Here is a 142,460-nt window from a genome sequence, read left to right as displayed (position 1 = left end):
ACACCGAATAACTCTTCAAGTTGGCTAAAGGAAGGGGCGCTTTCTCCAAGGTGATCGCCAACGTCTAGGGGACCAGATAAGGCACTTGAAGAAGACGTGATCCTTCCTTTTCCTTTGCCCATATCTTAATTCTTCGAAGGACTCGATCTCTTCTTTTTCTTTTTCTTTTTTAAAGAGAGGATGGTCGCCGAGTTGTTGTTCTCAAAAGAGCACTAGCCACCACAGATGGTGGTGGTGGTGATAATTGTTTTAAGAGGAAGTACAACTAGGCAGCCATCCTCTATATAACACTAATCAGAGAGAAACATTGGAAGGGATCCGACACTTCGAAAATGAAGATATCGGCCAAAGGAAGACAAGGGCCACGACGAGCGTGAAAATTAGACTCCCTATACCTCGGAACCCTAATAGCGTCGGGGTCGGAAAGAACAAGAGAAGTCGGATAGGATAGATGAAAGTGAGGAGCCCGGCACAAGTAAATGTAAGCAACGTCAGAACTCAACTAAGTGCTCCGTGGTCGCCAACCCACGCTCCAGAGTTCAGAGCCCTTGGGGTCCTCATTAGTCCCCTCATAGGACAGGCGGAGGATACCGTGGGTGTTATTTTACCAACCCTACTAACAGGGGGACTAGCCACCACAGTCACAGTTATATAATATTGAGAAATATTGCTAAATGAATACCAATATCTGACATACCAGAACCTCTTTAGATACTGCTTGCATCAGTTAACTTAAACCACTCTAAGAGAAGGGCAGACGGGCAGAGGGTAGCAGTATTTACAGATGCATTACATAGTAAGCTTTAGTGAATCCGAAAGTTGATAATATGAGAATGTTTCTGCGACAGAAGTGTATTTTAAATGTTTATTACAATATAGTGACACACCTTCCACTTCCTATGAGGTAAACACCACATTTACGGAAGTGATAATTTTAGGTACACTTTTCTCAGGAATCGTTTGTGCTAGAACCACGAAACTCAGTACAGCCCTTCCATTATATAAAATCTACAAGGAAGAGTTGCCAAACGTATTTTTGTCTAAAGCACAAACGCAGTAGGATGTTTTTATCCAAATCCAAATTTTTGAGGGATATTATTTTTAGAGAATTAATTTTAATATGGTAACTACTTTTTGGATACATTTTAAGTGTTTAAGGTATATGTATTTCTGACTTGCAGAACAATCAATCTATAAAGTTTCAGGGGTCCCGCTGTCTGTAATTTCGTTTCTTTTGCCAATTTTTCAGATATTTTTCCGTTTTAGATCAACTCAATACCAAAACTGTAGTTTTTATTTTCCGTGTCTGTTTGTTTGTTTGTTTCACCATCACGGCGAAACGGCAGAATAGATCTCGACTAAACGTCACATTTAGAGCATACTCATCCCGGGAAAGGTTTTGATATCCATACGATTTAAAAACATTTGAGTAGACGGAGAGTTTGTAGGAAAAACAGAACAGTTTTCCTCCATTTTCTCTTATACTATTGATTTTTTATAAAGTATGTGGACTGCATGTGAAACGTCTCTTCATTTTATTATGTACATACTTTACCTTACTCTTCAAATGATGGAGAAAAATATACGATTTTCTGCGGGTATCTTGCACTGCATTGAGTGACCGACGGAACGACAACGAACCTACAGGTTACCATGACAACGTCTCTGACTGCTTGCCAGCAGGGAAGTAACGTATTGCGATTTTCGTCGTCATTCCTGGAAACTCGTAGTTGTTCCTTGCGTAGAAAGCAAGAGAGACGACAATTGGCCATTCTGCGGGATAGTGGCGAATATCGTTCGATGTTATAACCGTCCTCAAATAGCTTAAGTAATAACACCATAAGTGATCTTCTTATCTGTGTACCTAATAATCCCTGTGCCTAAATTTATCCTCTGTTACCGCTTTCTTATATCTGTAACTCATGCCTTCATAATTTATTGAAGGACAGTTGATTTTCCTATATATTCACTTGGTATTTACATATTTGTCCTATCCGGCTGTCCTCAGATATAATCCTGTTTTCTATTAATTTCAACTTTCTTAACTATATTACTTTCTTTCCTAATTACGTCGTATATATGCGAGTGATAATCCTGAAACCTGGAAACTCTTTTCTTTGAGGAAAAATTCCAACCTATACAAATATATAATTTTCGTCCCCGGAAAATATCGAAATACGGATGCAATTTTAATGACGGTGCAGACCTTCGTTTCGGGATAATTGGTGGCTAAACGATAAGTCGTATTACAAAACAGGTAGCACAATCGCCGTTCTATTTCGAGAGATCAACAACTTTGGTCTTATGACTTATTGTCCTGTATCGATTGTTGATACTTTTGATAGCGCTTGATTTCTCGATTCTTTTGAACTCGATTTTGATTGGCAGTAGAAAATGTGGCCTTCCATTATCCTCAAAACTTCCTCCATGCCTACCTCACATCAGAAACAACGTATTCTGACCTTCCTGCTTTGTTTCGAGGAGAGCGCTAAGAGGCATACAATTTAATTTATTCTTACTCACTGCCTTTACAGTAATTTACGGAGGAATGCGTAAACGACGTAGAATACCGTAGTGAAGCAGGGTACATTTGCTAGCCATACCATATTGTGCAACAACTGTGAAGAATCTAGGCCTACCAAGCCACCACTGCTCATCCCAAAAGTTTGAAAATTACGAGGTGCCCGTGATAAATTCTTTTTGGCTTTCCAAATCGGTATCACTACACTTGCGTAGGCTAACTGAACTTAACCCGAAAAATAATGTATTCATCGAAAAATAATAATAATGTTATTTGCTTTATATCCCACTATCTACTTTTACGGTTTTTGGAGACGCCGAGGTGCCGTAATTTTGTCCCGCAGGAGTTCTTGTACGTGCCAGTAAATCTACCACCGACACGAGGCTGGCGTATTTGAGAACCTTTGAATCCCACCAGATTGAGCGAGGATCGAACCTACCAAGTTGGGGTCAGAAGGCCAGCGGCTCAACCCTCTGAGCCACTCAACCCGGCGGCATACTGTATTCCTTGAAAATATAACATAAATTTGAAATTAAAAATGTGATTTATTGCTTTTTCCATCCCTATGGATGAACGAAGGGAGTTTGATAGTTGATATTATGCAAGCATTTTTCCCCAGTTGATGCTAGAATGTGAACGAAGTTTGATAGTGTTGAGCAAATAGCTCCTTGGATATGAACCTGCAACACGGGCCATCAAATTTGCAGACTCCGCGTCCAGGTCTCCTTAAGTTAATCATCATAAGAATATGTCACCATTTGCAAAATATGAAAGTTGACAACTTTTGGGTTTATACTGTGTGGAACGTGGGAAATTGTTAGTAAACTTAAAACATCACATTGATCACTCTCTAGCGGGTATAAAGGTTGTTTCCGGAATGCATCAACATTCATATCTATGGGTTCTTAGGTGGCAGTTCTGGAACTATAAGTTCTCCAGGCCTCTGAACCATAAAAGAGTATCGAGTACCCGTGGAATGTAAGGACTCAAATCCTTAATTGTTGGTTTACCTTAAGGTTGCATAACACATATCACAGGCGAAGAAATACGCTTTGTGCCCTCTAAGTGTGAATTCCAATGTCTTTAGAGTAGTGTCACTTCGTATTCCGTTCACGACCAAGATAATATAACGCTAGGCACTTCTTTTCATGATCGTAGGAATACACTTGTTAGCGAGTAGGGCCTGTATTATTTCAAGAACATCAATGTTTCAAGGCCCATCCTACTACCGCAATGCTGGCACATCAGATCTACCGAAGCTCCTTGTTTTCGTTCTCTTTCCACGGCCTTTATTTTTCGAAAGGTCGGAGCACTACCATACTTTACTCTGATTAATGTTAAAGAGGGGATAGTTGGGTAGTTGCACTCCCACTTTAAAAGAGTAATTACGGCTACCAATACTAGAAGCAGATTTCTGTGCTTTCCCACTTCAACTCGGAATGGATATCAGAGTGACATCTAACGTATAAGTTCGTACAAGTGGGCTACACAGTTCGTGTTGAGTAACTGAGAGCGGACGTTTCGGAGTTTGTGGTTTTGAATCACACCATCGACAGCCCTTAAAATGGATTTCCGTGGTTTCCCCTATTTACACCTTTTAAGTACTGGAGATGTACCTGCATGGCCACGTCTGTTACCTTCCCAATTCTAGCCCTTCTCTATCCTAGCGTCGACCTTCGATAGGTTAGTGCGACATTAAACAACTAAAAAATAACGTAAAATACGTTACAGGGACATCTCTTTCTCAATATTGTACATAATTAATAACACTTTTGAATACATGGTACAGACACTATTGGTACACAGGTTTATTGATAGCTTATGCACCAAGCCCCTTAGCCCACATTTACATTGGACACGGGATCCGACTCGATCATACTTCGAAGTCAAAGCCCGGGTCCACACTGAGTTAGGCAGGTTCTGACACTATTCGTGGTTTAGACACAACCAGTTGTAATTTTCCTATCACCAGTTAGTTCATCAGACTCTTTGGTTTAGTTCTTTGACAAAATAATTGCTCGAATTTGTAATTTAATATATTTTCCATGTTCAATTTGTGGTCTTCCTGACTCGCTGACTAAATTTACAAACATATATTTATATAAAACTGCATTTATCTTGAAAAATTTGAATATCTGCATTTAAAATGGAAAATCTGAAAATTAACATTCATTAAATAAACTACACACTCGTCTGACCTTGTACTCACACTTACTTGTTACCTGCTTACTTACACATACGTTATTTGGAGGGCGCCAGCTGCCACTCAGTGCAGCAATAATAGAATGAGACTCTTGACTATCTCTAAGGTGTGGGGTAATAAGCTTACTTTTGACAACATACCATATAAGTTCTGGGAAAAGGAGATTGGCGTTCGGTTTCCCCATTCATTTTGAGGTTAAGATATTTTACTGCCAATGAAATAAAACTATGAATTCGTTTGATAGAACAATATATATTCTTTAAATAATATATCAAAAAATAGTGAGTCTTGTTGCGATAAAACAGATGAGAATATGAAATTATGACATTGCAACTGAAAGAAACTAGGCATGAATTTGAATTCTTCTTGAACGGACATTTAACAATTTATACGAAATATTTCCCTCACTGATTCACTTGACTGTACCTTCAACACTTTTAGTGTAATTACGACGTATTCCTTTGATCTGGTGTTTACTGTAAATGTGTCACGCCTAGCTTGGTGATACATCCTTGTGACTGCTTCTTCTCCATATCATCTGACTTCTTTGTAAGTCAATATGGTATTACCTCTTGGCAGGTCCAGGGTTGCCCTCTCTGACTTCATGGTAAGCCCTTGCGTCCGTGTCTTCAACTGAGTGAGCGACCAACCTTTTGGTCTCACTCTCTCAATGACCAATAATTAATGGCTCACTGAGTCTTCACCATCTCTCGTTCACACTCATTGACTGACCAACTAAGGCCTCTTGATCTAGTAGACTTCTTCACTGTACTGCATCCGTATAACTAATGACTGGCGCTACAATATGCACCCACCTTTTATAGACGTTGGTTGACACAGCTACGTAATCTACAGAAATAACAATGACATACTCCCACCTACGCGACAGATATTACAGACAGTGGTGAAATAGCCCGGAGCGGCCGACTCTCTGAGCGCATATCTAAATAAATAAGATGCCGTAGCCATGAAGTGGCGATGACTTGGCAGAATCGCCAGTAGTATAACAATATAACGACGTCACATCCAATCTTTGATATATACAACAATTCTCACTGTACAGGTATTGAGTGTTATTCTACACATACGTATATATGCATACATCTAAGTACAATCTTGCAAGCAACAGGCATTGCAAAGTCGAATTAAATACGACTGATAATTACAATAATAGTAACAATATCACAGATAACATAATAATAATACTGACATAATAATAATAATAATAATAATAATAATAATAATAATAATAATAATAATAATAATAATAATAATAATACAGATAAAATCATACAATAATAAAAATACAGATATCATCTTGTAACGGGATTTGAACCGTTACAAATTTCGTAATGTTTAATTTTATATTTATTGTGAACACATGAAAATAAAATACTTTTGCAAATCATCATTCAAGATTTCTCCTATCTTGTCCCATAAGGTTGGTTTCGTATCACGTTTGTGACTTTTTCCGTCCCTTTGATCTCATAATTATTTGTCTAGCAAGCACTATTTCGATGTGTTGTTCTTTTGTGATATGCGAAGTTTTAGTTACGTTTAGTTTAGTTGGCAAATGTTTTTCACAGCTCTAAGCCTCAATACTCATAAGCAAATTAATTGTCTTGTTGTAGCCCCTGCACATTGCGAAGTACCCGTACCTCATATGGGGCTAATAATCATGTACGAACGCCAAACGAATTACTAGCACGATATCTTGCAAAACATATTTTACAGTGGGCCTTCTTAGGATCCCCAGAAATTTTTCCTACAGAGTTCTTTAAAAAACCGTAACTTTCTTCCATATCTCATTATATATACACGAATTAGTGCATTACATTTTATCCAGTATCCTTCAATTGCCGGGATATCGAAAAGCAGAGTTTACGGTCCAGCAGCCAATGTTGCTGGTTACTTAGTACCACCCAGGTAATACGGTTAAACATACGGACGGGAAGCAACATCTTATATAGCTACATAATCACTTAATTGTCCGGCTCCATGGTTAAATGGTTAGCGTGTTGGCCTTTGGTCACAGGAGCCCCGGGTTCGATTTCCGGCAGGGTCGGGGAATTTAACCATCATTTGTTAATTTCGCTGTCACGGAGACTGGGCGTATGTGTTGTCCTCATCATCATTTCATTCTCATCACCGACGCGCAGGTCGCCTAAGGGAGTCAAATAAAAAGACCTGCTCCTGGCGAGCCGAACATATCCTCGGAAACTCCCGGCACTAAAAGCCATACGCCATTTCATTTCATCGCTGAATTGCCAACAATGTAGAAGGATGAAGGACATATTACAAAAGCCAAACAAATTATTTGCACGACGTCATTTCCCGTTCAGCCATTATGCTCTGTGATTGATTACTTAAATCCGTCCACTCTGATCACGTGAATGTGAATGCTTGACATCTTTCTACTTTACTTTTCGTAACACAGTTTGCCGATTTGACATCCCCAATACTGTCTGAGGAAGAGCGAAAGACGAAGTTCTTTTTTTCTTTCTTCCTTTTTTCTTCAGATTTTTGCTTTACGTCGCACCGACACAGGTAGGCCTTATGGCGACGATGGTATAGGAAAGGGCGTGGAGTGGGATGAAAGCGCCGTGCTCTTAAGTAAGGCACAGTCCCAGCATTTGCCTGGCATGAAAATGAGAAACCACGGAAAACCATCTTCAGGGCTGCCGACAGTGGGAATCGAACCCACTATCTCCCGAATGCAAGCTCGCAGCTGCGCGACACTTATCGCACCCACGGTCACTTGCTCGCAAGGCGTAGTTCTACATCAAAACAAATTAAATGAGATGTTTTCAAAATCGCTCGCTGTAGACAGTGAAGGATATATACTTCACTTTTATTAACCTAAGGTATGTAATTAAATTCTGCTCTACATCAACTTCTGTAGATCAGTTACACCGGTAGTTGCACGGATCATAACACTGCTCCACTCAATTAACTTTCTTTATTACCAAACACAAACGAGGTGATTCTTTGAATCATGCAAGCAGTGAGGTAAAAGGATACAGTTAGTAGAAGTTAACAATAGTATCAAGTGCAAGTGTGGCGAGAATACCAAGAACTTGATCAATTTGTTCCGCTCTACCACGGCAGTGTTAATTAGTTGATTACATTACTCTAGCACACCATATGATGAAGATGACGATGGCGATGGCGATGACGTGCGGTAGGTAGTTGTGTAGTGGGGAAGCTCCGTACTATAGTGTAATTTCGGTGTGTTAAACCTTGTGTATGCAGTTAGAAAGGTATGTACGCAAAAAAAATAAAAAAAATAGCATTTAACTATCAGGTAATAAGTAATTATGCAACAACACTCGGAAAGAGCAGTAACAGTTCAGGTAAAGTTAGTACGAAATGTGTAGTTGTGGATGCAATGCTACCAACAAACAATTTCTAACTGAAGCCCTATCGCCGTGGAACAAGAGCCATCTACAGTTAAAGCCGGAAGTTACGCTTGGCAACGCTGTATCTATCTGTCAAGCGGAGGCCGAGAAGAAAAGGGGGCGTGTCCTATTTTGAATAGCTTCACCAATATTCACTACCTTTAAACCAACACGATGATTGTGATAAATGCACACTCTTCGTAAAATGGTACTAAGAAACACACACATCAGTAAATGCATTCACTGAAGTTAGAAATACACATTTTACATGAATAAAAACAAAACACTTTAAGAACAGTATTTACAAGTTCGATTATTGTGGAGCGTGGACAGCTTCCTCCGCTTAGTGTTTTTTTATCCTCACCGCTGACATAACTTGTTTTCTTCATCTGTTTTCAACACTTATTTAACACGACGTTGGAATATGTAGACAATAAACAATCTATCGCACCATTATTGTCGCGTCCACAATGACGGCGTTCAAACCAGAACTGTTGATTGTCATCTCTTCCTAAAGCAGCTCAGGATAGAGAGAACAGAAATTCTTTATACTTTTCACATCCCAGATGGTCTTCGTATACCATTGTTCTGCAGACACATACACACAATACAATACGATGGCACCACTAACTCACTTCTCTGAAGTTCTTCAAAATAGGGGTCACATGATTCATTACTCTGCAAGAGTCCTAAAGAAGTGTCACAGCTTATCCTTATGGATATTGTCCATAATGTACACCCGAAAATGTACAGCATATTATCCCTGACATCTCAAAATGCCCACCAAAAGAATTCACATTATAAATGTGAGTCTAATTTGTTTATTACTTCCATATTGAGCCCAATAACATCTGTCGTGATGGAATCAGAAATTTCTAATTGGCTACAGCCAAACCTCACTTTTCCATACCATCACCACCACCACCGCAACCCTAGAATATCCTTGATCCTAATTTTCATCTCACTCTCTAGGACTTGAGATTTAGTAACATTGTAGTTACAACCAATAAGCTATAAGTACTGACTAAACCTTCTTTCTAAGTCATCACTTTGAAAGTTTCTTGACAGTATATAATTTGCTTTCGCAGTTCCAAACGAAACTTTTTGAGTAGGGCCTAACTATTTTTCCTTTTAGTGCAAATAATAATAATAATAATAATAATAATAATAATAATAATAATAATAATAATAATAATAATAATAATAATAATAGTAATAATAATAATATTTGCTTTACGTACCACTAACTATTTTTACGGTTTTTAGAGACGCCAAAGTGCCGGAATTTAGCCCCTCAAAAGTTATTTTACGTGCCAGTAAATCTACCGACACGAGGCTGACGTATTTGAGCACCTTCAAATACTACCGGACTGAGCCATGATCGAACCTGCCACGTATGGTCTGAAGCCCAGCGCTCAACCGTCTGACCCAATCAGCCCAGCCCTTTGAGTACAAAGTTCGAATAGTTCCCTTAAACGTATGAAGCAAGACAAAGAGTGTGCTTTCGCTCCTTACCTCACGATATTCTATGCGACTGTGGAGCATTTTAATAGATTTTTTGTACACATTTAACACTAACACTACAAGAAGTTGTTCCTATATAACTTAATAAATATGCATTTTGTTGAGACCACTTTGGTATTTTACCATTTGCTAAACATGTCATTTCTTTTACCAACACCTGATAACTTAACATATATAGTAACATTCATATCGTGCTGAATTTTGAATAAATGGGTTACATTTGGCATATCATCCATCTTCTTGTTTACCCTACTCTACATTGCCAGGATCTTTTCTTTTAACACTTTTCGATGATAAATATTTTGGCAAATTTGGAAAAATGATTGGACATGCATTAGAGAGAAGTTCATTAGGTTTAGGTGGCAGTATAGTTACGTTGACTTTACTATCGCAAATTTTATCCCCTGTTGATAAACTTTCGTGTGTGACATGTTTCATGCATATGAGTGAATCCTTCACAGGTTCCAAATCATCCCGCTTAAAGTGACAAACCCTTTTCTTTTGTTTTAATTCCTCGTCTGAAGGAAAACTAAACGAGGTAACGAAACACTTTTTAATGATATAGTTGTTACGATACATGGGAACACAACATTTTCTGAGCATCTGCAAACACACGAAACATTTTATTAATAAGCTAAATTCAGTTCGCAACATCACAAATAATAACGTTATTGATTTAACGTCCCATTAACTACTTTTACGGTTTTTTGGAGACGCCGAGATGCCGGATTTTGTCCCGGGGGAGTTCTTCAATGTCCCAGTAAATCTACCGGTACGAGGCTGACGTATTTGAGCACCTTCAAATACCACTGGACTGAGCTGGGCTTAGAAAGTCACCTCTATAGTCCAAGCTATTCACCCCTGGTTAGCCTTGACATTATTTCGATAATAGGCTCTACGTATGCTTATTCTATCACTTACCTTGTTATATATAGGTACTCGAAAAAATTCGTGAAAAATTAAACGAAACACGAGACGAAGTTCACTAGACATCAACATGCACGGATAGATCCCGTGCTTTCACCCTGGCCAGCACTGGACGTTGTCAAACTTACATGACTCCGGCTTGTAACTGTAGTCGGCTATGCGTGGAACTATCAGTTCACCGTTTCGCAAATTCACCACAATGAGTTATTGTTCAAAATGCGGTAATCTGTTGGTAAACAGAACAGTTCACAGAAAATAAATTGCTGAGCCTGTCCGAGTTTGTACCATGGTAAATGTACTGATCTAACAAAGTAGTATGTAGCCGTAATAGAGTGTAAAACGTGTCGGGAGGTAGGTGGTGGTGACAAAACTTTGGCACCATCTGTTAGTGGTATCTACAACTGCTAAATGAGTTGAAGAATGAAGTAGTGAAAGTTAAAACAGAAATGGGAAGTGTTTAGACTGAAGTAGAAATGGTGACAGTAAAGAATACGGAAATTGAACGAGAACTGGCTAAGAATTTAGAATTAATTCAAGAGAAAGTTGATACCGCCACGTAGTTAATTAGGCTATAATCTAAAGAAGTTGCTCAGGGCTTGGAAAACACTGACAAACTGAAAGAGGAAAACGTTCAACTGAAAACGTAGCTTAATGATGTGACATTGCAGCTTGACGGTTTAGACCAATATGGTGGAAGTAATTCCATCAAAATTCATGGAATCCCTGAAACGAAAACTCAAGACCCACATGAATGACTGAAGATGTTTGGTCGAGTTGGACATTGAATTGAATAACAAACTGATCCACAGCTGCCACAAATTAAAGAAACAACACAATCAATATTCAATGGGAATCATCTTGAAGTTTGTGCGGAGAGCAGAAAAAAAAAACGTTATCCTGATACCTAAAGTCAAGAGGAACCTGGCTGCATCCCAGCTTGGCCTTCGAAATAATGAAACAGCACACATATAACAGAAATAGACTCCTACGCGTATTTCTGGGTGGATCCCACAGACAAAATAAAGCTTCGGAAGTAGGAAGGGGACCAATACGTGACCTAAGAATCGTTTCCCGTTGTTTTCCATTCTCCTGCACTAAGGAGAATGCTGGTAGAGTTCTTAGTGTAGGCCACGGCTGCCAACCCCGTCACCTTGTCCACACATTGCCAACCCAAATCTCCTGGCCTGAGAGATGGTGTCGCCGGTGAAGAGGCTCGCTTCCTCCTTCAGGCGAGGAATGAAAACAATTTAGTTGTAGTAGCAGTTGTAGTTATAGTAGTAGAGTTCTGTCACACTTTACTAATGCGAGGAAAATATGAAAACTGAGTATAGATGGATGATGAACACTGGGTGTCTGGTTAATACGGTGTCCTCTTTCGTTTTATGCTTTTAGTTTTTAACATTTTGGTATTTGATCTGTATGACCATGTTGTCAGCTCTGTACATTTATTAAAGGAGGAAGGACAAGGAGAAAAATCTTCACGCTACGGGACCTCTCATGGCGCGAAGATGGACAACTAAAAGGGAGACCAAGTAAATGACCGCGAATGGAGCACATTGATTCTATATACGACAGCATATACCATTTGATCATTTCACAGGAATCTCAGAAAAGATGTCGATGTTGCCATCAGAAGACAAAAGGGGGAATAAATTGCGGCAATGGTTTGTATGCCAAGAGTTTTGTGACATATTACACAAAGGAATAGGTGCAATTCTCTGTGACTTCGTGTTTATGTGATTATGCGATTTTTAGGACAAGTGATTTATATGATTCGCTAATATTTTCTCGGTAATATGTAATTTGGTGATGTATATATTAATATTGTTTTGTTAAGAAGGGAAACAATGGATATTTTGAACATTCTATTTTAGTATTCCGTTTAGATTGTTCAATTATTCTCCCCTAAACCCTATGGTCCTATTTGAAGGAAACATTTCTTTTCACAAAAGAATGTTAGAATGACCGAATGTATATATTTTTTTTTTTTTTGCTAGGGGCTTTACGTCGCACCGACACAGATAGGTCTTATGGCGACGATGGGATAGGAAAGGCCTAGGAGTTGGAAGGAAGCGGCCGTGGCCTTAATTAAGGTACAGTCCCAGCATTTGCCTGGTGTGAAAATGGGAAACCACGGAAAACCATCTTCAGGGCTGCCGATAGTGGGATTCGAACCTACTATCTCCCGGATGCAAGCTCACAGCCGCGCGCCTCTACGCGCACGGCCAACTCGCCCGGTCGAATGTATATTAGAAAGGGGTTTAGGTGACTTCATTAAATACATCTATATATATAAAAGCAAGTCGGGCTGGAGCGATGTATATATAAATATTTAAAAATGAAAAAAGACGTGAATTAATGAGGCACTTCCAGAAATCTCAGAAATTTGAAACTTTGTACGGAGGAAACTGATGACCCCAGGATTCCTAGAAAAATCGGAAATTCTCAAAATTCCGTGAAGGGGGCACGCTGGGGGGGCTCAAATTTTGGGCTCAGCATAAGAACACAGTCGTATAGTATAAACAAAACGATAACCTGTAGGTTTCGTGGGCTTAAAAATTTTCGAGAATTTCCTCATTTTTATCCCCTATCCCCCCAAATCAAAATGGCGGCACAACCTGCCAGATGAAGTAGACAATTGAAATTTGGTGAAATTATAGATTTTGGTCCCTAACCGACGGGAAAATTCCAAGATGTTCAAATTTTTCAATTTTTACCCCCCAAAGATATCGGAATATGGAGGCAATGTTAATGAATGTGCAGACATTCCTTTTGAGCTATTTTTTGGCTAAACGGTAAGTCGTATCACAAAACGGATGGCACAATGTCGCTTCAATTCGGAGTGATCTACAACTTTGGTCCAGTGACATTTTGTCGTATCTCTCTCCCTTATACGTTAAATTTGGCCGTATTTCTGGATTGTTCGTAAATTTGGTGATTTTTACAAGTATATTTCATTGTTTGACACACTTGTAAGAATGATAGGATCATCACGTTGTGTGCGCACATTGGCACGATTAAGGGACATATGTGTACCAAATTTCATGATTCTAGCTTATACATAAGTAGGCAAAAAGTAATGTAAAATGTTAAAAATGCACCCAAATTTCACCCTATTCAAAATTTGATCTCAATTTACCCCCTTAATATGGGAGATACGAGGAAATGGTTTAGAAACAAACATGTAGAGCGATAAATGAGGCGTCTGATGGCGCAAACCGTTCTTAATATCATAAACCGTTTAGGAGATATGAATCTCGATGTGGAAGTCTGCACTTTTCAACGTGCTCATGCTTATCTGTCATCTATATATATAAAAGCAAGTCGGGCTGGAGCGATGTATATATAAATATTTAAAAATGAAAAAAGACGTGAATTAATGAGGCACTTCCATAAATCTCCGAAATTTGAAACTTGGTACGGAGGAAACTGATGATCCCAGGATCCCTAGAAAAATCGGAAATTCTCAAAATTCCGTGAAGGGGGCACGCTGGGGGTGCTCAAATTTTGGGCTCAGCATAAGAACACAGTCGTATAGTATATCCAAAACGATAACCTATAGGTTTCGTGGGCTTAAAAATTTTCGAGAATTTCCTCATTTTTATCCCATATCCCCCCAAATCAAAATGGCGGCACAACCTGCCAGACGAAGTAGACAATTGATATTTGGTGAAATTATAGCTTTTGGTCCCTAACCGACGGGAAAATTCCAAGATGTTCAAATTTTTCACTTTTTACCCCCCAAAGATATCGAAATATGGAGGCAATTTTAATGACTGTGCAGACATTCCTTTTGAGCTATTTTTTGGCTAAACGGTAAGTCGTATCACAAAACGGATGGCACAATGTCGCTTCAATTCGGAGTGATCTACAACTTTGGTCCAGTGACATTTTGTCGTATCTCTCTCCCTTATACGTTAAATTTGGTCGTATTTCTGGATTGTTCGTAAATTTGGTGATTTTTACAAGTATATTTCATTGTTTGACACACTTGTAAGAATGATAGGATCATCACGTTGTGTGCGCACATTGGCACGATTAAGGGACATATGTGTACCAAATTTCATGATTCTAGCTTATACATAAGTAGGCAAAAAGTAATGTAAAATGTTAAAAATGCAACCAAATTTCACCCTATTCAAAATTTGATCTCAATTTACCCCCTTAATATGGGAGATACGAGGAAATGGTTTAGAAACAAACATGTAGAGCGATAAATGAGGCGTCTGATGGCGCAAATATCATAAACCGTTTAGGAGATATGAATCTCGAAGTGGAAGTCTGCACTTTTCAACGTGCTCATGCTTATCCGTCATCTATATATATAAAAGCAAGTCGGGCTGGAGCGATGTATATATAAATATTTAAAAATGAAAAAAGACGTGAATTAATGAGGCACTTCCAGAAATCTCAGAAATTTGAAACTTGGTACGGAGGAAACTGATGCCCCCAGGTTCCCTATTAAAATCGGAAATTCTCAAAATTCCCTGAAGGGGGCACGCTGGGGGGGCTCAAATTTTGGGCTCAGCATAAGAACACAGTCGTATAGTATATCCAAAACGATAACCTATAGGTTTCGTGGGCTTAAAAATTTTCGAGAATTTCCTCATTTTTATCCCCTATCCCCCCAAATCAAAATGGCGGCACAACCTGCCAGACGAAGTAGACAATTGAAATTTGGTGAAATAATAGCTTTTGGTCCCTAACCGACGGGAAAATTCCAAGAAGTTCAAATTTTTCACTTTTTACCCCCCAAAGATATCGAAATATGGAGGCAATTTTAATGACTGTGCAGACATTCCTTTTGAGCTATTTTTTGGCTAAACGGTAAGTCGTATCACAAAACGGATGGCACAATGTCGCTTCAATTCGGAGTGATCTACAACTTTGGTCCTGTGACATTTTGTCGTATCTCTCTCCCTTATACGTTAAATTTGGTCGTATTTCTGGATTGTTCGTAAATTTGGTGATTTTTACAAGTTTATTTCATTGTTTGACACACTTATAAGAATGATAGGATCATCACGTTGTGTGCGCTCATTGGCACGATTAAGGGACATGTGTGTACCAAATTTCATGATTCTAGCTTATACATAAGTAGGCAAAAAGTAATGTAAAATGTTAAAAATGCACCCAAATTTCACCCTATTCAAAATTTGATCTCAATTTACCCCCTTAATATGGGAGATACGAGGAAATGGTTTAGAAACAAATATGTAGAGCGATAAATGAGGCGTCTGATGGCGCAAGCCGTTTCTTAATATCATAAACCGTTTAGGAGATATGAATCTCGAAGTGGAAGTCTGCACTTTTCAACGTGCTCATGCTTATCCGTCATCTATCTATATATATAAAAGCAAGTCGGGCTGGAGCGATGTATATATAAATATTTAAAAATGAAAAAAGACGTGAATTAATGAGGCACTTCCAGAAATCTCAGAAATTTGAAACTTGGTACGGAGGAAACTGATGCCCCCAGGATCCCTAGAAAAATCGGAAATTCTCAAAATTCCCTGAAGGGGGCACGCTGGGGGGGCTCAAATTTTGGGCTCAGCATAAGAACACAGTCGTATAGTATATCCAAAACGATAACCTATAGGTTTCGTGGGCTTAAAAATTTTCGAGAATTTCCTCATTTTTATCCCCTATCCCCCCAAATCAAAATGGCGGCACAACCTGCCAGATGAAGTAGACAATTGAAATTTGGTGAAATTATAGATTTTGGTCCCTAACCGACGGGAAAATTCCAAGATGTTCAAATTTTTCACTTTTTACCCCCCAAAGATATCGGAATATGGAGGCAATGTTAATGACTGTGCAGACATTCCTTTTGAGCTATTTTTTGGCTAAACGGTAAGTCGTATCACAAAACGGATGGCACAATGTCGCTTCAATTCGGAGTGATCTACAACTTTGGTCCAGTGACATTTTGTCGTATCTCTCTCCCTTATACGTTAAATTTGGCCGTATTTCTGGATTGTTCGTAAATTTGGTGATATTTACAAGTATATTTCATTGTTTGACACACTTGTAAGAATGATAGGATCATCACGTTGTGTGCGCACATTGGCACGATTAAGGGACATATGTGTACCAAATTTCATGATTCTAGCTTATACATAAGTAGGCAAAAAGTAATGTAAAATGTTAAAAATGCACCCAAATTTCACCCTATTCAAAATTTGATCTCAATTTACCCCCTTAATATGGGAGATACGAGGAAATGGTTTAGAAACAAACATGTAGAGCGATAAATGAGGCGTCTGATGGCGCAAACCGTTTCTTAATATCATAAACCGTTTAGGAGATATGAATCTCGAAGTGGAAGTCTGCACTTTTCAACGTGCTCATGCTTATCTGTCATCTATATATATAAAAGCAAGTCGGGCTGGAGCGATGTATATATAAATATTTAAAAATGAAAAAAGACGTGAATTAATGAGGCACTTCCAGAAATCTCAGAAATTTGAAACTTTGTACGGAGGAAACTGATGACCCCAGGATTCCTAGAAAAATCGGAAATTCTCAAAATTCCGTGAAGGGGGCACGCTGGGGGGGCTCAAATTTTGGGCTCAGCATAAGAACACAGTCGTATAGTATATCCAAAACGATAACCTGTAGGTTTCGTGGGCTTAAAAATTTTCGAGAATTTCCTCATTTTTATCCCCTATCCCCCCAAATCAAAATGGCGGCACAACCTGCCAGATGAAGTAGACAATTGAAATTTGGTGAAATTATAGATTTTGGTCCCTAACCGACGGGAAAATTCCAAGATGTTCAAATTTTTCACTTTTTACCCCCCAAAGATATCGGAATATGGAGGCAATGTTAATGAATGTGCAGACATTCCTTTTGAGCTATTTTTTGGCTAAACGGTAAGTCGTATCACAAAACGGATGGCACAATGTCGCTTCAATTCGGAGTGATCTACAACTTTGGTCCAGTGACATTTTGTCGTATCTCTCTCCCTTATACGTTAAATTTGGCCGTATTTCTGGATTGTTCGTAAATTTGGTGATTTTTACAAGTATATTTCATTGTTTGACACACTTGTAAGAATGATAGGATCATCACGTTGTGTGCGCACATTGGCACGATTAAGGGACATATGTGTACCAAATTTCATGATTCTAGCTTATACATAAGTAGGCAAAAAGTAATGTAAAATGTTAAAAATGCACCCAAATTTCACCCTATTCAAAATTTGATCTCAATTTACCCCCTTAATATGGGAGATACGAGGAAATGGTTTAGAAACAAACATGTAGAGCGATAAATGAGGCGTCTGATGGCGCAAACCGTTCTTAATATCATAAACCGTTTAGGAGATATGAATCTCGATGTGGAAGTCTGCACTTTTCAACGTGCTCATGCTTATCTGTCATCTATATATATAAAAGCAAGTCGGGCTGGAGCGATGTATATATAAATATTTAAAAATGAAAAAAGACGTGAATTAATGAGGCACTTCCATAAATCTCCGAAATTTGAAACTTGGTACGGAGGAAACTGATGATCCCAGGATCCCTAGAAAAATCGGAAATTCTCAAAATTCCGTGAAGGGGGCACGCTGGGGGTGCTCAAATTTTGGGCTCAGCATAAGAACACAGTCGTATAGTATATCCAAAACGATAACCTATAGGTTTCGTGGGCTTAAAAATTTTCGAGAATTTCCTCATTTTTATCCCATATCCCCCCAAATCAAAATGGCGGCACAACCTGCCAGACGAAGTAGACAATTGATATTTGGTGAAATTATAGCTTTTGGTCCCTAACCGACGGGAAAATTCCAAGATGTTCAAATTTTTCACTTTTTACCCCCCAAAGATATCGAAATATGGAGGCAATTTTAATGACTGTGCAGACATTCCTTTTGAGCTATTTTTTGGCTAAACGGTAAGTCGTATCACAAAACGGATGGCACAATGTCGCTTCAATTCGGAGTGATCTACAACTTTGGTCCAGTGACATTTTGTCGTATCTCTCTCCCTTATACGTTAAATTTGGTCGTATTTCTGGATTGTTCGTAAATTTGGTGATTTTTACAAGTATATTTCATTGTTTGACACACTTGTAAGAATGATAGGATCATCACGTTGTGTGCGCACATTGGCACGATTAAGGGACATATGTGTACCAAATTTCATGATTCTAGCTTATACATAAGTAGGCAAAAAGTAATGTAAAATGTTAAAAATGCAACCAAATTTCACCCTATTCAAAATTTGATCTCAATTTACCCCCTTAATATGGGAGATACGAGGAAATGGTTTAGAAACAAACATGTAGAGCGATAAATGAGGCGTCTGATGGCGCAAATATCATAAACCGTTTAGGAGATATGAATCTCGAAGTGGAAGTCTGCACTTTTCAACGTGCTCATGCTTATCCGTCATCTATATATATAAAAGCAAGTCGGGCTGGAGCGATGTATATATAAATATTTAAAAATGAAAAAAGACGTGAATTAATGAGGCACTTCCAGAAATCTCAGAAATTTGAAACTTGGTACGGAGGAAACTGATGCCCCCAGGTTCCCTATTAAAATCGGAAATTCTCAAAATTCCCTGAAGGGGGCACGCTGGGGGGGCTCAAATTTTGGGCTCAGCATAAGAACACAGTCGTATAGTATATCCAAAACGATAACCTATAGGTTTCGTGGGCTTAAAAATTTTCGAGAATTTCCTCATTTTTATCCCCTATCCCCCCAAATCAAAATGGCGGCACAACCTGCCAGACGAAGTAGACAATTGAAATTTGGTGAAATAATAGCTTTTGGTCCCTAACCGACGGGAAAATTCCAAGAAGTTCAAATTTTTCACTTTTTACCCCCCAAAGATATCGAAATATGGAGGCAATTTTAATGACTGTGCAGACATTCCTTTTGAGCTATTTTTTGGCTAAACGGTAAGTCGTATCACAAAACGGATGGCACAATGTCGCTTCAATTCGGAGTGATCTACAACTTTGGTCCTGTGACATTTTGTCGTATCTCTCTCCCTTATACGTTAAATTTGGTCGTATTTCTGGATTGTTCGTAAATTTGGTGATTTTTACAAGTTTATTTCATTGTTTGACACACTTATAAGAATGATAGGATCATCACGTTGTGTGCGCTCATTGGCACGATTAAGGGACATGTGTGTACCAAATTTCATGATTCTAGCTTATACATAAGTAGGCAAAAAGTAATGTAAAATGTTAAAAATGCACCCAAATTTCACCCTATTCAAAATTTGATCTCAATTTACCCCCTTAATATGGGAGATACGAGGAAATGGTTTAGAAACAAATATGTAGAGCGATAAATGAGGCGTCTGATGGCGCAAGCCGTTTCTTAATATCATAAACCGTTTAGGAGATATGAATCTCGAAGTGGAAGTCTGCACTTTTCAACGTGCTCATGCTTATCCGTCATCTATATATATAAAAGCAAGTCGGGCTGGAGCGATGTATATATAAATATTTAAAAATGAAAAAAGACGTGAATTAATGAGGCACTTCCATAAATCTCCGAAATTTGAAACTTGGTGCGGAGGAAACTGATGCCCCCAGGATCCCTAGAAAAATCGGAAATTCTCAAAATTCCCTGAAGGGGGCATGCTGGGGGGGCTCAAATTTTGGGCTCAGCATAAGAACACAGTCGTATAGTATATCCAAAACGATAACCTATAGGTTTCGTGGGCTTAAAAATTTTCGAGAATTTCCTCATTTTTATCCCGTATCCCCCCAAATCAAAATGGCGGCACAACCTGCCAGATGAAGTAGACAATTGAAATTTGGTGAAATTATAGATTTTGGTCCCTAACCGACGGGAAAATTCCAAGATGTTCAAATTTTTCACTTTTTACCCCCCAAAGATATCGGAATATGGAGGCAATGTTAATGACTGTGCAGACATTCCTTTTGAGCTATTTTTTGGCTAAACGGTAAGTCGTATCACAAAACTGATGGCACAATGTCCCTTCAATTCGGAGTGATCTACAACTTTGGTCCTGTGACATTTTGTCGTATCTCTCTCCCTTATACGTTAAATTTGGCCGTATTTCTTGATTGTTCGTAAATTTGGTGATTTTTACAAGTATATTTCATTGTTTGACACACTTATAAGAATGATAGGATCATAACGTTGTGTGCGCACATTGGCACGATTAAGGGACATATGTGTACCAAATTTCATGATTCTAGCTTATACATAAGTAGGCAAAAAGTAATGTAAAATGTTAAAAATGCACCCAAATTTCACCCTATTCAAAATTTGATCTCAATTTACCCCCTTAATATGGGAGATACGAGGAAATGGTTTAGAAACAAACATGTAGAGCGATAAATGAGGCGTCTGATGGCGCAAACCGTTCTTAATATCATAAACCGTTTAGGAGATATGAATCTCGAAGTGGAAGTCTGCACTTTTCAACGTGCTCATGCTTATCTGTCATCTATATATATAAAAGCAAGTCGGGCTGGAGCGATGTATATATAAATATTTAAAAATGAAAAAAGACGTGAATTAATGAGGCACTTCCATAAATCTCCGAAATTTGAAACTTGGTACGGAGGAAACTGATGATCCCAGGATCCCTAGAAAAATCGGAAATTCTCAAAATTCCGTCAAGGGGGCACGCTGGGGGTGCTCAAATTTTGGGCTCAGCATAAGAACACAGTCGTATAGTATATCCAAAACGATAACCTATAGGTTTCGTGGGCTTAAAAATTTTCGAGAATTTCCTCATTTTTATCCCATATCCCCCCAAATCAAAATGGCGGCACAACCTGCCAGACGAAGTAGACAATTGATATTTGGTGAAATTATAGCTTTTGGTCCCTAACCGACGGGAAAATTCCAAGATGTTCAAATTTTTCACTTTTTACCCCCCAAAGATATCGAAATATGGAGGCAATTTTAATGACTGTGCAGACATTCCTTTTGAGCTATTTTTTGGCTAAACGGTAAGTCGTATCACAAAACGGATGGCACAATGTCGCTTCAATTCGGAGTGATCTACAACTTTGGTCCAGTGACATTTTGTCGTATCTCTCTCCCTTATACGTTAAATTTGGTCGTATTTCTGGATTGTTCGTAAATTTGGTGATTTTTACAAGTATATTTCATTGTTTGACACACTTGTAAGAATGATAGGATCATCACGTTGTGTGCGCACATTGGCACGATTAAGGGACATATGTGTACCAAATTTCATGATTCTAGCTTATACATAAGTAGGCAAAAAGTAATGTAAAATGTTAAAAATGCAACCAAATTTCACCCTATTCAAAATTTGATCTCAATTTACCCCCTTAATATGGGAGATACGAGGAAATGGTTTAGAAACAAACATGTAGAGCGATAAATGAGGCGTCTGATGGCGCAAATATCATAAACCGTTTAGGAGATATGAATCTCGAAGTGGAAGTCTGCACTTTTCAACGTGCTCATGCTTATCCGTCATCTATATATATAAAAGCAAGTCGGGCTGGAGCGATGTATATATAAATATTTAAAAATGAAAAAAGACGTGAATTAATGAGGCACTTCCAGAAATCTCAGAAATTTGAAACTTGGTACGGAGGAAACTGATGCCCCGAGGATCCCTATTAAAATCGGAAATTCTCAAAATTCCCTGAAGGGGGCACGCTGGGGGGGCTCAAATTTTGGGCTCAGCATAAGAACACAGTCGTATAGTATATCCAAAACGATAACCTATAGGTTTCGTGGGCTTAAAAATTTTCGAGAATTTCCTCATTTTTATCCCCTATCCCCCCAAATCAAAATGGCGGCACAACCTGCCAGACGAAGTAGACAATTGAAATTTGGTGAAATAATAGCTTTTGGTCCCTAACCGACGGGAAAATTCCAAGATGTTCAAATTTTTCACTTTTTACCCCCCAAAGATATCGAAATATGGAGGCAATTTTAATGACTGTGCAGACATTCCTTTTGAGCTATTTTTTGGCTAAACGGTAAGTCGTATCACAAAACGGATGGCACAATGTCGCTTCAATTCGGAGTGATCTACAACTTTGGTCCTGTGACATTTTGTCGTATCTCTCTCCCTTATACGTTAAATTTGGTCGTATTTCTGGATTGTTCGTAAATTTGGTGATTTTTACAAGTTTATTTCATTGTTTGACACACTTATAAGAATGATAGGATCATCACGTTGTGTGCGCTCATTGGCACGATTAAGGGACATGTGTGTACCAAATTTCATGATTCTAGCTTATACATAAGTAGGCAAAAAGTAATGTAAAATGTTAAAAATGCACCCAAATTTCACCCTATTCAAAATTTGATCTCAATTTACCCCCTTAATATGGGAGATACGAGGAAATGGTTTAGAAACAAATATGTAGAGCGATACATGAGGCGTCTGATGGCGCAAGCCGTTTCTTAATATCATAAACCGTTTAGGAGATATGAATCTCGAAGTGGAAGTCTGCACTTTTCAACGTGCTCATGCTTATCCGTCATCTATATATATAAAAGCAAGTCGGGCTGGAGCGATGTATATATAAATATTTAAAAATGAAAAAAGACGTGAATTAATGAGGCACTTCCATAAATCTCCGAAATTTGAAACTTGGTGCGGAGGAAACTGATGCCCCCAGGATCCCTAGAAAAATCGGAAATTCTCAAAATTCCCTGAAGGGGGCATGCTGGGGGGGCTCAAATTTTGGGCTCAGCATAAGAACACAGTCGTATAGTATATCCAAAACGATAACCTATAGGTTTCGTGGGCTTAAAAATTTTCGAGAATTTCCTCATTGTTATCCCCTATCCCCCCAAATCAAAATGGCGGCACAACCTGCCAGATGAAGTAGACAATTGAAATTTGGTGAAATTATAGATTTTGGTCCCTAACCGACGGGAAAATTCCAAGATGTTCAAATTTTTCACTTTTTACCCCCCAAAGATATCGGAATATGGAGGCAATGTTAATGACTGTGCAGACATTCCTTTTGAGCTATTTTTTGGCTAAACGGTAAGTCGTATCACAAAACTGATGGCACAATGTCCCTTCAATTCGGAGTGATCTACAACTTTGGTCCTGTGACATTTTGTCGTATCTCTCTCCCTTATACGTTAAATTTGGCCGTATTTCTTGATTGTTCGTAAATTTGGTGATTTTTACAAGTATATTTCATTGTTTGACACACTTATAAGAATGATAGGATCATAACGTTGTGTGCGCACATTGGCACGATTAAGGGACATATGTGTACCAAATTTCATGATTCTAGCTTATACATAAGTAGGCAAAAAGTAATGTAAAATGTTAAAAATGCACCCAAATTTCACCCTATTCAAAATTTGATCTCAATTTACCCGCTTAATGTGGGAGATACGAGGAAATGGTTTAGAAACAAACATGTAGAGCGATAAATGAGGCGTCTGATGGTGCAAACCGTTTCTTAATATCATAAACCGTTTAGGAGATATGAATCTCGAAGTGGAAGTCTGCACTTTTCAACGTGCTCATGCTTATCCGTCATCTATATAAATAAAATCGTAACGACCGTGTGTCTGTACACTGATTATTTTGGCGAAATTTCCGTACAGTTATCCGTTTCACCTGTAATTATGACCATCTGCATCATTTTTATCTTTGGTGTCCGTTTGTCTGTTTGTCTGTTTGTCTGTTTGTCTGTCCTTCTATAACTTGAAAACTACTGGATATATTTCCACCAAACTTCATATTTAGAATGCACCTGTCCTTGGGTAGGTTTTAGCGCAAAAAATAAAAGCGTAACGACCGTGTGTCTGTACATTAATTTTGGCGAAATTTCCGTACAGTTATCCGTTTCAGGTGTAATAATGACTATCTGCATCATTTTTATCTTTGGTGTCTGTTTGTCTGTTTGTCTGTTTGTCTGTTTGTCTGTCCTTCTATAACTTGAAAACTACTGGATATGTTTCCACCAAACTTCATATTTAGAATCCACCTCTCCTTGGGTAGGTTTTAGCTCAAATATCGTTTCTAAATCCCTGAACTGAGTGGGGATTTTTACGAAACCGAAACCGTGATTTTGCACTCCCTCAAAGTATACACAACCGAACTTAATGGAAATCAACCTGCCTTAATGAAAATGAATTTCTAAACCTTTTTTTCTCATGTGCATCATTTCGATAACAGGATTTAGTAAGGGATATATCATTAACGGACCGTTTTTCGGTACAAATCCCAGCGGGTGCGTGTAAAGCGTACTTCTTACAACTTGAAAACTAACAAGATATTTGAACCAAATTTTATATATAGCATCCATCTGTCCAGGGGTAGGTTTCCTTGGTGTCTGTTAGTTAGTTAGTTAGTTTGTTTGTTTGTTTCTTTGTTTGTTGGTCTGTTTGTCTTTCTCTAACTTGAAAACTACTGGATATATTTCCACCTAACTTCATATTTAGAATCCACCTGTCCTTTGGGGAGGTTTTAGGGCAAATATTGTTTCTAAATCCCTGAACTAATTGGGGGTTTATACGAAACCGAAACCGTGATTTTGCACTCCCTCTAAATACACACAACCAAACTTTATGGAAATCTACCTGCCTTAATGGAAATTAATTTCTAAACCTTTTCTTCTCATGTGCATAATTTCAATCACTTACAGGAAAGATAGTATGATCAAACTCTACACGAACATTGGCCCACCCAGTACCCATATGTGAGCCAAATGCTATGTCACATAATTATCCGAAAAGTAATGGAAATGTAAGATATTCTTACACAAATTTCAACCTATTCAACGTTTTTGATTCAATCTGACCCATGAATAGATTAGATGCGAGAAAATATCATAGGACCAGCCATTTAGATCGCTAAATACTGCGCCTTACGGTACAATCCTTTGTCGATATGACGTACCGTTTAGCAGCAGTTAATCTGTAAATGAAGGTCTGCAATATTGTAAACATTCATATACTTTCGTATGTCCATCTGTATATATATTCATTGATGTCGATTTGTAGAGATCGAGAAAGGATGTGTCTGCTATTGTAATCAGTACTCCCTACTCCGACTTTGACTGCTGGCAGTAAGAATGGGGTCCTTCTCCAACTCCTGTGTAACTGGCATTAGTAAGGAGGGCCTACCATTTTAATGACTAATTCACTTTTCGATTTGTCTTGCAGAAGGCAAGGGATCATGCAGTTTTGTTCGAAAGTCCCCTACTCTATTGTGTTTGGCTCTAGGCCAGGGTGCCCGCCATTATAAACAAATGTTCCAATCTAAAATTTGACTAGCATTAGGCATAGTGGCCTGCTATTTTCATGGAAACTCACTAATTCTGTGTGACTGGCAGTAAGCTGGCTAGCAGCAGTAAAAAGGGACTGTCATTATAATGATAACTGCACAACTCAATTTTGACTGGTGGTAGGGAAGTTGCCTGGTATTATAATAAAAACTCCTCAACTGTAACCTGTCTGAAAGTAGGAAATGGGTCTGCCATTGTAACTAAAACTCCCCAAATCGATTGTGACCGCGCAGTAGGCATTGGGGCCTGCAATTATAATGTAAACTTGCCAACTCGATTGTGAATGGCAGTAGGCAAGTGAGCCTGGCGTTATCATCACAACTCCGCAACCCTCACTTTACATTGGAAACAACGTATGTGGACCTCCCCATGCTATTTCTCGGATAAGGCTAAGAGACATGCAATTTTAAAACAATCTCATTTGCTGCACGCACAGTATTTACGTCGATATCCGTATACAATGTAGAATACCGTAGCGAAGCACGGGTACATTTGCTAGTTTTTGATAAAAATATGTGAACCCACTGGAAAAAAACTTCTGCCCTTCATATATAACGCTACCTCTCCCGAATTTAACTAAGAGAGTTATAGTACGTAGTAAGACCACCTCTATTAGACTCTGAGCACTAATACAGGGTGGTTGCAAAACAACGTCAAGCGGGTATTTGAGCTTTAAAGGGTTAGTTATTATGATAAATAATTTGAAAGAAACCATTCGATATCGCGCACCGTTGTCACTTTATCAGCTACTGAACTTCGGCAACCAGATCGCTTCGCAGGTGAATTCAAATGGTCTTTGTTGTTAAATCTGTACGTAGCTTAAGACCAGCATGAGAGCACCAGTTGAAGAATTAAACTTCACCAGGGAAGGGTTTGAATACAGATCTCCGAGCTGAGAGGGTCACGCCAAAAGTGTAGGCTATGGTGTCACTGGCTGAAACTCACGGTGTGTTTGTGTTTGATGCTGATTTCTCGGCATGGCTCTCAAGGTGTTCTAAAATCACGTGCAGATTTCGCAACACTGCCCCGCAAAGCCCATTTGAATTCGTCCACAAGGCGATCTGTTTGGCTAAATCCAGCTGCTGATGAAATGACAACGGTGCGATGTATCAAATTAGTCTTTCCAATTATTTATCAGTATTGCCAACCGTCTAAAGCTCATGTATCCGGTTCACGCTGTTTTCCACCACTCTGTATAGTTGGGTTACCTTGATTTTTTTTTGCTATTGGCTTTACGTCGCACCGACACAGATAGGTCTTACGGCGACGATTGGACAGGAAAGGGCTAGGACTGGGAAGGAAGCGGCCGTGGCCTTAATTAAGGTACAGCCCCAGCATTTACCTGATGTGAAAATGGGAAACCACGGAAATCCATCTTCAGGGCTGCCGACAGTGGGATTCGAACCCACTACCTCCCGAATGCTGGATACTGGCCGCACTTAAGCGACTGCAGCTATCGAGCTCGGTGGTTACCTTGATTAGGTCACTTGTTAGTATTGTAAACTTGATAGACTCTTGATAGACTAACGTGCTTTGATTACTTAGTTTGTTACCTTTATTACGTTCTTGAAATAAACAATTACGTCACTAACAGGGTTTGGTCCCTTAGAGGTGTTACCTTGATAAGGCAATGGACACTCACGTAGGTTGGTCACCTAGTTGTGTTATTTTGACTAGATTATGAATATTAAGAGTTGTTGGTAGATCAGTGCTGTTGCTTCGATTAGGCTCTGCAAGAGGATTGGTTATTTAGTTTTGGTTCCTTGATTATATTCTTAATATTCAAATTATACAGGCTTCAATCACCTGTTGTTAACTCGATCAGGTCATTAAATGTACAATAGTTTAATTTTATCGTGATAGGACTAACACACTAACAATTGTTACTAGCCCAAGTCAAGGCTTGGAAGTGGAGGCCTCTCCCACACATTCTAGAGAGGCATCCATGGCTCCTCCACATGGGTGATACGGTGGCTCAGGTGAAGTGGGGCTGGTGGTTGAGGTGCAGGCTCACTGCGAGGTGCTGGAACCAACACTTCACTTTGCTGTACGTAGCCTGCTGTACGGGTTGGGAAAGCGGCGATCCGAACCTAGGGGGAATGTCATGGATGTGAACTCAGACATGATAATGCCAAGTGGAGACAAACTAGCCAAAATGAAAAGAGAGGTTAGGATATTGTGTAGAATATCATCTAGAAATGGTATGTGGGACGTACATCATAGGAAACTCACTGACTAAAACCTTGAGATAAGGAAAGCAAAAAGTAAATTTTGGAGACTGTTCTGTAAGAAAGTGGAATCACACACTGAAACAGCAAGGCTCCAGAAGGTTCTGAAAACAACCCATATAAATCAAGTGGGCCACTGAGGAAACCAGATTGATCATTTACACAGGTGGGGAGGGACACGCTGGAGATACTAACGGAGTGTCACTTTCCTGAGGCTGAGGAGATGACAGAAGAAGAAACGGTTGGAACAGAGACAGGAGCTCGAAGAGCAGACTGAAATTGTGCTGACAGAATAATAAAACCTAGCCATGTAAAATGGGCAATCGACACATTTCATCCTATAAGGCTCCGGGGCCAGATGTGAAACTTCCGATACTCCTACAGAAAGGACGGGAGATCCTCGTCAATGCCCTGACGGACCTTTAGAGAGCTAGTCTAGCTTTAGGAGACGTGCAGAAATCATGGACTGAAGCAAAATTAGTTTCCATACCTAAGCCTGAAAGGAAGCCCGCCTGGTGGCCATGATCGTTAAGGCGCTGAAGTCTAAAACGGTCTAACACCGAGGTTAGCCGGTTCGAGTCCCATTGGTCGAAAAAATTTTCACCATCAGAATGTTGGCTGGCAGGGTAGGGGAGGTGGTGGTATACAATTTCTAATCACTAGATTGCGTGCCAAAAGCCTGGATTAAATTCCAAACCTCTCCGCAGTGCTCATATGGAGTGAGGGCATATGCCGCTGTTGATGGTGATTCGTCCGTCGGATGGGGACGTTAAGCCTTGAGCAGACCCCTTGGTGCTATTCGACAGGGGTAGGCTATGTGCCGGCATCGGGTTTCACCCTCTCCCTACTATCATATATCACGTCATTCATTTCATCTCTCATTAAGTCCTCTGATGAGGTTGACGTCAGGAAGGGCATCCGGTCATAAAAAACCGCCACGACAAATTCATCTCACCTCATAGCCGACCCCGTAGGGAAACGGGACAAGGGTTGGACAAACAACAACAACAACAACCTAAGCCTGAAAGTACAAATTATGCCCAAGCCAAAGCATACAGCATACATGTTTAAGCTCCTTCATTCTGAAAGCAATAAATGTATCAGAAAAACGGTGCAGCTGAACTCAATGTTACATGAAAATCAGTTTGCATATAGACCTGGCAGATCCACTGAAGTAGCAATCCACCAGTTGGTTTGTAAACTAGAGGAAAGCCTAGAATATAAAATTGCAGGCATTTCTAGATATAGTAGGAGCCTTCAGCAATAAAACCTATGACTCTGTGATCAAAGCATTGGAGTGAGGTGAGTAAAACCGTCGTCAAATGGATTAAATGCATGTTAGAGGGAATGAAGATAAAAGCAACCCTGTTTGAAGAAACGCAGACGGTTAGGGCCACCCGACGCTGTGCTCAGGGAGGAGTTATTTCTCCTCTGCTGTGGAACCTCGTGCTGAACAAAATCATAGCTATGCTCAACGAACAAGGTTTTTATACACAAGGATACGCAGATGACTTAGTGATTGTGGTACGAGGTAAGGTGATGAGTGTTATCCAGGACCTCATGTAATTATCACATGACCTTGTGGAGAACTGGTGTCGGGAAGAACAACTACCAGTCAACTCGAACAAGATAACTCTGGTCCCTTTTACAAGTAGGAGAAAATTAGAGGGAAAGGGATCATTCAAGCTCTTTGGGCAAGATATATATGAAAGAGCAGGCACTGTACCAAGGTGTAGTGTTAGATAAAAATCTAACCTGGAATCCACATATAGAAAGGAACATAACCCGGACCAAGAACTTGCTGTATGTATGCAAAAAAGAGCCGTCTGAAGACATGGAGCCTCAGACCACCAATGGTAATGTGGATATATATAATGATCATTAGACCGTGGACGGCCTATGCTGCAATCATCTGGTGGCAGAAAGTTAGACAAGGAAAAGTCGACAGTAGATTGGATAGCCTACAGAGAATGGCATGCATAGCCATAACTGGGGCTATGAGAACTACGCCGACAGGAGCCTTGGATACTTTACTAGACCTCCTATCACTATTCAATTTCATAAAACGACAGGCTAGAATGAGTTCATATAGTTTGGCACAATCGGAGTGCTGGAATGCACAAAGACCCAATTTAGGACATTGTAAAATTAACAGAGTAATAACAGAGGAAGTTCTATACATGTCTTCTGATCATGTGATATCAAAGTACGACTTTGAAAAACTGTTTGAGACCCAGATAACAAGGAAACAAGACTGAGATATCAGCAAATGGAATACTGAAAAATAAGATATAGTGTGGTGGACTGATGGCTCAAAGACTGGGGATGGCACAGCAGGAGGGATGAACGGGGGAAGACCTGAGAGATCAATCCAGATGAGCCTGGGCAAAAACACCTCAGTCTTTCAAGCGGAAGTGATAGCTGTCACAACATGTCTTGAAGAAAATCTGAAAATTAACTATAGGAATAGGAAGATTTTCATTTTTACGGACAGCCAAGTCGCCATTAAGGCAGTAGAAGCAGTCTGGATAATATCCAGAACTGTCTGACATTGCCATTCATCTTCTCCTGAAGCTCTCAAAGTACGTTATTGTCATAATAATATGGGTACCAGGGCATGTAGGTATAGAAAGAAATGAAAAGGCAGATAAACTGGCCAGAAAAGGGGCAGAAACACATTTTGTAGGCCCAGAATCTGCGTGCGGGATTTCTTATGGACAAGCCCGATACTACATAGGAAAATGGGTACAAAGTAAACAAATGGAGAAGTGGAAAAATACTCCAGGACGCAGGCTTGCAAAGGAACTGTTAAAAGGACCAAACAAGAAGCATACTAAAGAACTGTTGAAACTCAGCAGAGAAAATACAAGATGGGTAGCAGGACTGTTGACAGGACACTGCCATCTGAAAAAACACTTACATAAAATTGGAGTAATAAGAGACAATATATTTAGGAAATGCAATAAAGCAGAGGAATCAGCTGAACACATACTTTACGAATGTGAGGCGCTAGGTGGAATCAGACTCTCCACTCTAGGACTACCACGTGAAGAGAGAGAAAAAGTTAATAAGAGCCAATAAGAACAACTTGCAGCTTTGTGAAGGGTGGAGGTATATCTAGGTGGGAATGAAGGAAAAACATGGTAGCAAAAATCTTAGAGGTCGACGCTAATTAGGAACAAATATTTAGAGGTCCCATGAAGAGGAGAAGAAGAAGAAGAAGAAGAAGAAGAAGAAGAAGACACTAACAACTTTCGGTTACACAGTTTTGTTACCTTGTTTAGTCTCAGTGTGCGAATAATTTTGGATCTCTTACCACTGTCAATTTAATTAAGCTCTGAACACTAATAAAGTTTACCTGCATCTCCGACAGGGATGAAAGAACTAGATATTAAAGGTACTCGAACACGTATAACATGTGTTACATTATCATTCTCTGAAATTCAGTGGGCCGTAACTATTGAATCACTTCAATGGAGGGTAAAACACGTTACAGAAACCACCCTACATGTTTTACTGACTTCCACAGGTTCAATTATGTTAGTATAATCCGCTTACTGAAATTCCCGTTGAAAACATCCTGTAATACCTGTTGATAGTGTAACAACAATATCCACTATTTCCTGACTTTATTCCTTTGTGTACCTTTACATTCACTGCAGGATTAAAGCAAAATGTTTTTCAACCGTACGAACACACGTATTGTTCTCCAGCCCAACAAAATGATATCATTGTCAGTATGTATTCATTCCATTAAAAAAAGAGGTGCGTAACAGATGATAACCAAAATATTTAGAATTTAAAACGTTCTTCTTAGAACAAATCTGAAAACGTCATTAATTTCACAAGCAACATTTTCAGTACCTTCCAAAGCGTATTCCTGATATTATGTTTTCAGCAATCTGTTATAATATTTCTTAAATATAAATATTCTCTACCAATGGAAAAGAATTCTGCGGAGGTATTGTGGAGATTCGAACTAAGAAGGCTAAGCATTACCTCGTGGCTTTCGCAGATGATAAGACTCAAACTGAGATGGTCATATCAGGAATGAGATTAATTAATCCATGACCATATGACTAGAACTGGAAAAAATCTATATCAGAAATGAAATTCATTACTCCGTGGACTTCACGGATAATATCTTAAACCAAGAAGGATATATAGGAAATTAAATATCACCATGGACTTCATCGATAATAGGATATAAATCATAAAGAATATATCGAAATATTGCAGGTCAAAGCCATCTCACATGGAATGGAAATTAAACTAATGTTACTTTAGAATATTCGAAGTCAAAGAAATCTTCATTCAAGCTATGCAGGGCCTTGGAGAACTACTGCTATCACGATTTTTGACCTCGGCATTAATAAGGGGAGTTTACAGCATTACGGTCACCGATTTCGTTTAAGCTTTGGGAGGTACTGTAGGTCTAAATACTGTAAGCGGATACGTGTCCGAAGATTTGTACCACTGGCCATTATATAGTGAGACAATTACCCTTTAAATTAACCAGTCTTCAAAACTTTTGGCAATTTGCGGCTGAGAACCCGAGTAACCTGTAGTTATATTTCAATATATTGATGCAAGAAAGAATATTTCTGAAGTAAACATGGTACTATATATCTAGGGTTAATCGTGGAAGCGTGTGGTAAGTAAATAGGTCAATGAATACTGCAGAATGCTACTAAACAAACTGTTAATAAAGGTTAACTATAAACTATACTAAAGAGAAAACGCATTTAACCTTGTGACGTATGGACCAGAATTACGTGGTTTCAGGAGTAATGTCAAAGGTATATCAAGGTGTAGGTAGATTTTATATCTGCATCCAGGGGTATTATATAGAAAATATTATTAAAATGATAAATGATCAATTGCATGCATGTACAGGAACATTATACAAGAAATGTGTAAATGTTAGGCTCTACAGTCTGTTTAAGACCTGGAAAGTTATATATATATATATATAAACACCTCGAATTTATGAAACCCACAGTTTATAACTTTCTGCGGGACATTTTATTGATTTACAAGAAGCTTTTGCTATATTGGACTATTCTATCCTATTAAATAAAGTACCGGGCAAATTGGCTGTGCAGTTAGAGAATCGTAGCTGTGAGCTTCCATCCGGGAGATAGTGGGTTTGATCTCCATCTTGGCAGCATTGAAGATTTTGTCTTTTGTCTTTTCCGTGGTTTCCCGTTTTCACACCAGGCAAACACTGGGGCGTACATTAATTAAGCTCACGGCCGCTTCCCTCCCGTCTCTAGCTCTTTCCTGTCCCATCGTCGCCACAACACCTATCTGAGTCGGTGCGACGTAAAGCAAATTGTAAAAAATTAAAAAAATAAACTTGAGTGTGTCGGGATGGTACTGAAATGGTTTAAAAGCTATCTGCAGGCTATGAGCGCACCTATTACGGTTCAGTAAATGGACCTGAAAGTAATATCTATTAATCAGTTACGGAGTGCCTCAAGGATCAATGTTAGGACCTATTTTCTTTTTAATGTATATCAATTTCTGGACAGAGATCCTTATACAACTCTTTCATTTCTCACATAACTTATATGATTTTCATTTGGAGTCACAGGTATAAAACAGATTTGTAACCACTGAATGTTCTGGAGAATAGGGCCAATAGACATTTATTATGTGTACTATATCTTTACGATCAGAATAGGATACTACCTTTGGAATTGGAGATTTAACAATTAAATTCATAACAATTTTTTTCATACAGTATAATAGAGATCAACATGGCACACGTAAAAATCCGAATATTTATGCATGTCAATCAGGTACAGTAATTTATGGGGGGAAAAAAAGCAAAAGTATGATTTGTCTAAAATACACAACGAACTGCCTCATGGAACGAAATATATTTCGATATTAATACATTTAATATTAAACTAAGGCAATTATTGTTTCGGTCTTATCTGACCTAAAACAATATTTCTGTAAACAAAAATATGTTTATGTAAATTATTAAGTAAGAACATGTAAGCATTTTTTATTATTAGTTAGGTTATAAACTAGTTTCTTTTAATTTCATATTTGCTTTCGTTTAGCTTTTGTAATATTGTAGTAGTTTCAATTTGGAATTCCATTGTACCTTACCGATTTATCACACATCTTGAATAGGTTCAAATTTTGTCTTTTGAATATTGTGCACATGTCCTAAGTATACAGACCCTTAAATTGAACTTTACTCATTGAGGCCTTTCAAGAATGAATGAATGAACGAATGAATGAATGAATGAATGAATGAATGAATGAATAAATAAATAAATTAATAATCGCATGCGAAATATCTCATGGAACATCGTTTGAGATCCATGTATTCGTTGCTAAACAACCAGCAATAAGTAGGTAATCATGATTGAAGACATACAACGATAAAAGTCACACTCTGCGTTGATCCGAAACTGCGTTGGTGCTGAAATATTATGTTACAAGAATTGTTTCAAACGATTCTCCGTCACCAAAGGTCTCCGCGGACCAATATCGAATTGTGTGTTCGTTGGTTCAAATTTGGTGCTCCTAGAATATTCTTATGCATTTATTTTAATCCTATGTGAGCCGCAATAATGAAGGCCAATTGTAATTATGATCACATGCATTCGACGTACACAGTTTATTGCAAAGCTATATACGCTGTACAAATGCCTGCCTAATGTTCACATCGTATGCTATGTCTCATGAGCTAGTGTGCGTGTTGGTGTCAATTCCATTACGCACAGCTTCTTCGTTATCATCAGACGTTCCATCGGACCGTTTATAAGACATCCGAATTTGGTTGTTTTTGTCCAGAAAATTTGTCTTCTCATGCATTACGTCGTGCTTCTCCATAAAGAAATTAGCCACTATATGAGGCATTTTTAAAATCATCATCAGCAACACCCATCCAAATATTTGACTCTTAACGGATATTCAGAACCATTTCTGGGCAAGTGCTCTCGTTCGGACAATATACTGTATACTTTCAGACATGTAGATGCAAGTTGTCGGTGGGCAGCCAAAGTGACCTGTTTGTATGACTAATTCCCCAGTTGATGTTTTAAAACGATTGATAGCTCCTGCTGATAACAGATGTCGGCCGAATTATTTTTTTATGACAATTGGTTTATGAGTGTTCCTCTCACCATAGACTTACCAACGGATCATAAGCTAATTTGCACTGGAACAATGATCTCACTAAGTGTAATCTTCCCTAACCTCTGTGGATTTTCACATGAAGCAGATGAGAGAAATTAAAACGTCTACGGATGCAACAAGTTGATCTGTGTGGAATACAGTCGTGTGTTCTACGCGAATACATTCTTGATGTAGAATTTCGATATCTCACTGGCATCAGGTGGATTTTCAGTTAATTACGAAAGAAATTGATTTACCATTATGAGTTAATTATGGCCAATTAGCATGAATCATGTAAATATTAATCTGGTAAAAAACTAATTTACATCATTTGAAATTATTGCATTATGTGCACATTTTGAACACTATACGTCCGATTGGTCTACCGTGAACACATAACCATCCGGCACACGAGCTAACTAACAGTAACGAAGAAAAATTGATGGAAGTGTGTAAGACATGCACTTTAGTCATAAAGTCTACAGCCTCCATACACCTATCTACAAAACATATAAACCTCAATCTGTCCTAAAACTAACCTGGGCGAGTTCTAGACCATGTGGCCATTCCGATAAAGTTCCATACTGGAGATACTGGGATAAATTATTGTAATTGAGGTAGCTCATGGCCAAGATAATACGAGGAATCTAGAGAAATTAACAGACATGATTAAAACCGCCAACGCAGCCGGGAATCGCACCCAGGGCTGTGAACCAATAGTCCATAGAGCCGTATATAATTATAAATGAATAATGAGAATAACTAAAAATCATAAGAAAATTAAATAATAAAGAAATAACAACAGAAATAATTGAGATAACTACTGGGAGGAGGATGTATCGTATAAAGTGACAATATAAAAGGAAGATAATTATTATGACAATAGTAATAATAAAAGAATAAATCTTAGTAACAGGTGACTAAAAGCCGCAATCTCTAGGTGCTCTCAACTTGAAAGTGTGGGTTGTCTATCACGGGTCCCCTGCCAGAGTATGGAATTATTTTCACTTGACCGGGCGAGTTGGCTGTGCGGTTAGGGACGCGCGGCTGTGATCTTGCATCCGGGAGATAATGGGTTCGAATTCCACTGTGGACAGCCCAGAAAATGGTATTCCATGGTTTCCATTTTCACACCAGGCAAATGCAGGGGCTGTGCCTTAATGAAGGCCACCGCCGCTTTCTTCCAACTCCTGGGCCTTTCCTATCGCACCGTCGCCACAAGACCTACCTGTTCCGGTGCGACGTAAAGCCACTAGGAAAAGAAATCAATTGTGTCAGACTCCTCGCTTATAATTTTCATTACCATCTCCCCTTGACAACTCCTGCTCCCTTCCGACTTTGTTAGTATTAGGTTTGCGAAGCCTGGGGAAATCTTCAATTTCAAGATCTACGTGGTCCTTCACGTTCTACTGTCCATAACCTCATTTTCCTCTACTCTCCTTTTTCTCTGGTTAGTGTGGAATGGTTTGTATTAGCCGTGAAATTTAAGTTCAAAGGCTATGACCATGATATAACAGAGCGAATTATTGGCTTACTTGTAAATTGATATAAAGCAAGGAACATCACCACCCTAGAGTCACTGGAATGAAAATGAAATGGCGTACGGCTTTTAGTGCCGAGTGTCCGAGGACAAGTTCGGCTCGCCAGATGCAGGTGTTCTGATTTGACTCCCGTAGGCGACCTGCGCGTTGTGATCAGGATGAAATGATGATGAAGACGAAACATAAATCCAGCCCCCGTGCCAGCAAAATTAACCGATTATTGTTAAAATTCCCTACCCTGCCGGGAATCGAACCAGAGATCCCTGTGGCGAAAGGCCAGTATACTAATAATTCAGCCATGAAGCCGGACCCTATAGTCACTGAACATCTGTAAGTGATAGTACGACGTTAAATCATTACGGACAGGAAATCTTATGCTACCGATGTTATTAGATTTGCGAGACCTAGATTCGCATTTAACTCTCTTTTATGACCCTTCATTTCTTCATCCAGTACACATTTTTAATGCTACTGACAAAATACTCTCGCATTACAAGCACTGTTAAATGTCAGGCGACTTCACTGGAAAACGAGCTTCTTAAAATGTCGAGCAGTTCAATTCTCAAGAGAACGTTAGCTGGTGGTCTTGCCAACACTGTACGTTCTACTCTTTACTGCTGTAATTGGTTATTCTACTACTAAAGTAACAATGCCAACGGCCGTAGCCGTGTTGAAACACCGGATCCCGTGAGATCTCCGAAGTTAAGCAACATTGGGTGTGGTCAAGATTTGGATGGGTTGCCACGCGCTGTTGATGTGGGGTAAGGGAATGGAGGAGCGGAAAGGAACTGGCCACCCTACCGTACGTAATCTCCGGCTCAGGCACACCTCTGCGGAGGTTCGGACCTGCCTTCGCGCAGAGTACACCCTTACCTTACCTTAAAGTAACAATAAGAATTTTTTTTCCTCCTAGTCAAGTTGCACCCCTACCGTTCGTATTCTACGTTAAATTAAAGCTTTATGACTACCCTCATGAAACCAATAGTCACCTAACACATCAATCTTGCTTGGTTTGGTCTAAGATCCTAGGAGATCATTCGATAAATACAGCAACAAAGCGAATTCAATTACGTTTTATGGAAAGAAATTCAGTACACAGTCGCTATAAAGTAGAGAATTATTTTCAGGTATCTGCATTAACATTTGTTGTACTGACCATAAGATCCACCGTCATTCATATTTGAAGTACGATATATTTCCTACTTTCTCTGAAGGGGTTTATGAACGAAATCTCTCCTCATATAAGTTGGAGGTGTTATACTAAACCACCAAAGTGTTATTTTCATTTTCAATTTCCTTCGACTTTCATACGTGCCCCTTTCCTATAGAATACTCTTCGCTGAACTATCGAGAAAGGCAAGATTGTATCAGGCGAGTGAATATCAAAGAACAAATGGCTGGGATCTCGCTAGACACTTGCTGAGGGACGTGATGTTACTGACCTAGCCTTTTATTGTTTCCTTCTTCCCCTTCCGTGTAGGGAATCTCTAAAAGCTATTACATATCAAGATAATTGGGCCAAATGTAGCATTACTGCATGGATTAAAAGTGAATATTTTGTGAAAATATCGCACTGGTTTCTCATTAATCGGCCCTCATCAAACCCCTAGGATCTGCCTCACTATGGCAAGAAACCCGATACAATAATCCATATTATGCAGGTGGAAAATACCACCTAGTCCCTCAGGAACTATCAGTAGATTGATGGTGGAATTTGACAATGAGATTCTTCTAAGGTCTGTCTGTAAGCTCATCATTCCGGAGGCTGCTTGGATTTTTTAAATAGCACTACCAATGTCCATGTAGTGCAAAAAAAACGCAGAAATCTATGGCGGTACCAAAATGAGGTGTACAAAAGACAATGAGGAAAGAGGCGGTTTGTCACTGCTTTCTGCACAGTTTACAAGTAAAGGCGAAGAAGCCTATTCTGAAAACTCACCGTTCATTTGGGGTAGCTCCTTCAAGTAAACAGAATGTCTTCCTCTTAGGGAAGAGGTGGAATGAAATTATATGCTATTGTTTTTACGGCCGGATTCCCTTCCTGACGCCAACCTCAGTTGAGAAGCTGACGAAGACGAAATGAATGATGTTGAATGATAAGGAGCTGGAGGGAAAAGACTGTGCCCTATGAACAGGAACTGTCCCGGTATTTTTCAGGAAATGAAAATGGGAAACCACCAAGAACCGTTCTTAGGACAGCCGACAGTAGGATTCTAACCCACTCGTCTCCCGAATGCAGAGCTTGGTTCGATAGCCTTTGCAGGTTAACAGGCGCAAATCCTCCATTCCGTCTTCCTCATACAAACAGTAATCAAATAAATATTCAAGATACCGCACTATATCCCAAACGATTGCCTTCAGTATACCCCAGAAGTCTTATCAATCCCAGCTGCTTTTCTAATTTTCAAATATTGTATCTTTTCAAACATTCTACTGTCACAGGTAAATTTTGCATTTCGCTACTACTCGTAACCTCATCTACGTGGATATTTTCATTATATCCATCCATCTTTAGGCTACATACTGATAAGTGATTACTTCTACCGTCTGCAGGTCCTCTTGCTTACACTCCCCTTGTTCATTAATGATCCCTAGAACGTCCTACCTAGAACCTGTTTCTGCCTCAAAGTATTCATGCATACCCTTCAATATCCCCCTAAATTTCATGATAGCCAATCATGTTTGACATCATGCCATCAGAGGACACCTGGTTTTATCAGCGCAAGTTTTGGAATACTTTTCCCTCTAGTCGGTTCCGTCACTTTCTGATTCAGTTGAGTTTCACAGCTTAACTTCTTTACCATTTGTTGGCCATCTATCTTTCTATCTGTCTGTCTGTCTGTCTTTCTGTCTGTCTGTCTTAGCTAACTTCATTGTACCCTATATCCTTCCTTCAATATCACCTTGCTTCCACAAATATTCCTAACACTATTTCTTTGTAACTAGCACCTCATTTTTAATCTCTTTTATAACATAACGATTTTTCCCATTCCTTGCCACGCTGAAATGAAATGGCGTATGGCTTTTAGTGCCGGGAGTGTCCGAGGACATGTTCGGCTCACCAGGTGCAGGTCTTTTGATTTGACGCCCGTAGGCGACTAGCACGTCGTGATGAGGATGAAATGGTGATGAAGACGAAACATACACCCAGTCTCCGTGTCAACAAAATTAACCAATGGTGGTTAAAATTTCCGACCCCGTCGGGAATCGAACCCGGGACCACTGTGACCAAAGGCCAGCATGCTAACCATTTAGCCATGGAGCCGGACCTTGCCACGCTTAAAGATACCTATTTCCATACGCCTCAAGAATTGCTTTCAATCCATCTCACTTTTATTTACCGTTTTACACAATTTATACTTAATTTTATAAACACCATACCTCTTTTACCAACCATATGGTGTTGTCTAACTGCCCTAAACTTAGAACCTATCTTTTAATCGTATTTATTTCTATCTACGACGAAAAGAGATTTGTGGTCACTTAATCACTTACACCATCTGCTACTTCATTTTGTCTATAGAGCTCAATTGATTCTATCAGCACAATTTCTAGAGCACTTTTCCCTCAATTTTGTTCTGTCACTTTCTGATTCAGCCGCGATTCCTAGATTAACGTATTTACCATTTGTTGGCCATGCTTTCTATCCGTCTGTCATCGAGCTCGCGGGTTTAATTCATTTTTGTAGAATTTGCAAACTGATATGTAACAGCTTCTTCTGGCTCGGTGAAGGAAGCAACGTTGATGTGTATCACCTCTTTGGTGATGCCTAGACTACCTATGACAGATGATAGTGAATATGTTGAGGATCCAACCAACTTCCGTGCTAAGGGCCAAACACAAAAAAAGTATCATTAATATTGTTACGTTTACGAAGCAAATTTTGTGGTGTCGAATATATGTTGAATGTTATAACTAAGTTTTTAATATAACTGAACAGTTTCCTTTTTTGGAATTTAAATCTGTGCCTCCTATTTTAATGAATGGAGAAAGCGTAGAAAACGGTGTCGTTTATCTACGTGGTGGTATTGGCTGTTGTCTGCAAGAGAAATACAATACGATATAATCATGTAATATGCTTATCGTACGAGAAGATGGAAGAGTTTTAAACATTGATATAATAAGGGTATCGGCAAGAGAAAATGAAAGGCCTATTATTTCCGAACTAAATACCCCCTCGGATCTGATGAGAGGAATAATTGGCCGGGGGTGGTCAGAAATTAAATATAGAATTGAATTGCCAAGCACAAGTAAATGGAAACAAATTTAGGTCTCTTACGGATCTCGTAGTCAAAAGAGTGCGCTTTACATCTGAGAGCCACAGGGGATGCGGAGTTAATTCCAAGGGGTAATACATGTGTTATATAACTAAGCGCATGATTCCGATGTGCACTATACGTTCCGAACCATGCTTCCCATTGGGTGATAATACAATTAAATTACCACTGAATTGCATTTAGATTTGTCACCCTCATGGCAGATTACTTGTCAGTCGTTTACCTAGTCTCTTTTTAAATAAGTTGAAAATATATCGAACATATATTTTGGTAAATTATTCCAGTTCCTAATTCTTCTTGAATTTCAACTTTATCATATATTAAGACTTTGCTACTTTCAAACTCCACACAAGCTTATTCGTCTACTAATTGCTATGCTCACGTAACCGTGGTACCTGGTTTGTGAGTGAGCTATTATGCAATTTTTAGCTAATACATATTCATGTCTCTATTCTGAAATAAAACTTATTCAAGTGACAGATCCTTTTAAGAACGTTTGTGCTAAATATCATGAAATTCCAACCAATAATTTTGACGTGATGCGGTTTAGGAAGGCTTAGTGACAGACGTAATTTTATTTCTACAGTATATGGAGATATGATATTTATTTCCTTCCCAAATAACTCTAATTTTTTCATCACCAATTTCTCGGCATTTGACCGTAACAAACATTTAAGCCCACAAAATACTATAGCTCATCGCCTTTAAAAATAATTATCGGATTGAAACAATTGGTTATCCCACATCCCCACCCATTGGGCGTTCTGGGATGTTTATATTTTTGCTAGGAGTCTCTGGGGGTTGGAGAACATGAAATAAGTTCTGACGGTGCCCAGAAGTACATTATCACTTCGTATACATTTTAATATCAAACTTAATTCATTTCTACGTTTCGATTTCCTATTATTATACACAGCTGTGCAAAACGTAAGGATGGGATAGCTAATGCAATATAGCATATCAACTGATCTGTGGAAATGAATGAAAGTTTGGTAACATGTTTCCGGTGGTCTTCCAAAGGTGCATGGACTATAGCGCCAAATGGCTCTGGCTCCATAAAACGGGGCAGTTGAAGGAACGTACAAGACAGTGAGAGTCAATGAGCGATCTGTTACGGTGCACTGTGGTGTTATTCATTACAGCATGGCCCAGAGACAACATTTGGATGGCTTCACACGGGGAAGAATAATCGGGAAACTGGAAGAAGGACGAAGTGTGACGAGTGTAGCCCAGGAGTTTTGTATTGCCCACAGCATTGTTTCACGTATATGGAGAGTATACCGAACCACTGGCACTTCTGCCCGAATGAGAGGATGGGAGTCGACTACGGTCAACTATAGCAGCAGATGACCGCTACGTTGTACAACAGGCTACAAGAGATTCACATCAAACAGCGGCTGCAATTGCAACCACACTTAACAGGACTGCAAGGCACCCAATCTCACGCTCCACAGTGGCACGGTGGCTGCATGGGGGTGGTCCGTTTTGCCGACGACCATTAGTGTTGTGTTCCGTTGACACCCGCATTGGCGGCACCGTTTTCGATGGTGCCAAGAGCATAAGGTCTAGACCGACGAGCGGTGCGGTCGATCTTCTCAGATGAGGCAGATTCAGTCTGAGTAGTGATTGTGGACGTACCTTCATCTGACGATAGGTGGGAAGAAGTAATTCGCCCAGGAACAATGTCGAACATGATCGTTTTGGTGGTCCAATGTTAGGGTGTGGGGAAGCATAATGTTGCATAGGCGTACCAGCCTCCGAAACTTTGAACGGGGTAAACTCACCAGTCAACGTTATTTTGACAGTGTACTTCTACCGCATGCTCGCTCGGCCCCGACTTTTTTTTATGAATGACAACGCACAACCGTATCGAGCAGCGCAGGTGGATGAACTCTTGCAATGGGAGGATACTGACTGGATTGACTGGCCTGCCAGTACTCCCGACTTAAATCCCATCGACAGTACGTACGTCATTTTAAGCCGCAAACTCCCATGATAGTCCAACATAATCTATAAAACGAAATAACGATACATCCCAAAACATGGCTTTGGCAACGGGAAAGAACGAGCAATGTTTAAGTAACATTTTTAAACTGAACTTCTATCGAGCCATTTAGGATCACTTGCTCATTATTCCATAAATCAATCGTATAATCCCTGAATTTCAACCATTAAGAGAAACTTTGTACACATGTATCCCAGAACTTGATTTTTTCAGTTGTGTCACTATCGTAACCCATGAACGATATACTAAGCCATAATCCACATCGTTATTTAACACGTTCACTGCTGGTCCTTTATTCCGGTCATGATCAGGTTGGATTTGCTATCGTGAAACTGTGACGGGAAGTGCGGATAGATAGCCGGGAGTCCTTTGTGTTCTAGTATCAACAAAACACACTGCATCAACGTCGGAACGTACTTATCAACATGCAACATGGTACATTCAAGTTGTCTTGTTTTGTTGATAAGATGTGAAAAGAATCCCGGTGATATTTCACCAAGTGTGTTTGGTTAATGAGTTGAAATCATAGTTTTGTAAAATCATGAAACTCAAGTTCTGTAATTACTACATGTTGACTTATAAGATGACTAGCAAGATACCAGTGCTTCGCTATGGTTTTAGACTGAAAGTTATTAATCAAAATTTTATATTGTGTCAACTGAGCCTGTAAAATACGCCCACAGTTCATACGCCAAACAGTTTTTGGGGAATGATTATTTATTTTCTGATCTAAAACTCATTTGAACCCCATAGGGAAGGATTTGATTTTAAACCCCATCTTATTTAATATCTACGATGTAAAATCGACCATTCTGTGAAATTTTGATGTTGTACGTCTAACAGTAATGGTGGAATGAAGGGTGAATATTTTTAAATATTTACTTTTATCTAGGATATAGAAGACCAAAACAAACCAAACCTCATGGCACAAGAGACCAGAAGGACCATGGACAACCAAGCGACCGCTGCTCAGCCCGAGGGGTTGCAGATTACCAGATGTCGTGTGGTCAGCACGACGATCCTCTCGGCCGTTATTATTAGCTTTCTAGGCATAGGCCGCTATCTCACCGTCAGATAGCTCCTCAATTGTAATCATGTAGGCTGAGTGGACCTCGAACCAATCCTCATATGCAGGTAGAAACCCTGACCAGGCCGGGAATCGAAACCGGGGCCTCCCGGTAACAGGCAGGCACGCTACCACTACACCGTGGGGCACGCCATAGAACACCAAACTTCCTAAAAAGTTAAGATCCTGCCTTTAAATGTTTCGAAAGGATGTATATTTAGTTTTTAAGAGTCAACCAGCATCTAAACCCCTTAAGGGAGAAATATTTTGAAGTATACAATATTTTAGACCTAGAAGATAAGAACACCCTTCTCGTAAAATTACAACTTTGTACGCCAAACGGTTTTGGAGGGATGAATATTTCCGTTTACGGAGATAACCTAATTTAACACTTGGGGGTGGAACGTTATAGAAATTCTATTTCACACCTATTATTTAAAATATATACCGCTATTTGGAATTTTTGTCTTCGTACGTTAAATCGTTTCAAAGGAAGGAATGAATATATTTGTTTTCAGATCTTAACTTCCATTTAACCTCTGAGCGGCTAAATTAGTTTCAACCCTTCTTTTATTTAAAACCTAGGATATCAATTGAAATATTAACTTCATAACTCAAACAGTTTCATATAAATTGCATATTTTGTCATCATTCCTCATCGCACAGTCAAAACCACCTTACGGGCGTATTGTTTTAAGTCCATTCCTTATTTGTATCCTGATAAAAATATTTCAACCCCTCTTACATCCTCTTAGGCTGATTCAACTGCCCTCCCCCACCAAAATATACGTGTGTCTTTAAATCTTTAAAGGAGATTCCAAATACCAATTTTGTCGTCCGTAACATCCTTCGTTTTCGAGATAAAAGTATCCTCAAACAAAGAATTCAACACACTTTTCAATTCATTTACACCCCCCTCCCATCTTTGGATTTTCTGAAAACAAAAGAATATGTGTTTATCTTTAAAGGAGATTCCTAAAACCAGTTTTCACATCCGTAATATCTTCATTTTTTGAGATGTAAGTATCCTCATAAAAATAATTCAACCATCTTTTTAATTCCGTTTTTACAACAATTTAAATGAATTTTCCGGAAAACAAAATATACATGTTTCTCTATTTTTAAAGACGGTTCCAAATACAAATTTTCATGTCTGTCACATCTTCAGGTATTGAGATGTAAGTACCCTCATAAAAATAATTCAACCCTGTTTTAAATTTATTAAGTGAATTTTCCGAAAATATTACTTGTTCCTTTATTAAAGGAGATTCCAAAAGCCAACTTTCACATCTGTAATATATTCAGTTTTGGAGATACCAATAACCTAATAAAAATAATTCAACCACCTTTTTCAGTCATTTTTACCCACCGACATTAAGCGTTTTTTCCGAAGACAAAAAGAGAAACGTGTTACTTCATTTTAAAAATACCAATTTTCACGTCTCTAATGTGTTAAGTTTTTAAAATATACTGTGGATGTGGTCATTTAAGAAATTCATCCCCTTTAACACTTCCCCTTAAGTGGATTTGCAGAAAACAAATTATGCGTGTTCCTTTACTTTTATAGGAGATTCACCGGGCGAGTTGGCCGTGCGGTTAGGAGCTTGCAGCTGTGAGCTCGCACCCGGCAGGTAGTGGGTTCGAATCCCACTGTCGGCGGCCCTGAAAATGGTTTTCCGTGGTTTCCCATTTCCACACCAGGAAAATGCTTGGGTTGTACCTTAATTAAGGCCACGGCCGCTTCCTTCCCACTCCTAGGCCTTTCCTATCCCATCGGCGCCATAAGACCTATCTGTGTCTGTGCGAAGTAAAGCAACTATCAAGCAAAAAACATATATTACAGGAGATTCTAAATACCAATTTTGACGTCTATAACACGTTACGTTTTTGATATATATTGTAGATTATCTCATTTTAAAAATTTAAAACCTTTTGTAACTCCTGTTTACTCCCTGTTAAGTAGATATTCACAAAACAAAGAAAATACGTGTTCCTTTATTTTTAAAGAAAATTCCAAATACCAGTGCTCATGACTGTAACATCCTCAGTATTTGAGATATATGTAGCCTCATGAAAGGTATTCAGTCCGTTTCTTCTTTTTTCATCCCTCTTAAAAGAATTTTCCGAAAAAGTACGTATTTCCTTATTTTTGAAAGGAGATCGCAAACACCAGTTTTCACGTCTTTAAACTGTTCAATCTTTTAGATATACATACACTCATTTTAAAAGTTCACCCCGTTTGTGACTGAATATCCAAATATACTCCCTTAGAGAGTACCTACATTGTAATATAATTGGATCCTCAAAACTTCATTTGTTTATGTCCTGTAGTTTTGGATCGGCGGTAATGAACCAGTCAGTCAGTCAGTCAGTCAGTCAGTCAGTCAGTCAGTCAGTCAGTCAGTCAGTCAGTCAGTCAGTCAGTCAGTCAGTCAGTCGAGCATGTTATTATATATATATATATGTCTTAACACCATAGGGTTTTCACTGCAATAACCCTTACAAACATCATCTCCAGCTGTCTCTGACGCAGATGAGCATCACCAGCACTTAATATATTGCTACACAAAAGAGAACAGCACCCCATTCACAAACGTATCTTTAGATAGGGAACCCTCTAACAAGTTTTCCCTGCACCCAAGGCCAGGACAGATGCGTACGTACATCCTATGCACTATAACGACGTGTGGCCTCCGAAGAGGCTTCCGAGTTGACGCCGTATAGATCAACATGCGCGTCTGTGAGGATGGGGCCCAAAGGGCACTAGGAAAGTTTTGCAATATGAGTGAACGCTTTAGAATTTTTCAAAATAATTTCCACCACACTCAAGACACTTCTTCATACGTCAAAACCAGTCACTGAACCAACTTTACCACTTTTCGGTTACATTTTCAAACTCTTGATCCCATGTTGCCAGAAGCTCCTCGTCGGATGCAAAACGCTGCCCTTTCAGTTTCATCCTCACTTCTGGGAGGGGTGCGAAGTTACATGGGGCAAGATCAGGACTGTATGGAGGGTGATCAAGCACAATAAACCCTGATCTGGCAAGAAAATCCATTGTTACATTAGCACGATGTGCTGGAGGTTTGTCGTGATGCAAGAGCCAAGTGTTCAGCCATGACCTTGGACGGAGCTGTTTGAGAGCCTGGATGACCTGAGGCAGACACGTTTCACTGCACCACTTCACAGTAACTGTCCTTTGTGTTTCTAGCACAACCCGAGTCAGGATTCCCCGTTTAGTGAAGAATGCTGCAATCATCCTTTTCTTCACAGAGCTTGACTATCGCACAGTCACAGGAGTACCCTTACCTTCAAACAGCCACGCCTTGTTCTGGGATTTTGTTGGGACATCGTAATAATAAAGCCAAGTTTCGTCACCTGTAACGATGCTATTGACGTTACGCGAAGTCCCATTTTCAAACTGTTTTAGCAATTTTCGGCACCATTTCACTCGATGTGCCTTTTGTTCCTCTGAAAGTGAATGGGGCACCCAAAGTGAACAAACCTTTCTAACATGGAGATGATCGTGTAGAATTGAATGAATAGCTGGTGCAGGGATGTGGAAGGTCTCTTCTACCTGCCGATATGTCAACCTCCTCTCTTGCTGCAACATTTTCCTCACAGCTTCAATGTTTTCCTCAGTCACTGATTCGCCCAGAACGAGGATCATCTTCAACCCCAAAATTTCCCCTCTGGAACTCTGTGTACCAGCGGAAAATTGTTGTCCGATGTGGACAGTCTTTCTCCAGCACAGGAGTCATTTCCTCCAGGCACTGGTCAACAGTTAATCAACGAGCAAAATTGTAGCGGATAATTGCACGATATTCACCTTTAGACCACACTGACATCTTAACTTGCTTTCAATCCCACTGCTTGGTAACAACTGGTGTGAAGGTCACGCTTTGCTGTCTTCTAGACCGCTTTTCACCCCTCTTTTCATCCCTCACCATAACAGGGGTGTCCAGCCAACCCTTTTTGCGTATTGCAAAACTTTCCTAGTGCGCTTTGTATGTTTAATTCTAATGCTGAAGACGGTGCTCACACATCCCTCACCACACACACACACACACACACACGCACACACCACGCACACATCCAAGGCCATTGGAAATAAACAATGAAGGTTTAATCCCCGACCCCGCCGGGAATCGAAAGCGGGATTGCTTGCGCCATAAAGCAGTACGCTAACAATTTAGCAATGGAGCCGAACTCCCATACTCTGAACTCGGCAGACGGTTATCGTGTCACCGATAGGAAAAACACGACCCGACTTGTTCTTAATTCAAAGTTTCTAACTTACTTCCTCTCTAAACAAAAAGTGCTATCATCCCCCATGCACCAACGCTGTTGTATTTAGCTCATAAAGACCCTTTACCTACAAAGAGAGTGTTAATGTAAGACTATGTTTATTTCATCATTTAAATAACAACTACTATACTATTAAATATAATTAAAAATACAGTTCACACCAGTGAGTTGTTTCATTATTTCAATTCAAGATATACTCGTTAATTTATGCCTTTTCTTTTTATTCAGATCCTTGAACCATGTTGGTGAAACTGTCGATCTGTACATTGACAGTTTTCTCGGTGATCCTTGCTTTTAGCAAAAATGAATATTGTGGAATCTTGTGCAACAACGTTAATCACACAATGTGCACCTATCACGTAAGTAACTAACATAATGGTGTAAGACTGTGTGAAAATGTGTATATCCAACTTATACGTCTCATTGTAATGCGCAACCTATTATCTAATTTTCAAATTTTAGTATTGCATATTTTACTGAAGCACAGAATATTTTGTTGGTTCAATTCATATAACAGTCAACTTTTTGGTACAAAGGGAGTGTCAACGGCCATACCATGTTGAATACACCGGTTCTCGTCCGATTACCGCAGTTAAGTAACATTGGGCGTGGTCAGTACTTAGATGGGTAGTACAAAGAGAGAAACATATTATTTTCTGAAACAGTATCTCTTAATTTCGCCCCTAACACACAATGACCCTAGGTATTGTTGTTTCTTGAACTGGTATTACAAACTCGAATGTGTACTTTTCACTTAAAGTCATTACTTCTGTCATTTAATCATTGTGAAACATTTAAATTCGCGGAATTACGAACTTACCTGAGCGCTGAACATTTAAGAATGCAAATTCTTTCCTGAGCGCTGACATTGTACTTGGACGCTTTGCATTTTTGTGTTTATCCAGCAGTATTTTGGCAGGAGACAGTGAAGCGGGAATTACGCCATACTGAGCAAGTACTATTCTCACCCATTAAAGCACAAAACATATACTACATAGTTGTTATCTTGAAGGGAATGAATGTTAAAATCAGTGTCCCATTAGTAAGATGTCAGCCCTCAGCAGGTCATAGCAACCATCAAATCAAGATTTAATCTAAAACACTTAAGGGGAGTATGTACTGCCTATGCTGACAATGGTAATTTCTCCATTTTTAAGTACGCTCAAGTTAAAGATCCTTCATCCTATAGGTTTTAAACTTTGTAGTTTTATTGTATGAACTTTGTGATTTACATTGCTGTCTTTAGTTTTATGATTGGATGCATAGTTATTTTTTGGGAATATTTTCCCAACTTCAAAAATTTTCATGAAACATTTGAAGAAGAAGAATTTTTTCTGGTCTCATTTTTAACATATCTAAAATAAACTGGCAGCTATACAGAGAGAAGGTATGGAAGTATCACTGATAATTATTTCAGATTTCTACCTGTTATAGTTTTTTGACTGAGCGTACCTATATAAAGAAAAAACAAAAGCAGAGAAAATTAACTTTAAAGTTTAGCTTATATAAATCTTACTTGATAGGTAGTCTAGAACCCTCCTGCTGCATATTCCTCATCCTCCTTGTCCTCCAGATCCCTTTTCATTGCTTTTCTTGACTTCCTTATGTTGGCCTCCACTATAAATAGCTTTTTATCCTCCATTTTGATCCGACGAACATCAGAAGCTTGAAACGCACTGAGCAAATTCCTCCCTGGTTGGATCCTCAGCTGTTCTAGTACCTTAATTCTGCCTACATTTCCCATATTAAATGATAATACAGCATCATGCACTCCAATTTTAAGGTTTTATATCCAACAAAAATATTTTTGGGTACACGGCTCCAAATAACACTGTTAAAAGACTCATTTCCCATGCAAACGTTTCTTCAATAAATCGGGATGGGCAAGATCCTTATAAATGGGCTTAATCAAAAGCATCACTTCTTCAGGAAGTCCATGGTGTTTGTAGTTTTCCTTGTCTTTATTATACTTGCACCAAGAACGGCACAGACTACGTTGGGGCTTCTCATCAGTAGATATCTTATGAAGAAAAGTTGCCCACACAGCCTCCCTCATTTTCTTCAAGTCACCAACATTCTCTCTTATAGCTTTGCCGTAGTAATTTTTAGTCTGTCTATTTCAGAAGAAGTGAGTCTGTTTCTATCCCCAAATGCCCCACCATCCTGTAATTTCTTCCCTTTCATGTCATAGACTAACCTCCGCATTATTGAACCCATCCTCTTGTGAACATGACCTACACATTCCAACTTGGTAATTGCTACACTTTCACCATATGGTTTTTCAGACAGTATTCTGTTGAAGGCGTTACTGTCTCCATCTCCCAAACATTGCACATATCTCGCACCCCTTGTAGCAACTGACCTCTTAAAAATTCTTGATGCACCCTCAGCTTCTATGCCCCCACTAGACCCAGCATAATTTGTCATACACATATGCTCAGTTTTCAATTTGCATGCATGGCAGTGTTTACTGAGGCACTCCACATCAATTACTTTACCGGTATCGACACTAGTAACAGTAACCATACCATTCTGACTGGTGTGGCCTCGCTTTTGCCAGCTACCATCAAGAGCAACAGATATGTCACTAACACCCTCATCATTTCATCCTCATCAGGAGGCCCAGATCGCCTACGAGCGTCAATTCAAAAGACCTGCACCTGGCGAGCCGAAAATGTCCTCAGGTACTCCCGGCACTAAAAGCCATACGCCATTTCATTTCACGTCCTGGAAACATAGTTTTTAGACTGGAACCACTTTCCTACTTTAAGAAAATATTTTGAAAAATATTGAGGTTTCCTCTTCAATGCGGGAGATGAGCATTTTGGGCCCTCTCGTAATTGTATTATAGTGAATGAATTCTTTTAGTTTTCGAAAATTGCACCTATAGTACCCTAGCTTTAGACTACCGAACTGGAACTGCCAACAATAGGAGGCTGTGATCTCTGCACACTTCAGCTAGACAAGCACTGCATTGCTTGTCAGCTTTTCGAGTAGTCTAGCTATGTGCTTTCTGTGGTAGCTCAATCTCACCATAGTAATCATTGTATTATAACTGATTGTTGTTACCATGAGAATTCAATCCTTTTCAACGGAGTAACCATTTCTCACAATCCCAATTTCTTGTTTTGTACTCGTTTATCGTTTATCAATTACCACCCCATAAACCTGATAACGTATATATAAATATATGAACAAAATCATTGATTAATTGCAGATTTCTTCGTCTGCCAAGAGTAAAAGCATTAATGTATTTGGAATTTTTTCCAGTGGCGTATGCTGGGATCAAGACGTTGGCTACCACTAGACTTAGGTTACCCCTTTTCGATAGTTGGTTTAGTGAACATCAAGCCTTCAGCGTTTTGAGCTACAGCCAACGGACAAGCCTGCTGTGTTGTCAAGTCTGCTTCACAAGCTACTGCCCTGGCCTCTGCCACTGCCAATACTCAACACCTGATCAGTCGAGATGGTAGCGTAAGGTTTAGCAAATTGAAGTCCGACTTTGTGGCTAAATGGATAGAATGCTTGCCTTTGGTCCAATGGTCCCGGTTCAATTTTCAGAATCAACCCCCTCGTACTGTTAATTCCCCTGCCTTGGGGGCTGGATGTTTATGGCGTTTTAGCCATTCATTTTATCCTCATTAGCTCTCCACCAAGCCAATACAGATGCCATGCACGATTATTATTATTATTATTATTATTATTATTATTATTATTATTATTATTATTATTATTGAATTTTACAGCGGTTGTACCCATCGTTCACTGGTTAATTAGCATCCTGAGGAGATCAGTGGTGATGTCCGACCCATGATTACCGGTTCGATTCCAACCAACCAAAGAGAACACTACGCCTGAAAGATTATATTTCATTTTAGCAAATTTACCTATAAAAATACCAGCACTCTGTTATCTATTTGATTGAGAAGTATGAGGTGAGGAAGTATATACGATGAGTAACGCATGTTTGATAGCAGTGGCGATCTGACGGACCGAAGCCTAGTACACCTATCCCCCCGGTCCCCGGGCCAATCAGGCATACAGCAGCAGGCCACTTGATGTGAATCGAGGGGAGAAGGACGAGAGTCTGGGCTGCGATATCAGTCTCCGAAGCCTTGTTCTCAGAAATACGCGCGACGTTTTTCTCATTGTTTTCAAGGTTTGTAAATGGAACAATGTGTCAAATGCCTACATTATAACGTGCTTTAGATATCCGTCGTTCTCAATTGAGGTTTGGGCTTCACTGATAGCCTTGGTAGCCCTCAGCACACGCCACTGACTTTTTCATTTTCCGAATAAAATAAAAGTAACTTTTTAATGATTATCTCAATATCATCGCGAAGAACTCACATCAATTACATATAATTTAAAAACCTATATTGCATGTTTGAAACTACAAACCCATTCAATTTTATCATCATCATCATCATCATAATCATTCAGGGCCGGGGTGGTACATCCTCTATATTGTTTGTGTAGTTTTTTCTTGAATAATTTCAAAGAACTTGGAAATTTGTCGAATATTTATGCCTTGAAAAATTACTACTGTTCCTGATTCCTCTTCCTATAACTGAACATTGTTAATGTACAAATAACGAATTACTTGTACAGCATAATGTACTAGATTCTCTACAGTCAGACTTCAGACAAAGGCACAGAACTACTACTACTACTACTATGCTAAAAGTTACTGATGACTTTCGTAAGGCAATGACAATACGGAAAACAACCATTTTTGTACTGTTGGACTTAAGTAAAGCATTCAATTCTTTAAACTTCAACATTTTACTTTCTAAATTACACACTCTTCATTTTCAGACAGTGCCTTATCGTGCATATGTTCTTACCTTCACGAACGACTACAATATACTGTACTTCCGATGGTCAAAATGCGAGTGGCGTACTATATTGTTTTACACTTTGTTGTTTGTAGTCCGGGTATGGATCGCATTTCACTTTTGAGGGTGGTGACGTGTAACTAGTGTCTTGTTCCACCGTATGGTAGCAGCACATTCACAGAGGCCAACGAATGCACTCGTCATAGCCATTCAATAACAACACTATCAGCGTAGGAACGGACAACATGGAAAGCAACATTCAGGGACTGTGTTATAAGACTTGGTTCCTATGGAAAGAAGGCGTGACCACTGCAGAAATTCATCGACGCTTGGTGGCAGTCTGTGGAGAACATGCGCCGTCACGGAAATCAATTTACAACTAGGTGGAAGGTCGAGAAACACGGCGCACATCGGTGGACAAGGGAACCAGTTCTGGAAGGAATGTGACAGTGTCAACATCAGCCAACATTGCCCGGGTCGAACAGAAAATCCAAGTAAACAAATGCATCACATTTACGGAAATGGAGTCAGCCACGGGAATTAGCCGAAATACCCTGCAGCGGATCGTGCACGGCCACTTACAGTTGGGGAAGGTGTCATCCACGTGGGTGCCTGAACTCTTGTATGCAGACAAAAAGCAGAGGCATGCGGATGTGTGCAGAGAACTTTTCAACGTCATGATCAAGATTCAGCCGACTTCATAGGTAGGCTTGTGACTGGTGATGAGACATGGCTCCATTACCATGAGCCACAAACGGGATCAAATGGATTCACGGTGCATCCACACCCAACATACTCTCCTGACTTGGCACTATGTGATCATCCCCTGTTCGGGAACATTAAGAAACCTCTGCCTGGTAGCCGTTTTGTGGACTTTGCAGAACTGGACACAGCTGTCAAGGCATGGGCACGCCGCACTCCGAAAGAATGGGTTCAGGAAGGCCTGGAGAGACTGACACATCGATGGCAAAAGTACACACAGTTACAAGGACTATTTTGAGAAGGTGGACGTAACAACTGATGTGTAATGTACTTGATTTGGGTAGAAATAAGTAATGTGCAAAACAATATAGTGCGCACATCGTCATGGCGTACACCGAATAGTGGTGTACCACAGAGCTCTCTTCTTGGTCCCGTTATATTTTCCTTGATATCACTCACAGTTTGAAATATAGCAAACATCATCTGTATGCTCATGACGTGCAGATTTATATACATGTGGCTCCAGATGATCTTAACTTAACTAAACGAAGAGCTCCTTCCCATAGCGACATAGTCTTCATCATGTGGTTTGAACATGAACGCTACTAAATCTCAAGCAATACTTCTAGGCTATTCCAAGATCCTATCAAAAATTCCTACTTCCCTTACGTTGTTGGTACAAACATGGAAAATTACCACCTTCTCCATACCCTCATCCTTCTCACCTTGTCCCATTATCACTTGTGGCAGTAAAACTCCACTTATATTAACAGTGAAATGGCTTGGCATTACCCTGGTTAAAACCTTGTTCTGGGTTTCTGGATTTCTAATGAACTGGCTGAGAAAAACATTGAAGCATCCAGAAGGGGAGAAGGAAACGTAATGAAACTTCACATGTTGAGAGGGTGTGTGGTGTTGTTTCAGTGCTTACAAAATTGAGTCAAATTTTCAAAGAAATTGGCGGTACCAACCCATTAATCTCTATAACGCTGAACACCATCTGGCGTGAATGCATGTACTGAATCCGTTGGGAAGTGTGTCATAAAGCCGTTGTATCCCCTACTGAGGTAAGCTGGCCCACAACTGTTGTAACTGGTCCTTAATATCCTGGATATTGGCACTGGAACGGAATTGACGTCCGACCCGGTCCCACATATTATCTGTCGGCGCCAGTGTTGGGATCTTGCTGGCTACGGGAGTACCTCAACATCCCGCTCGATGTTCATAGAGACACGTACCGTGTGTGGACGATAATTTTCCTACTGAAAAATGGCACCACGATAATGTCGCATCAGAGGTAGCGCATGACGATGCAAGATGACCGTGACGTACAGTTGTGCCTGAAGTAATACCCAATGGCTCCCCATACGATGACGCCAGGTGTAAAACCAGTGCGCCTTTACAAAACATTCGATTAATGAGACCTGTCTCCAGATCACCGCCACACTCGCAGACAATAGTCACCTGGGGTGGTGCAGAACCATTCATCACCAGTCCATGCTTCGCGATCACGGCACCACTCAAAATACAGCCGTTGTGCTGTGGTGTTAAAGGAAGTCTACTCATGGAACAGTAATTCTCTAGCCTGGCCGCTGCTAGACTCCCACCAAGGGTGCGGGATGACACAGATGTGGCAGGAAGTACATTACTTGTTCTCAGATGGCAGGCGCATATGAGAAGGGGTTACGATGTGCTTAGTGTACAAGATGGCGATCCTCCCTTGTGGTGGTCAGACGTGGATGACCGAAACCTTAATGACGAATATGCCTGATCTCACGTTCTCATGCAGTCCAACATCGGGGCACTTTCACATCGGAATGTCCCACAAAACTGGATATTGCACGATTCGACCAGCCGGCTAAATGGAGACCCACAAGGAGCCCCCTTTCAAACTCTGCCAGGCGTTGATAACGCTGCCTCACACGAGTACGCGGCATCACTCAACATCTGACACTATTCACGCCCCGTATGTACCCTACCAGGCCTGGTAACAACACTAAACATGAACAACACCAATGCACTCTAGTGGCCGTTCTACCTGTCCCAGAGTACTGCAACTCTAACCATGTACAGTACATACCACCGATGATGTATACGTGTACGAAGTTACATCAACATCCGACCATTTCTTCTGGGTGCTTCAATTTTTATGTCAGGCAGTGTATAATCAACGAATACTTTCTTTTCTTTACTATCTAAACCGGTTAAAATACATTTCTTTTCAGATAAACTAAAATGATCAATGGTCTAACCACTTCTTTTGCCTCATTTCGAGTAGTGCAATGGTGTGTAAAGGGACGCAGGTGTGATCGTACAAAATCGATACAGCGAGGACAGATCGTGTATAAACGTTGCATGTGCAATTTAAGACACGCCTATCTTGGCCACATTCAAGCGTGCGACTCCCTTAGTAGCTTTCATAAAGTAGCAAATTCTTCAATGATCTCTCCTCACACCATGACAGAAATACCCGATCACGCTACACTACCCTTGTTGCAATGCCGACCCACAGAACTACTACGTTTACCACCTCCTTGACAGTTTTCATATCTCGTGAGTGGAACAGAATTTCAAAGAAATCAGAGCTAGAAAATGTGGCAATGAATTCAAAATAGCTGTTTGGGGTTTCTTGTCTAAAACTATTCTAATTACTAGCCATACTAGTTTATTTCTATTTAAATTATATCATCCTAATGTAACTCTGACTTTTGTTAAATTTATGTATAATCATGATTCAAATTCGTGTGTATATTTTTGTTAGACCTTTAGTTGTATTAGTTATAAACAATTTAGTTATTAATTACTTACTCAAATACTTACTTTGTATATCTTTTATCATCATTTCTGTTTTACACTCGTGCATGTATATACTGTATACTTGAATACCAGAAACTACTGTTAAATTCATACTTAATCATAATTCAGGTAATTTTATTTTTGTAACATTTTAGTTTGGTTAATTATAAATGAATTAGTTATTAATTATTTATACAATAATTACTGTACTTATTTATACAGTTAAGTGATATTTAAATCTAATATTGTTCAGTAAAGAGACTCCGTGGCTCAGACGGCAGAGCGTCGACCTCTCACCGCTGGATACCGTGGTTCAAATCCCGGTCACTCCATGTGAGATTTGTGCTGGACAAAGCGGAGGCGGGACAGGTTTTTCTCCGGGTACTCCGGTTTTCCCTGTCATCTTTCATTCCAGCAACACTCTCCATTCTCATTTCATAGCATCTATCACTCATTAATATAAATCACTTTGGGAGTGGCGACCCCATCGTAATAACAGCCTATATATGATTCATTCATTACATCCCTGACCCGACCATAGACTGGAAAACAGGTTGTAGGTTTTCATTTTCATTGTTCAGTAAGTAAGACACAATACTCATGTCTATTTATAGTTTACATAAATGTTATTTTAATAACTTCAGTCAATATAAAATTTTACTGTAGGTATGAACGTATATAGTCGAGAAGAACTTTCTAAATAGTGCATTAAACTGGTTAGATTGGATGAAAAGCAACCTGGCCTTAATCTTGTCATAATCAATCAATCAATCAATCAATCAATCAATCAATCAATCAATCAATCAATCAATCAATCAATCAATCAATCAATCAATCAATCAATCAATCAATCAATCAATCAATCAATCAATCAATCAATCACTTGCTCCAATTTGTACACTTAAATTCAAATTTTGTCTTCGTATTGTGATCTTTCCCACGTATAAAAGGTCCACTCCAGCGTATTCATCTACTAATGTCATTTACCGCTCTCTCTCCACTGACAGCTTGGAACATACCGCTTAGTCGAGCAGCTTGTCTCCTTACTCCCAAGTCTTCCCAACCCAAAGTTTGCAACATTTCAGTAACACTACTCTTTCATCGGAAATCACCCGGAACGGCTTTCATTTGGATAATTTTCAGTTCTCGTATCGAGTAATCCTGGTGTGGGTTCCAATACGACTTTATGTAAAACCTCATTAATGGGATTACCCCAATGTAGATCTTTCCTTATATTAACATCTAGGTGCTTACAGTAATCCTCATGCGGTTATTTCATCCCATAAACAGTTCTACTCGTTGGCTGAATGGTCAGCGTACTGGCCTTCGGTTTAGATGGTCCCGGGTTCGATTCACAGCCGGGTCGGGGATTTTAACCTTTATTGGTTAATTCCAGTGGCTCGGGGGCTGGGTGTGTGTGGCGTATTCAACATTAGAAATCATCCTAGGTAGGGCCCTTATCTTCACAGACATCCAGGTCGCCTAATTGGCCGTCTACTAGAAAAGGACCTGCACCAGGCTTCTCCTGTGGCCATACGCCATTACTATTATCCCATAAACACAAGAATTAAAACTGAGAGTTCTTCCTAGCTTGGTGAAACTGGTATTCCATCTCATATACCATCGTACCATTGTCTGCTGTCCATCTCATAACAATAACACTGTTGAGGGTTTTTTTTTTTTTTTGTACTCGGTCTCTATAAGCATAACAAATGAAGACCTCAAAATTTAATGATATTGATACTGTACGATGATATTAATAACTTATTCTGTGAGCGCCTTCAGTTTGACGTTCATCTCCATGTATTTCCTTTTTGATTTTTTAAACGACCCAAATTCATTGCTTGCAGTTTTTTCCCGGATTGACGTGGAATATCTCATATCTGAATTAACAACAGTTAGTTTAAAGCAGTTGTTGATTCAGTTTTAGAAGCTTAGTGCATTGTTGGTCAGGTTATAGAACTATAAAGAGATAAAACTAAAGGCCCATATATGGAGTGTTCAATAGATTTGTCACGACATCCTATCGTATATTTCGTCCATAAATAATTTGATCCATCTCATTATTTTGACCTGCCAAACATTTTGCCCATTAATCTCTCCTTTTTCTGTAAATGCATTGCAATCTTTAATTTCTAAATAACTGCACCATGAATTTATGAAGCGGAGTACTATTTATTGTTTTGAATTTATGATAAAGTCCCACATGTTATATTCCTATATAACAAGCTGTGGACTGAGATGTTCTCGCAGTGCTGTCGAATCATCCCTGATATTTTCAGTTTCTCGCACGCAATAGGCGTAAAAGAGGAAGGTATAATCTCCCACAATTACGTGTATTGTATATAATTGATAGAAAAGTATGTTACACTCTTAAATGTGCCGCAGAAATATTTATCATCAAGTTTTTACTGAGATGACGTAATACACCTTAGGTGTAAAATAAGTATTCGCTCTTCTTCAACGCTTCTACCACCGAACTGTATACAGGGTGTTAGGTGTATACGTGCAGATATTAAGCTAGTCGGCTAAGAAAAATACATCTCATAATATATGCTATGTACTTTTTACCTTGTCCTATTAGTTTGCCCATAACTGAGCCAAATATTTCAGGACCTAATGTGTTTTGAACGGCCGTAGCAGGATACGCCGGTGATGTCATTCTGTCCACGCGTAGCGGAAGTACAGTAGCCGAGTATAGGGCTTGTCGAACCTGTTTCTTATCGCAGGCCAACACATGTTGTTGTGCACTTCCCCTGAAGGCTTGGCAAGTAGAAGAGGATGACTCACGTGCCAGGTCACTTGCTGTACTCGAAAACCGGTGTACGGTACTCTGTGTGAAAAGTACACAGAATCCTTACAGTGACGTCGAAGATCCGTACAAGCACATACGTGCGAATCAAGTGTTGTGTATTTGTGTGCGATTTTTAAGACGTCAATGACATTACTCAGTGATCCAAGCTGACAAAATGAAAGGAAATGGTTAATAAGTAAATGAAATATGGGCGCAACATTTCTGTGCTGTTATTGCGACAGTCTACGATGAATTTCTGGCAATAGATAATGCGGGTTGTCTATGATTATTCATAAACTTTTTAGGTCATTGAAAGGACGGTGGACACTGAAAGAAAAGGCTATAAGTATTCAGTGAAATTTTTATTAATGAGACAAATTTCAAAAACCGTAGTTGCATCATCGTGAACATTGCTCGAAGGAAAAAGACCTACTGTGGAATTGCCGCCGGGCATTTCTAATAGAAGGCTTATTCTTCTTTTTCCTAATCTGTTTACCTTCCAGGGTTGGTTTTTCATGGGACTCAGCAAGGGATCCTACCTCTACCGCCTCAAGGGTAGTGTCCTGGAGCGTGAGACATTGGATTGGGGATACTACTGGGGAGAATGACCAGTACCTCACCCAGGCGGCCTCACCTGCTATGCTGAACAGGGGCCTTGCGGGGGTATGGGAAGATTAGAAAGGATAGACATGGAAGAGGGAAGGAAGCGGCCTTGGCCTTAAGTTAGATACCATTCCGGCATTTGCCTGGAGAAGGGGGGAACTACGGGAAACAACTTTCAGGATGGCTGAGGTGGGAATCGGACCACCTCTACTCATTTGACCTCCCGAGGCTAAGTGGACCCCGTTCCAGCCCTCGTACCACTTTTCAAATTTCTTGTCAGAGCTGGAAATCGAACCCGAGCTTCGGGGGTGGCAGCTAATCACACTAACCACTGCACCACAGAGGCGGACGGAAGGCTTATTACTGAACAGTAAGTACCGATAGGTAAAATGATGACTGTAATGGACCCGTTTAATTAGAACTTCGGTAAAAATAATATTACTACTACTACTACTACTACTACTAATAATAATAATAATAATAATAATAATATCTTTACGTTACGTTTCACGGTTTTTGGAGACGCTGAAATGCCAGAATTTTTTGATCGCAGTATTTTTTAATGCAAATAAATCTACAGACACGAGACTGACGTATTTGAGCACCTTCAAATACCACCGGACTGAGCCAAGACCAAGCCTCCCAAGTTGGGTTCAGAAGGCCAGCACTTTACGCAGTGCTGCACCAATCATCTTCCCGGGCTGAGTGGCTCAGACGGTTGAGGCACTGGCCTTCTGAGTCCAGTCTTGACAAGGTGCTCAAATACGTCAGCCTTGTGTCAGTAGATTTACTGGTACGTGAAGAACTCCTATGGTACTAAATTCCTGCAAATCCGCGTCTCCGAAAACCGTGAAAAGTAGTTAGTGGGACGTAAAGCCAATGACATTATTATCATCATCTTACCTGCACAGTTCATAGGGGTATCTTACCTGGAGTTCCTCATAGGTACGTTATTAGAGCTTTCAGAGGACGCTCCGTTTCGACTACGCCGAAACATGTGGTTTTTACACGATGGTCCACCACCTGATATAAGCCGCTTACTGCGTGATCATTTAGATCAGTCCTTTGGTCTATGGCGAATAGGACGACATGGACCCATCAATTGGCCCGCCAGATCTCCAATGGATATTACGGAAGACTGGATTCGGAGAAGTGATTTTCTTTTGTTAGTTGCTTTACGTCGCACCAACACAGAGAGGTCTTATGGCGACAATCGGACAAGGAAGGCCTAGGAATGGTAAGAAAGTGGTCGTGGCCTTAATTAAGGTTCAACCCCCGCAATGCCTGGTGTGAACTTGGGAAACCACGGAAAACCATCTTCAGGGCTGCCGACATTGGGGTTCGAAGCCCCAATCTCCCGGATGCGAGCTCACAGCTGTGCGCTCCTAACCGCATGGCCAACTCGCCGGGTACGGAGAAGTGAAGCCTGCAGAGTAGTCCAGGGAGGTCACTTGAACAATTGCTACGTGTTTCACATTGGTATGTCAGATGTTACACCATTTCTGCAGCGTATTAAGTTGGGAGTTCAGTTCTCAATCGATGTAGTATTTTGAGTCTCGATAGTTCGATATTCTCATAAATCCGAGCAGAAAAATTGAAGTACCGGTAACAAAAATTATAAATCTAGAGTTTCAGTTCGCGATTGCCTTGTACGTGGCGCAAGCTGAACACAACACACGGAAGACGTGCTTGTTAAAACGCCAGATATTGACCTTGAACACAGCATGGCAGTCCTTCATTCTACACTGTACTGGTTTGGGTACATTGCGTGTGTATGTTTGATGTTTATACACAAAACCTGTTTGTCACACTTTGTCCTCTAGTGCTAACCACAATACGAAGATACACTTGACTCATCGCAAAGAGACCTGGTTCTGGACTTACGCATACTATCCTGTAGTAAACTACTGCGAGCGATGTAGGCACGGGTGAAGTACATTTCATCTTGTTTCCTCCTACACCACGCATATTTTACTATTTTCTTCCCTGCCTTTCAGCTCCTAATGACTTGTTGATAATAATACCGGTAATGTTATTTGCTTTACGTCCCACTAACTACTCTTACTGTTTTTGGAGGCGCTGAGGTGCTGTAATTTAGTCTCGCAGGAGTTCTTTTTACGCGCCAGTGAATCTACCGACACGAGGCTGACTTATTTGAGCATCTTCCAATACCATCGGACTGAGCCAAGATCGAGCCTGCCAAGTTGGGGTCAGAAGGCCAGCGCCTCAACCGTCTGAGCCAATCTGCCCGGCAGCAAAAATTATTATTATTATTATTATTATTATTATTATTATTATTATTATTATTATTATTACCGGGCGAGTTGGCCGTACGGTTAGAGACGCATGGCTGAGAGCTTGCATACCGGAGATAATGGGTTCGAGTCCCACTGTCGGCAGCCCAGAAGATGGTTTTCCGTGGTTTCCCATTTTCACACCAGGCAAATGCTAGGGCTGTACCTTAATTAAGGCCACGGCCGCCTCCTTCCAACTCCTAGGCCTTTGCTATCCCATCGTCCTATAAGACCTATCTGTATCGGTGCGTTGCACCGACACAGATAGGTTTTGTGGCGACAGATATAAGGACTAGGATCGGGAAGGAAGCAACCGTGGTCTTAATTAAGGTACAGCCCTAGCATTTGCCTGGTGTGAACATGAAAAACCACGGAAAATCATCTTTAAAGCTGCCGACAGAGGGATTCGAACCCAGTACATCCCGATTATTGGATACTGTTCGAACTTTAGCGACTGCTACTATCAAGCTCGGTGATGATTTAAGAGTGGATTTCTGCCGCTGGTTAATTGATCAAGCACTCAATCCAGAATTTCTGTCAAGTGTATTAGTGACACATGAGGCAATTTTTATAGAAGGAGTGTTTAATATTTAGTATACCAAGACAACCTCTAGCACCGGCTCTCAATTAATATCTGGATGGATGCAGTGGGAAGTCTGTCTCTTTGACCAATCGTCTTTTTATTAGCGTTATTTTGCTTTACGTCCCACATACTATTTATACCGTTTTCTGAGACGCTGAGGTGAAGAAATGTCATATCGCAGGAGTTTATTTACGTGCCAGTATTTCTACGACACGAGACTGACGTATGTGTGCCCCATCAAATATCATCAGACTGAACCAAGATTGAACCTGCCAAGTTGGAGGTCGGAAGATAAGGACCTCAACGGTCTCAGACACTCAGGCGGTACCAATCACCTTACTTGCATAAATTTGATCGGTGTAGCTTTCCTTATGGTGACGATGGGACGGGAAAGGGCTAGTATCGGAAAGGAAGCGATCGTGGCATTCATGACGTTACAGCCCCAGCATTTGCCTGGTGTGAACATGGAAAACCACGGTAAACCACCTTTAGGGCTGCTGACAGAGGGGTTGGAACCCACTATATCCCACTCATGAGCTGTGGAATATCCCCATTCAATAGTTTCCAGCACCGGTTCTAATTAATATCAGGATGGGTGTAGTTGGAGGTCGGTTACATCTTTTTAGTAATGTTATCTTGCTCCTGTACAGTAGATACAGTACGTTACTGGAGCTTTCAGAGGACGTGTCGCTTCGACTACGCCGAACCACGTGGATTTTACACGATGGTGCAGACATTTCCTCAACGGTAGACAGGACGATGTGGAACTATCAATTGGCCAGCCCTTATTCCAGTGGATTGTTATGCCTAGGGGGACATGAGAAACAAAGTATACCGAACTGAGGTAACCACTTCGGATGACCTCCGTGAACGTATGTTTAAGCACCAGAGGATATTCTGAACCACAGTGGTGTCTTGGCTCGAATGACAAGTTGCTTTACGTCGCACCGACACAGATAGGCATTATAGCGATGACGGGGCAGGTAAGGGTTAGGAGTGGGAAGGAAGCAACCATGGCCTTAATTAAGGTACAGCCCCAGCATTTGCCTCGTGGGAAAATGGGAAACTACGGAAAACCATCTTCAGGGCTACCGACAGTGGGGTACGAACCCACTATCTCCCGAATACTGGATACTGGTAGCACTTAAGCGACTGCAGCTATCGAGCTCGGTGTACCAGTAAATATACCGACACGAGGCTGGCGTATTTGAGCACCTTCAAATACCACTGCACGGGGCCAGGTTCGAACATGCGAAGTTGGAGTCAAAAGGCTGGCACCTCAACCGTTTTAGCCACTCAACCAGGCAGGAAGCACGAAATGTAGGTACGTTTAATTTACTTAGTTGTATAATATGTCCATTTTTCGTTTGAAACAAAACGTTCGATGTGCTTCGATAATTCAATTCTGATTCTACTCATATGGATATCCTATGCCATGCATTTTTTCGTTGGCGCAAGGAACTGTCTTCCTTCTTCTACCTTTACGCAATGCACAACGGGGATCGTACCGCATTTCACGTCCCGGCGTGCGTATCCCAACCAATAATTATATCACACGCTCGTACAGGTCGCGCACCGACACAGGTTTTCAGGTCATTTCCATACTCACTAGACCACAGGGCTGACGACCACAGATATCCCTATCCCCTAAAGGACGTAACAGCAAATGAACCAGTATTAACGCTGAGAATTCAATCCATCTCCAGGGTCCGAAACCGATAACTAGTGTTGTCTGAAACCCCTAAGACGGAAACTAAATACTAACAACAACAAACCAGTCTGGCGATAATGTAACGTAACATGTTGTAGACTGGTAGCCTTCAGCTGTTACCGTAGGTCAGTTGCTCGTAAACATAAAACCAGTTTGGCAAGTATATTACGTAATATCTCGTGGCATTGATTAGGGAGCGCTCAGCTGTCACAGTAGCTGCTCTTAACATAAACAGAACAGAAACCAGTTTGGCAGGGATGGCGCGTGACTTGCCTGTTATCAAAGGAAAGCTATTCATTCACAAGAACAAGGCATACTACCTATTCTAAAAACATCGTACCCCTTTGCTCTCGAAAATAACTTCCGAGGATTACTAAAAGTTTGATATATAGTGGTTCGTCACATCGTTCTCTATTGCTACAATAAATATCTGCACGTATACACCTAACACCCTGTATATGATGGTCTTATTTTCCAAGTCTGCTAGGAGAATTGGAAGAATAGGTTTATTTACATTTCGTGTCGTATTAAGTGCTAGCAGAAATGTATTTTGTTGAGGCAAAACCATCAACAATTCCTGATATAGTATATACGTAATTTCCTCCTGGATTACTGAAGCTTGAGGTCCATTTGTGTGTAGTGTTGCCCTGCGTTATAAACTGGCCACTAAGTGTTTGTCTTCCTTACGCCTTGTTTACAACATACCTATGGGTACCTTCCTTCATCTATCTTTTACCATTCATAAATTCATCTGTCATACATCTAGCGTCATAAATCTCACATTTTCCAGCAAATAATAAAAAAAATTACCAGATCTACAATAGGCCTATATTTTGTTGAATTATTTGAAATAGAATGAAATTTTTAGCAGCAATAATAATTATTACTGTTATGCAGTTGAATTTTGTCATCCCTTGATGAAGAAATAACGCGCGCCATGAAGAACCCATCAAAAATTGTACGGTCACTAAAATATTTGTTCGGAAAACATAACATCACGGGTACTACCAGGAATGGGCTACACATAAGAATATAAATAGCCTGGAGGAAAAAATTTGGGCATAGAGGACGAGGAGTTGTACTGGACCAAAATTTACTGTGGACGAAATGTCTGGTGGACGAAGAGGCATTGGACGAGAAAGTGTCATCGAAAAAATGTCCGTGTGGGCGTACAACAATGCGAGACACGTCAGTTGATTAGAAGTCTCAGATTATTAATGAGAAATCTTATCACAAAATGTAGTTTAAATCATCCAAACACAAACGTCAATCAATAAGAAAATTATATTAATAAGATATTTGCGTAGAAAGAGAGGGGGTGAGAGGGTCACATGATTCACGCATGGAGAGGTTTGGACGGGTGTTTTATAGCTTTGGTTCTCTGCGGGTGATTATTTTGTTGATAAGTGGCTTATGATTAATTGAATGTGGATAACATACGGTATAGTTTGACGATTAAGGTAATAAGACAGACAGGACGGATATTGTGCCGGCCCCGTGGTGTAGGGGTAGCGTCCCTGCCTCTTACTCGGAGGCCCCGGGTTCGATTCCCGGCCAGGTCAGGGATTTTTACCTGGACCTGAGGGCTGGTTCGAGGTCCACTCAGCCTACGTGATAAGAATTGAGGAGCTAACTGACGGTGAGATAGCGGCCCCGGTCTAGAAAACCAAGAATAACGGCCGAGAGGATTCGTTGTGCTGACCACACGACACCTCGCAATCTGCGGGCCTTCGGGCTGAGCAGCGGTCGCTTGGTAGGCCAAGGCCCTTCAAGGGCTGTAGTGCCATGGGGTTTGGTTTGGTTTGGACGGATATTGTTAATACAGTTTTATTTATATTTGATATTCCAGGAGTGGGATTCCAACTCCTGTGGTTGCATATTATGGCTCAGTACTTTCACTGTACAGTAGTTCTTGTTTCACTTCACTAAGTTTCCTGAAAATTGTGAAATATTTCAGAATTACAACGAGCTCTTGTTGGTATCCAGCTTCTTAGTTATACCCGTACAAAATTTCAATGCAAACCACCAAGACATTTTGCAACTGCTTTCTGAAAGTGAAAATTAAAATTTATGTAGTATATATTAGTATAAAAACGTAATTTCACAAATTCGCTGCTCACACGCGCATTTGTCTAATACTTTCTCCATTATTAGGGTGTGTCCAATGCATGCAGCCCTTACGGAAAATTTGGAGTCAAAGATGACCAGAAGACTTTCATTGTTGACTTGCACAACAGGCTGCGAAATAGAGTGGCGAGCGGTAGAGAGAGACGTGGCCTATCTGGACCGCAGCCGCAAGCAAGCAACATGAAAAAACTGGTAAGTCTGAACACTTAATGACTGAAACAGTTCATTTCTTCTCACACCATCTTGGAATGGATCTCCAAACGTTTTCTGGCTTATGTATTGTGACGACCACTTATCTTGGTATCCTACTGTAACGGGTCTTCGGTTCTCCCCGCCTCCTGTGATTCACCGGTGTCTTTGCGCTCGGAACTGCACAACTTAAGATCTCTTACTATTTTTATACTTCGACCGAGCGAACTTCTTGCTCGTCTTGTCACCTCATACGGAAGGACTCTTATCAGGCGACTATCTACTACCTTATTTAACCATCAGCGAGCAGTAGATGGTGAATATAGGGTAATTAGGGGAGAGTTGCCGCACTTTTTATGTCTTTTGTTATATCTCGGTATATTTACTTTAAAAATTGTTGCAAATTCATCGAGCATAATTTGAAAACATGTACATTTGATCAGGGATGAACAAAATATTGGCAATTGAAAGTAAATGGGAGAAAGGAGTGAACAAAGGAATTGTTGCATCTGCGGCGTCTCTCCCTGGATCCCGGTATGGATGCCAACTTTGCTCGGGAGAGATGCCGCGAGTAAAATAATTAATGACAAAATCAAATTTAAGCCAATTTCTTCAACTTTAATATAACCGAACACTAGAACGTACTACAAGACAATTATATCCACATAATATAATCATTCAATGGAAAAAATCTATCTGATAATTTACAACATTAAAATCATATTTTAATTTCGATTTACTATAAATGTGCACAAGCAATGGATTCTTCACTGTGTTATATAAAACCCCACGGCACTTAACACCCTTGAAATGGCTCTGGCCTGCACAGCGACCGCTGCTCAGCCCGAAGGCCAACTATCAGGGAGAGACGCCGCACCCTCCTGTTTTCATACCTCAAGGCTATCATGGCCTAAAATTAGCTTACTCTCGACTACAGTTATGTTTCTGACGTCTACTGTACTAGAAACGTCTGATTTAAGCATTTGAAGCCAACATAATATACAATAAATTAACACACGCAAAAACTTTGTCAGGAGGAAACATGTACTCGCCTCATGATATCGGCTATAATTGGCGTAATATACGAGCAAATTTCGTCACACTCGCAGACAGTAGTTCTTCCTTAGAAACTGAAAAACCACACATATTGCCATCTAGCTGTAACGATGGGAACCTTTAGCTACAGTGTATGCGGCATCTCTACCGGGGCGGCATCTGTCCCGGATTTACCTTAATTACATCACCCTTTCCTGCGTGTCTATAAAATCAGGTATTCTCTCCTCAAAAATGGTACACTGCCTTGGACTCTGCATAGGAAGCCATGTCGTCTGTCCGCTCCCCATGGGCTGTTAAGGTAGGCCAAGTCACGATAGAGAGCATTCAAGTAACTTTAATTTGATTTAATCAATTAGATACTCAAGCTACGGGAAGAGAGTAGCTTCATTTGGATTGCGTACGTATATTAAGATTAATGAAACTTTGCAATGAATCATGCCACTTTCTACGGCAAGTCCATAGTCTTCAAAATTTTGTGGGATTTTCACAACTCGAGATATGCATTATGATCCCTTGGTACACCGGTGCTATCTTGACGTTTATCTTACAGACCAGTGCATGAACTCTGACGTTGCTCACGACTTCTCCAAGACTTTGTAAATAACATGCGTTGTTCACAATATTCTTGAGAGAATATCATTAAATTATGAATTTCATTTTTATTCCACAACTAGCATGCACCCGCGGCTTCGCCCGCGTATATTTATTCAACCGTTGGATGTTCTTAAGCCATTTATTTAAAGCAAAATAAAAATAAAATATATTTATTAACACACACCATTTTTACATTCATTGCATGATACCGGGTTGGCGGTTGGTACAAATAACATTAAAACAATATAAAATACCTTATTGTACAAAATGTAAACTAATATTTCCTTACAGAGCTTCTGAATAAATTATATTAAGTGTTGGCAATGGGAGAAGGACCGTTTTCGAAGATGGAGTCCTACAACTTTAAGCGATGTCCTTGTCCCTTTTTGATCCCCAAGGTGAAACTCGAAGAAGGATGGAATTGCAGACGTCTAAACTGAAACGGTATATCCGAATGGACTATTTGAATCAGAGGAATGAATACTACTTCGCCCGCGGCATAACCAATCTTGATGGTGACTCCAATAATATTCAGTCAGTTTCTTGACTGTGTCGTGTTCCGTTGCGGAGTGAAGGAGGATTAATGTTCCTGAGAGAGATAATCGGTGCCACAATCGTCCGCTCCAAGACGTTCGAGAGTACTCCGGTAGACTCAAAGTTGCTCGAAAGCTCTGTCGTGTAGCTGAAAGCCTCATTTTAAAGACATGTAGCGTTGATAGACGTGTAAATTTATAGAATACCGAAAATCTCCTCTAAATGTTGCTTATTTATGTTGTTGACAGCTTCATTTCTTGGAGTAAGAATTGCTCTTTGGCAGAGCCATACTTGATCGGTGAAATGCTGCCCGTAAGTGGTTCAATGAGAAATTAACACATGTAGAGAAAGATACAACTACCCTTTAAATTGTGCTATTATTTGTGAATTTTCTTCTTGCTGTAGTTTTCTAGGTCTGTTGTGTTTCGTTACAGATGTTTGTAATTGTTGTTTCCTTCTGAAAGGATCTGTGCAACAAAAGGAAGATACGTCACTTTGTTGGGGCGTAGGGTATATCTGCGTCACTCCCTGCACTGAAGGGGGTAAACCTAGACACTTAATTTGAGACCACGGGAACCCTAGCCATGTATGACATTGCTTCCATGTACTTCTACCAACTTTATACCACTTTCATCTTTCTATCGGACCTCACTTAGTCAAACCTTGTAGTCTTCCGATTCCAACATTATTTGGCTTGCGAGAGCTAGCTAGACTTTTAATTTTCATAATTCTCTGAATACAGAATATAGAATAAATGCATGATATCCCCAACTCTTGCTGTGATCTGACCCCATCGTTGTTAGGTTTGTGAAACCTAGGGAGTGGACGTGGCCCGATTTTTCAACGGAATCTCCTTCATGGCACCATCCCTGTGTAGAAGAATGTATTGAATAATTGCGTGTTTCTGCAGTGGTTGGCAGTGTGCTGTGCTGTGCTGTGTGTAATTCGCAGGTAGGAAACAGTACCATGTGAACTATGTACATAATACTGTTATTCATGTTATGTCCCGTTAACTACTTTAAAAGTTTTTGGAGACGCAGATGTGGCGTAATTTGGTCGCGCACAGTTGTTTAACGTGCCAATAAATCTACCGCCTCGGGGTTTCGTGCCTGACCGTATTGAAATATTGCTTCCACTGTCTGAGATAATCAGCTCGACACACAGCTGAAGGCCATTATTATTATTATTATTATTATTATTATTATTATTATTATTATTATTATTATTATTATTATTATTATTATTATTATTATTATTATTAGGACTGTTTTACACCGTTCATGCCTGGGTCCTTCTCTTCTATTTTTATCCGTTAACACGTCCTTTTAATATGATGCATTACGAATTGCATTATTTCTTACCGTTATTTTTGCGTCTTTCTCATCTTGTACACCTTCTCTAAGACCATGTCCCAGGACATAGGAACATCTCCAGATCCTATCCACGGAAAATTCAGAGAAAATAAGCGTTTGATTTGTGATTAGGTATCTTATATTTGTAATGTCGTTGTGAAGACAGGTCGTTATTTGTATAAAAATGCATCTAAGAATACGCCTAAGTTAAACATTTCAAATCTCTGCGTGTCGTAAATTTGGCTGGGCATCGCACACATACACACAAACATTTCAGGATATTACGGACAATGTGTCTCCTCGTGTCGCGGACAGAAAATGACTTCCTAGGCCATGGACTTAAAATGACTCCTTGACTTGTGTTCTCTACATTATCTTACGTTGCCTAGCGACTGTGAATTTATGCATTTAATCCTGTTGACAGCACGTTGGATTTTCATAACCCAACACACGTTTTCCGACGATTTTTCTTTCATGACTCACCAAAGAAACCTAAAATGAAAAATCCGGTTTCCAGGTGCATTCCGACCCTTTCCATCTACATCTGTTCAAAATTTCACATCTCTGTGAACCGCAGATTTGGCTGAGCATCGGACGGGCACGGACACAGACACACACACACACACACACACACGCACACACACACACACACACACACACACACACACACACACACACAAACACACACACACACACACACTTATTATAGATGGGAAAAAGCATCTAAAAGTATCAAAACCTTCGGTTTCGGTAGTTTAATAAATCTGTGTTTTGACATTTGTAGAACTGTAAATGATGAACGAATACAAAATTAATTAAGAATTGATATTGCGAAATTGAGCTCCCACAGAAGCACGTAGCTACTCAATAATCGGGTTACAGAGTAGTGCGTCTTCATTTAAGGTGGCCAGAGAATGAATTTCGTGGAGGGATGCAAGTACAGGCGGAAATTTTGAAAAGTAAACAAATAAATTTACTTCCATACAAGTACAGGAAGCCCTCAAAGTTTTGTGAACCCAGTCCGTCTCCTGTCTTGAAGAGTAAATCGTAGTGGCGTTCGAAATATACCAGATAGGCAAAATAAAAGTGACCCAAAAATATATTTGCAATAAGACAGACGCAGGATTGACCCTTGTTAATGAAGATCACAGAAGATGCTGGAAATGGTCTCATCTGCAGAAATGAAAAACTAACAGATCCAGAAGTCATGATTCAAATTCATTCAAACATCACTCGCACAACTCACCACGATAAGGCTCTTCTGGACACTGGAACGCATGCAAAACAATAAATTTGTAAGTATACTTTTAGTATTGTTTCGATACGACGATCTCTTAATTTTCACATACACGGATAAACGGGGTTGATATTTCGCCCGACATGGTTTCAGGCTTTCCTTCACTCGAGCTACATTTTCTGGTGTGTGAATCCCTTTCGGATAGTTACTGCTTTACTCTGTACAGAGCCAATTCACGTCATTTTGACGCTAAGTTTTGCATTGCAGAATTTGCTGGAGGTTTATGCCAAAACATTTTCAACCTTAAAATCTTGCTCATACAGTTCCGCATAAGTTTTCCATGAATCGTGCTTCGCATAACACCCGACAATGAACACGCGCTCTTTCATCGTGAGCACCATTTCGTGTTGCATTCAACTGGCCACTAAACACGTATCCTCCTCTCACTCACACATACGTAATGACAGAGCGATGTACTCGGCAGATGCGGGAGATGCGCATTCGCCAAAAGGTGAGAGCAGCCTATTGGTGCATCGAAATTACAGTTTCCAGCATTTCCTGTGATGGGCAGTTCTCCTGTTCCTTAACAATGATCATTCCCCCGTCAGACTTATAAATATTTTCCGGGCTAGTATTATTTTGCCGAGCCTGTATTTTAAAGTGGTCAAGTAGGTCGAATTTATTATTGTTTTCTGAATGTGATTAAATAAATAAATAAATAAATAAATAAATAAATAAATAAATAAATAAATAAATAAATAAATAAATAAATAAATACAATAAGCACATTCCTGAAAGATTTATTATAGTATTTTATAGAGTAAGATTGTCTTCATGACTAAACAAAATAAGGTCTTATCTTCAATAGTTCATATTTAATTGAGTGTCAGAAAAGTACACAGCGCTATCATAACCATAGCCATGTTTTAATGTAGGCCTTGTCTGTGGCTGTGAATTAATTAGTCAGAAAATATTTAATATTGTTACCAGTCGCAATTTTATCAAGTTGTATTGCCCATGATACACAATGAATTATTTTCATAGAATATTATTTCATTCAAGAGTAAGGGATAAGTGCATTAGTAATGTATTACATCTATGTTGAGTCAATTATAGGAGGGTGCAATGTCGAAAATACACATTTGCTGCTAAAAAAAGGATGAAAATTGAATATTTTAGAAACTGTAGTCATATATAGAAATAAGGTAATAGATCCTCAACACATACTCAAGGTAAAATTGAAAATGAATATTAGAAACAATATTAATGTTTAGCAGCTACAGTATATTTTCGAGATAACACACACCTATAGTTGACCCAAAAATATCAAAATACACATAACCCATACTCTTCAGTGAAGTAGGCTAATTAAAAATGTGTATCAAATAGAGCAACAATTAAACGTCGCCATTTCACCACCTGGCGATAGAATATAAGCTCTGAAATGCGTTGTGGAATACAACTTCATAAAAAAAAAAAATAGTAACTGGAGACAGTATTACGGTAATTAATTCGTAACGAATACAGCACTGTGTTCAACATTTAATATAATGAAGACTGTTGAACAGAGGAAGCTGGTATTAACCATAAATGAATAACTCCTACAATTTTATTTTTCAAATACATTCAGAATTATAAAAGGACTATTTTTTGTTAGCTGTCTAATTTCACATGAATGCCCCTTGTGACATCTCTAATGCAAATCTTCTAAAGTGGTACAAATTAGGTAACTCGCTTTCTTATTTCAATGTTTCGTTTGTCCTGTCTATCGGTATCGAAACCAAACTCTTTCCAATATTTTCAGTATCTCGAGAGTTACTCTTGTCACGTGACGCTTGGTGTGCTACCGGATATTAGTCATATGTCAACAACTGCTACAGGACGTTTCAATAACGTTCAAATATCGACAACGCCTGGATTTCATATTAGCCTCTTTGACCTACCGAACCTATAAAATAGTTTCTTTGTACATCGTTGTTGATTAGTCTAACCAGTGAGATATTTGCCATACTTTTTTCCTTGAAAATCCGGTTAATCGCTGTCCAATTCATCACGGACTTGGACTGAACGCGATACAAGGTATGTCCCTGAAAAAAAAAAACAATATTTTTTAAATGTAGGAACGAACTGCATAAAGGGATTCTTCATTACTATCTGTAAACTGTTACCGACTTCAAGGGATGACTGAATAAGGTTCTGGAAACTGCATGCCTGTCTGTTCACAGAAATAAGGGGACGTGAACAACTGACTAAGCTTTTGTGTACACAGGAGGAAGTTGAGATGACCTTTTCCCATCCCCCTAGAGAATTTGAACTTGTTTGCCTGCACTAGCGCTTACAAAACAAGTGACCATATCACATATCTCCTAGTAAAGTTTTGAGTTCAGTGCTGGTGCTGAGATGTCATGAAAGAGAAACGCATTCGCCGTGAAGGATAAATTGAACATAATCGTTGATGAAAACAATATATCGACTATCTGTACTTTAAGTACATTGTTTTTCATAGAATTGTGTTCTCTTTTAGCCTAATAATTCTTCCCCAATCTTCTATCATCCTATAGGTCATTTTCCATTTACCATTGTTAACCTGTAACGTGGAGTTAAGAATGTCCCACGACAACCACATTCAATCAAACTTCTACTGTAGTTCTTAAAATAACGTGGATGCATTTTTGATGATGCCTGAAGAATGAATTGTTCTTAAGATTTTGGTGAATTCGAATCGAATTACGAATCGAATTACGAATCGAATTACGCAATTTCACTAGCGCAATTATTGCCTGAAAAGCAGAACAAATACATAGAGCAGACATTTCATAACACTGTTGAAATAATTCTTCAATCTAGTCCTTAGTTATATTCCACGTAAATTATCTTTCCAGATCTGGGACGATGATGTGGCCGAAGTGGCTCAGCGCTGGGCAGATCAGTGTCGTAAAGGACATGACCAATGTAGGAATGATCGTAAGTACTTTTCAAGAAAACATAAGCGTTTGACCCATTTGTGTAAATCTGGTAATAGTCATATGTGAACGTCCCTTCAGTTACTGTCGGTTTTATTCGACACCCAGAACCTTAATTTTGTGATGAATTATGTAATTTTGAGTGGAACATGTCTGCCGTCTAAAACAATGATTAGTATTTCCTACAGCATCAGAGCGTAGTTTTAAAGTTGGTATCTGTGTATTTGGCCCATCGTGTGGTGTCCAGATAAAACACATATGCCTAATATTCGAACGTCACTAATTTTGTTTCGAGAGTGATTTAGTATATTAGTCTTTTAATTAGGTTAGGATCGAGGTTCACCAAACCCCCTGACGTCAGTGGAGGACATTTGTCATCCGATAATCCAGAGAACTCGATCAACAAAGCCACGTACTACATCTTAAGACGATTTCACATCGTTCATATGTGATTATAATATCTATAAATCATCCGTTCTGCTACCAGTCGCCTTGGCAGCCTAGTTTCTCTAAAGTTTAGATGACGCGGTGGTGGTGGTGATTATGAACTTTAGATGAATTAAATGTAATAATTTCGACCACGCAAGTGTCAACAAATTTCGTAAGTGTTCACCTTAGTCTTTAATATAATAACATAGACCAGCAGGCTCCTTAATTCATCAACTAGAACAATAGTTTCTTAGCGCCAACGAACTGGTGGGTAATTATTCCTTGCAACTAACATTCGCGCCATTGAACCTTAGGTAGATGAAACAAAATGACAGAGGATGCGATTTGATACAGTTCTATAAATAATTGTAATTGTGTAATTACTCTGAATTACGTACATTTAATTAATTATTACGTTCGATTTATGCGTGTTGAAAATTAATACGTGTTAATTATTAATTGATATTACGATTATTTCATTCAACATGAGTAATATAATAATACAGGGTGACCCAAAAGCACTGTAACATTTGACGAGGCCATACACAGATAGGTCTTCTGGCGACGATGGGACAGGAAAGGGCTAGGAGTGGGAAGGAAGCGGCCGTGGCCTTAATTAAGGTACAGCCCCAGCATTTGCCTGGTGTGAAAATAGGAAACCACGAAAAACCATCTTCAGGGCTGCCGATAGTGGGGTTCGAACCTACTATCTCCCGAATACTGGATACTGGCCGCACTTAAGCGACTGCAGCTATCGAGCTCGGTAGGCAATACTTCAAGGAATATTGGAGGTATAGAGTAATAATTGACACACATGATTGGCAAGACATGGAGTTTCCTTAACACAAAAACAAAGTACAGGAAATGACGCTTCAAACGATACACAAGGAAATATTAGCATACAATCGAGGTTTAGCAAATATGATGTTCTTTATAACACATGCTCAACACGTCGGCTGTAATTCATCAATATTATCTGTAATCGAGGGACAATGTTGTGAACAGCACTATACAGCATATCCAGAGGTATGGTGAGAAACTGCCGTCGGATGTTGAATTCTGGCATCAGTAAAATCGCAGTAGACTTGCGACTTCAGGTAACCCCACAACCAATAATCAAATGGATTGAAGTCTGGGGAATGAGGAGGTGAAACTTGACATGACGCGATTGCAAGTGCACCTGACGCCCTCTCTTACGACAGCTCTTTTTATACCACACACGGGTCTCATATGGCATCACTGACGTATTGCTGTCTAGCGCAATCTGTTGGACTGTTTGTGCACTCGTTGTTGATGTCAATAAAACCCCCTATCATGTCAAGCATGTGTGGCAGTTTCTACCCGATGTGTTGCTGACCGGCGCCATCTGTTGGTTATTGTGTGTATTTTATTTTGTTGCCAATAAAGCCCCATGCCATGCCAATCATGGGTGTCCATTATTACCTCTCTTATTACCTTGCTTCGTCAAATGTTAATGGACTTTTGGGTCACCCTGTATTTTACAATGATAGTCTTCTCTTCTTCCACCAGACCATTCCCAATTACCTAGGGTCGGGGGACTGCATGGATTTAGCCCAGTTTTTCAGCTTGATGCCTTAACTCACGCCAACCCTATGAAGGGTGGGGAGAGGGGTCGCATTCATTATTATGCGTTTCTGTGGTGTTTACACGTGTGGTATATTGTACGTAAATAACGACGCGTATTAAGTCGAACACAAACACTCAGCCCTTGAACTAGACGAACTAATCAGACAACGCTCAAATCCATGACTAAGCTGGTAAATGAACCCGAGGCCCTCTGAACGGAAGGCTATTCAACCAAGGATGCTGACAATTTACTATTACAATCATCATTATAAAATGCAATAGAATGAAATGTATCTAAAATGTGTATTAACGTCAAACTACCGTGATAATAGAGGGCAGTAATAGAGAAACAACCATCATAAATGAGTGGGGGTACTATAACAGATTTTGTAGTTCTAATGAAAGATATATTCTATCTGTTTGAACATAACAGATTCATCTGTTGTGCCACTGTCACTGACAGTTACCGGCTCTGACGTCACAACGGCCCACTTTCGATTAATCCGAGATTAGGAGCAGTAATTAGTGACTGTCAACTCTCGATTCATCTGGAAGCAGGATCAGTATTTACTGATGGTCTTGAAATCTCTCTATTAAATATAAATATAAATAATAATGACTAATGGAATTTGGGAGCCATAAATATACAAATAAATAATTCTTAAACTTTGCCGGCTGTTGAAACTCATCTTCAGGGTCGTTGCCTTGTGACAAGGAGATCTGAATCACTTGATACCTAAAAAATTAATATTGGAAAAGGAGTCCATCTGGTAATTTCCCCCACCCATAGAAATTAAACAGAATATATATTAATCTCATACAATATACTTAGTCAATTAAACCTGTATTTACCTAGAAATCCGAGCAGAGCTCGTCGTGATACACCCTTGAACATATATAACAAAATAAAGAGAATATTGATATAAATAATAAATGTCTTAATTTATGAAATAACTCTCTCTCAATAACTGGTACTCAGTTTATTCCGCAACGCAAAATATTCACACGCAGTCATGACTCATTTTTCAAGAATGGACTCCACTTTGCTGATGGCGTTGGTATAGTTTGAAAAGGCCCAACACGTTACCTTACGTAGACTCTCCGTAGAATTATATATGGCTAACATTCATAACCATAGAATGTTGTTACACTCCAGCATCTTTCTCCCTGGTTCCTTCAACAGCAGATCTCGAACTCCCAACATGGCATGGGACATCTTCCTCACAACTCGTACAAAACACCTCTCAGATTACCACCAGTATCACCTCTGCACACTGCAAGCTGCAACTTCCAACTGCCGACGCGTGCTTGCACCACACTAGCCCAAGCCAACACAACAGCATCTTAAAATAGCCCAGTTCCTGGAATTTTCCACCTCAGCTCCGTCAACACGTAAACCCCCGCTCGGAGACTCGTCACGTACACAACCGGGAGATAAACTGAGTGATCGAAACACACTAGTCCCAAATAAAATATAGAGAGTATCCATAATACCGAGAGTTCCAAAAAGAGTTACTAAGCCGCGACGGCTAAATACACACATAATTGAAATATGCACATGAATAAATAATAATAATAATAATAATAATAATAATAATAATAATGACAATAATAATAATATCTGACCGGGGTTTGTCAGGTTACAATACTCCCCCTTTGTTTTCCAACAGATGCAAATGTTGGCAAAACAACACAAATCAGGTGGCTGATGGCCCAAGGACAGCTCCTCAAACTACCTATCAAATATACAATATACAACATTAGGGATCCCGATGGTATCTCCTCAAATTGAACACATTATAAGTTCCAATACATTTCCTATTAGCATCAATTAAGGAATATGCAAACCTCCCTATCCTTCTCGCAACAATAAAAGGACCCTTAAACAATTGAAAAAACTTAGACATGGTCTTATCCTCAGCGTTAGATGGGTGAGGCACTCGCAACAATACTTCATCTCCTACCTCTAAACTATCAGAGCACCTATTCCGAACTATCCTCGCACGTTTCTGACCAGACTTAATCAGCTTCTCCCTAGCAAGCTGTACAAATAGATCCTGAGGAACCTCTTCCACGCTCTCCAACCTCAATATCTTGGCCAACTCAAAATCAGGCTTTCTCCCAAAGTGCACCTCAATGGGTGTAAGACCAGTACTCTCATGTCTTGTGACATTGAGCCAATTTTCCATCCTACTTAAATGTTCATACCAAGAACTATGATTATGACTTACATAGGTCCTAAACATCCGTCCAAGTTCCCTCATGACTCTCTCAGACATGTTTCCACAAGGAAACCTTATAGACGAATATGTTACCTGAATACCTCTGTCCTGTAGAGTCTTCTTCCAGATGTTCGAAGTGAACTGTGAGCCGTGATCGGATAGGATCCTCCTAGAGTTACCGAATTCCTCGCAATACTTACTCACTGCATTGGCACATCCTCTAGCAGAAGCCTTCCGAAGTGGGTATAATTTAACAAATTTAGAGAACGAGTCAAGTATTACAAATATATATCGGTAGCCATACCTAGACTTAACCAACGGTCCATAGATGTCCACACACAGTAACTCACCTATATCCTCGGTTATCACAGCCTGCCTCGGCCCGTGCATATACCTATTTGGGTGTTTACACTTCTGACACACATCGCAAGTAGCCAAAGTCTGACGGACTTGTCTACCCATATTGCGCCACACAAAGTGATACTGAATTGCACATAATACCTTCTCCGCACCAAAGTGACCTAATTCCTTATGGAAATACCAAATCATGTCTTTCCGCAAGGCTTGAGGCACTACAACCCTCCATACATCCTTATGACATATGCGAGCTACTAAACCACTCAGAAGTTTATACCTCATATTCCCTTTTTCCACAATAGTGTCAGGCTCAGCACCCTCTAACTCAAATAAAATATCACACAACTCCTCATCCTGTCCCTGTTCCAATTTCATCTTCGAGAGTTTCCTTCTCTCCTCTCTACATTCGTCATACTTATCAGCACATACCAAGATATTCTCACTAAAATCAGTGCTGACCTCATCAGCTGTCACAGAAATATTCCGACTCAAATAGTCAGCTAACACATTATCAGTACCCTTAACATGAACAACTTTAGGGTCATACTCCTGTATCGCCTGAGCATGAGCATGAGGAATCGGATATCTAGGACTATTAAAACTAGACCTATCTAAAATATCAAATGAGTGTTCGTACACGGTAGTACACCCTAATTCACCAGAGAACACCTCCTTGTTCTCCATCAAAACATTCAAAAGTTCCCTCTTCTGCTGCTCCTCCAGGCATGTCTGTCGCACCGCTTTCTCCACCTCACTGACCAAATCCTGACTTTCCGATACCATACTGTCATTAATTCTGATACTTGCATTATTAACTTTAACATCGACTTCATCCTCAACAATTTCCTCAATAACCTGAATATGACTACAATGAAGCACAAAACTACTCCTATCCACCTGATAATTAAGCTTAATCGGTTTACGTTCTTCACCAACAAGAAATTTCAAAACAGCAGTATCATAGTCAATCACACACTTGGTTTCAGATAGCCAGTCATTCCCCAGTATAACGGAATATACCAGATTAGGCACAACAAGACAACATTGCAACATGGTCTGACCACCAACCTCAATAGGAACAATAACCTGACTACGAATACGATTACTCTTAGCACCAGCTGCTGTGATAATAAATGTGTTCCTCACAGGAATCTCCTCAGTAATCTCACCTCTGCGACGAGCTTCCTCACAAAATTTAAAATTTACACAAGACTTATGACTCCCCGAGTCTACAAGCAATTTCTCCTTCACAGCCCATATGGTAGCCTCCATAGCTGGGTTGATCAATAATTCAGACGAACCACCTTCCTTAGCACTATCCTGGTCACACAACAAATCCTTACCAACATCAATCTCAAAAGCCTCCCTGATAACATGGATTTCCACATCAAGTGGGGATCTCCTAACGGACCTATTTAGGACATCCCGTTGGAGTTTAAATTCTGATTCTGCTGATTACCACTATTATTACCTCTCTCATCCCTTCTCCCCCTATCATTCAAATCCCTAGACTGATTACTAGAATTAAAATTCCTACTATCTTGATTCCTGAAATTAATCCTGGTTTCTTCCTGCCTATTCCCATTACCCTGATCCCTTCTGCTATAGTCATTCCCATTCCTACGATTACTTTCAAATGCTACTCCTCTCCTGTGATTATTTTCCCCCACACTCCTATGTCCTACCTGCCTACCCAAAGAATCGAAACGTTGCAACAGCCCTTCCATTCCCTTAATGGTTTTAACCTGCTGGATGCACATGGCCAACTGAATATCTTCATTAAAATGTCTAGCCATCCTCCTAACAATATCCTGCTCTGACAAACTCTCTTCTAAGTTCTGACTAATAGCCACGTGCACAAGAAAATACTCCGTACGAGAAATACCCTCATTACCCTTATACTTCCCAGCCATAATCCTATCTCTTTCCCTACCCTGAATCTCCTCATCCCAAAACTTATCCATAAACAACTCCCTGAATCCCCTTAAACCCTTAATGTGACCTCTATAAACATCATACCAACTCCTAGCTTCACCCGTAAACGCACTTGCTAACATATCATCTACCAAGTCCCACTCTAACACACCTTCTTCCAAGCTCCTAGTAAAACGTTTCTCCACTACCTTGAGAAATTCCAGAGGGTTAAACTGCTTACCATTAAACTTAGGCAGCTCAATTTCCTTAATAATATGCCTTTGTATGCTAGAACTCTGAACATCACCTGAGGACCTGACTGATTGAATCTTTTCGTCAACCCTCTGTAATACATCTGCCTTCCATACATCAATATGACTAGCGTTCTCTCTGACCTGATGTTCAATTACACCTTGTTTACTTATTACATTGTGAATACTGTTAAAGTTATCTAAGATTTTATCCTGACATTTAGAATTATTTTCAACAAGTTTAGCTTCAAGATTATTAGCAACGTTACAAATTACTCGGTTAAATTCACTTTTATTTGATTCAGATATACCCCTAATTTCTTCAATTTGCCTATCATGCTCAGACAATTTACCATTAATTTCTACACATTGATAGTTTAATTCCTTCCTCATCTCCATAATACCTGAATCGACTTTCTCACTTAACCTCTTTACTTGATTATCCATCCTATCACTAATTTCCTGAACTTGTTTTTCAATTTTAGCAACATTAATTTCCATTTTCTGATTATTATCCTCAAGTTTACTTTCAAGTTTCTGTGTTAACTCATCATTCTGCTCTCTAAGTTTACTTTCAAGTTTATTAGTAAATTCACTCAAAATATGAACTAATTGGTCTAGCTGCTGGTCACTATTATCGCTACTCTGCTCTGATAGAGATGATGAAGCATTGTCCCCGGTTACCATCGAATCTAACACAACATTTAAATTATTATCGCCCATTGTGGCTTCACTCTCTGAATTAATCATGTCAACGGTATAGTTTGCTCCCCCTGTACTACAATTAATATGCACTTTCCTTTCCACACTCCTATTTCTTAATTTTAACAGATTAATATTTTCTCTCGTCCAACTCATCACCTTGCGTTTCCCACATACGCAAAATTTCCACAAGACATATTATACACTCCACAGCGAACAAGAAATCTCCACAACAACTGTACATATCATGAAATTTGAGAGCAACTATACCATTTCTGTGTGCATACCCTATCGTGACTCAGATCAGTCTTGCCCCACGTTGCTAGCGACATTTGAAATCTCTCTATTAAATATAAATATAAATAATAATGACTAATGGAATTTGGGAGCCATAAATATACAAATAAATAATTCTTAAACTTTGCCGGCTGTTGAAACTCATCTTCAGGGTCGTTGCCTTGTGACAAGGAGATCTGAATCACTTGATACCTAAAAAATTAATATTGGAAAAGGAGTCCATCTGGTAATTTCCCCCACCCATAGAAATTAAACAGAATATATATTAATCTCATACAATATACTTAGTCAATTAAACCTGTATTTACCTAGAAATCCGAGCAGAGCTCGTCGTGATACACCCTTGAACATATATAACAAAATAAAGAGAATATTGATATAAATAATAAATGTCTTAATTTATGAAATAACTCTCTCTCAATAACTGGTACTCAGTTTATTCCGCAACGCAAAATATTCACACGCAGTCATGACTCATTTTTCAAGAATGGACTCCACTTTGCTGATGGCGTTGGTATAGTTTGAAAAGGCCCAACACGTTACCTTACGTAGACTCTCCGTAGAATTATATATGGCTAACATTCATAACCATAGAATGTTGTTACACTCCAGCATCTTTCTCCCTGGTTCCTTCAACAGCAGATCTCGAACTCCCAACATGGCATGGGACATCTTCCTCACAACTCGTACAAAACACCTCTCAGATTACCACCAGTATCACCTCTGCACACTGCAAGCTGCAACTTCCAACTGCCGACGCGTGCTTGCACCACACTAGCCCAAGCCAACACAACAGCATCTTAAAATAGCCCAGTTCCTGGAATTTTCCACCTCAGCTCCGTCAACACGTAAACCCCCGCTCGGAGACTCGTCACGTACACAACCGGGAGATAAACTGAGTGATCGAAACACACTAGTCCCAAATAAAATATAGAGAGTGTCCATAATACCGAGAGTTCCAAAAAGAGTTACTAAGCCGCGACGGCTAAATACACACATAATTGAAATATGCACATGAATAAATAATAATAATAATAATAATAATAATAATAATAATAATAATAATAATAATAATAATAATAATAATGACAATAATAATAATAATAATATCTGACCGGGGTTTGTCAGGTTACAGTCTACTCTCGATTCATACTGAAGCTGTGCTGGTAGCGAATGACTGTCCACTGTCACATTATCTGGAAGCAGAAGCTGTAGTTAATCAATGTCCACTCTCGATTCATTTGGAAGCAGGAGCAGTAGTTAATGACTGTTCACTCTCGATTCATTTAGAAGAAGGGGCAGTAGTTAATGACTGCCCACTCTCGATTCATTTGGATGCAGGACCAATAGTTAACTACTGTCCACTCTCGATTCATTTGGAAGAAGGTGCAGTAGTTAATGACTGTTCACTCTCAGTTCATTTGGAAGAAGGAGCAGTAGTTAATCACAATCCACTCTCAGTTCATTTGGAATTAGTAATGGAAGATAATGACGGTCCACTCTCAAATTACCTGGAAGCAGTAGCACTAGTTAATGAAGATCCATTCTTAATTCCTCTAGAAGCAGGAGTAATAGTTAATGACGGTCCACTCTCAGTTCATCTGGAAGTAATAACAGAAGTTAATGAAGATCCACTCTCATTTCATTTGGAAGTAGTAGCAGAAGTTAATGAAGATCCACTCTCAATTCATCAGGAAGTAGTAGCAGAAGTTAATGAAGATCCACTCTCGATTCATCTGGAAGTAGTAGCAGTTAATGACGGTCAATTCGCAACTGAATAACTGGTTTTGAAAAGAGCATAAGCCCATGAACTCTAACTTTCGGGATACTATCAGAAAGTTGTCAAGCTTACAGTTGTAACATTATATCCCTTTTTATTTATTGTCAAAAGGCACATTCTCCCATTTATTTTACTTTTAAGGTCAGTTTAAAAAATGAGAGGACTGATGCCCTTTTCAAAAGTGAAGGAATAAAACAATTGTAGAACATATATGATATAGCATAACCTATTTTAATGCTGTATAAATGTACCAAAATACAAGAGAATAGCAGGGTTTAAGGCATATTTGAACAAAGAAATGTATTTATGTTGAAAACTGAAATTTATAATTGATTTTTTTATTCGGATTTTTCTACATCCTTTCTTGGCCACTTGCATATCTCAGCCTAAAAGGGTAGGTGATCTTCACGAATATGATGTTGGAGTTGTTTGATATCATCTATTTTTTAGGGTTTATTGGACAGTTATCCTTGTATGCCTTCTCAGTAGGAAAAGGTATGGTTTCACATTTTGCCAACTTAAAACGATGAGACCTGAATCCATCAATAAATTCGTAGACTTTCAACACTACCTTGTTGTTCTTGTCACATACAAACTTGTAATAGTTTGAAATACTATTCTGTTTCCTTTTTAGGAACATTCCTCCTTAAAGAGCCAACGGCCGTAGCCGTGTTGAAACACCGGATCCCGTGATATCTCCGAAGTTAAGCAACATTGGGCGTAGTTAGGAGTTGGATGGGTTGCCACGCGCTGTTGGTGGGGGGGGGGGTAAGGGAATGGAGGAGCGGAAAGGAACTGGCCACCCTACCGCACGTAAACTCCGGCTCAGGAATACCTCTGCGGAGGTTCGGACAAGCCTTCGGGCAGAATAACCCTTACCTTACCTTACCTCCTTAAAGATTCCACAAGTAAAACTTATCTTTTCCGCTTCCTAGCAATGAAAATCCACAGCCTGTTGCTACTCATTCGAGCGGGTCAGGAATGGAATTAATGAAGCCCCCATCTAGCGGCGAGGATAGGAAATGTGCCGGCTGCCGAAGCCTGACGCACTCCTCTGGGGAATTGATTAATGACTGACAGATGAAATGATAATGGAGAGTGTTGCTGGAATGAAACATGACAGGGAAAAACCGGAGTGGCCGGAGAAAAACCTGTCCCGATTCCGCTTTGTCCAACACAAATTTCACATGGAGTGACCGGCATTTGAACCACGGAAGCCAGCGGTGAGAGGCCGGCGGGCTGCCGCCTGAGCCACGGACGCTCCTCCGCTTCCTAACATTTTCGTTAATTTGGTCAGATTCGTTATATATGTTATAAAGCAACTAACAATAACAAACAACATTAGCTGCGTGGAATTATGGGTTTAACAGAATTTCTCTACGTAACAGCGCTAGTGTACTAGTTTTGAATGAGTGATGCCCCTTTTGAAACACATATCTTCAAACATCTTCAGTTATTCTTAGGCTAACTTACCAGCAGTCAACATCGATGACCAAGGCAAAAGGTGTGGGTATTTAATAGAAACTTTCACAATTCTTTACATATTGTTACTCGACAAGTACGAGTTTCCTGTACGGTACAGTCCGCGTAGTTGTAAGGAAACAGTAGAGATTTGAAAAACATCATTAGTAGAAACAAGTTGGTTTTCCGTAGTCTCCCTTATCGTACCAGAGGAATGCTGGAGCTGTACTTTAATTAAGGCCACCACCGCTCACTACCCGGTCGTAGTCCTTTGATATCAATGTTGGTTTTCCTTGTTAGGGGCTTTACGTCGCACGGACACAGATAGGTCTTATGGCGACGATGGGATAGGAAAGGCCTAGGAGTTGGAAGGAAGCGGCCGTGGCCTTAATTAAGGTACAGCCCCAGCATTTGCCTGGTGTGAAAATGCGAAACCACGGAAAACCATCTTCAGGGCTGCCGATAGTGGGATTCGAACCTACTATCTCCCGGATGCAAGCTCACAGCCGTGCGCCTCTACGCGCACGGCCAACTCGCCCGGTGGTTGGTTACTTATTTGAGTTATTGCAACGACAAACCACTAGCAAAATGTCGGGAAGGTAGTTCAACGACGAAATACTAAAAAAATACTCCTAATTTAGCATTCTAAATCCAGCATCATCATATACAAATTCACACAGAACGTAAGTATTTCTAGTGCTTAACACCACGGCTTACAGTACTATAGGTTGAGTTTACTACTAGCTTAACATTACAACACGGTCGTACACAAATTCACACGTACCGTAAATATTTTAAAATTTTACACTGTGACTTAGATTACAGTAGACGGAGTGGTCCAGTTACTAACTCTTATTTTAGCATTGTAAATACAGCATGTTCATCTACAAAATCACACATACATTACAGTGGGTTCAGCGTTGCATTACAATGTGACACAATCAAATTGAAATTTACGCACAATTTACAGAATGCTGGAGTCTATTCTTCAAGAATTTTACATTTTTGGTAAAAAGCTCTCAGACAGCTGCAAGTAATTCATTCCACACAGAGATCTGAAGCTCATTTAGTGGAATTTTTGAGTGAGAATTACAAAATATCGATTGCACCATCGAAGAGCAGTCACTAAGTGCATATACTATCACGAAGCGAAGGCGTTCGGGATGTTCTTAATCTTGTAAATACTCATAGCAAACAAGCAAGCAAGCAAGCAAGCAAGCAAGCAGGAAGCCTACGGCGATTTCGTACTTCGAGTTACACACCATTACCACTTGCAGACGCGAAAATAGACCCCAGGTAGAATTTTATTTAAATCGATCAAAGCAGTATGATTTGGAAGTATAAAGCTGCATGGTACACACCCGAATATTCTAGAATATACTGCCGAAGCAAGGTTCAGTCTTTGTGAAACCGAAGAGAGTTTTATTGCAATCCCAAGACGGACAACTCGCCCGCTGAACTAGAGAAGACAAATTTTAAAATAGAACGTGCCAGGCGAACGATGCCATAGATGCACCTTAGCACTAGAAGCCATCGGCCGCGTAACTGGTGGCTTTCCTGTGCTGGCTGGTATTGAATAAAGTAACTGACAAAATGATGTAGCCAACATCTGCAGAAAACTATCGATGCTAAATACTCGTTTGTAAATCGTGAGTTGTTCATCATGACGTCAGACAATTGAACTACTTGTTATGTTTCCAGGGGAGCGACAGTGAAAACCATCATGTGTAAGAGCTGTTATCCACTAGCATTGCTTTCGGAGCAGTCGTGATGTTGTTAGCGACAGGTATCGTCGATGAAGTTCCATGCTCCTCGTGAAGACTGAACTAAACCGAAATATTTAAAATTCCTAAAAGCGGAGAATATCTTATTAAAGTGTGAAGGCGTTCATGGCCGGTGACAATATAATGAAAATCTTCCGGGCTATTATGGCGTGGTCCACTCCTCTCATTTCGTCCAGACGTTTCGACTACTGCTGCGGTAGTCGAAACGTCTGGACGAAATGAGAGGAGTGGACCATGGCATAATAGTCCGGAAGATTTTTATTATACGGAGGATTTTTACTTTGTAGAAGGGAGTTTGCAAACCATGAGAAATATTCAGAATATTCCTTATACTTCGTTCACAATAATTTAATTTTATCTTGAGTAACGTGCGTGGTCATGTGTCATCGAAATGATTCGTTGTGTCGACCACTTGACACCTAGTGTACTGCAGGCCTTCGGGATGAGCAGCGATCGTATGGTTGGCCATTGCAATTCGGCGCTGTTGTTCTGTTTGAGTATGGTTTGGTTTGGTTCGGTATTATTATTTATTTGCTCATATGTATCATATACAAATAAGAATTATTTCAATTCGATGCTTCAATCCTAGTCCGATGAATGTTCGTATAAATGCATTCTTTCAATAATATGTGTCATTATGTTTCAGGACGTTTTGGCGTTGGTCAGAGCGTATTCTGGACTAGGAAGACCAGATGCCACGAAGCGGAATGGGAGCACGCAATTCGAAGCTGGTACAGAGAGGTCCGAAACCTTCCTCTGAGCACCCTACGTAGTTACAAGAAAACGTGAGTGAAAGCTACTTTCTGCGCGAACATAGCGCATATTTTCGATCACTTCCTTTACTTAAAGATAAAAGAATTTTATTTATGCAACACTAAAATGGTAAGTTTGGATTATTTGCACTCTCGTAAGTTCATCCACCTTCAACGTTAGGAATTCTTTACAGTATAAATTTAAACACACTCATCAACAAATATAAATTTACCCATCAAAAATGGACTCATCACTTTGCCGTAAATGCGACAAGAATTTTTCAATACAGGCTGATATTCAAATTATTAGGAGAGTGATGTGATTATTTGAAAATATTGTCCCAAAAGGCTGTGAAAGTGCTGCACCTCATGCATTTCTAAAGGATCCCAGGGACGTAGTGCCTCCGCGGAGCAATCCAAGAGATTTCGCCCAGTTTACAGATATTGCTAGGAGGTGCATTAATGGAGTGCAGAAGGCTGGATGGACGTATCAACGAAATTTCCCGACACCTAGATCGAACTGATTAACTTTTAGGGCGTGCTGGGTGCAATGGATAGGTGAAGGCACACACATATGGCAGCTGGGCTCCGGACAGCCCCGACTGGCATCCAGGAGAGAGGATCTTCTGATCTTCCAGTAGACATGAGCATACCCAACTATTAGAGAGCCCCAACCAGGCGCATGGAGCACCTCCGTCACAGGCCCCTGATTTTTGCCCCAGCACCTCTGTCACAGGCCCCTGATTTTTGCCCCAGCACCTCCGTCACAGGCCCCTGCTTTTGGCCCCAGCACTTCTGTCACAGGCCCTGATTTTCGCCCGAACTATTCCTAGGCCCGTGGATGAACGAAATCTAGTTCCATACATCCCATTATGTGTACTTCTATTGATGTAGTACATATTTTAATTAGCTAAAATTTTTATTGTAGTATACTTTCCACTTTTGATCTCACTTTGGTAACGATAGATTTTGAGACTTGACTGTGGGATTAGAATTGTATAAACTTGTCTGCAAGTTATTTCCTTCGAATGGCAATACTGTTCTTATGTCAACGTTGATAATTAATACACTTAGAATAATAATAGCCCCATACGTTAAACCAATGCATTCAAAGCCGTGTTAATGTTAAAGGGACCTAGTTGAATTCTTCTCGAATTATTATGCTATATCGAGAAAGTTTTGTCCGTTATTTTGTTCGAATGTCAACTATTTTCTTAGTGTCAGATTTATTCTGAATGATCTTGATATAAATGATGTACACTGGGGTAATAAATATACTAATATGATGATTAGATGAGTGCTTAAATTTTATGCATATTTCTGATATTTAAGTGGATATGCGAAGTTGTGCGCTCATTTTATTCTGAAATTGTTGGTGGAATATACGGTTACGTTGTCGTACCTAGTATTATATGGGATACAGAGTACATACACTGGCGGAAACAAATATCCAAACACCAAGAAGGGGTTGTGCCAGATTAAGGAACGTTGGTAAGCGTGTTTATACATCTGAAACATGAAGTTGATTCATATTTCCCGCAAATAGCATTAGCGTGGCGCTAGTAGTGGCCCAATGACGTTGAACATCAGGTTCGTTTTAAATACTGGCTGTACTGTGAGATAGTGATGGGACATTCGATTCATTTTACTGAATCAATTCATTTGATTCCGTTCACGTTACTGAATCGATACAGTGATCCGATTCACGGCACATTAGAGTCACCGCTTCTACTGCATCTGTGTAGTATGTACTGGTAAGACAGCAGCAACAGCATTCAGTGCTCGCTGCTGCCATCTGGTCTTCAAACAATGCCCTCTTTTCTTAGGAAAAAATGCTAGTCACTCTAATACATCGAAGGTTTCCGGCGACGCAGGACGGGGAAAATCTGGGATTAGGAAGGTAGCAGCCATGGCCTTAATTAAGGTACAGTCCCAGCATTTCCTGGTGTGAAAGTGGGGAAACTACGAAAAACCATCTTAACGGCTGCCGATGGTGGGATTCGAACCCACCATCCCCCGAAAGCAAGCGCATAGCTACGCGGTACTAACCGCACGTCCCACTACCTTAGTCATGTATGTATGTACGGTAGCCCACTGGTTTTCTGATTAAACGTACTGTTGGTTAAGTTATTGCGTCAGTAGGCTCACTTATTGTCCACATTATGATTGAAGTCTTGTGCAACGATGCGACATACGAACTGAAAGAATACTGAGTCGTCCTTCCCAATATAAAACTGGTACTCTTGCGCGGTCATGAGCATGACTCATAGTCATACGGCATGCTAGAGTCGAGTTTTAATTGACAAATGTCAACTAAGTGATAATACTTTGATTAATTAAACTAATGAATAATATAACCTGATAGCCTACCTACTTACTTGCTACTCTAGGATTTTGACTACCTTTATAGCACTGCAAATAAATCCATCTATTATTTAAACCTCCCTGTAATAAGAGTACAGTGAATGCAAGTGGGTATTATTTTCAAATGAGCTGAGCTCGAGAGTCCATTATAGCATACGATTCTTTCAGTGTACCATGGCTCTGTATATATTGCTTCAGAGGAAGTTCGGCTCCCCGCCAACGTCCAGTGTACCGATAATGAACCGTGTGAGCGTTGTGTCTCACTGATCCGTGACTGCGTACGATTCTTTCGGTGTGTCATGATTCACTGTCTCGCTGCAGCAGAAGCTCGGCTCCCCGCCAACGTCCAGTGTCCCGCTAGTGAGCCGTGAGTGCGCCACTCAGCACTGTCCGCTATGAAAAGCTGAATCATGTGCCGTGAGCTCGCCGTTCCTGTGAATCGATTCATTCGGACACTTGAATGAATTGATACACTGTTTCGAATCATGCATTCAGTAGCCAACACTACTATGAGAGCGTTAATTAGCTGTGAGATTGGACGGAGTGACAGTAAGTGGGTCAAGACGAAGAGGCCAGTATCAACAGCTCATTGCAGTTGACCGAGACCGTATAACAGGGCTACATGAAGGTGGATTTTCCTCCGCGCTATTGCAGAACGACTTGGCAGGAATTTCTCCACTATCCATGACTGCTGGCGGCAGTGGTCACGAGAAGGTACACTCGCAAGAAGACCGCGCTCCGGACGTCCTCGTGGCAGCACCGAGAGAGAGAGAGAGGACCACCGTATACGGCGTATGGCTGTGGCGCAGCGGACTGCGTCTGCAGCAGCAATTCGAGCGGCAGTTGGCACAACAGTGACGCAACGAACTGTTCTAAATCGGCTACTTGAAGGACAGCTCCGAGCCAGACGCCCTGTGGCGTGCATTCTACTTACCCCAAAACCATCGCCGTCTGCGACTTCAGTGGTGTCAAACGAGAGCTCATTGGAGGAGAGAGTGGACGTCCTTCGTTTTTTCCGATGAAAGCCGGTTCTGCCTTGGTGCCGTGTGTTAATTAGGAGGCCTGATGACCGCATGCATCCCACCTGTCTGCGGCGTCGACACAGTGGACCTACAGCGGGAGTTCTGGTCTGGGGAGCAATTTTCTATGGCAGCAGCAGTCTCGTAGTTATTCAACGCACCCTAACTGCAGATGTGTACGTCTGTCTGGTGATTCGACCTGTTGTGCTGCCATTCATGAACAGCATACCTGGGGGAGTTTTTCCAGCAGGATAATGCACACCCCTATGCTGCTGTTGTAACCCAACATGCTCTACAGAGTGACGACATGTTGCCTAGGCCCGCTCGACCCCCGATATGTTCCCAATCGAGCCGGTATGGGACATCAATGGACGACAACTCCAGCCAAAACTCCACAACCTGCAGTAACTGTCCGTTATTAACCAAGTGCAACAGGCATTGAACTCCATTCCACCAGCAAACGTCCGGTACCAGTACGATACAATGCAGGCACGTTTGCATACCTGCCTTCAACAGTCGGGTGATTACACCGGTTATTAATGGACCAGTATAGCACGTTTGCGATGGCTTTTCTCGCGCGGATATTAACCTGTAGTCGTGTACCTTTAATCAATTAAATAATTATGTTACCTTGACAAATATATTTTCGTATTGTACATTCCTTATTTCCCGGTATTTGGATATTTATTTCCGCGATATTTTGACTTGGATGCTACCATGTTGTCCGATATTATGCACCTATCGCTGTCTCCGTTCACAGTGTAATCGTGAGTGACAAACCTGGAACCGGGTTGTTTTTGGCAATGATTCAAATTCACTTTGTGCACAAACGATGGCCGTGCTTGTGTTTGAAAGCCTCTTGGTGAATGCTTCGATCCTGCCTTTCCTATGGCGTGATACACCGCTTCCACTGCTGGTGTGCTGGTCTGGTGTGTTATCGCATTTGACAGTCGGACTCACCCTGCAGTGAAACAAAAGACACATGCGGCAGAACGATATGTGCAGGACATCTTGCAGCCACATGCGTTGCCCTTGATGGTAGCGCTTCCAAGAAGCATCTTACGTCAGAATAATGCTTTACCGCACAAGCAAGTGTATAAGGGAAATGTCTCCGCAACATTACCACACTCATTCGTGGCTTGCATAATTGTCACATTTATAACCCATGGAAAATATTTCGGACCACTTAGCACGTCAACGTCAGCAGTCCAAGAGTGTACACGATCTAGAGGACCAGTCGTAATAAATTTGGACGCATATGCGGGATTAAATTGAACTGTACATCTGTGTACTCTCGTGTCATATCATGTTACCAAGCTAAAGGCGGACACACAGGTTACTATAATTTACCTTAAAATGTACAGATTCCCTCGGTGAACCATCCTCGTTGCACTAATATTGCAGTGAGTAGGTGTGTGGCGGTGGTGGTGGTTGTGGTGACGGTGATTGTTTTAAGGGAAGTGCAGCTAGGCAACCATATCCTATTAATACTTATCAAAAAGAAAATCGAAGAGGTTCTAGATTTGGAATAATGTAGTTATCAAAGAAAAGACAAAGCATGAACATGAAATACTCTTCAGGCCCCGAAAACCAAGTAATATCTGGCTCCGAACAGAACAAGAGTTGACCAAGGGAGGGCGAATAGGAAAGGTGAATCAATGACGGACTCAGCTATGGGAAGGGTGGTCACCAAACCACGCTCCAAATTTGGAAGCACCTGGTCCCTAGTTTAGTCGCTTCTTATCACAGGAACGGGTTTGCTTGGATGTACCCTACCCCCTTCGCACACAGGGGCGTTTTATTCTTAAGATATCTACGAAGTATTATTTTCTTCCAAATTTTCGCTTGCACTTACTCATCCTGAACTAGTACGCAGCGATGTATTTAAATAATAATACCCATTCTACCACTGACTACATTAATTTATATACACCGAGTGGCCAAACGTTACAGGAAGGGGTGTCCCACTAGAAAATGTGCCGTGTATGTCTCATAAGCGTTGCAGCTAGCTACGGTGTAGCTGAGCAGTCTGTCACAGACAGAGTGTCGTGAAGGCGGAAACACGTCTCGAGTTAACTGACTTTGATCCTGGGATGATCAGCGGCGCACGGAACATAGGTCATATCACTGGGGAGATTACAAGCGAATTCAGGTTTTCGAGGTGAACGGCATCGGTAGTGGATCTTTAGTATCGCAGTGGGAATGTTCCCACCCCTCGTAAACCGCCGCACGGGAGGGCCACAGGTGTGTAACGAACGGATATCCCATTGCCTCCGTAGAATCATACTGGGCGCTCGACGCGCTACTGTTAGTCAGATCACCACCCACTTGAATATGTTGCGAGTCTTCTACCACGACAGTAAGGAGGCAACTGCACCGCATAGGCTTCACTAGCCGATGACGAACTCGTGTCCCTTTGCTGACTCCTCGACACACTTGCGTGGCCCGCGAACATCGGCAATAAACCACGAAACAGTGGCGGCGTGTTGTACGGACCGATGAATCCCAATTCCAGTTGCATCGAGCTGATGAGCGCGTGAGAGTGTGGCGTATGACCCATGAAGCTATGGACCCTGCGTTTGAACAAGTATGTGTCCAGGCGGAAGGTGGCTAATTTCTAGATTGGGCAGCGTTCAGATGGTCGCAATTGGTCTCCATTGTCCGGGTGCAGGGAGCACTGACAGGTACACGTTATGTAGTTGTTCTTTCAGACCATCTTCATTCCTTTCTGGCCCTAGAGAACCCTCATGGGGGAGCCATGTTTCAATAGGACATTGCGTCGAGTCACAGCTCTGTGGTGGCCCGCAGGCGGTTGGAGGAACACTGCAGTGAAGTTACGACCATGGGTAGGCCGTCTAGATCCCCCGATTTTTATTCAGTCGAGCATTTATGGAATACTGTCAATGCTGGTGTACGCTCCATGAACCCCGCACCAACTACACAAGAACAATTGTGGGTAGCAGTGCAAAATGCGTGAGTCCAGATCCCTTCAGAACCTTGCAGAGTCGATGCCTCGCCGTACTGCTGCCATCTTATTGGCTCACAGAGGAGCAACTCGTTATTAACATCACATTCAGTGTCTTCCTATGACTTTCGGCCACTCAGTGCATACATTCGCTGAACACAGTACGATAACACTTGAAATATATACTGCACCCGTTCTACTAGTCAACAGCCGTAGACCATTGAGATACCTCAGGGGTTCTCAGTTCGAAAATAGGACGCCTAAGTAGAATAACCAAGGATGTGGCATTCATAGGAATTTATATTGATATTGTGGCATGTAATAAAGAAAAATACTGAGTAAAATTCATATATGGCATGGTTTATTAACATAAAATGTATCAGATTGTCATCCTTTAATAACTATGATTGTGGAAATGATCGCTAATCTATCTATATAAATAAAGATGTAGGGGGGTCCGCCGTCTGTAACTTCTTTTGTTTTGCCAATTTTTCAGATATTTATCCGTTTTAGGTCAACTCAAGACCGAATCGGTGGTTTTTACTTTTCGTGTCTGTCTGTTTGTCTGTTTGTCGGTTCCACCATCACGTCGAAACGGCTGGATAGATCTCAACCAAACTTCATATTTAGAGTATACTTATCCCAGGGAAGGTTTCGATATGCATACCGTTTTAAAATCATTGAACAGATTGGGGGTTTATAGGAGAACAAGAACGGTTTTCCTCCATTTTCTCTTACACTATTGATTTTCTGTAAACTCCGTGGACCGTACGTGAAACGTTTCTTCATTATAAACAACTTTCGTTATGTTCATAATTTACCTTACTCTTCACATGACGGAGAAATTTACTATTTTCCGCTGGTATCATACTCTGCATTGAATGACCGACAGACCGACAACGAACCTACAGGTTACCATGGCAACGTGTCTGTCTGCTTGCCAGCAGGGAAGTAACTTATTGCCATTTTCCTCATCATGCTTTTAAATTCGTGGTTGTTCCTCGGGTAGAAGACAAGGGAGGCGTCAATCGGCCCATCTGCGGGATATTGGCGATATATCGTTGGAGATTATAACCGCCCTCGAATAGAATAAGTAATAACTCCATTAGTCATCTTCTTATCTGTTTACCTAAGAACCACTGCTCCTGAATTTCTCCTCTGTTACCGCTTTATTATATCCATAACTCACACCAAAATAATTTATTAAGGGACATTTGATTTTCCAATACATTCACTTGGCATTTACACATTTGTCGTTATTCGGCTGTCCTCAGTTATAATCCATTTTATAGTACGAGAGTGCTAGAATCTACTGGATATATTTCCATCAAACTTCATATTTAGAACCCGTGTGTATTTCCAAAGTTGTTCAGAAAAACGCCCAGTGAGTGTGTGTGTGAGCGCGCGCGCGCGTGCGTGTTAGTATAAGTGAACTACGGAAATGTCATATACGATGGGCGTGTTGCATAGTATTCTAAATGTTTGTAGGTATCTGTAGGTTATTTACCATAGTGACAAGCTTGTTTCAACACAATTCTAGAACAAGTACTTACGAAGGTCTTCCTGATGTTATAGTAGAATCTTCGAGGCACCTTTCAGTAATACTATGTTGTAAGAGAGCACCTGTCCAGCTGTCCTGGGGTAGGTTTTAGGGCAAATATTGTTTCTAAATCCCTGAACTTACTGGAGGTTTATACGAAACCGAAACCGTGATTTTGCACCCCCACAAAATATACACAACCAAACGTAATGGAAATCTAGCTGCCTTAATGGAAATGAATTTCTAAACCTATTTTCTCATGTGCATCATTTCGATACGAGGATTAATAAGGGAGATATCATTCCCATCGGACTTAATTCAAGAGCGGGTGCGTCTAAAGCGTATTTCTTACAACATGAAAACTACTGAAGGTATTCGAACCAAACTTTATATTTAGCATCCACCTGTCCAAATATAGGTATTAAAGGTCAATAACATTTCATGTTCCCGGAATGGACTGGTGGTTTATAGGGAACCGAAATGGTGAGTTCACTCTTCCACAATATATACAGTACAAGACCAACCTGACTGGAAATCGACCAAACGTGATAGAATACCATCTCTAAAACTTTTTTTCATGTGCATTTTTCGTCAGGAGGATTAATAAGGGAATCATCACGTATAGTCAGTTTTGCAGATTACGTCCAGCGGACATAGCCCAAAAGGTGTTGTACGTGGAGCAGATTCCTTATCTATGTATGTAAATAAAATCGTAACGACTGTGCAACTTCCACAACAACTCCCTGTCGACACACGACCGCAGCAGTATCAAAACAGCACAACTGTGACAATAACAAATGATTTACATTTCTTTACAACTCAACTCGAATTCTCTCGAAACTCTTCACACATATATATATACAGGCTAGGATTCTATATAATTCTGCACATTAACATTATTTTTCCATTCACGTCTTCGACATTTTTCTATATAGCACGACCATTGAAGGTTCTTATTTTTCCATTTGTTCATAGAATTCCTCTATCTACGTTTTGACTAATCAGCATCTGGTGTATAGGTTTGGATTAACTTGATGTCCTTAGGCTTTTAGTTTATACAGCATACAGCTATCTGAATATACGGTATAAAGTTGGAAATGTACTTGACAAACTATGACACTAGGATGGCTATACGTATTCGACCTTCAGAGCTACGTGAGCAGTACATCGATGATCCTTCACTTCTACACTACGTGTACTCCAGATTTATCACATTATGAAGACATTACGTTTTGACCTCTCAATTTCTAGGGTGGCATTTTTCCACCTTTCCGCTAGGAATTGTGTCCTAACGTACCACAAAAATTTTCTCATTGATTTGCAGTTGCATTTATTGACCATTCGTACACTTCCCAAGTGAGGTCTAGTTTCCACCTTTCCTTGCCCGGTAACCCATTTCACACCCGACAAGACTGGAATCCTCGAGGTGCTGGCTGCCAGCCGGGTCGCATGGCATGTGCTGCTTCCTAATTCATACTTCGGTGATGATCTTCAAGGGGCACTGGTAAGGGCCGTGGTGCCCGTCTTCCTCCAGCAGTTACGCAGTATGGGTACAGACGCTGTTTGAAAGAGCACAACTTGGATACGACGACATAGAGGTGAAACTTGGAAGGCAATTGAAAATTGGCATTCTGTATCTTGTGGCATGTATCATCTCAAATGTGGCTATGTTATTCTTCTTGCTCTAAGGCAAGGAATTTGCCTTGATTGATTCTCCTTCTGGATTTAAGTCATATGCCCCTTGGAGATAGCTCAAGTTTCTTTCATCAGATGGGCTAGAAGATTATGCCCTTATATCTCCGAGTCATCCCCTCATGGAGGTTAGCTAGCAAAATGATCTAATCGTTAGTTTCATTTTATCCTTCAGAGAGTCTCGTCTGGCAATTGACTTAAAATTTATTTTAAGTCGCACCGACACTCAATGGGTTTTATGGCGACGATGGGATAGGAACGGGCCTATTAACGGTACAGCCCCAGCAATTTCCTGGTGTTAAAATGGGAAACCAAGGAAAACCACATTTCGGGCTGCCGACAGTGGTGTTTTAACCAGCTATCTCCCGAATGCAAGCTGATAGCGCAGCCAATTGCTAGGTGGAATGGCATTACTATACGAGTTACTTTCATACTGACCAAGTCAAGCATGGGACTGTAGCAAATTTATATCAGTCTATCCCAGACGACACAGGGCACTGTACACACCAAGTTTCGCCAGCAGAGGTACGTGTGAAGTATACGGTATTCATTATTCACTTCTGATGTTGATTCCCAAACGCATCCTAATGACAGACATGTTTAATTTACTGGCATATCAACATTCGTTTTGCCCACCGCCATACATAGGTGGAACCGGTGCAAGCCATCGTTCTCTTGAGGTAAACAAAATCAGTTAAATAAGTGGAGTGAGTACATCCTTTCACTTTCTCCTCGACTGAAGTCCATCCATACCAAGACTAGTCACTTCCGACAGAAGTAATCACGAGAAATTAAATAATAATTAAAAAACATGTAATTATGCAAAGTTACTCCTTTTTAAGTGCTTTATTAATTGTAGAAAATAAGTTTGAAGAAGATTCTTCGTGTGCTTTTTTTACAGGGATGTCGGTCATTATACGCAATTAGTCTGGGCAAACACTGAAGTTATTGGCTGTGGTTACCGGACGCGCAATCGTCCGCGAGGGTGCGAAACGTTCTACGTCTGTAATTATGGCCGCGGTGGTAATATGAAAACACAAAAGGTGTATCAAATAGGACCTCCTCGTTTTGCTTGCCGCAATTCGCCTGTAGATCCTAAGTATCCTGCACTTTGCTGAGATCCGGTAAGATGTGACAATGTACATGATTGTATTGATTACAAAAATATTAAATGTTATTATGTTGCTTGCTTCAAGATTCACAAATATGTATGATATAAATACTGATTTTCGACATTTAAAATTAGTAATTAATAAAACCGTAACGCCTGAACTTTCTGTTTTATTCAACATAGCTTTAGTAACTGTCGTCGACATCAACATAATCTATAGAGAGATATATTATTATTTAAGAAGTTAAGCTGATTTCTTCTAGACAAGTTGCTTACAAGTTTAATCATGAGATACTAGAAAATATTATCCATTATTAAACCTACATACAGAAATTTTTAGAGGGTCCGCTGTCTGTAATTTCGCTTGTTTTAAAAATGCTTCAGGTATTTATCCGTTTTAGGTACACTCAAGACTGCATCAGTGGTTTTTACCTTTCGTCTTTGTTTGTTTGTTCCACCATCAAGGTGAAATGGCTGAATAGATCTCGACCAAACTTCACATTTAGAGTATACTCATCAAAAGAAAGGTTTAGATATGATGATGATGATGCTTGTTTTAAGGGTACTAACATCTAGGTCATCGGCCCCCGATGGTACGAAATGAGACGAAATGCATTGGAAAAATAAAATCCAAAATCCTCCACTGACCAGAATTCAAAGCGTGAGGACGAAAAATGAACGGATGGATATGAATTTAAAACAATCAGTGGAGCCGACCCGCAATGCCTCAGTCTCAGAAACTGACGGAAAACAATAGTAACACTGACCAAGGGACTGCTTCTAGAGCTCAATACTGAATCGGTGATGCTTGCAAGCTAAAGGGGTCCAAAATATAGGTTATCGGCCTCTCATAATGGTACTTATCGCTTGGAAAGTAGAACTGTGGTATTTGTCATGATGAGGTACTAATAACAAGTATCGTAGACTCGCGGAATTCCACACATTATGGTACTACTGACAGGTTATGAAATTCGCACATGTAATACAGACCTATGGTGTTCCGCACATAGCGGCGCCATCTACAGGCAACGCAAACCTATGGTTTTCATCACATAAGTGTACTAACTACATGGACTCGTACTACCCCGTGGTGTTCCTTATTTAGGGGGTACTAATCGTAGGCAAGCCAGAACCCTGGTGTCGCTTATATAATGCTACTAATCACAGGTACTGTAAAAGCCTGACTACGCGGTGCTCCTGCGTGCTACTAAACACAAACCTATTTGGTACCTAACATAGTGGTACTACGCGCAAGTAAAAGCGACCCATGGTGTTCCCTGCGTGGTGGTACTAATCACAAGTAGTTTCATGGTACTAATCCAATCATCCCTCGGTCGTAGCTTTTCGTCGCCTTTTACGATTGGCAGAGGATACCGTGGGTGTATTCTTCGTCTGCGTCCCCCACACACAGGGGGTTGTGTGTTTGGCCCGCGAGAGGTATTTTATTTCCCTCAAGTCCGCCGGCAAGCCGGTTAGGACGCCCCTATCCGCCACCTGGGACGCGCCACGTGGGAGTATCACCTCTCCTCCCGCTACGCCAGCGTAGTACATTCGTGGGGTTTAGATATGCATTTCATCTAAAACGTCCCCTGAGAACCATGTGACCTTGCCGCGGTGGGGAGGCTTGAGTGTCCCAATGAAGCAGATAGCCGAACGGCAGATGCAACCATATCGGGTAGGTATCTGTTGAGAGACCCGACTAAGGAATGGTTCATCGAAAGTGGGGTAGCAGACTTTCGGAAGTTGCAAGTGCGGCAGTCTAGATGACTGACTGATATGACCTTGTAATAACACTCAACATGGCTTCGCTGTGTTGATACTGCTACACGGCTGGAAGCAACGGGAAACTACAGCTGTAACTAACTCCCAAGGACATGCAGTTCTCTTTATGAATGATGTACTGATGATGGCTCCCTCCCAAGTAAAATATTCCGGCGGTAAACTAGTCCCCCATTCGGATCTCCGGGTGGGGACTACACGAGAGGGGATACTGACATTCTGCGAGTCGGAGCGTGGAATGTTAGAAGTTTGAATCGTTTTGGTAGGTTAGAGAATATGAAAAGGGAGATGACAGACTAAAGTTAGATGTAGTTGTTATAAGTGAAGTACGTTGGCAGGAAGAACAGGATTTTTTGTCAGTCAACTACCGAATTATCAACACGAAATCAAACAGGAGAAATGCAGGAGTTGGTTTAATAATAAAATGAGGCAGCAAGTAAGCTCCTACGACCAGCATATTGAAAGAATTATTGTCGTCAAGGTAGACACCAAACAAATACCCGCCACAATAGTGCAGGTCTACATGCCTACTAGTTCAGCGGATGATGAGGAGATCGGAACAATATATGAAGGGATAGAAGATTTAGAGCCTCCGTGGCTCAGACGGCAGCGCGTCGGCCTCTCACCGCTGGATACCGTGGTTCAAATCCCGGTCACTCCATGTGAGATTTGTGCTGGACAATGCGGAGGCGGGACAGGTTTTTCTCCGGGTACTCCGGTTTTCCCTGTCATCTTTCATTCCAGCAACACTCTCCATTATCATTTCATAGCATTTATTACTCATTAATAAATCACCTTGGGAGTGGCGACCCCATTGTAATAACAGCCTATATATGTTTCATTCATTACATTCCTGACCCGGTCAATGACTGGAAAACAGGTTGTAGGTTTTCATAGAAGATTTAATACAATATGTAAAAGGTGACGAGAATCTGATTGTGATGGGAGACTGGAATGCAGTGGTAGGCCAAGGAAGAGAAGGTAATACAGTAGGAGAATTCGGAATGGGAAAAAGGAACAAAATGGGAAGTCGGCTGGTTAATTTCTGCACCGATCGTAATTTAGTCCTTGCCAACACTTGGTTAAAACACCACAAACGACGTCTGTATACGTGGACGAGACCTGGAGACACTGGAAGGTATCAAATAGAATTCATTATGATTAGGCAGAGATTCAGAAACCAGGTGTTGGATTGCCAGACTTTCCCAGGAGCAGACATGGACTCTGACCACAACTTGTTGGTCATGAAATGCCATCTGAAGTTGAAGAAATTGAAGAAAGGAAAGAATGCAAAAAGATGGGATCTAGACAAGTTGAAAGAAAAGAGTGTGAGGGATTGTTTCAAGGAACATGTTGCACAAGGACTAAATGAAAAGGCTGAAGCAAACACAATAGAGGAAGAATGGGCAGTCATGAAAAATGAAGTCAGCAGGGCTGCTGAAGAAATGTTAGGAAGGAAGAAGAGATCAACTACTAAGAATCAGTGGATACTCAGGGGATACTAGACCTGATTGATGAACGACGAAAATACAAGAATGCTCGAAATGAAGAGGGCAGGAAAGAATACAGGCGATTAAAGAATGAAGTGGATAGGTAGTGCAAGGTAGCTAAGGAAGAATGGCTGAAGGAGAAGTGCAAGGATGTCGAAGGCTGTATGGTCCTAGGAAAGGTAGATGCTGCATACAGGAAAATCAAGGAAACCTCTGGAGAAAGGAAATCTAGGTGTATGAATATTAAGAGCTCAGATGGAAAGCCACTTCTAGGGAAAGAAGACAAAGCAGGAAAATGGCAGTAACACATCCAACAGTTGTATCAAGGTAACGATGCAGATAATTTGGTTCTGGAACAAGAGAGTCCTATCGGTTACCACGGCAACGTCTCTGGCTGCTTGCCAGTAAGGAAATAGCGTAATGCCAATTTTGTCATCATTCCTGTAAATTTCTGGTTGTTCTTTGGGTAGAAGGCGAGAGGGACGTCAATTTTCTATTTTGCGGGATATTTACGCAATACTGTTGGAGGTTGAACAGTACAACAGAGTGTGACCCATTACTTCACATCGTAAGATGTTTCCTGGCATTTGCTATAATTTTAACCGTATTTCTCTTCTACTTCTTTTTTCTGCGTTAATTTCCTGCGTCTGCCTACACCCCCTTTAGGCTTACGTAATAACGCAATAAGTCATATTTTTTGTTCATCTAAGAACCCCTGCGCCTACGTTTCTCCTCTGTTACCGCTTTCTTAAATCCATAACACCTATAATCACAATTTAGTGAGAAATATTTAATTTTATAATTCATCTAACTGGTATTTACATATTTGTCCTAGCAGGCTGTCCTCAGTTACCCTATTTTCAATTAATGTCGACATTTTGAACTGTAGTGTTTTCTTCCCTTATTTCTCCATATTTATGCGAGTGCTAATTCCGAAACCTGGACACGTTTTCCTCTGAGGAAAAATTCCAGTGTATTGAAATGTGTAACATTTTGACTCCAAAAATTTATTGAAATATGGAGGCAATTTTAATGATGGTGCACACATTCGTTTCGGGGTAATTGGTGGCTAAACGGTAAGTCTAATCATGATGATGATGATGATGCTTGTTGTTTGAAGGGGCCTAACATCGAAGGTCATCGGCCCCTAAGTCTAATCACAAAACAAAATAGCACAGTCGCCGTTTAGTTTGGAAAGATCTAAAAATTTTGTCTTATGACTTTGGTCATGTCTATATCCCTTATACGTAACATAGATCTACATTTCTCTATCATAGGTTAATGTTACAAGTATATATTATCGTTTGACAAAATAATAAGAAAGATAGTATCATCAAGTTCGGCACGCGACCAGTGGCGGTATGTTAGCCAAATTTTATGATTCCAGCTGCCACATAAATATTCTAAAAATAAATTAATGTGTGAAAACTATACCCAAATTTCACCCTAACCACTGTTTCTAACTCAATCTAACCCATAAATATAGGAGATACGAAAAAATATCGTAGTACCAACACTGTAGAACACTAAAGTAGGCATCTGATGACGGAATCAGTTTGTCAATAGACGAACCGTTTAAAAGCAGTAAATCTCGAAACAAAAGGTCTGCACTTACAAACATACACATGCTTATCTATATTGTATCAGTAACCGACACAAAGTCATTGACGTGCTTAATTGAGCATGAGGCTTTCGCAGGATGTGTGCAGTCTTATGTTAGAAGACTGTATAGAAAGGGAGTAAAAGGTTGCATATGCTGGCCACATAAACTTTATTAAAATCAGTCAAAGTAGACGAATTGCTATCATTTACTGGAATATTTGTCAAATTGGAATCTCATCCACACTTAATACTCAATGAACTGATGATAGATTGTGTCAATCTTATTAGCGACAAATATTAGGAATGAATTTCACCAATGAAATAAAATCACTTCTTGATATAACTGATTAATTTGGATGAAGAAAGTCCATTCTTTAAGTTTATAAATTACAACATTAATTAAGATCTCCTTGAATTAATTAGTTATTTTAAATGAATAATGTTCATTCTTGAAGTTCATAAATAACGACATTAATTAAGTTCACTTTGAAAAATAAAGATCATTCCTGTAAATGGGGCGTTGGTTTACACACACCACATAGAGTGATATTGAAATATTGCACTTTTCGTTCCAAGTAGCACGTCTAATATGCACAGTAATTTGCACCACGTCCACTAAGTTGATTGACTTGTAATGAGACACTGAATTTAGTAAGTTCCATTTGCCAGTTTGATGCAGTTACGTAAGTTTTAACCGAGCTCGATAGCTGCAGTCGCTTAAGTGCGGCCAGTATCCAGCAATCGGGAGATATTGGGTTCGAACCCAACTGTCGGCAGCCCTGAAAAAGGCTTTCCGTAGTTTCCCATTTTCACACCAGGCAGATGCTGGGGCTGTACCTATGCCTTTCCTATCCCATCGTCGCCATAAGACCTATCTGTGTCGGTGTGACGTAAGACAAATAGCAAAAAAAAAAACGTTTTAAACAATGTCTATGCTAAGATAATTGAACTTTCACAGTACTTCACTAAGCTCTGACTGTTAGTTGATGAAGTTCAAGGAAATTGAAATGAAGTCTATTCATTCAAGATCACGTGTATCTTAGTGTAGGATTCAGTCTAGGTTCCGACGTGTTGAGAAACAGTCCGCTATCAATCTATCACTACGAAGTGTTAAAAGGTTAATGGCACTGTCTTTACTTCTAACCATGAAGTACTCGGCAGGTACAGTATTTTCCACAAAAATGTCCTAACTGGTTAACTTATTCATAGAAGTGAACACGTAGACTTGTCGTATTAATTCATAAGTTAATCAACAGTTCCATCACACACGGTATTAACATGTTCGGTATCTAACACATGTATATAATAAGTCACGCGAAATGCTTAAATATTTTGAAAACTTAGAATGCTGGATTTATACTGCTGTCGGAGTTAGAGTTCTCGGCTGTACGTCGCGGGTACTCAGTTCGACGTTCGGACTCGACACTCGTGAACAAAGTTGAACTTTACTGCCAGCACAACCTCGGGCAGCAGATCTCTACTATGCTGTACTCTGCTGTACATTTTTCTTCCGGGGGTCCCCCGAAGCCCGAACCCCGCGTGACCATCGACTCAATCTACATGGCCTCCGACATGCTATTAACTTCTAAGAAGAAAAGAGAGATCAGGGAAGAGTGGGAAGTTATTAAAGGGGTACCTGCCTGTTTGCATGTTAGCCACGTTACCAGGTGAGTTTGTGTTGGCCGGATGGTGTTAAGGTGTGGTTTTTAGGGTTAGGGTAAACCACTATGCAGAAAAAGAGCCTACACGTAAAACCTGGCATCATTGGATAGCACATGCAAGGATGTGGGCTGGAAAGGTCCAGAGGTTGTGCTAGCTGAGAAGAGGTATCATGCACTGACCATGGACCATAGTCCCGCCATTACATCTGCCAGGGGATCAGTCCGTCTAGGGACTGCCGTGACTAGCGCGAGCCTTGCCGGTTGCGGAGCCATGCGTCAAGTACCACTAGGGCCCGTCGCACAGCGCCACCTCCTTGGGGTCCCTCGAACCCAGTCTCCGATACCGGAGAGGGAGGCCAAGCCCACCGAGGCGGGGGCCTCCTGGAAGGGGGTGAGTCATGACGCCAAACCTCCTTTTTCTCTGCCCGCTCCATGGCCCGGTAAATGGGGCAACTGCGATGTGAGACCGGTGGACCCCATGCAGTTGGCGCACACCGGCGCCTCTTTAGGTGCTGCGCAGGCCGCGCAGTGGTGATCACCACCATAACGGTTGCACCTCACCAAGAGCCCACACCACTCTTGCCGGTGGCTCCATCTCAGACAGCTGAAACACTGCAAGAGCTGTTGAGTGGGACGTTTCGATCTCACCTGACTGCCGCTATCCACTGAGGTTCTATCGTGATTCGCTGCTCGGTTGTCTGGTGTCCTGGGGGCAGTCCTGTGTAGCGTCTGAGCGGCCTTCTCCTGGTGGGACTGCATGGCCTTCTTTCGCATGGTCCGGGGACGGCGTCTCCTTTCCGGGGTCTCTTCTCGGCAAGGGAAAAGGCCCCGTCCTGGTGGTCCTCCTCCCGGCCTGGTGACCTCGGAGTAGCGGGTGGTCCCACTGCGTCGCCGTCTTCTCCCTCCTCCTGGCTGGCGGTGGTGGCGTCGGTCGGTGCTAACACTCGACTGCGTTCCCTGCCCTGTGGGGCGCACATTCAGGTCTGCATCTCGACAACCACGGTGGCAGGCTGGGCCTGGCTAGCAACCTCTGAATGCCAGGGGGCGTCCTCCTCACTGCTGTGCTGCTGTCTGCCGTCAGGGGCGCTTTCTTGGATTGCGCCCGTGTAACAGACCCTTGTTGATAGGCCTGGGTCTGCGTCCACTTCGCCCTGGCAGGTGGTCGACGTTAGTAGAGTAGAAACAAGAAAGCTGGACCAGCTTTTCGAGGCAAGAAAGCTGGACCAGCTTTTGGAGAGAAGAATTCTGGACCAGCGGCAGCCACTGCGCATGCCCCGTGTGCTTCACTCCCTGAAGGGGCCTCTCACTTGGCAAGGCGTGTGTGGAATGTTAACTACACATACTGCAAGGTCTTAATGTGAGAGGTAATTAATTCTTGAAAGGTGTGGGGGGGCAAGGTGCTGTGACTGGATTTTGCTGGAGTAGCTTTCACTGGCTAAGGGGGTCAACCACATGTAGAATGAGGACAACACACTCAGAGGTCTTTATGTAAGAGGTAATTAATTTTCTTGAAAGGTTACTCTTGTGGCCAAGGTACAGTAACTATGTGGCAACTGGATTTGCTTTAATAGGTCACTTGCTGGTGAAAGCTGAACAGGATGTTAGTTTATGTAAAAAAAAAATGATCTCTCACTCCTCTCTTACTAGAGGGGTGAGGGGGAAACACTAAGGAGTGCTACAGTGCAGCTGTTACTAGGCAAGATCCGCTTTCTAACTTGTTGAAGGTTATCTCTGTCACGAACAGGATGTTTATTGTAGGTTGTAATTTTGAGTGAAGGTGAACTAGTGACAAGTCCAGCCTACTGGTGAGGAGTGAAGGTGGTGGCAGGGAGTATTTAAGGAGCAGAGCGCAACATGAAAACTATCATCTAGTTGGAAGAGTTCTCTACTACTACTACTACTTTTCTTTCCTCTTCAGTAAGTGTAAGTTTATTTAGTTTGTTAATTTTAAAAAGATATACCAGTTTCAACAGAATGGATATGTTAATGAAATTAAACAAAATTGCCAAGGCACCACAATTTCATAATAGAAAGTTAAGTGAGTTGCAACTTAACCATCCATTTAAAGTTAAAGCGCTGAGAGCGGTAGAAACAAGATTTGGGAGGAAAATAATCGTTGATATAGAAGGGGAAGATGAGGAGACTGTGAGTGTTTTCCTGCCGGCGCAATTCTCAAAACTTACAGCAGAAGAAATAGAAGAAATAAATTCTTTAAAAAACAACTTGAAAATGATGTACAGAGGCATGGAGAGGGGATACCATCAAGTGTGCTTCTTACAGTAGAATGTCATCAGTTACGACATCTATTTTAACTAAGTAAGTATGCAGAGAGTATTTTCGTTCTTAATGTAATTTTTTTTTCGCCGTATTCGCATAATTGTATTGTTAATTGAAAATAGTATGGGGTGTTTCTTTTCAGGTCCGAGGTGGTAATATGATGAAGTGGAAGAAAGTTGAGATTAAACCAGGAACTGAACATCAAGCATATCCAAGCATACAGAGTCGTCGTCTTCAAGTACATCGAGAGGAGGATGTGGCCGCTACTTCACAGCCTGTTGAAGATGAAGCGGGACAACTGAGCGCACAACAAGAACAAGAAGTGAGTGCTAATTGTATTGAACTATGGAACAGAGGGGGTCCTCTTTTTAATTATACAGTATATGTGACGAACCTGAGTAAAGCTTACGAAAGCCAGCAGGAAGTGACAGCTGCTGTAGTGCGATTTCTTTTGAGTGAACTTTCAAGTAATGAACATTTTCTACTATTTCTTGGCTATAATACATTCGAAGAAATATATAAAATTGAATTTTCCTTTTCGTCACAAAATTCAAATAACATTTCCTATTACCGTAATACATTGCTAGGGAAGCTTCAGGAGGAGTTTTCTAGCGAAGCTGTACACTGTTCACGCGATGCAGAAGGTAGTGACCTAGCCCGATGGTTATACTGTGTAATGACGGATTGTACATTCTTGATAAGTCGTTGCTACAGCAACTGCTGGACTTGTCTTGAGATTGCTGAAAAATTTAGCACCAAATCGTAATTTTTTTTTGTAGTCATGGAGTATCCTTCGAGCAGCAAACGTAGAAAGCTAGACATTAATTTACAGACAGATGAAGATGCGGGAAGAATGCAAACTCATTTTGATAGAGCGTTTGAACGCATTCGCGCGTTTATGAGGGAGGTAAATGGATCAATACTAATTTCATATCGGTTCGAACCTAGCGACGAGCGAGAAGAAGCTCAGTTCAAGCTGATTGAAAATCTTAACGAGCTAGAGGAAATGCGTAATCAGATGTTAGAAATTTATTTTCACGCTCGCGCTGTTAATGGACTAACTTTTCAGATAGAAGATTTCTCTTCTTTCCAGTGTAAACAAATCGAGTCTGCTTTTCGGCGCAGAGTGTACACACTAGCGGTGGTAAATGTTAACAATGATTTCTTACTCCCCGAAGAGTTCCTAGATAAATCTTACGTGTGGTTTAATAAATACGTGAAGGAAGCACTCAAGACACAAGCATTAAAAGTAAATACCGTTCTCTGCACACAACATGTGCTTCACGATAAAATCGATAACAATTATTTTCATTCAAGGAACGCTGAAATTACTGAAGGTACTAATTTAAGAGAATGGTACAACGAACATGTAACGAGACCGATTCTGAAAAAATTATCAGAGTTCGAGGCTCGTGATTCGGGATGGTCTCTGCTGCGAATTCGCGAATTGCGGATAAACATTAATAAAAATGTAGGTTTTCACGTGGGCAAGTCACCAAGTCTAACGTTGCCTACAGCAATTCGTAACAAGAAAGCAGTTATTAATCTGCGGAACACACGAGATGCTTGCTTTGCGTGGAGTGTAGTTGCTGGCTTAGTTCCAGCTAAACATCATGTAGATCGCATTTCTTCTTATCCACATTATAATGCAATTTTAAATTTAAAAGACATACCAATCCCGATGGAAATGAGATACATGAGAAAATTTGAAGATCAAAACGAAATCTCCGTGAATGTATTCGGAGCGCAGTATGACGAGAACAACTGGGTGTGCATAGGACGGAATGATGTCAAAAAAGAGTTTACTCTTGTACCTTTGTACATTTCACATAAAACGTGTGAAAAGATCGTAGATCTTCTAATGCTTCAGATTGGCGACAGTGAGAAGTATCACTTTTGTTTGATTAAGAATCTTCCACGTCTTGTGCGCACATCTCTTACGAAGAACCATAATAGAATTTATATTTGCAGACGGTGTTTGTCTTACTTTTCTAATAAGGAAAAATTAGCTTTGCATACTAATAACTGTATACAATTTCCGGTGGGCAAAAGTATAATGCCTTCGGATAGCGAACGGCTAGTGTACTTTACCGAGTATAAGGTTAAAGAGCCAGTGCCTTTTATTGTGTATGCTGACACAGAATGCATACTGAAACCTGTGTCTACTTGTTTTCCAAGTGATGACACCTCACATTCAACTCCAATTCACGAACATGTGCCATACAGCGTAGCATATTATTTACACTGTAGTTTTGACAGAGATTTGTGCTCTTTCAAACTCTATCGAGGTAGTGATTGTGTAAAATGGTTCGTAGATGAGATGTATAACTTGGTGGACACGCTTGCACCCTATTATTTTGATACGAAACCAATGTTAGCATTAACTGTTGAGCAAGAAAATGAATTTCTTTCGTCTACATTATGTCACATATGTGAGAAGGAAATTGCAGATAATGAAATTAAAGTTCGCGATCATTGTCATTTAACGGGTGTTTACAGGGGATCAGCACATCAATTGTGTAACTTACACTATCGTAAAATTTCTATCTTGCCGGTAGCATTCCATAATTTGACAGCCTATGATGGTCATTTCATAATTAGAGAACTGCATAGGAAGGGAGGGGATGTTGTGACAGATCACAGAACGAACATTAAACTATTAGCAGTGAACATGGAACGATACAAAGGATTTTCAAACTTTATACGTTATAACCAAAGACAGTGTGTTGAACTAAGATTTATAGACACTTATAACTTTATTCCTTTTTCGCTGGACAAAATGTCCCTATTACTTAGTGACGAGTCAAAGCTTGTAACGAGACGGTATTTCACCGATGATTTACAGTTTAAACTCGCTTCTCGGAAGGGGATATTTCCATACGAATATGTTACTAGTATGGAGGTGTTAGACGACACTAGTTTACCGTCAAGGAGTTCATTCTTTAGCTCTTTAAAGGGTGAAACTGTTTCGGAAGAAAACTACGCGTTTGCTCAGCTTATTTGGAATAAGTTTAACTGTAAATCGTTGGGTGAATATTCTGATCTTTACTTGAAAATCGATACTCTTGGCCGATGTATTTGAAAACTTTAGATTGAGTGGAAAAGAGACATATGGTATTGATGCCGCTCATTTCTACACGGTACCGTCTATGGCATGGAGTGCTATGAAGAAAATAACAGCTGTCCAGCTAGAATTACTTCAGGATATCGACATGCTGCAGTTTTTCGAACGCTCCATTCGCGGTGGTAATGTGCAATGCGTTACGCGGCATGCAGTAGCAAATAACAAGTACATGTTAACATACGATGAGTCCAAACCGGAATCATACATAATGTACTTTGACGTGAACAATTTGTATGGATTCGCTATGCAACAATTTCTTCCAACGGGCGGCTTTCAATGGGTCGAAAACGTTGAGAATTTAGACATTATGAATGTAGGAGATGAAGCAGATGTTGGATTTATGGTAGAAGTTGATTTAATCTACCCGCCAGAACTTCATGATAAACATGCCGATTATCCATTGTGTCCTGAAAAATCTACGAAACTAATGAGCACTCTTTACAACAAGGAACGGTATGTTCTTCATTATAGGCTATTAAAACAGTGTGTAGAATTAGGTATGAAAGTAGCTCACATTTACAGAGCGATTCAGTTTAATCAGAGCGCATGGTTAAAATGCTACATTGATTTGAACACAGAGAAACGAAAGTTAGCAAAAAATGAGTTCGAGAAAAGTTTCTATAAATTAATGAATAACGCAATTTTTGGTCGTTCATTAATGAACGTAAGGAAGCTGCGCGACGTCAGATGGGTCACACAGTGGAAGGGTCGTTCTGGTGCAGGTACGTTGATCTCAAGAGCAAACTTCAAACGTCGTATTATAGTAGACGAACAGTGTATGGTTATCGAAATGAAGAAACTTCAAATTCATCACAATCAACCGGTTTACCTCGGTGCTACAATTTTAGATTTGTCAAAAATGAAAATGAACGATTTTCACTACAACGTTATTTTGAGAAACACAGAATCAAACTCACAACTACTCTACACTGACACCGACAGTTTGATATACAATTTTTCATTTGATATATATGAGTTTATGAAGGAAAATTCAGTTTTGTTTGATACAGGAAATTATGATGAAAATAATCCTTTCCAAATTGAAAGAAAAAATTCAGGTGAAATAGGTTTGATGAAGGATGAAAACGGTGGTAGTATTGTTGAAGAATTTGTAGGTTTGCGACCAAAGATGTATGCTATTAAGTTGTGTGAAAAAGAGAAACCTACATGTAAAGCTAAGGGTGTCAAAAAAAATGTTGTCGATCACCTTACAATTGATCAGTATAGACGTTGTCTGTATGAAGGTGAACAAGTGACCAAACTACAAGTGTGCATTACTTCCAATTCTCATTCTGTGTTCACGGTTCGTCAATACAAACTAGCACTCACAGCTAATGATGACAAAAGGTACATCACAGATAACAAAATTAATACATTACCATTTGGACATTACAGTCTTGCAGAGAAAAGAAGTATAACTAATGTATAGCTATCTTGCAAAGTAGGTTTGCTTTTTTTGTGAACACCTCCTCCACTTTGTCATCAGTTTACCCCTCTGTATGTAAAATAATGTAATTTTCTCTGAAGGTGAATATTAAGTAATAAGAGGAGAAGCTCCTGTGATTACTTTAATCATTTTTATTTTAGAGAAACTTTTGTTTCATTCTGTAATTAATTAAAGAAAAAAAATGTAATCTTATAGAATTTCAAACTAGATAAACATTTCACTCGCTCTTTCTTTTCATTCAATGTATTGTACTGTATTTTTACTTTTAAAGTACATTGCATACTATTATAATTATTTAATTATGAAAAAAAAAGGAATCTTATATCGCTGTTTAAGTACATTGTATACTATTGTACTAACTAGTATTGTACTGTAAGTTAATTTTCTATCATTTATATATTAAAGTGCATTGTAAACCTTTTATTTAATCTTTTTTCTTTTTCGAAAAATAAAAAACTCTACACTAGATGATCAAAAAGTTGATTTTCTTTCAAACTATCCTGCGCACCCTCTCCTTTTATTCCTTGTACTCTTAACTAAAGTAGGAGTAGGAGAATGAAAAAAAAGAGAACATATTTCCTTTTTACAATCAAGTTTATTGAATAGGAAACTACAGAGGTTTTTCAAAATATAAACTTCTGATTGAATTTGTAACTGCAACCACGAGGAGAGATCTGCAGAGACTGAATCTTCGACCGCCACCAGAGGAGAGTCCTGCAGGGAAAAAAAAAGAAAGAAAAATTAGTTGATAGCAGCATAAAACAGAAAAAGCAAGCAAGAAAGAAGAAAAAAGGAAACTATTTTTTTTCTTTACCTTAATAATTGATGAAATAGTAACTAATATCAATCTCAGACGTTGTTGTTGTTGTTGTTGTTGTTGTTGTTGTTGTTGTTGTTGTTGTCACTATGAGGAGACACCTGCAGAGGAGAAAAAATAAATAAATTAGTTAGAAGCAGAATAAAACCGAAAAAACAAGCAAGGAAAAAGGATGGTATTATATCTTTTTTTTTCACCTTAATAATTGATGTATTAGTAGCTGATATCAAGCTCGCACGATGTCGTTGTTGTTAGCTCCTGAATCCTGACAAGCCTGGTGTAAGTTCGCCTTCAGATGATCTGGTAGATACTGCCAGAGCGCACTTAACTGATGTTGTTCGTAAATAGATAATATGTTTTCAGGGAAGAAAGTCCACTCAAATTTATTGAATCTGCTCACACCTTCTTTCTTAAATTTGTTTATCACTGAACACACTATTCTCATCACACCATCTGACGATTTTAGCCAACTATGAACTGCGTGAACGTTGAACATAGCACAGCTGCCTGAATGTCTTGCAACATGTGGTAAATGGCGCGGACACTCAACAGGGAAACACTCGTTACGCATTGTTCTTAAATCAGGTACACCTTCTATAGTGTTCAAGTCAATTATGCATGTACGAGGATACTCTTGCAGTGCTAATAGACGTAACTCATTAACACAGTTGCACACAACCAGATATTGGTATTGTTGTTCACTGAGAAGATTGAAAAACGACGTAAGCGTGAAATCTAAATTAGGTACACTCATACCTAATAGAGCAGTAGATAACACATTTGTAGACGAATCTATATTACAACAGGCTATCTCGTAACCTCCAGTAGGTAACCTCTGAATGTCAACTATCACTCCTCTGGGTTTTGCACTCATGGTGTGCTTGATATCGAAGAACTGAAGCAGAGAATCTTCACTCTCTCGTTTATATACACTATTAGAAAGAAAAAAAGGAAGAAAAACTCGCGCAAGATTATTGGAAGAAAAATACTTCATTCGTTAGTGGTTTATAATTTATTATGCGATCATGAATAATAATGCAATGCAGAGTAGTGTTGGCTGGAATAGGTTCGTTTGTTTCAATTTCAACGCGAACATCTACAGATGAAGATTTTATCGATTCAACCTGTTCCATGCAATTAACAACAACAATAGGACAATGCGAGTGAAATTCACTTCGTGATATGTTCGGTTCGGAACGATTATCATCAAGCTGATAGTACGCATTACGAAACTTTATGAACATATCATACAATTCACTGTAGTCGCCATTGTTAAAATTAGCTACAGCCTTTTCATAGGGATAAAAGTTTGAATTTAAGAATACGCCAACGGATCGAATATTACAGTGATCGAACAGAGAAGAAGAAACATTAATTTTCTTACGATCGGTTTGGAAAGCAAGCATAAAAACTCTCGGTTTTTCTATTTGTGACGTAGTCATAACAGTCCAATTAATTTTCGTTGAATTTGGAATAGTAGGTAACTCGTGATAACTCCACGATCGAAATGCTACAGGAATAGAAGGATTTTTTTGGATTAACTTTATGCGTTTAACTTCTTCCTCGTCGGACAGTATTAGAGTTGGTAGGTTTATATACATTTTTCGTACTTTGACCTTAGCTGTATCTTCCGCGTTGGCTGAAAACAGTGCACATTTGTCATCTCTAGAACGAATAAAGATAAATTCAAGTTTACAGTTTATGAATGGTTTCCTGTAGTCTTCAAATAATCCACAAAGAAGACTCAGTGGGATAATTGCAAGGAACAGCTTTGTAGTTGCGTGGGCAATATTAGCTTCGTTTGGTGGTGTAGAAATTGATAGAAAATAGCCAGCATTTTGCAGCGCTAACATTTCATTTTTAGAATAAGAGGCGAAAGTTTTTATAGCACTAGTTGTGCCTACACGTCGTGTTCTTTCAATCTCTTTCCCATTCAATTCAATACGCATTTCATCGAAGAGATTTGCTGCAAAGTTTTGATCGGGAACGGCTGTAGCTGAAGGTGTATTATCTGCGCTTGATCTAACTATTTCACCTTCGATGTGAACATCAGCTTCAGAGGGTAAAAATATATGTTCTTGGTTGTGTACAGGAACTCGAATTTCATCGTTGTTTTCATATTTCGTGCCAGCATATGGATGATAGCTCCTTACTTCCCGCCTAGCAACTCTGTTGTCAAATATAACTTTGTCCGTTACGTTGAACATATTTCTCCTTGATGTTAGCGTGATTGTACACAAAAAGAGACTAAAGTAGTTTTTGGTAGAGAATTAGAATTTATATGCTTTATCCTAGGGGGGCAGTCGGTAGCATTGTAAAGTGATTTCACACAAAAAGAGAGTGATGTTACCTTGATTACGCACACGAAAAGAGAGTAAAGTAGTTTCTGTAGGAGAAATAGAACTTATAGTAGTCGGTAGCCTAGCGATTGTAAAAAGTCTTTATTGTTTGTGGTTAATTTTTTCTTGTCGCGTACACGATGAGATTGTTTTTTTAGCTTTACTCTATATTTTACTACTCTAGCTGCTTCCTCTTTTAATCCTCGGTTTTTTGACTGGTTGTTGTAAATTACTACCATGATGTTGTTGTTCAACTGTTCCTTACTCGAATGATAGTACATAAGTGTACGCATTATGTTATATATGATTACTGTATTTTTACTGGACGAATAATTAACTCTACTGTTACATCCTCATTTTGTAAGTCGATTGGGTTTTCGAACTGATCTTCGAGTACGACAGATATATGTTGAATAACACTAGTGTTTACCGGTAAGAAGCTTATAGTTGACGGTTGAACTACGATAGGATAGCCTGCTAGAACAAGCGGTTTAAAATTGTATAACGAATGTGTTTGTTTACCGTTGAGGTAGGAACCGGAACCTAACACGAGATTACAACATACACGAATCGAGTTCACGTTATTAATTTTAATAATCTCTCCTGAAATATGTAATTTATTAGCATCATATTTTCGGCGTGAAAATCCTAACAAATCAGCAATTGAATCGGAAACATCAAAGTCTACGTCTAGGTTGGAGGACATTTTACAGCGAAGATAGGTCTTTTCGTAAGTAATAGTAATAAGTTTACTATCTCCATCTAGAGGATCATTCTCCTCTTCGAGAATAGGAAAGTTGTTAATTATTGCTTCTTGAACTAGAGCTCCTATTTCCGAAAAAGTGTAACTACCTTCCGGTAATGTGAGTACAGTTGTTTTGTCTCCCTTCATTTTAATACCAATCTGGTTATTTGTGCTATTAACGATTACGTTACCTATTTCATTCAGCTGTGATTCATGGTTAGCATATTTCTCATATACATTTAACAGATAACCTAAGCTAGTGCCAACACTGTTCGGTACATTGAAATCAATGTCAAACGGAGAATGCATAGTAGGTTTGTTGTTAATAGTCGAGATAAAAAAACTAAGTTTTGGAGTGTACTCCCGCAGAAATAGTTTCACATTTTTAATAGTTAGCAAACTTTCTATTTTGGCAACAAGATCTTCGAATTCATAAATGCCTTCTGCTACACTCAAAAGAATTTTTTTACCATTCAAATATATAGCAAACTTATTATTTTTACTAGTGACATTTCGAATACTATTAGATGTAAATAGTGCGGCAAGACCTATTTCATAGAAAGAAGCTCTATTCAAATAAATCGGAGTTTCTAATACTACATCAATCTTCGAGCCTCTACCCTCGAGTGTAATCCGTCTTTCATACGGCATCGTGCACACTGAACACAAATACTAAGGTCTTGCTTTATTTATACAGTATAAAAATAGTAAACACAGATGACCACAAATTGATGAATTAAAAGTTTGATAAGAATGAAAATTATATCGAATGTAACAGTTTCTTAAATAATCTAATACCTCTTTAGGGGGACGTAAATTACCAAAACTATCGAAGTAGTAGACATACGCACCTCGTTTACTGAACGCAACCCAGTGCGAACCAGATTTACTTATCGGATCTAAATTCAAAATACAACTCTCATTTTTACGAGAAATTTTCGGTAACGTATCTCGCATAAACACACCTCTGAAGTAGGGAATTTTTAAACGATATGCATAACGATACAGATCTATGTTAGTTAATGCTCTATTCGGCAGACCTTCCATTATCTTTTGTATGCTGGAGGATTTAAGTAAATGCCCTTTCCGTTGTTTCGAGTAGAAAGCCCTTTCCCACGCATCGCTTCTAGCATTCGATTGTGGCGCTTCATTTCTTTTAATTCTTCCTGTGCGGCTTTCGCCTTGTTTACAGCCGATGCTATGCCCGCAGCTCCACTTGCTAGACCGCCCAAGCCCGACAAGGCTGCAAATATCGGAAGGAGTGGAAGAAAACCACCTTTTTTTTTTTTTACAGCATGTTGTCTTTTTTTTGGTTTTACTCGTTCTCTTCGATGTTTTGATTTTCTTCTTCGTCTACCACCACCTACTTTAGTTTTCGCTTTCATAATACCCGTAACTGCTAGTGCAGCTGCTCTTTCTCCTAATGATGCGTCCTGAGAGTTTACACGAGACCAAGCCTTAGAGGCTAAGATTTCATCTGCTTCTTTCCTTCTGTTCTGGTCTTTGTATGTAGCGTAAGCGATATCGTGTTCTTTACATGCCTTATCTAATGGATTTATTCCTTGATCACCACGCTTAAGTCGTTTTTCTAACTTTGTCCCAGGTCCACAGAATTCATAACCTGGTATGTGCAATTCTACTGGTAAATTATCTATAGCTTTATTAAGAACTTTACCTATTATTCCTCCTTTCCCTACTCGTTTACATGGAGCTGCTACAACGTTGCGTCTTCGACGCAGCATACTCAAATAAGAGCTCCTGCTATCAAGCGTGTTGTTATATACGAATTACATTTTTACACGATGTGCAACTGTTGAGTACTAAAAATGTATGTAAGTTTATTTTTTTTCTTTTTCTTTTTTTTTCTGAAAGGTAGAAAGATATATATAAATACGAGAGATATTTTTCTGCTCTCCTCATTTTACAGCGACATGGCGTACATTCCTCGTCCGTTAAATTTAAAATCTGAGGTAGATCGGGTAAGGACTTTCGCTAGATGGCGTGTACCGTGGATAGACCCCTTAAGTTTAGCTAAAGCTGGATTTTACTTCACGGGATACCTAGACGCAGTTAAATGTATTTTTTGCGGAATCGAATTATTTTCGTGGGATAAAGATGATGATCCGTTAACAGAACATAGAAAATGGTCGCCTTCTTGTCGGTATATGAGAGGTTGTGAAGTTGGCAACATAGTATTAGATCACTATAACAGGACAGCTCTTCCAGCACTTCTTAATACTACGTGTAGTGTGATGCACGAACCATTTTGGAACTAGATAAGTAAAACAGAAGGTAAAAAAAAAGTTCGTGTTTATTTAGTAATCAACAATAACTTTGAGAAAAAAGAAATCCACTGTGCACTCGATCGTTGAAAATTATCATCATCAAAAGAAAGTGATGGTGAAGACAATAAAACAATCGATATCTTTACCTGTTGCAAATCTGAACGACACAAAACGTTCAGTAGGAAAGAAAAATAAACATAGTAAACTGTTGCCGGACACAATACGCTGTCTCATATGCGGACCATCGAATGCAGGGAAGACTAATGTAATGATTAATTTGTTATTGCAACCGAACGGGTTACGTTTTGAGAATGTGTATGTTTACTCAAAATCATTGTCGCAGAAGAAATATATTGAGCTAGAGAAGCTTTTAAAATCTATTAAAGAAATAAAATGCGAGTTTTACTCTGATCGTGAGCAAGTAATACCGCCAGAAAAAGCTCAAAGAAATTCCGTGTTTATTTTTGACGATGTAGCAAGCGACAAACAGCAGCACATGAAAGACTACTTTAGTAGAGGTCGACACCATATCGTGGATGTTTTTTACTTATGTCAGACCTATTCCTGCATTCCCAAACAACTTATTAGAGACAACGCTAATTTCATTATTCTGTTTAAACAAGATGCAAGAAATCTTCGGCATGTCTACGACGATCACGTGAACACCGATATGAGTTACAACCAGTTCACTGATTTATGTTATCGTTGTTGGTCGCAGTCGAAATTCAGCTTTCTCGTTATCGATAAGGATAGCGAAATAAGCAAAGGTCGATATCGAAATGGATTCGATATATTTTATGTGATATAAATACGAGAGTGTATACATTAACGAACTCATTTTCGAATTGTTGAGTAGAGAAAGAACATCACGATGGCATCAAACAACAGAACCAGTAACGTGTATGTAACGCGACCATCATCACGTCATGATATTGCTACTAAATCATATGTAGATGAAAAAATGATGGTTAATACAAATTACGTAACATCAACATCTGACGGAAACTTAAGTATTCATGGTAAACGTTTAAAGAACGTCGGCAATCCTATAAACATGGAGGATGCTTGTAATAAAAATTATGTGTTAAAAACCGTTAAGGACAGTATTAATAAAGAAGAAATACAACGTGACATTTTAGATCTTAAAAATGAAATACATGACATATGTGAACTAGAAGAGGATGCAGTTGATTTTAAGAACAAAAGGCTGAAAGGAATAGCTCCAGCGATGAATGGAAACGAAGCAGTTTCGCTTGACACAATGCGTACGCACACTAACCATGTGCAGAGAAATTTAGAGAAACGAGTTAACGACGTTTCTGCACGCATAGAATATGTTGATTCTCTTTTACGTGATATTGTGGATGATCACCTTCCTGTAACTGACAATAACCTCAACATGAACAACAAGAGAATATCGGGTGTGGCAGATCCTGAAGAGGAACAAGATGCAATTTCGCTTTTATTTTTAGAAAAGCATACAAAAGGTAGACTACTACAAGTGAATGACGATGGATCGATAGATATGCAAAATAAACGAGTAACAAACATCGGTAAACCTATTCATTCGACGGATGCGATTAATAAAGCATACCTAGAAAAACATTCAGCAGCGCGTGAAGAACTCGAAAAACTGAAGAATGAAATAAGCAATCAACAGAAACTAAACGTTGATGTGGGTGGTACTTTGAGTATGGAAAATAAGCGAATTACTAACGTACATAATCCGTTAAATGAGAAAGATGTTGCAAATAAAGTCTTTGTAGAACAGTATGCAGCTGCGCGGAGAGAAGTTGACGAGTTAAAACTTGTCGTATCTAAACTTCAGAAAAATTCTCTACCAGTAGAATCTAACGGAGAATTAAATATGAAGAACAAACGAATTACAAATGTTGATTCACCTATCCACGAGCAAGATGTTGTTAACAAACAGTATTTAGAAAAGTTTGCTACTGCAAAAGAAGAGTTTGAAGTGATGAAAAAGGAACTTCACAAAAAACCAAGAAAAGCTCTTTTTCAAATTAACAGTCTACCGTCAAATCAGTCACCAATATATATGCTACAAAACTGTCGTCTTATGTATAAGCTTCCCTACACGGGTACACTTACACCGTTAACAAGTACACGTGGTTCTCTGGTATATGCGATGATTAATCACGTGAACAATCCAATCGAATTAGAAGTAGGTACACCAATTGCTGTAAAGGAAGGTGATGAAATTCAATTCCGCCTAAAAGACCCAGAACAATGGAATACTAACGATCTTCCGCTCCATATACTCTTTGAATATACTATATATGAGTAAAACAATAGACGTTACGCTTCAGTTTAAAAAATGCAGGCGAACATAGTGGAAAAAAGTCGTGTAAAGGACAAACTAGCAAAATTAAGAAAAGATGTAAAAAAAAAATATAACTCTCTTAAAGCAGATATGGCTTTAAACCAACTAAAGTTAGAAGAAACATTTAAACCGATAACTGCACCATTAAATAAACTACAGCAGCTTACAGTTAACTCGAATGGATTAATTGCAAAGAAAAATCGAAAATTGAATAGTTATATAAGTGATGAGGAAGAAGAAGAATCAGAAGAAGAAGAAACTCTGGACAGAAAGGTTACAACTCTCCTGCAAAATTATCTTAACCCACAATTGAGACACAAAGTTGATAGAATATTCGGGGTTCGAGTAGTTCATGGAGAACACTATTTAGGGAGTAAAAAAGTACTGTTTCGCGATAACAATCTTATAATTGACAATTTTAACTATCCTTTAACTGAAGGTCTCCTTGAATTAATATTTCAGAAAGATCCGGACGCACAGTTGTATGATGATAAGGATCTGTCAGCTTACAGTCATATATTAAATTACACTAACGTGCACAGGAAACAGTATGACGCAGGCAAGCCAATGAGAGGCACGAAATCGCTCAAATTTCAAAAAATTATCAAGCCATTAGTAGAAGATGCAAAAGTGAAAAAAGGAAGGAGCACACCAAAATTTGTAAGTGTACACAAATACAAACGTACAGGAAGAGGATCAAAAGTAGCGAAGTGGAAAAATGAACAAAGAAAGAAGATCGAATTAGTTCACTGGAATGATCCAAACAGTCTAGTGGAGAGACTGAAAAAGTTAATAGCATCTAGAAGTGCTGGTCATTCGTCACACGAAAACGAAATCTTGTCAATCGAAGAAGAACTTCGAAAGTCGAGGTACATCGAATAAATGAACACTGCGCGGTGGGACGAACTTCCGTTCGCAAATATATTTAAAGCGGTTAGATTCTCAAAGGATATTTCAGTAATCTATGAAATTGGATGTGAAGACAGAAGAAGCAACTGGCAACAACTGGCTATAGATCGACTGCGATTCAAGAAACGAATAGACGACACAGAACGAATTCTTTTACCTATACTTTATGAACAATATCAGAGAAGAAATAGCGAAAGAACTCCACGCTCCAGTGCGAAAGAATTTTGAAAGACGGAGCGTTATTAGCCGGGGGAGAGATGATTTACATCAAGCGGATCTTGTTGATATGTCTCTGTTTTCGAAAGTTAATAGTGGATATAAATACATGTTAACTGTTATTGATGTTTATTCAAAGTATGCCTGGGCAGTTCCACTTAAAACAAAAACAGGAAACGAAGTAGTGGAGAATATGGAACGCATCTATTCAAAATGTAAACGCTATCCAAAACATCTGCAAACTGACAGGGGAAAAGAATTTTATAATAAGATTTTTCAACAGTGGATTACAATAAGAAAAATTAAGCACTATTCGACAGGGAGCAGCTTGAAGGCAAGCGTAGTTGAACGCTTCAATCGAACACTGAAGCAGTGGATGTGGAGGAAATTCTCGGCGTGCGGATCATACCACTGGCTTCGCATGCTACCAAAACTATTAGATGAATATAATAATCGAAAACATCGTACGATTGGTATGAAACCTATAGACGTCACAAACAATCTACAACAACTTGCTACTGTGTACAAATTACGGGAAATGAAGAAAAAGAAGTCACCTTATCCACCAAAATTTAAAGTAGGTGACACAGTACGAATAAGTAAAATTAAGCGATATTTTACAAAGGGCTATACTCCTAATTGGAGTAATGAATTATTTACTGTAAGAAAAGTAAAAGAAACATCACCGAGAACTTACTTGCTTCACGACTATCAAAATAAACCAATATTTGGTGCGTTCTATGAACAAGAACTGCAGAAGACAAAACATCCTAAAATATACCTCATTGATAAAATTTTAAAAAGAAAGAACGACAAAGTTTTCGTATCGTGGCTAGGATTCGACGCCACGCATAATTCATGGATTCCGAAGGAATATGTATTCTAAAAAAATCAATAGTAAGTACGCTAGTATAATATATTTTTAATTTTTTACTCTAATGTCTGATAGATTTACCATCTTATAGTGTCCTCTCTCTATTGTTGCAGACTTCCCTTGCTCAAGAAACTGTGCTGTTTGTTTTGTTGATGACAACGTTGGACATTACCTCAAGCAAGAAGATATTTCCACCTCAACTCTGCATAATTAATTCGAAACATTTGTGTAACATGTATCTCAATAAATTATAATAAACAAAATTTAACTAAAGATAACCTCTTGTAATTTTTTAATATTAAATTCCATCCTTTTTCCTACTCCTTTACGTATCTGTGTTAGTGCGACGTAAAAAAAAAATATATTTAATTAGTTTATCTTCCTAAGAGCAGAAAAAAAAATGAAAGCAAAAAAAACATATTTTTTTACACTCACCTATATCGGTTCAAAGAAATTTAATTCTTCTGGTCTTACAGGCTCTTCTACTTGTTGTTGTTCATATACTATATTAAAGAAAAAGATAATGTAAAATTAAAATCTTTCGCAATCCTACAGTAAACGAATTTCTTAAAATTAAACAAAAGTTGAAACTCACCAATAACATCTTCGTTACTTTCTTCTTCTATCATCGCTCGTAGCTCAGCTAATAACGCGCAGCAGAGAAAGTAATTAAATTTATGAATTAAAAATAGGTGGAAATAAGGGCTATTGCGCCGTGATATAATGTCGGAGTACACACTAATAAAGAGCTGAAACTCTTCGTCAGTGAACTCCCTCATTCTATTCACAATGGCGCGTTCAAAGCCACCCTCTACTTCCGCAATATTGTTTAATTCACATTCTTCTTGTAGTCTGATTACATCCCTGAGCGCCACTAGCTTTTCTACAAGGCTACGTTGTACAGCAGTCATTTTTCTAAACTTTAACGTACCTACAGCAACCGAATCGCAGTATATATACCTGTTCTAACGGCGATATGTAATTTGAAACAACAACTAGTTTCAAAAAAAACCTGCCTGGATACAACATCTGCTAGTAAGCCGCGACCCGGATTTAAGTTCAAGCATCCTTTTTTTTGTAGCCTTGATGAAACCGTGGTCAAAGCACGACCATGACCAGCAATGACCGCGAAAGAAGTAAGGCGTTAACCGGTTTATGCGAAAGCTGCTTGCAGAAAACATCCGGGATAGATATACACTACAAAGGAATGTTCTACTTCAAACATATGTCTACAAAATAATAATTTTACACACAATAAAGTCGCGTCTGGTAAATATAATGTGAGATTATCTTACACCTAGCATTAAAATTTATATATAAAGCAAGTGAATTCGCTCACATCTAGAAGAGTACAAGTTCGATCCTCCTCGTTGGCAATCATAAAATTATTCTCTCTAGTTCGCTATTTTCACACTAGGCAACTGCTAAGAGAAGTGTACTTTAAAGCTAACTGGAGTATACGCCATGTCAGTGTGACGTAACGTAAACTGTAGCACACTATTTAAAAAAGTGTGTGAATAAATATTAAGGTAATGTCTTTGTTGACAACAGTGTGTGCGTGTCATCAGTCATGGAGCGACAAGTAAAGAATGAGTTTGGTGAGAAGAGAAACCGTAACATCCAGTGTAAATGTGAACTATGTACACCAAGTATTAAACCTGATCCTTTACGTACAATATATTTCTCACTAGTAAGTGAGGCTATTACATCATACTATACACATGGCAGTTTACTTCGAATGCCACAACATCTAATTCGCTATTTACCATCTGGGTTTCTCTCAACATATGCCGCTAAAGATTTAGATGAAGCATGGGAGAAACTACCCTACTATGTAAAAGCAAAACTGGAAATAGCAGTCTGCAGCCCATGTGTCAGACATTATTGCTACAGAGGACAAGACGAGGTTGATGGTTTTGACGGAGCGAATCCAATGATTAAAGACTGTGAAGCATGTAAGAAAGAATTTAATCATGTATTTTGAACTAACAGGTAAATAAAACAGTGTGATGTTCCACTTATTATTCGAGTTGCTTGAATAATTCATCCTAACCTATATATGCATACACGTATTTTTTTTTACACCAACCAAATGCTATAACCTTGAATCCTTTACCAGATTTTATTTTTTCTATCCTCAAATCAACAACCTGTGTAGGTGTGACAAATTATAGCTTTCACTCACACACTGTCTCAATTCAGAGGTTGATTAAGAAATATTCCGTAATATTTTATTTTAAAAGAAACCATGCTTTACAGTTTTTCAACCAATATTTCGGCTACGTGGCAGCACGTTCTTTTGTTAAAACACTGTCGTGTTTGATGTCTTTGGTCACTGAAGTTCTTTGCTGTTGTTCTTTGCGGTGAATTCACGCGCCCCTAACTGATTCATTAGACGATTTATTATTTCATCTTCCCTGCTAATCATATATATTCGATATAATTTTTGATGAGATGACACATCATGTGTTAGCCTAACTAATTTATTCGTTCGGAGATCATAATGCATTTTTTTTTGTGTTAGCCATCTTGGACAAAGATAATAAGAAATCACAGACATGACACTCTCATGTATGGGCTGTTTGACCTCGATGAGTACAAACAGTTGCCGACGTATCCAACAAAAATGGCGAGATGTGTTTTATTCCGTATGTAAAAATTCATACTATCGCGTTCGTAACAACGGAATGTCTTAATCAACCTCTGATTTCAGACTTTATCTGAGTTTTTTTTTTAAATTTGTTTTTTACCTAGTACAATGATATTTCATTGATGACATTTATTGATGTAAGGTTAGTAAACAATGCGTGTATCTATCGTCAAGAAATACAGCTAGATGTGCATCCTGTCGAAAAAATAATTCAAGGTAAGTAGTCGAGAAAAATATTTTTATTATTTAATTAAACTAAGCACTTTTGTGTTGCGCTTTCACTCATCACCAGTTGGTTAGAGTCGTTAGTACCTAACCTTCACTCCGCTGAGCAGGAGGAGAGGAGCGATTCTTTTTTACAAAAAAAAATCTCATATCCTGTTCACCTTTCGACCGCAAGTAACCTTGTGAAGCAAATCCAGTTGCTGCAATTATTTAACATGTAGCTGTCTCACCTTGAGCAGTGAGAGGAACTCCAGCACGTAACTTTTAGGAGCAAATCTACTCACAGCACCTTGCCTTTCAAGAAATATTTACCTCTTACATAAAGACCTCTGGGGAAGTGTAGTTAACATTTCCTACATGCACCCTAACAAGTAAAAAGACATCAGCAAAAAAAAAAAAATAAATAAATTTATTACCATATCTAACATGATGATTTTTGTCTAAATGTCTTTCCTGTCACCAACATAAACAATTCAAGAGGTAATCACATAGGCAAGTAGGGTAGAATATATATATATTTGATAATTACAATAATTAATTACACTCAATAGAGTTTTTTTTTTAAATCTCTACTAGAAGAGTAAGGTTAATAGTGAACTTGTTTTGCTCTTACAATACCTTTCAGTAAAAAGATACTCAATTACGCACCAAAACAAGTGATGTCACCTATCACCCCCCCAACGCATAGCAATAGTAAGCTACCGCAAGGAGCGACATTCCACACTTGTGTGTAGCCTTGACAGCGAGAGGCGCCTAAGTGAGAGGCCCCTTCAGGGAGTGAAGCACACGGGGCATGCGCAGTGGCTGCCGCTGGTCCAGAATTCTTCTCTCCAAAAGCTGGTCCAGCTTTCTTGCCTCGAAAAGCTGGTCCAGCTTTCTTGTTTCTACTCTACTGACGTTCCTGTTTGGCGGCCTGGTAAGTTTGCGTGTACTTCGTTAACTACAGCTGTCCAGCAGGGGTCGCACCTTCGCGGTGCTCGTGAGAGCCTCCATCGTCCTTGGTCCTCGGCTCCGTCTGGGCGGCTGCCTCCTGGATACCTGAGACGTCGAGCTGCTCCCCGAGTCCTTGTAGCCGGACGATCTGGTATTGTTGGGACGCCAGTTCCTCGTAGACGAGGAGGCGTCCTGCGTCCTTACGGTAGATCACGACTGTGCAGCCAGGGATCACCTCGCCGATGAGCAGGATGATCTCGTGCCCGATTAACTCCGCAATCACTGTAACGAGATCGAATATACGAATCGTCTCCTGGTACACGTGCGTCCACCACCGATTCTACACCATCAGCGCCGGGAGCCTAACGTCTGGGTGGGGCACCAATCTCACCCTGGCTTGGAGCTCTTCGGCGGCTGCCTTGCAGTCGTAGTCGGCCGGTCTCGCTGGGACGGATAGCTTCTCCATCTTGGTCCTCCTGAAAAAGAAATCCTGAAAGAGAAGGAGAAAGTGAGCACTGAGAAGTTTTCAGCTCTGACAAAAGTTATTTCGGAAGTGTACCAACAAGTTCAGTTGCCTGACTAGTACTGGGAAAGTATAGTTCGCCTGGCGAGGAGAGGTGAGTCAGTGTACGTCTTCTCTCAACAACAGTCAAGCTCGTCCTCTTTGCTGTATTTGTTGTATTAGGCGGGCCCCGAAGCCGCTCACCCCGCGTGGTAATCGACTCTATTCTACATCGCCCCCGACATGCTATTAGTTCTGTGAAGTGAAAGATAGCAGGGAGGAGTGAGATTGTGATACTACAGAAGTATCTACCTGTCTCCATTCTTAGCATGTTACCAGGCCGGATCTGGTATCAATAGTGGTGTAATCGGGAAATACGTGTCAGGACAAAACCAAATAGGCAGAAATAGAAAGATGCCTACATGTAAAACCTGACATTTTGAAAATAACACATGCAAGGATGTGGTTTTTGAGAGGTCCAGCCAATTGCGTTAGTTGGGAATAGGAATCATGCACAAGTCATAAGCCTATTCCTTGCCAGTCCAGTTATTCAGAGGATCAGTCCTTCTGAGCACTGCTGTGGCTGGCGCGGGCTTCGCCGGTTGGCGAGCCATGCGGCTATAGCCACGAGGGCCTGTCGAACCACCCAGCTCCCTTGGCGTCCCTCGTTCTCAGTCTCCGATCCCGGAGAATGAGGCCAAGCCCACCGAGGCGGAAACCAGCTGGATGGATGCGGAACCTGGCGCCGGGCCTCCTTCCTCTTTGCCAGCGCCATGGCCCGGTATACTGGGCAACTGCGATGGGCGGCCGGGTGGCCCCCCGCGCAGTTGGCGAACACCGGCGCCTCCCTAAGCGTAGCGGAGGCCATGTAATGATGATCACCACCACAGCGGTTGCACCTCACTTGGAGCCTACAACTAATCTGACGGTGGCCCCACCTCAAACAGCGGAAACACTGCAAGAGCTGCTGAGGGGAACGTTCTATTTCCACCTGTCTGCTGCTACACGTTGAGATCCTCTCCTGATTGGCTCCTCGTTCGGCTGCCTTCCCTGTAGGAGTCCTGGGTTGCGGCTGGTTGGCCCTCTCCTGTTTGACCGATGTCGTTGTCTTCTTCTTCTTCTTCTTCTGCTTCTCCTCCTCACTCCTGGTCCGGGTACGGCGTCTGCTTCTTGGCAGTGGTGATCTCTTGTCGGCAGGGGAAGAGGCCGCGTCCTGGAAGCGTTCCTCCTCCTAGCCTGGTGACCGTAGAGTGGTGGGTGGCCACGCTGCAGAGCCGTCTTCTCCTTCCTGGCTGGCGGCGGCGTCGCTCGTTGCTGGAATCTCTGTTCATTATTCTCTGCCCTGTGGGGCGCATATGGATGACAGCATCGTGAACGAGGTGGTAGCAGGCCGGGCCTGGGTCGCAGCCTCTGAACGCCCGAGTGCGTCCGTGTCCGTGCTACATTCCGCCGTCCGGGTCGCCTTCCTGGTCCGCGCCCGAGTGGTGGGCCTTCTCTGTGTGGCCCGGGCCGATGGTGGAAGTTCCTGATTGGCGGCCTTGTTGGTCTACGTGTACTTCGTAAAGTGCAGAAAATCAAGCTGGGTCGCACCATCGCAGCGCTCGGTAGCGCTGCCATTGTCCTCGGTCCTCGGCTCAAGATGAGCCAAGAAGCGTGGGTCCGTTCCCACCTGCTTGTGCCTCTGCCTCCTGGCTGTCTGCGTCCCGGCTGTAGACGTTCCCTGTGACGTCTGGGTGGCTGTCTCCTGGTTTCCGATGCCGGTGGGGCAGTTACTCGATCGTGGTATTCGGGTGACCTGAATGTAAGTAGCAAAGCTCCTCTCGTAGCGGCAGATCTGCCCTGGCTCCATGGGGCGTATGATTATCGCCCAGTTCTGGATGTTCTCGATGGCGTCAGTTGAGAGGTCCTTCTCTGCGGCCCCTCCTGCCTATTCAGGATGATAAGGTAGGCCTCCCTGTAGGTGTCGTGTCCCGGTCGGTACAGCACCAACAGAGCAGGGTGGGCCAGGTTCAGTGGGGCGGTCCTGTGATCGACCCACAGAATTATCTCCCCCATCACTTTCTTGTAGTTCTCTGGTAGGTCGTCTCGCAGTTCCATCGTTCCTGTTGCTTCCTGAAATAAACCTGGAAGAGAAATAGCACTAATAGGTGCTTCCTTACAAAGCTCGCTGCGTACTTAAAATACACACAGTAGACAATGCTCTTTCGGAGCTTTACGAACAAGTACAGTTGCCTGACTAGTACTGGGAAAGTACAGATCGCCTAGCGAGGAGAGAGAGAGCGCGAGTGAGAGGAACACGTCCTTCCACTACGACAGTCAAGCTCGTCCTCTGTCTGTGCTGTACTGTTGTTGTTTAATATTTTCATGTTTTCATTCCCCGCCCGAAGGACGGGGCGGGTCCCTCAAAGCGTAACACGCTTTCTCGGGCCGGGAGAAGGAAAAATTTAGGAGGTTTGATAGAAGAAGAAGATGGGTGTAGTGCTGTACTGTCCTCTCGTTTGTCTTATATACCCGGGCTTGACCCTTAGCATACACGTCATTGAAATTACTTCATAACGTGACATTGCGATACCTCCTCAGGTGAAATAGTTACTAACATAATAATAATAATAATAATATCGTATGGCCTCAGTTACCGTTTGCAGACATTTCGATTTGACGCCATCTGGCTGTCTGCTCGTCAATTTCGACGTTCCGGTTTACTCTGTCTGCCATCTAGCGGACCTAGAGTAAACCGGATCTCTCTTGGGCGTCTATGGCTGAGATTTTTAATTAATTTTGTCGGGTAAATACCAAATGTATCACCAGAGATCTTTTACATGCCGACATCGTACGACATGGAGTGTCGATTGGACTTTTTTCCGCCCTTCAAAAATCCGACTACCTCTGCCGAGTTTGAACCCGCTATCTTGGGATCCGGAGGCCGACACTCTACCACGGATCCACAGAGGCAGCTGTTACTAACATGAAATTTGGATATGAGGTATCTGTTATTGTAAGCTACACGGTCATGTTTTTCTTTAGTCGATATCTCATCCGGAAGTGGAGATATGAAAAAAGCTTCCAGATGGTTGTTTCTGACGTGTGGGTCACGCATTTCGTGACATCATAGTAGAGTCTTAGCAGGCTGCCGCGAGCTCGCTCGCTGGAAGCGTTGCATCATAGCCCACAACGCGCACAATTTGAAAGGGTGAAACAGACCGCGCGGTCGCCAATTGGATCACGGCGGTTCCTGTTTCAATATAAATATAGATGTTGCGGGTCCGCTGTCTGTAATTTCGTTTGATTTGTCAATTTTCAGATATTTATCCGTTTTAGGACAATTCAAGACCGTATGGGTGGTTTGTAGCTTTAGTGTCTGTCTTTGTAGGTCCGTCTTTTCCAACATCACGGTGAAACGGCCGTATATATATCCACCAAACTTTACATTTTGAATATACGGATCCAGGGGAAGGTATAGATATCATATAAAAATCCCTGAATATACTTGAGGTTTACAGGAATTCAAGATCACTTTCCTTCCATTTTCTCTTTTGCTATCGATTTTTTCTTGTGAAACGTCCCTTCATTTTAAACAACTTTTGTTGCATACGTAATTTCGCTTACTTTTCAAATGACGGAGAAAATTACTATTTTCTGCGGGTTTCGTGTCCTGAATTGAGTGATCGACACACTGAAAACGAACCTACCGGTTACCATGGCAACGTATCTGGCTGCTTGTCAGAAATGAAATAACCTAATGCCATTTTCGTCTTCATTCGGGGGATGTTCATTGGGTAGAAGGTGAGAGAGGCGTCAATGTGCTATTTTGAGGGATATTTGCGGGATACCGTTGGAAGTTACAATGATCTTCGAATAGCACTAAGGAGGGTTGTTAATATTTTAACAGTACCACGGAGTGTAATCAATTATTTCACACCGTAATGTGTATCCTGGCATTTGCTTTAATTTTCACTGTATTTCTCTTCTACTTTTGTTTTGTGCTTTAATTTCTTGCCTCTGCCTTGACCCCTGAAGGTTAATTAAAAACTCCATAAGACATCATCTTTTCTGTTTATCTAAGTATCCCAGCGCCTACATTTCCCCCCTCTTACCGCTTTCTTAAATCCGTCACAATTTAATGAGGGACATTTCATTTTCTAATATATCCACTTGGTATTAACATATTTGCCCCATCTGGCTGTCCTCAGCTATCATCCTATTTTCAATTAATGTCGACTTTTTTAACTGTATTATTTTCTTAATTAATTTCTCCGTATGTGTGCGAGTAATAATTCCGACAAATGGACACATTTCCTTTGAGGAAAGTTCCAGTCTGTTCAAATATGTAACAGTGTCCACGAAAAATATTGTATATGTAGGTAATTTTAATGATGATGCATACCTTCTTTTCGGTGTAATTGGTGGATAAACAGTAAGTAATTTCAGAAGCTGTAAATACAATCATCGCTCAATTGGATGAGATCTGCGACTTTTGTCCTGTGAAATTTTGTCTTATCTCCATTCCTTATACGTTAGTTAGGGTTACATTTCTCGATTATAATCAAATCTGTCCTGTCTTTGTAATGAGAACTCCCAATCTCTACTGTGAATGGCAGTTGGCAAGTGAGCCTGTCTTTATATCAGAAACTCCAGAGCTCGACTGTGAATGACAGTAGGAAATGAGACCTGCCATTATCATCAAACGTCCCCAACGTGCACATTACATCGGAAACAACGCATGGGATCCTCCCCGTGGTGTTTCTCGGATAGTGTTTAAGGGACGTGTAATTTACACTGACTGACAGAGCAAATGCAACACCAAGAAGGAGTGGTTCGAAAGGGATGAAAGTTGGGGAAAAAACAGAGACGGCATGGACGAATAATTGATGTTTATTTCAAACCGATATGCAGGTTACACAATGCGCACGGCATCGACTCAGTAGGATGTAGGACCACCGCGAGCGGCGATGCATACAGAAACACGTCGAGGTACAGAGTCAATAAGAGTGCGGATGGTGTTCTGAGGGATGGTTCTCCATTCTCTGTCAACCATTTGCCACAGTTGGTCGTCCGTACGAGGCTGGGGCAGAGTTTGCAAACGGCGTCCAATGAGATCCCACACGTGTTCGATTGGTGAGAGATCCGGAGAGTACGCTGGCCAGGGAAGCATCTGTACACCTCGTAGAGCCGGTTGGGAGATGCGAGCAGTGTGTGGGCGGGCATTATCCTGCTGAAACAGAGCATTGGGCAGCCCCTGAAGGTACGGGAGTGCCACCGGCCGCAGCACATGCTGCACGTAGCGGTGGGCATTTAACGTGCCTTGAATACGCACTAGAGGTGACGTGGAATCATACGCAATAGCGCCCCAAACCATGATGCCGCGTTGTCTAGCGGTAGGGCGCTCCACAGTTACTGCCGGATTTGACCTTTCTCCACGCCGACGCCACACTCGTCTGCGGTGACTATCACTGACAGAACAGAAGCGTGACTCATCGGAGAACACGACGTTCCGCCATTCCCTCATCCAAGTCGCTCTAGCCCGGCACCATGCCAGGCGTGCACGTCTATGCTGTGGAGTCAATGGTAGTCTTCTGAGCGGACGCCGGGAGTGGAGGCCTCCTTCAACCAATAGACGGGAAATTCTTCTGGTCGATATTGGAACAGCCAGGGTGTCTTGCACATGCTGAAGAATGGCGGTTGACGTGGCGTGCGGGGCTGCCACCGCTTGGCGGCGGATGTGCCGATCCTCGCGTGCTGACGTCACTCGGGCTGCGCCTGGACCCCTCGCACGTGCCACATGTCCCTGCGCCAACCATCTTCGCCACAGGCGCTGCACCGTGGACACATCCCTATGGGTATCGGCTGCGATTTGACGAAGCGACCAACCTGCCCTTCTCAGCCCGATCACCATACCCCTCGTAAAGTCGTCCGTCTGCTGGAAATGCCTCCGTTGACGGCGGCCTGGCATTCTTAGCTATACACGTGTCCTGAAGCACACGACAACACGTTCTACAATTACTGTTGGCTGAGAAATCACGGTACGAAGTGGGCCATTCGCCAACGCCGTGTCCCATTTATCGTTCGCTACGTGCGCAGCACAGCGGCGCATTTCACATCATGAGCATACCTCAGTGACGTCAGTCTACCCTGCAATTGGCATAAAGTTCTGACCACTCCTTCTTGGTGTTGCATTTGCTCTGTCAGTCAGTGTAATATAATATTACTCACTGCATGCACAGACATTTACGTAGAAATCCGTATTCAAGATAAGAATACTGTAGCGAAGCACGGATTCATTTGTCACAAAGTAACATGCATGCTACGTAGTTGAAGAAAAACCCACTAACTCACTCGCAAACTAATCCCTGCATCTCCGAAGCCCAGTAATTTAGGATGTTGAAATTTGTCACGGTGGTTGTCCTTACTTTTTAGGCCCTCATTAGGAAAGTGTTTGAAAATTTTCCCCTGTACGGAAATGAACAAGTTGACCGACAATATTTCATACCTATCGAGTGGGTGACATTTGTAACAAACGGACAGGCCTCAGAAGAAGCCGGATCTGCTGTGTTTCAATGAAAAGTTGAGCATTCTTTACAGCATACTCCCCGGCACTGCGTTGTTGGAGTATAGCGTCAGGAGTGCGCTTGCCTGATACAAGGGTCCTGGTGGGACTATAGTTAATATGTAACACTATTACGCAAGATGTTGCATGCCGGATGATTCTGTTCACCACATCATATCATCACCTAAATGCCAGAACCAGGAATGTGCATTTCGATAGTTTAAAAAGTGTACGTAAAATTGAATAATTAAGAAATATGTGAGTATTTACATTGCAATCATTGCAATGTGTCATATCACTAGTTAGCATAGTATTTATAGCATAATGTTCATTAACATGTGATTGCAGCCCCTTTCATGGCTTGATTTATTCACATTCGCGGTTTTGGCATACCATAAGATTTAACAAATTCAATTGTATTTACACATAGAATAAAAACTTAGCAGAAATTAGTCTTCATTTTGTTTTCAGAAAATCACCTCAAGTTAGTAAACAATTAAAAATGCATAAACTTATCATATTAAGTAAGCTCGCCGGACAAAAGTTTGTCAACCCTAGAAAAATCATTACAAGCATCGTTTCGATGCCTTAAAGCACAATAGTGCCAAAATAAATTGTGGAAAATGCAAAAACAAAGTTTTAAACTAGTGTTTCGATACCACATGTTGTACTATTCTTTTGTGCTGCTGACTTTTTAGGTATAATTATCTTTTAGAAGTGTTCTTCTAATCAATTTATGTTAAACATTTGCATACATTCTTTCCAAAAATGATTATTTATGCTGATGTGAGGACATGGAACAATTGGGCACTAGTTAACGCAGTTTTATTGGACATAGGATATTATTGCCTTTTCTTGTAAAATATTAAAAAACAGGTCATAAATTCTATATGAGATTCATTTATTCATCTAAATTTAAGATATATGTACATTATGGAACGTAGGATTACTACTAAATAGAATTTTTATAGTAAAACCAAATTTCTCCTACGTTAAAAAGGGCTGTGTTTTCGAACCAGTTTTGTGTGAAGTAAACATTAATGCATGAGGTGAATAAAGGTGCTACTTTCATGCATCGCAAGCAAGAGAAATTGAATTTTGCACCGATTTTCGATCCAAAGGGTATTTACTGTCATCTAGTCCTCTTCATTTGCCTCAGTCACTTTTATGGTCGCCCAAATATCTTCTTCATAAACATTGCCAAATGTAAACTGTAGTAAAACTCCTTATATTCAGCTGAGATGACTCCAGTTTTCAACATAGTCAACAAATCTTTCTTCTTTTGAAGTGATATAGGTAGCAGTTGTCTGTATTTCGGTTGAGGAGTGATTACAACCCATTTAACAGTCTTAGGATTAACCTGCATCTCACGGAATTCGTCCTTCACAGAATACTTAAACTTCACCAAGCTGCTACGTTGTGTAAAGCGAAACGATTTTATGCATAACCAATTGAATTTTTCGTTGTGGGCATCCTTTCTTTCTGTTCTGAATTACGCATTTTGTCAATGGATCTAAATCTTTCTGGCCGTTTCAATGATAATTTCGTACTCATGATGAGTATAAATGCTTTCTCATCCTTTCAATTGTGGCACGAATGGAATCGGCCTCTAGGTAACTATGGCCACTTTCCATAAATTTTAGGTCCAGCGTTTTCAGGTTGAGATGTAACTACGTATTCATGGCGTAGACACCATGTTTTGGTTCTTGTTCTGTCCACCACACGTGTTGCATACAGATATTATGTTCAACTTCTGGAAACAGATGTGCTATATAACTAAAGAGACAGGTACCTATTTCAGCACTGCATTTTTCTTAGTTGGTCTCACCCCATTAAGAGTATGTTCCATTTTTAAATGAGTCATATACTGTGAAATAATAAAGAGAGAGGTTCCTTTTATAATAAATTTGGCAATCACCTGCGAAAGGGATTTGAAGTATGGCCTGAACATCAAACCTTCCAAATACTAATTTTAGGTTATCAACTGCACATTTTAAGTCTACATGTTTCATTTTCCGAATTTTAACTTCACAAGTGATGTGTTCTATATACCGGTACTCCTGATAAGTTGTAGTGATTTTAGTGCGTTCTGCCTCTTTACTCTTAGACCGTTGGTCCGCTTTTCGGAATAAAAAAATGCTAACGATGGTTCAGATTGTTTCAAAATATATCTGGACACACATTCTGTGTGGCCCGTATTTTCAATGTACAACAGATGCATGTAGGTAAAATGAGATCAGGAGCCAAGTATAGGCGACTACTCTTCTTTCTGCAGTAGTGTGCAGTAACTTTGGATAATGACGAAATGAAGGCACACGTACGACATAAAACCGATTGTGGAGTGCAATTCGATGCTGGTCGTTCTATTCTACCAACATGACCGTTGTACCTTCCAAATGAAGTCTTATGGTACAACGCTCCCTAAGGTGATTTTAGCAGCAAGAAAAACAAAGCTATAAAATCAAGAACAAGTGCACATTGATTGCAAGTCCGGACATGGCACAAATGCGCACTTCAAATCTCAGAGAACTGAAGTCGCTGGGACTTGGTATTTCTGTGCGCTTACGAACAAATCACACGTGTATATCGCATTTTTTAATTTTGCGAATTAATATGGTTTTCGCCATAGATTTGGACAAGGAATTTAAGTGCACTCGATGCAGCTTCCCACAAGGTTTCCTGCAGTGCTAATATGTCAAAATCACAAAAAATTGGACTTGGCACTATTGTGCTTTAAGGTATCGATTCAATACCGTGTACCTCCGCTTATTGACATTTTAACCGCCTAGATCCTGAGGATTTTTAGGATCAACTACGTTCATCATTCCTCTCCTTTCGAACGTCATAATCCCCTTTAATTCGTCTGAAACGGTAATAGTCTACATATTTCTTTGAGCACGCATCTGAAGGTTATGTTGGATCGTGTACATTAGTTAAACGCTTTCTCTTAACATCGTAATCTAATTCTGTTGTGCGCTGTATTGCAAATTCATCTACATAGCGTTTGTTCGCCGCATCCGTGTCTTGCTTAGAATCTTGAACGATCTGTAATACATGATTTTTTTCGCTGATCGTGTTCTTCCCAACACATCCATGCTGGTACTGCTGAACAAATTACTCTTTTGTTGCTATATAATATTCACACGATTTAACTCCTTACTCAGTCAACATGAAGATTATTAAGCAGCTAGACACATTGCCCGTGAGCAATCTAGTGTCTCATCTCCTACCTAACTCTGATACAACTACAGTACGCCATCACGGAAAGTTGTTTCTTTCGACTATTCGATGCATCATCGCTGCCAGTGCCCAACATGGCGCCTTGGCGGGAAATGGAAATTACATCCAAAATGCCGGTAACCACTAACCGGAAGTCCTTATCGCCAACCGCGAACCACAAACCGGAAGTCCTTATCGCTAACCACAAACCGGAAGTCTTTATCTATGTATCTTCTTCCTATTGTTCCCATTGTTCACTGGCCGTGAAAGCCTGTAGCCGTACTACACGGATATACCCGATGACCTTGAAATTGGCCTTGAACCGCTGTAGCTACACTCCTTTCGTTACTGCAGCATAACAAATACGGTAAAGCAAATTTTGGAACTCGTCAAGGAAAGCAGGTATATCATTCGAGGATTTCGCAAAAGAAAGATTAACGTAAAATTATATACATGCCATGCACTTGAGTCAAAATCTGGATTTTGGCAAATTCGTTATTCTGGCATATAGGTGACGAATGAGGCACATACGTCCATCACTGTAGACACTTGTGATGAAGTTGCACGATCCATCACTGCTTTGTGGACGAGATCTTACGGACAAAATTCTGAAAGCCTACGATACTCTAAAAATGGATATCAAGGTGAATTAGTTTAATTTGGTTTACCTTAGCTTGTTTTGGTTTGGCGAGGAATTGCTTGAATCTGGACCTGAGCCTGAGGTCTACGCAACTAAGTCATTTATTCAGTAATCAGGACTAATATGAAATGTCGTTGAAAGTCACGGAAATAATATTCGTCATACATGCAGCTGGAGGATGTAGTCCGTACTGTATGTCGTTTCGGCCACCACACGCTGGACGTATTGTTGGAACTATATCCAGATTTCAACATGATTGTAACTCAGGACTCAGAACTGTGAACCTAGTGCCTAGACAGAAGGCCAGCGTGATTTCTATACTGAATGTGGCAATGTGACAATTAATCGAGAACATGTTTATGAAGTACCCGTAAACATTATTTCGGAACGTCGGACTGTAACACGTCCCTTTCTGCTGATATTTGCGTCATGGCAAGCATGCATATTTTATACACGATGATAAATTATTTGCAAAAGAATATCGATTCATGGGAAGATAAATGTGAGCTCACAAATTGAATATTCTATCACTAACAAATATGACATGGGTAAAATCGAAAAGATTCTACGGTACTACACATTGCAATGAATGAATAAGCGAGGGGGGAGGGGCGATGTGAGTGTTTGTACATTTCGCATTCCAATGAAAACAAGTTGGTAAAACTCTAATAGCAATGAAACGTGCACACAGTTGGAAAATAAATTAAAGCAATATTGAATGGCAATGAAAAACTAATTAATGATTGAAGAGGGGGAGAATAGCTCATATAGTGGCTGCCAACTGAGTACAATAAGTACTGCACATGAGTGATCGCAGTTGTAAAATCCTTTAAAAACACGTGCTGCCTCCAGAGGAAATTTGTAATGCAACATTCAAGTCTAAAATTGATTAAAATTGCCGTATGTGAAACGATTCGAAGGGCAGGTGCTTATTAAAATCCGATAATGTAACAAAATTTTTAAAGTCAATGCAGAAAGCTTATTAACATCTACAGTGCTTCCCCTTAATTGTACATTACGGATATTTTACTTGTTTTTACACAAATATGAAAAATTCGGCCTTATTTTTACAAATAGGCTAACGAACATCAGAATATTTCGGTGTTTTCTTTGTGGAGGACTACCTATGAATAATAGAAATGAAGCATTTATTGATGAAAAATAATTGTATTAAATTCGCTAATAGTCCCCAGTATAAATATTCTTACCCCCCACAAATGCAGCAGCACAAACACCTCTGAATTTCGGCATAATTAATTTTAGATCGCATAACCGCTGCTACACAACAGACTTCACCTGTCGTGAATGATTCGTATGTTTTCAATGTTTAGACATATCCAGTTTCGTGTCCATGTGTCTCAAAATTGCCTATTTATGTGACCAACGTGTTTCTGAAATCGGTTGTATATGACTCATAATTATGTGTGACTTACCAATGTATAGAGAAAGCCAGTCGTGGGTGTGTGGACTCCCAATGTACGAACGAAAGTAACCAGAATTTGTCTTTTCCAGACATGTTGCTTGTTCAATTTGAAATGTGTAAGCAGTTTCGGCATTGAACTGTAGAATACTGCATATGCATATTTCATATTTTTATATCTTCCTTACAGAAATCACCAAATTATTTCTTGCTAGACCAGTATATTAATTGAAATAATATGTTTAACGTTATGGATATTATAATGTAAACTTCATACTGGTGCGTTGAGGTGTCAGTATTAAAACTGCATCCCAGCATAAGGATGTAATGTATAATCTCCTGTCTACTACAAAACTGAGTCTCACATTTCACATTATTTAAGAATACACAGGGGAAGATGTGCACTGTTCTAAAATACCAATAGTTGTAAGAACTGATACAAGAAAACTGTCAATGAAGTCTACATTATTTGAAAGTTAAGATCAACGATATTTCCAGCAATGCTTTACATTACAAATGCCAAACTAGACGTTCAATCAATCAATCAATCAATCAATCAATCAATCAATCAATCAATCAATCAATCAATCAATCAATCAATCAATCAATCAATCAATCAATCAATCAATCAATCAATCAATCAATCAATCAATCAATCAATCAATCAATCAATCAATCAATCAATCAATCAATCAATCAATCAATCAATCAATCAATCAATCAATCAATCAATCAATCAATCAATCAATCAATCAATCAATCAATCAATCAATCAATCAATCAATCAATCAATCAATCAATCAATCAATCAATCAATCAATCAATCAATCAATCAATCAATCAATCAATCAATCAATCAATCAATCAATCAATCAATCAATCAATCAATCAATCAATCAATCAATCAATCAATCAATCAATCAATCAATCAATCAATCAATCAATCAATCAATCAATCAATCAATCAATCAATCAATCAATCAATCAATCAATCAATCAATCAATCAATTTTTAGTCTGTCGCCCAGATGGCAAATTCCCTATCTATTGTTTATCTGGTCTTTTCTTAAATGATTTCAAAAAGTTGGAAAACTCTCAGACCTCCCTTTTTTAAATTACTCCATTTCCAACTCCTCTTCCTTTTAGGGAATATATGCCCCATATTTTCCTCTTGAATATATGGGAATATATATATATTTTATCTTCATGTTATGACCCTTTCTCCTTTAATAACTCCATTCGCACTTATTCGTCTATTAACGTTATTCTACGCCTTCTCTCCACTGACAGACCTAAGCCTACCACTTGGTCGAGCAGCTAGACTCCTTACTCCAAAGTCTTATTACAAAATCTTCGTAACACTGCTCTTCGTTTTTTATATCGTAAATCACTGGTAACAAATCTGACTCTTTTCCTTTGTATCTTTCTCAGTTCTCGAATCACGTACTCCTAGTTAGAGCCCCATACACTGACACAATACTCTAAATGGGATGTCATCTACAACACATATGCCTTTTCTTGAAACACAAGGTCGCCTCAAATACACTAGTGGATTATTCAATTGTTTTCAAAACGGGGTCTTCAACAACCATGACCTTAGTGTCTAAACATTGCTATACTTTACAATATCATAGTGATACCAACACTTAGTTAAGGTGCTAGACATTCAAATACTTTCAAATGGATGGAAAAATATTTCTAAGTCGTCTTACAATAATATAGTAAAATGGGAGTGCCATCGCACGAAAATCAGTACCTTGCAAAAGGCCAACACCCGGATCACTGAACCTATGGGTAGCAAACATCAACTTTGGTATGCAGCCATGCCGCTCGCATGCTTAACGCATATTTTTCAGAGCCATTGATATACAATATTAAAGAAAGGACAACGAAATCATGGAGTATAATACAAGTATGTTCTAAAGTCTATTATTTATTTAGCGTGTGGCGTACATGGACAATGACTCTACAATTTAATTTAAGTTACTAAAACAAAGGAAGCCATTGAATAATCAATAAGGGGTTTATACATAGTTAGAAAGAGACATGGTTATGTACGCAACACCTGCACATCTAGTTCTTCAACCACCGAATCAGGGTTGCTTGAATATCTGCTAAAGTTTCCTGCAATTCCTAGTATAAGCAGAGAGGACATTCCTGCATGATATTGTTGACAGTTCAGTACGCCACTTCACAGTCGCAGTTTGGCGAGTGACGTATGTCCCAGTTACTTAGTAAATAACAACGTCTTCTATGGTTTGTTCGCATCCTGTTCAGTGATGTCAGGGTTCTACAAGGAAGATCGAAACGTTGTGGAACGCAATTAGGATTAAAGGTTCTTATCACTCTGGGACCGCTTTTTGCCACTAATTTGTATATCCCTCTGCTATGTTGAATCCTGAGAGTTTAAATTCGCTTGCTCTTCTAATTGAAAGAAAACGTGATTTAAGTTTTCTGCTCCAGAGGTCCTTAATGTCCCTGTGAACTGACAGGGAAGCATTTAATAAGATCTTGGGTTACTCTCCAAGTAGTGCATTCAAACGGTGCATTCCTGATGGAGCAGTATGGGAAAGGATTGGGGGCCTGTATGTTGGAGTAGACCGGATCCACGCGGAGTAATAGAACTGGTTATTTACTTTCGTTCTGCTGAAACATACCGAGGAACAATACCCAGCTGTCAGCAACCCGTGAAGTACCACATAACTTATGGAGAATACTCTTACGTGTGCCCCGATGCGAGACATTCTTCTCATATGAAGAAGTGAACCAGCAAGAGGCACTGGTAAATTTGATGTGCCACCATTACGAACGACACGGACCCTGCCGTTCAACAATTGGTCTCCTAACACATACGGAAACCTGTAATCACCAATATTGATCCACGCAGTAAACAATCGGTATACTTATAACGCATGAATATCTATGATAATAATCACTATTCGGCCAATTATGAAGACATCATTCGTAGAGGCTGTTCTAGCTTCCTTAATTGGAATGCTTTGTTTGTTCTGCAGTTACTTTATTATATTATTATTATTATTATTATTATTATTATTATTAGCCTACCTGGTGGCCAAGATCGTTTAGGAGTCTAGTGTATATGGTCTAACACCATGCTAAGCCTGTTCGAGTACCGCTGGTCGGAAATAATTCAGCATCAAAATATAGGCCAGCAGGTTAGGGTGGTTATGGTGTACAATTACTAATCAATAGATTGCGTGCCAAAATCCTGGATTCAATTCAAAACCTCTCCACAGTGGTTATATGCAATAAGAGTATTTGACTCTGTTGATGGTGATTTCTTCGTCGGATGGATATGTTAAGCCTTGAGCTGACCTCTTAGTGCTATTCGACAGGAGTAAGCTATGTGCCGACATCTGCTTCTTTCCCATATATCACGTCATTCACTTCATATCATTAACTCCTCTGATGAGACTG

General features: G+C 40.2%; 1 protein-coding gene across 3 annotated transcripts; it reads left to right on the top strand.

Moving 5' to 3' along the window:
• The first annotated feature begins 48,177 nt into the window (after positions 1-48,177).
• Positions 48,178-99,138, top strand: LOC136866212 (venom allergen 3 homolog). 3 transcript variants are annotated; one of them, XM_067142990.2, is made up of 6 exons: positions 48,184-48,743; positions 51,655-51,853; positions 66,860-67,024; positions 74,677-74,758; positions 88,188-88,326; positions 98,775-99,138. In XM_067142990.2, exons 2-6 carry the CDS (start codon positions 51,851-51,853, stop codon positions 98,989-98,991), a joined length of 606 nt encoding a protein of 201 aa, XP_066999091.1. In that variant the 5' UTR covers positions 48,184-48,743; positions 51,655-51,850; the 3' UTR covers positions 98,992-99,138. The 3 variants fall into 3 exon arrangements, with proteins under 3 accessions (XP_066999092.2, XP_066999090.2, XP_066999091.1); XM_067142989.2 differs by lacking the exon at positions 51,655-51,853 and having other exon boundaries at positions 48,183-48,743; XM_067142991.2 differs by lacking the exons at positions 51,655-51,853; positions 66,860-67,024 and having other exon boundaries at positions 48,178-48,743.
• Positions 99,139-142,460: the final 43,322 nt, after the last annotated feature.

The sequence above is a fragment of the Anabrus simplex genome, chromosome 3, assembly GCF_040414725.1.
Source record: "Anabrus simplex isolate iqAnaSimp1 chromosome 3, ASM4041472v1, whole genome shotgun sequence".
NCBI lineage: Eukaryota > Metazoa > Arthropoda > Insecta > Orthoptera > Tettigoniidae > Anabrus > Anabrus simplex.
This window is presented reverse-complemented; position numbering and strand designations above follow the sequence as displayed.

What these genes read in the sequence shown, in the direction of transcription:
- LOC136866212 (XM_067142989.2), top strand. Translation starts at nt 48,624, where the DNA reads ATGTTGGTGAAACTGTCGATCTGTACATTGACAGTTTTCTCGGTGATC. An exon ending in CAAGCAACATGAAAAAACTG is followed by an intron (nt 67,025 to 74,676) that starts GTAAGTCTGAAC and finishes TTATCTTTCCAG; the next exon opens with ATCTGGGACGATGATGTGGC. An exon ending in TGACCAATGTAGGAATGATC is followed by an intron (nt 74,759 to 88,187) that starts GTAAGTACTTTT and finishes ATTATGTTTCAG; the next exon opens with GACGTTTTGGCGTTGGTCAG.